The sequence below is a fragment of the Vipera ursinii genome, assembly GCF_947247035.1.
Source record: "Vipera ursinii genome assembly, chromosome: 12".
NCBI lineage: Eukaryota > Metazoa > Chordata > Lepidosauria > Squamata > Viperidae > Vipera > Vipera ursinii.
Window position 1 is genome coordinate 267,095 of NC_139525.1, and position 112,883 is coordinate 379,977.

Sequence of the window (112,883 nt, forward strand, 5' to 3'; positions counted from 1 at the left end):
GCTTGGGCAACGGGCTCCGAGCCTCCCCTCCGGGTTTAGTGCGAGCGCGCCGAGGCATACCCGGGACACTGAGCAAGGGGCCGGCTCGCCTTTCTTACAAAATATGAAAAGTTCTTCTTCCTTACAAAATAGGTTTGGGTTTCCTTGAGTTGAGAGGTAGGCAATATTGGTGGGGCTGAAGGCCATTCATTCCATGCGCTGGGAATCTCCCCGAGGCCCGATTCCATTCTGCTGCCGGCCCGTTTGCTCCCACAGAACCCCCGGCGTAGAGAGCCGGTCAGCAGGCAGACACTGAGCTCCAGAAGGAGAGCGGGGATTCTGCCAGCCAGCCAGGCCGTAGCTCAGCCTCGCAGCGGCATCCTAAGGGCTCCTCCCTCCAGCCAGATGGGCCCCACCGCCCGCCCGCCAATTTGTCCTTGGACAAGCGGAAGGCAGATGCGCACCAGCAGAGCTTGGGGGCCAAGGCAGCACACGGAGCTCCTGGAGGGGAAGCGTCTTGCTACGCAGGAAAGAGCAGTGGGGCCAGGCAGAGGAAAAGGAGCTCAGCAGGACCAGCGGAGGGAAAGCCGAGGGAGCGAGAATTTGAGAGCATGTGGCTTACTGCAGCTCTTTTCACCTTTGTTAGACGGAGATTGCTACACTGTCATTTCTCCATGCAAGTAGGAGATGGCCCCAAAGAAGGCTCTGCTGCAAGGGGGAGATCTGGGAGCACCTGCCCTGAATCTACCACTCAGGATGGGTGCGGGCAGGGCAGGGTACAATCCTGCAATCTTCTAAGAGCTGCCCACTTGCCCATACATACCCATCTCCTCCAGAGTCTCCAGCCCTGTTCTGTCTCACTGCCTGAAGAAAGAACTGGTGACCAAGCCAAGGAAGTTCTCCCGGCTGACCATCTCAGTCTTGCCACTATTCCAGTATTTGAGAGGCTGCCACAAAGAGGAGGGGGTCAACCTACTTACCAAAGCATCTGTAGACAGGACAAGAAACAATGGATGGAAACTAATCAAGGAGAGAAGCAACCTGGCATTAAAGAGAAACTTCCTAATTAACCAGTGGAACAGAAATTGCCTTCAGAAATTGTGAGCGCTCTTTAAGAAGAGAGGGGACAGCCCCTTGTCTGGAATGGCATAGGGCCGTGGTAGCACACCTATGGCAAGCGTTCCACAGGTGGCACGCAGAGCCCTCTCTATGGGCATGCATGCCATCTCCCTAGTACTAGGCCTTCAGCTGGGTTGTATAAAACCTTTTCCCTTTAGGCCTCCACTGCCATGTGCAAAAAAAAAAGGTTCAAATACGGTAATCAGTTTCAACTTCTTGCGGGGGAAAAAACGATCTCACAAAGTTGGAATTGATTGATTGAACTTTTTAGTCCCACCCACTCTGCTATTACCACCTCAGCCACACCCACCCAATGGGCCACGCCACCCAATTGGCCACACCCACCTGGCATCCAGCGATACATAAGTGGGTTTTGGGTTGCAGTTTAGGCACTCGGTCTCTAGAAGGTTCACCATCACTGCCCTAAGTGGAATTTTCGGCCAGTGTGATTTTCCCATATATTTTAGCAGGAAACATAGATAGGGCAAGCAAGAAATGTAAGTGCCATCCTAACCATACCCAAGCACTCCAAATGTGTTGGTGATGTCCACTTTGCTCTATGAGTTCATGGTGATCTAACCCTAACCCTAAGTGGAATTTTCAGCCAATGCGATTTTCCCATGTAGTAGTAGTAGTAGTAGTAGTAGTAGACGACTTTATTGTCATTTCAATAATATACAGTACAGTACACAGTGAAATGAAACGTTTCCCCAGAACCAAGGTGCTACATCAGACGATCCAAATCAAAAGAAGAACAGAACAACAAACTACACATAATTAAACTAAAAACTTAAATAACTACAAATACAAGTATTATAGTTCCAGTTTCTTCGTGTTGAGAATTCTAATGGCTTGTAGGAAGAAACTGTTACACAATCTGGATGTCCGAGCCTGAATGCTCCTGTACCTCTTTCCAGATGGCAAAAGAGTGAAGAGTGTGTGTGAGGGGTGTGTGTAATCAGCCACAATGTTTCTGGCTTTATGGATGCAGCAACGCGTGATATAAATATCCATGACAGAGGGAAGAGCAACCCCGATGATCTTCTCTGCCATCTCAGGGGCTGCCCCAAAGAAGAGGGAGTCAAGCTATTCTCCAGAGCACCCGAAGGCAGGACAAGAAGCAACGGATGGAAACTAGTCAAGGAGAGAAGCAACCTAGAACTAAGGAGAAACTTCCTGACAGTTAGAACAATTAACCAGTGGAACCACCTGCCTCCAGAGGTGGTGAATGCTCCAACACTGGAAGTTTTTAAGAGGACACTGAACAGCCATTTGCCTGAAATGGTGTAGGGTTTCCTGCCTGAGCAGGGGGTTGGACTAGATGACCTCCAAGGTCCCTTCCAACTACTTCTTCTTCTTCTTCTTCTTCTTCTTCTTCTTCTTCTTCTTCTTCTTCTTCTTCTTCTTCTTCTTCTTCTTCTTCTTCTTCTTCTTCTTCTTCTTCTTCCTCTTCTTCTTATTTTTATTATTATTATTATTATTAATTATTATTATTAATATTATTATTATTATTAATCCTTACTATTCGCTGTAGGGTTTTGCGATCCGAAATGGTGCAGTTTCCAAAGCAGGCAGTAATGCAACTGCTCAGGGTGCTCTCAATAGTCCCTCTGTAGAAGATTGTGAGGATGTGTGATGGAAACTGTGCCTTCCTCAGTTTCCTCAGAAAGTGGGCCTTCCTTGTTATGGAACAGGTGTTGGGGGACCAAGTGAGATTCTCTGCCAAGTGAACACCAAGAAATTTGGTGCTCCTTATGATCTCCACGAAGGAGCCATCAATGTTCAGCGGAGAGTGGTCGTATTTTGTCCTTCTGAAGTCAACAACCATCTCTTTTGTTTTGTCTACATTCAGCGCTAGGTTGTTGGTTTTGCACCAGTCTATTAGCTTCTCCACCTCCTCTCTATATGCTGACTCATCGTTCTTGCTGATGAGACCCACCACGGTCGTGTCATCAGTGAACTTAATGATGTAGTTCGAACTATGCATTGCTACACAGTCGTGTGTCAGCAGGGTGAACAACAGGGGACTGAGCACACAGCCCTGAGGGGCCCCAGTGTTCTGTATGATGATGTTAGAAATGTTATTCACGATCCGGACTGACTGAGGTCGTCCAGTCAAAAATTCCAGGATCCAGTTACAGAGAGAGGTGTTCAAGCCCAACAGGGCCAGCTTCCCCATCAGGTCTTGGGGAATAATAGTGTTGAATGCTGAACTAAAATCTATGAACAGCATACGTACATATCAGTCCTTGTTTTCTAGATGAGTGAGAGCTAGATGGTGTGTAGTAGAGACCGCGTCATCGGTGGAATGATTTGAGCGATATGCAAACTACAGTGGATCCAATGTTACGGGCAGCAGGGTCTTCATATGCCTCATGACGAGCCTCTCGAAGCACTTCATGATGATGGGAGTAAGTGCAACGGGACGGTAGTTATTGAGGCAAGACACAGATGGTTTCTTTGGCACGGGAACGATGATCGTTGTCTTGAAGCACTTTGGGACAACAGTGGTGCTCAGAGAAATGTTAAAGATGTCGGCGAAAACATCTGCCAGTTGGTCTGCACATCCTCTGAGCACTCTGCCAGAAATATTGTCTGGTCCCGCAGCTTTCTGTGGGTCGACTCTACTTAGGGCTTTCCTCACGTCAGCAGTGGAGAGACAAAGTATCTGGTCGTTGGAAGGAGGTGTAGTCTTCCTTGCTGTCACGTTGTTCTGTGCTTCAAAATGGGCATAGAAACTGTTCAACGCATCTGGAAGTGAGCCATCGCTCTCTGTATTTTACCAGGAAACATAGGTAGGACAAGCAAGAAAAGTCAGTGCCCTCTTAACCATATCCAAGCACTCCAAATTTGTTGGCAATGTCCATTTTGCTCTTCGAGTTCTTGGTGATGTAAGCCTAATGTATAGGGTCTTCTTCTTGAGTTAGGGGGTTGGACTAGAAGACTTCCAATGTCTCTTCCAGCTCTATTCTGATTGATTGCCTGAGCAATTCACTCCCCCCCCCCCCAAGGTGGCCTTTCCCAGAGTTCGGGAAAGCTTGTCTGGCTGCACCAGCACAAGTTTAAACCACTCTTCAGGACTTCATCTCTCAGAGACAAGCAATAAATGAAACACAAAGTGCAACACAGGAATATAAATCTGAAGAGAGCCTTCCTGGGACATCAGCCTACATCACTGGAGTGCAGTCCTGAAGGAAGACCATGAAAGAATCCCTCCCCTCCCTTTTTTTTAAAGGGGCAGGATAGTTTAGGAAATTCTGTCAATTAGGGATTGTGGCTTAAACCCCACTGCTGATTGATTGATTGATTGATTGATTGATTGATTGATTGATTGATTGATTGAATGATTGATTGGATGATTGATTGAATGAATGAATGAATGAATTTATATAGCCACCCATTTCACTTGCATGTGTTGGTAGCCATTAAGTGAACTACTGTTAATAAGGGGCCCATTTGGGGTTTTTTCCCCTCCCACCTTCCCAGAGACCTATGCTCCATCAGAGGGCCTTGTCCAAACTTGCTTCAGGCTTCCAGACTCAAAGTAGAATCTGGCAAGGCCTGGGTCAGTCAGACACAGTAGGCCCTGGTGGGAGGTTCCAGGTGGCTGTTAAAAGCTGCATTGTGTCCCACTGGATACTGCAAAGATTCCTGACAAAGATACCATTGTCCCCAGTAAATGAGGACTTCACAATATTGGCTCCTGCATGGACCGTGAAGCAGGCAAGCAAGGTTCACCCAAGCAGTGGGGCATCAGCGTGCATTGGGGTGAAACTTGGAAAGGAGAGAAGGGCAAATCTCCATTGTGGTCAAGGGAAGCCTGACTCACAGGCACTGCCAAAAGGAGTTGTGTAACCACACTGAGAGCTAGGAGGAGCCTCTGCTGGATGACCCCAAACATGGGAAGCTTTGACGTCAAGCTTGGTATGTATTTCCAAAGACACAGCATGACAGCTGGAAAAATGCCCGGCCGATGGCTTTTTGGAAGAGCTGGGGTGGGGACTAATTGACGGATGGGCTTATTGAGACATCGAAGACGAGTCTGAAGCTCAAATAGAGCAGCAATAATCAAAGACAAAGCCTTCCTATGCATAAGTTTAAACACGCCATATGCATATTTTGAAGAAAATCCCAAACCATCGTAATTAGGGTGGCTCATCCATAGAAAAGCCTCTGCACAAAGTAGGAAAATGTGTCTCAATAAATGGATCTGCCCCTGCCAGATGCTGCCCTCCCAAGACTGGCCTTCCAGCCCAGCAGCTTCTCAGGAGTCAGTGATGGCACCAGCTGGTGGCCCTGGAGGGCCCAGAGGCATGGTGCTCTCTGGCATGCACCAGAAAAGGGAAGGGCCACTGCCCCTCTGTTGGAAGCACCAGACCCCCACTTCTTTCCTTCCCATGGCACGTGCCGGTTCAGAAGGCAAGATGTTGGAGCAAGGCTGTTTCTGCACCACTTTAAGCTTCTGCTCTGAGCATCCTCCCACCTCCCCTAAACAAAAATGAACTAAAAAAGATGCCTGGGATTGTCTCTACCTGGGAAGGAGGAAAAGGGAACTATCACCCTGAGAATTATTTGGTTTGTTTTGGCTGAACAAGGAAGGGCCCAGGGGAAGCAGGTGAGATTCTTGTCTGTCTGCTTTATGGCCTGGAGCTAGACATTGGCCCAACCCCCCCCTCAACTGCTACTGCCCTAGATACCTGGTACTGTGATGGCCCTGGCTCTGCCACAAGCCTCCACAAGCTTTTGTAGGCCCTTTGGCCCCAGCGCAGGTCTCCAGCCCCATATCCTGGCTTGCGTGGATAGAAGGTCCCATTCTAGATCAGAAATCCTTTGAAATGGGAGCAGAGCTAGGGAATCTGTGCACAGAATGGTCAGAGCAACTGAGAGGCTTCCTTGGAGAGCATCTTACTTCCCAGCCTGCAGCACTGAAGCCTTGGGAAGCCAATGCCACTGAATGGCTGGGCTTCCGGGGTCTCTTTGCTGGATAGCTGAGTTGGAATCACCTAGTGGTCCTAGCGAGGCAGAGCCTCAGGCCGCCTGCGCTTCTCCCTGGGACTCGGCTCCCTCATTTTCTGCCTCTTGGAGAAAGTCCGTCCTTTTCCCAGGTGAGGCACCCAGGGTTAGATAGCATCACCACCAGATGGATTCGTAGCTGGCTGACAGGCCGTACTCAGCGTGTGGTCATCAATGGAACTGCATCTACATGGAAGGAAGTGTGTAGTGGGGTGCCCCAGGGCTCTGTTCTGGGCCCAGTGCTCGTCAACATCTTCATCAATGATTTGGATGAGGGGATAGATGGGGAACTCATCAAATTTGCAGATGACACCAAGCTGGCAGGAATAGCCAATACTCCAGAAGATAGGCTTAAGATACAGGAGGATCTGGACAGACTCGAACACTGGGCACTATCTTAACAAACTGAAATTCAATTGTGAAAAAAGTAAGGTTCTGCATTTAGGCAGGAAAAATCAAATGCACAGGTATAGTATAGGTGGTACCTTGCTCGATAGTAGTAACTGTGAGAGGGATCTCGGAGTCCTAGTGGACAATCACTTAAATATGAGCCAGCGGTGTGCTGCAGCTGCCAAAAAAGCCAACACAGTGCTAGGCTGCATTAACAGAGGAATAGAATCAAAATCACTTGAAGTACTAATACCACTTTACAATGCCTTGGTAAGGCCACACCTGGAATACTGCATCCAGTTTTGGTCACCACGATGTAAAAAAGATGTCGAGACTCTAGAAAGAGTACAGAGAAGAGCAACAAAGATGATTGGGGGACTGGAGGCTAAAACATATAGGGAGCGGTTGCTGGAATCAGGTATGTGTAGTTTAACGAAGAGAAGAGTGAGGGGTGACATGATAGCAGTGTTCCAATATCTCAGGGGCCACGACAGAGAAGAGGGAGCCAAGCTATTCTCCACAGCACCTGAAGGCAGGACAAGAAGCAATGGATGGAAACTAGTCAAGGAGAGAAGCAACCTAGAACTAAGGAGAAACTTCCTGACAGTTAGAACAACTAACCAGTGGAACAACCTGCCTCCAGAAGTGGTGAATGCTCCAACACTGGAAGTTTTTAAGAAGAGACTGGACAGCCATTTTTCTGAAATGGTATAGGGTTTCCTGCCTGAGCAGGGGGTTGGACTAGATGACCTCCAAGGTCCCTTCCAACATCATCATCATCATCATCATCATCATCATCATCATCATCATCATTATTATTATTATTATTATTATTATTATTATTATTATTATTATTATTATTATTATTATTATTATAGAGCAGAGGTGTCTGGGCTGTGCAGAATGTGCCACGGCATCTGTCGGTCCCCACCACCCAACCCACTGCTGCCACTAGCCACCAGTTGCCCCTTGGAAGAGGTGCAACCAGCTTGCTGGCCTGTATTGATGAGAGGAAAGCAGATGAGTTCCATCCAATTCCTCTCTCGCTCCTGCTAGGCAGCGAAGGAGACTCCTGGCCTTTTCCCACTTCTGCTCCCCCCAGGGGAATGCCCCCGCTTTCTCTTGGAGGCTGTCAGAAAGAGCCTGGCCCTCCTCCTGTCTGTGAAGCCAGCCGATGCTGAGAGATGGCCCTTCTCAACAGTGCAGCCACAGAGGCCACTGTTTTGGGGCTTTAATGCTGTCTTTCCACGACAGATTTTCAAGTTCAGTCTGACTCTCCTTCTCTTAAAAGCAGATCACACCGTCTCTTTCCAGCAAAATGTTTGCATTATCTGCCTATTTTTATTAGAGGTTGTGTCATGTTTGAAGTTTGAGTTATGCTGGTCTAGCTGACTAAGCCGTGTTGCCCTTAGTTACTCCCATTTCCAGTTTCACACAACACACGGAACCCTAAACAAAACGAAGGGGGTTACCAAACACACAACCTCGGTGTATTTCTTCCAAGGATATGTTCATTTTTAACTGGCCAATTAGCTCAGTGTGATACAATTCTTTCGCCAGCCTCCCACCTAGTCCTGCCAATTTCTGCAGAAAGTGACCCTGATTCGATTTCCCCAAACCCTCCGATGCCTCCTCCGGCCTTCCCTTAACTCCTTCCTTGCGTTACGGTCTCACTTCAGCCCACGGCTGGTTTGCTGCTTCTGACAACCTCCTGGGGATGGTTCTGCCCTCTTTTCAGCCAGTTTCCTTCTCTGTGCTGAAAGGTCCAGGCAAACTCTCCTTCCCTCGATGGAGGAAGGGGGTCTCCCGGGGGGCTGCAGCTCTGGCTTGCTTTGGGAAGAAAGCCTCCTTCTCTGTTCACGGAGCTGTCTCCCTTCCATCCTTGAATACAAAAAGCTGCTTGCTGTCTGGGCAAGCCGCATGTGAGGCTGGCAACACACGGTCCTCACGAGCACACTTGCCCGGGTACACTTGACCCCTCTGCCAGCATCTGTGTGCTGTGCTCCAATGAGGGATCGATGGGCAGCTTTGAGGACCTGGCAGGAGGCAGCGGGTGGATGGCTGATGATGCAAGAACCTTCCTGAATGTGGGGTTGTTTGGTTTCTACCTTGTCCTCTGTGGGAGGCTCGGCTGCTTCGGAGGTGGCCCTATAAATAAGGTCACCAGCTGTGGCCATTCGCTGTGGGGCTTGGGGACCAGCCATGTCCTCAGGGCATCCAGGGCCGGAGCAGAGGAGAAGCATTTGGGAAACTGGCTTGGGGAGGGACCTCAGCAGCCACTCTTTGTGCTCAGTGCCACTGAGCCTCCTCTTCAGAGTGCCACAGAAGCCGCCCTTGGGGTCCTCAGGCCAGCTTCTCTGGGAAAGCCTTGAGGTCGAGCAGGAGGGGAGCAAGGAAAAAAGACAAAAGCTAGTCTGCTCCTGGCGGCAGCAGAAAGTGACGGGCAGGAGGTCCAAGCAAGGGGGCATGTGAGCCACACTGCCCAAGCTAGATCGGCAGAGCCACAGTCCCAGCTTGCCATCCCCAGAGGCCGTAGGCTGCCCTGGCCCTTGGCATCCTTGGCAGCAGAGCCGAGAAAGTCTCTGTCTGTGAGCAGATGGGGAGAAGCCCATGGAGGGTAATTATAGCTCTGGCCCTTTTATACCAGCCGCAGAGCAGAAAGAGGAAGGAAACCTGCACAGAGCCCTTTGACGTAAGGCTCCCCCGCCCCCCTGTGTGAATTATACTCATATGATGAGCCCTGGGGCAGCTGCCTTGTTTGCCTCAAAAGAAAGAAACCACAACTTCTCCTCTGCGGCTCCCACAGCTGCTGCCCGGCAACAGGCTCGGATCCCCCCTGCTGGCAGCAGCAGCAGCAGCAGCAATGGGGGAGGGGAGGGGGTCTCTTGGGAAGGCCCAGCCCCTCAGTCAGAGGCTGCATCACTCCTTCGGTCAGGACCTCTGAATGTCCGCACTGCCCTACAAATCCACTTCCCAGAATGGAGAGAGACCAGTGAAAACAGGACAAGGAACTTTTGGGAAGGGGAGATGGATGGCAACGAAGGGAACTCAGAGCTCCTTTGCCCTCCTGCTCACTGCTTAGGTAGCCCTGCCTGAGACTGTGGACCCCAGACTACTAGTGGGGTTGGTTGGGGAGGGCTGCAGGCAGCAAACCCCCAAGGGCCAGAGCCTCTTTCATTCTGCTTCCCCCCTCTTGCTTTCCGATGCACTCATGAGGAGGGCAGAAGGCAAGCATGCAACTGGGCATCTTATGCCCACACTCTCGGTGCCCATCCTTAGGACAGGACTGCAGCCAGACGATATTTGGCGAGCAAAATTGCCCCCTAGGAGACGCCCAAAGGGACCAAGAGCTCCTCTGGTGCCGATGGGAAGCAGCCCTACTGGCACGGAAGGATCCCTGTGCCTCCCCCCACCCAACTCTGCCAATGCTGACTGTTGCAGTCCTCAGGCAGGGCTGGAGAGCCCCTTGTTGGCCCAGAGGCACGGGGGGGGGCTGTCGTATTCCTTTCCTCAGCCATGCTGGTGAGCCCCCCCCCGGCAAGGAAGAAGCTGCTCCAAGGGAGGGCTGGCTCATGTTTTGCTGACCTGGAAAGCAGAAGCAGAGACTGCTACTTGGGATCAGTTTGTTCTTTCTGATTTCCGCTTTCTAGGTGTTGTTAACTACAAAGAAACTGTGGCTGATCCTGGCACAGAGCCAGCCCTCCCTCCTAGCTCACCCCCCCCAACACAGGCTGAGGCAAAGCCCAAGATCAACACCACAAAAATCTGGCCACACTGTTGTTTTTCTCATTGTTTTTGTGTCCCTTTATGGCTGAAAAGATGCATCGGAGTTGGGTGAACTCCCACAACAGTGCAGAGATCACTTGATTCCCACCCTCCCCCCAAGGCTTGGCAAAGTGATCTTGTGCTCCATTCGTGATTCTGCAAGGATTTCACTTTAGAAGCAAAATAAACTCTGTGAAAAGGTGTATGCAAATACTGCCTCTAATTTGCACAAACAAGGTTTAGTGATTAATTACAGTCACAACATTGCAACATCTGGGAGCTTTGTTGCTTATTTAAAGAGGGGTTCAAAGAGCTGCTTGCAGACAAAGCCTTGCAAGGTCATAGCCCCTGTTGTCACGACTAGCCACCTATACTTGCCAAATCGCCTCAGAACTACCAAACCCCAACTCAGTCACTCTTCAGGTGTTGCTTCTCTTGCAGAGGTGCCAGGTGAGCTCCAGATGGCAACACAGGAAGCAGGCAGAGACTGCCCTGGCAAGGAAGCAGCAGATAAACAAGGCCCTCAGCAGTTATATAATTAGGCAATGACGTCTCTCGTTCTTGAACACGATGTTCAGAAAGAGCCTTATCTGCAAACCACAGGTCAGCCTTAGAGAAAGGAGCGAGCAATTGGAAGGCTGCTGAGGCAGAAAATAGCTCCAGTTCTGCTGGCTCTTCCCTGGTGGGCAGGAGGAGCCCACGTACCTCAATTTCATACCACAAGCTCTAGATCGAGGCAGGGCTTGCACAGAGCTGATTTCCATAGCAGCACTGGAGACAGAGTGCAACCTGTAAGCAGCTGTTGCTGGGCATCAGCTGCTTCCTTCACACCCAGTTCTAGCCCCGGCAAGGAGGAAGCAGTATGGGTACCTTCTGGCCGAGGGGATTAAGGGCCAGAAAAGAAGAGCCAGTAAAGGCTCTGCTCCCCTCCAGCCTCCCTTTGGCTCTGCCCACTCCCATTCTGTCCCAGTCCCAGCTCCACGGGAAGAAAGGGCTTCCTTCAGGTTGGTGCTGGGGCGGGGGGCCATCCTTCGGAGACTGACAAGCAAAGGGCCACTTTCAGGGAGCTGAACCACTGGCTTCCAAGGACCGGCTGTGAGGAGAAAGGGGGGAGGCTGCACCCCAAGAAGGCTTCCATTGTGCAGGATCTGCTTGCAGAACGTTCGGCAGGATCCCCCCTTAGAGCAGCTGATTCCTCTTCTTTGTCTTCCAGGCAGAATGGAAAGAGAACCCCTGAGACAGAATCATCTGGGTTTGGTGCAGCTGAGCTAATATTTTTAGAAAATATTTTTTTAAAAAAATGCATTTTTTTAAAAAAAATTACTGCTTGTGACTTTATTATTCTAGCTTGCTATTCCTGTCTGCCCCAATGTCAGAGTAAAATATTTGGGAAAATGAATCAGCAGCGTTCTTGATGGCTGTTCACACGCTCCAAAACTTGAAGATTTCCTGGGCTAAAGAAAAAAACATTTCTGCTCCCCTCAGGCCAAATCCCAAACTCCTTTCCAACCTCAGAATCGTCTCACAAAGGAATCTTGCTAAATTTATTAATGGGGGCTGGACCGGAGACCTTGTGAAGCCTGCTTTTCGTCCTGGGTCCCTCCACATGCAAGGTGCCCTCTTGGAGCTGCGGAGGCTGCCCAGCAGGGCCAACCCAGGAATCCCTTGGCCAGCAGTGGGAGAGGGTTGCCATCTGCTGGTCACCTTCCTCAGCCCTCAGGCCCCCTCCCGGCTTCTCTGGGGGTCCCTCCCTCCCGGCCTCCCAGAGCTTGGGCAGGGCTGCCAGTTGGGAAACAGACAGCAGCAAGGTGCACCTGGCTGGCTGTGGTTACCTTTCCCCAGTGACTTCCTCCACTGCTTCAGGAGGGGCTATGCGGTCCTCCACTGTGCCCCCATCTCTTATGCCTAGAAATCTCATCCCTGAGGAGTTAACGAACAGACTGCCAGGCACAGAGGAGCCATCTGGATTGCTCAGTTTCAGCCCCTCTACCCCCGCCCCTGCCAAGGAAGGGCCCTGGCTATGGGGCCCTTGGTCCCTTTCCCTGCTCTCACTCCCGGGGGGGGGCGTCCGGAAAGCTTAATCACCAGGAGGGTGGGTGATTCCTTTCCCAGGGATGATGTTTCCTCTACCAGAAGCAACCCCGCTCATCCACCTGGTGGTTCCAAAGATGCAGAGCTTTTGAAATGGGGCTATCGAGTGAGGGGAGGGGGAAAGGGCCTCCCAAAGATGGCAACTGAGGAGGAGGTGAGGAGCAACAACTGCAGGCCGCCCACAAGGGAGTGCCCAAGGGAGTGCCCAGAATCCCAGCAAGGAAACAGGGATTATTCTGGAGGAGCCTGAGGGCCTCCAGCTGGCACCCAGGGCTGGAAGACCAGAAGCTCTGGGCCCATTTCCTTGACCACCACCTTGCCTGGGGTGGGTGGGTCTGCTGTGCCTTTGAGCTGCCTGCCCATCTGTCAGCAGCATAAGGCACAGATGCTGGCCTGACCCGGCCCGTTCTCCGGCGTTGGTCAAAAACTCTTTATTCCAGCAGGGCCTCCGGGCTGGCAGTAAAGGCAGTAAGCGGCTCTTGCCTTCACTGCTGGCCGGGGGAGCCAGAGAAGCCCAGTTGCCCTCCGGCTGCCAAGCCTCAGGGGCTCCCTCAGGCCTGTCCACGGCCTTCCCAGTCTTTCCATACAAAGCTGTAGACTCTAGGGGGAAATCCCACTCTCTCTTTGAGGGGCATTTGAGGGCAGGACTTCTGATGTGACCCTTCAGGTTTCCTTCTTCAATGTGGTCTATAACTTTACTGATGGTGCAGTGACTGAGTGGCTGGGCATGGGGAGTTGTGGGACAAATGTCCTGCAAATTCCCCTTTGCTCTCTGCAGGCTTGTGTGTCTGCAATCTTTGCTTGCCAAAGCATTTTGAAGTTTGCAGACATCAGGCTGAGTAAATAGCCTCTTCTGATTCTGCTTATTTGCAGATCCAACGCATCACAACTTATGTAAGTTATTCCATTTGGCAGGGTGACAGGGCAGGATTGGCACAAAGAGTCTAAATTATGACCTCTTTCTTAGCAATAACAGTCTCAGGTTGTTAAAGAGACCAGATTTAAAACCCCCAACGTGAGAGTTCTGAAAAGGGAGGCCACAGCAAATGGGTGGGTGTTTCTAAGGGACCAGATTACTTTTACCAAATGGGCCATCTGGAGCCAAGTGCAGCTGCCTGTGCCCAGTAAGTGACCCTTTTCTGGCTGGGGTCACTGCAGCCAAGGGCAAGAGGTGCCCCTTCTGGGGCCTCCCTGGATGAAAAAAGGGGCCCTTCTGTGGCTGCTGGGGGGGGGAGAGTGCATTTGAATCCTCTCCCCTCCCCGAGCAAGCACCCTTCAGCACCACCTCTTTGCACCAAAACAAAGGACTTGCCAGCAGCAGCTGAGAACAAGAAGTCCTCCATGCTATTAAGTGACAGGTTGCATAACGGCTGTTTGGGAGCAACTCCATGCCAGGATTGCAGCAGCCTCTGGATGGCACCCAGGGGTGGGGCAGGCACTCCCCAGCCTGCAGACTATCCAAGCCCAGCCATGGCAGGCACACGACTCCCTCTGTCCCCTCAAATTCCCAAGGTGGTTGCACAGATTGCCACCATGCCAGCCGTGAAGACCGTTCAGGTGATTTCAAGCACCCTCTAGAGCCACAGGGGGCACAAATGGCCCCAGCAGGAGGCTCCAAGGTGCTAGCAAGGCTGTTTGAACGCTGGTCCCTGGTCACCCAGCCCTGCACACAGAGCAGCAGCCACTTTCTGCAGAATGCCCAGGAGGGGTGGCAGCCGGACGGCTTCATGGTCAGACCAGGCAGTTTCAGAAGCTTGTTTTCTCCTCTTCACTAACTGTAGTGACCAAGGCTGCTCTGGATCTATGGAAAGGGTAGGGAAAGCTGCAGCTGTGCCCCCCCTTTTGCTGCAGTTGGAAGAACCATGTCAAAGCCACTTCCATGCTGATGATGTAGGAGAGGAAAAGTACTCTTCTGTGTCCCAAACACGGTTCTGGTGGAGCAACCTTGAGATGCTCTGTGAGACTTGCCCCAGAATGAGGCTCGCTCTGCCTATGTTCACACACCCGGCCTTTCCTTTGAGGACAGCCTGACAACAGTCCTGAAAAGTAGGCTAGGTGCACCTGGCGCCTGGATCCAAGACTGACAGCCTCATGGCTGAAGCCCATCGTGGCCTGACATTCTGAGCTAATGGATGCTTCAGTGTTAACTGAGGAAGGTACAGAAATCCTTGTCTGCTTAACCTGGTCCTGGATGCAGGGAGGCAATGCTGAGGAAGGCACGCCAGGGGCTGCCATTCCCCCGCCTCTCTCAGATGGGAACAGAGCTCTGCAAAGGCACACTTTGTGCCAAGAAAGAGAATTTGCCCAAGGATGGCTTCCCAGGGCCAATTTCCAAACCGCAAGGCGGGTGGAATGCAGGGGGCTGTTATGTAACCTCTTGAAACAGGACATGGTCTGCAAGACAAGCCGAGGCTGCAAGCCTGGACCTTGGGAGGGTGCTCCACACTCCCACCTCTGCCTGCTGGCTGCCTCCAGAATCTTCTTACATAACAGTGTGGAACTGAGAACATTTTTCTGTGTTGTCGTCAATTTGTTTTGTTCTTTGCTGAGATGCCCAGCCCTCCCGCCCTCCACTCCCCCCTTTTCTGCTTTCCTTGACGTCAGTTTGTGTCACGCCTCTCTGCGCTCCCTGAAGCCTTGGGGAACCCTGAAAGTACCAGAGCTGGAGGAAGTAGCGGAGCAAGGAAGAAACACCACCCTAAGCAGGCGAGAGGCTCTGGGCTGTTCCATGTACTGCCAGAGTACTTAACTTGTACCCAGAGAAGCTATGCAAGGAGCCCCTTCTGCAGAGAGGGCTCGTGCTCCACCTCTAGATGAGAGAAAAGGGAGGCCTTGCAATGTAGCCCCTCTCAAACTAACCTAAGGATAGCCTCGCTGACCTTTCCTGCTTCAAAATCAAGGTTACTTTTTAACAGATCCATGTGAAGGGAGTTCAATAGCTCTCTTGAGGGCTGCCCAAAGGCTGGTAATACAAGGCGCGAGACAGACACCTCTCTACAGGAAACTGCAGGTTTCCACTTGGAGGGAAATGGATGGGGGTCAGCACCTGTTTCTGGACCACCGCCTCTTTCCAGGGAGGGGCAAAATGGGGTCTGTCTCATGACTGATCCCCTTCCTGGAGGCAGAGCAACAGTAGATGTTGTCTCCCCTCACCTTTGCCCCATCTCTTCCAGAGGTGTATTTGCTATGCACCAACATCCCCTTTGTAGCTCTACCATAACCTCAGTGCAGAGGGGTCCTGAGGTTTAAGGCACCCCTAAAACCCCTGCAGCCCTGGACGTGCCATGCAAAACTTCAGCCCCATTTTGGAAAGTGCCCATGAGGGTGAAAGGCCAATGGGCCCAAGGTCCTTGCATGAGAGTCAAGAGCTGCCCATTCTGCCCCTCCCCCACACGCCGAGGACGCAGAGCTCTTCTACTGCCCACTTACACACTGTGGGGAAGAGGCTAAGAAATGATCCGTCCTTGCCCTCTTGCATCCTGGAGAGTGCAGGGTTTGAGAAGCAACCTATCAAACAGCCCACAATTCAGAATTTGCTCTGAATTTGCTGTGAGGTTCTTGGACCCCCTGTAAGGAGGAGCACCATGTGCCCAACAGACACTTCAGGCAGCGTTACTGAATCTTCCCTTCTTGGAGGTGATCCTGAGACTCCTCAACTCCCCAAAGTTGACTTTCATTTGAAACTCTTCTTTGGGGCCAGATGATGTTCTGAACTGCCAAAACAGCTCCCCACAAAGACCCTTCCATATGTATATTTGACATGACAAGCATCCTCCTCCTCATTTGCCAGAGGCTTTGCTTGACAGCAGCTCTCCATTGCAGGGGCTTCTGCAGAACTTGCCTGGCTGCACCAGACAGCCGTGACAGGACAAGCCTTTTCTGAATGTGCAACTGGGACTTTCTGGCTTCCCAGGTCTGCATCTTCCAGTCTTCAGATTTCTCCTGCTAAAGATAAAGATAAAGTTTTCTCCGCAATTGTTTTTATTGGGTATTGTTGTAGATTGTGATGTTAAAGAAACTAATTTGATGTTGAATATGATAACAGCAGCACAGTTACTGGTGGGACAATATTGGAAGAAGGATAGTTTGCCTACTATAGAAGAATGGGTGTTTAAAGTTTCGAATCTTGCAGAAATGTCTAAGATTCCTGCTTATTTGAAAGATCATTCACAGGAAAGATATATTTCAGTTTGGAGGAGATGGATAAATTATATTCAGAACAAATATGGGACTAAAAAGTTCCATTTAGCTTATGAGTAGATTTTAGTGGGATATTGTTATTGGTACTTTGTTTATAGTTATGTTAAAGGGGAGTTAAAGCACATTATGAATTTGGTTAATTGTATATTATGCATAATTTTTATTTAGAATATGATTATTGTAACTATAATCCTGTATTTAGCTCTGGGAAGTGGGGGGGGGGAAGTGGGCGGGTTTGGGGTGGGGGGATTTGGGGATATATTGTAAAACTTTGTTTTTGTAAAACTCTTTAATAAAAAAAAATTTCTCCTGCTGACTGGGAACAGCTCAACTGCCTTCCCAAGTCTGCAGGCCTGGCTGGGAGTGGACAGAATATACCCTGGCTCCTTGGCTGGGGGCGGGGGGGGGGGGGGGGAGGAACACCAGGGAGTACCTGGAAGCCATCCTCCTGGGCTGCAGCCTGATTTGCAGGGAAAGAGTTCCCTCGTGTGGCAAGCAGGCAACAGCGTCCCCTAGCAGGGGAGCGGGCAACTGCATGACACCCATCACCTGGGGAGCAGTGGATTGGGTCTGGTCACTTGGGTGGACTGTCACAGTGGGACCCACCTGTTCAAAGGCTGCCTGAGGCTTTCTCCATCACCCAGCAGTGTGCCACTAAAGGGTGACAAAGATGGCTAAAAGCCGGCTGTCCCCATTGAGAAGGCCACCTGGCCCGCTTTGGTTACTGGCCACCTGGCGTGACCAAGCCTTGGACAGGGTTGGGAGTGCCCAACCTTGATGGCAGCAGAACAGCTGTGGAGAGTCCATCTTCTCAATGAGGGGTTGGGAGGAGTTGGTTGCCCCCCACCAGGGATATGACAACAATGGGAAAAATGCTGCCAGGGTGCTCTTTGGGGGATGTGAGGAAGGGGCCATAGAAAGCACGCGCTTGATACTTTTTACTCCCAAATGTGTTGCTTGCACCCTGGGCTGCTGACATCCCTTGCCTGCGCATCAGAAGGGGATTCACTTGGCAACTGCAGAGAAAGTTGAGGAGGGTCCTCCCGATCCCCCTCCCCTTCTCGTGGGCCCTGACTTGGCTCCTTCCCTGGCCTTGCAGCTGAGACCAGCTTGGGGTGGGTGGGGGCGGTGTCATAGTCATTCTTATGATGCAGGCTCCCCTGCCACACTCTGGCCTGGCTTCAGCCATGCCCTGGAAGCCCAGGCCAGGCTGGTGGCTGAGTGACCCCTGCTCCTGGCCCTCTCTCCCTCCGGCCATGGGTAAAGGGAGGGGTCGGCCCGGTGGTCATGGGCAGAGGAGCCTCGGCAGGGCAACATGGAACAGTATGAGCCCATCTTCAGCATTGGTCAGGGCTCCAGCGCTGAGGTCTTCCTGATGAGGAACGCCAGGACGAAGCAGCTCTTTGCGGTCAAGAAGGTCAAGACAGTGCCCGGGAAGCGGCTGCGCAGTAAGGAGGCTATCCTGCAGGAAGTGGCCATTTTGCGGCAGCTGCAGCACCCCCACGTGGTGGCTTGCCACGGCCACTTTCTGGACACCGAGGAGGCGCATGTTTTCATTGTGCAGGAGTATTGCGACGGGGGTTCCCTTGACCAGCACATCCAGAAAGGGGGACCCTTCCCTGAGAGAGTCATCATGCGGTGGTTCGTGCAGCTGGCTCTGGCAGTGCAGTACATCCACGCCCTGAGGATCTTGCACCGGGACATCAAAGCCTCCAACGTCTTCCTCACCCAGACCTGCATTCTCAAGCTGGGGGATTTTGGCATCTCCAAGGTGATGGATGGCACCTTGGAACTAGCCAGCACCTTTGTGGGCACGCCCTATTACCTCAGCCCTGAGCTCTGCAGAGATCTGCCCTACAGTTCCAAGGCGGATATCTGGGCCTTGGGCTGTGTCCTCTTTGAGATGTGTGCTCTGCAGCCGCCCTTTCAGGCATTCAGCATGATCAGCCTCTTCCACAAGATTGTGAACTCCAGCCCCAGCCCTGTCCCGGCCTGCTACCCGGCCCCCCTGCACAGCCTGATCCAAAGCATCCTGCAGAAGGATCCCGAAGCCCGGCCCAGTGCCAGCACCATTCTCACCTTCCCCTACGTCCAGCAGCACCTCAGCCTTTACTTCCTCCACCGGGACCCCCGGCTACCCTGCCAGTTGCAGCCAGAAGCCACTCCCAAAGGAGAGGGGGCTCAGCCCAGTTTGCCCGAGGCTGGCACAGCGGGCACCCTGAGCTCCCCGAGCGGTCCAGCTGAGGCACCCAGCTCTGCCTGGCTCCCCTCTCTACAGCACAGCCAGAACCTTGCAGACAGCCTGAGCTTCTGCAGCAGTGCTTCGCAATACTCGGCCGACTTTGAGGAAACGAGCACTTCTTCTGTCTGCAGCAGCTCAGATGCAGATCTCCCTATCAACATGGAGGCAACCGACACCTGTAAGCTCCCTTCATCAGACACAGGCTCCCAAAGGCTTCTGCCTTGTAATAGTGTGCTGAAAAGCTGTTCCCAGATTCCTCTGCCACCCTAGACTAGTATGGCTCCCCTGCCCCACTTTGCAGTAAAGCAGGCACACGTGCCCTCCGTTGCTAAGCTCAACGAAACAGTGAACCTGAAATGTCATAGTGTGGGGGGGAACTTATAAAACCTACTGTGTGAGTTTGGCAGTTTAATGCAGTCTGGAGTAAACCGTGAAGCTAGAAAATCCTGTAACCCATCAGCCCCAGCCAGTGTTAATAACATGGGAGACCAAACTTTGAGAAGGCATTTCCTAGAGAGCAAGCAGGACAGCAAGCCTCCATGCTTTGCCCACAGATGATGCCAGCTTCTCAGGGGACACTCTCCTTTTCTCACCAGCCCCCCCAACATTTGCTGCCCCACCCCATCGCCCCCTTGACACCGTGTCTGGCAGCACCACGCCTGCCTGGGCAGGAGGGCTGGATCAAGCTTCAGGAAGCCACCCGCACCTTTCTTACTCTACTCTTTGAACCCAGCACCCTGTCAAGATCAGGATCTTTCTTAAAGAGCGCCAAAGGCTCAGGGCTGGGAAAGGCTCTGGGGAACGAAGCACCTGTCCCAGCCCAGACTAACCCACTTCCCTTTCCTCCTCGCAGCTTCTGAGAGCAACTGGGAGCCCAGAGACTTTGAGGACTCGGAAGAAGCCGCCCTGGCCGATGCAGTGGACACTCTTGAATGGGCCATGCAAGACAGCAAGTCCTCTTCAGCCCCTGGGAGCTTGCAGAAGCAGATAGGTGAGGCCACTCTGACCCATAGCTTCAATGGCTCCCTTCGGCTCCATTTGCCTGACCAAGTGGAGGACTCCAAGAAGTCCCCCTTCCTCCGGCAATAGGGGCACCTCCAGGCCTCCCTTAGCAGCAGCATGGGACATCTTGCTTGCAGATGAGGCTTGCTTGGACCCCTTGGTCTAGCCTACAACTATCCAGAGCCGAGCCAGCCAGCGCTACACAAACTAGCACACCACATTTTGGTTAGCCCGGTAGGGTCATTAATTCTAGGATGGGCTGCAACACAACCCTTCATTGGAAACTGAGATATTCAGTTGCCCAAGAGAACCTTATTTGTCCCCACTATTTTCTGTTACCATTTCAACCTCTGAAACCTTTTCCTTGCCACCCCTTCCTCTGCCAGTTACCCCATCCTTACCTGGTCCAGGTTGCTATTGCTGGCTTTGATTGGTCCCCCCTTCCTCACAGAGTTCCCTAGGGAACAGTGACTGACCCGCTGCTGCTCTTTTGATCTGGATAAACAGTGGCCAAAGGGAAGCGCTCGGCTCCTCCCACCCCTGTGCAGGATTCAGGTGGGACGCTTGGCTGCCAATCACAAAGTTTCTGCTGTTGCCGTTTCCAGATGACAGCGACTTTGGTGCAAGCGACTCCAGCAGCTTCGCCTCCAAGGACTCAGAGCATCTGTTATGCTCAGAAGACTCCGAGCACACAGAGGTTGGCCGTTCACTGCAAAGTCTAGATTTGGGACACGGCAAGGGGAACATCGGATGCCATCCAAAGCAAACGTGACTACGGCCAACCCTGGTAACCCTGGAAATCAGCGAAGGTGGGATATTCTGGTCAACCTTCCCAAGCAATCATCTGCAGCCCCCAAGATCTCACTTCGGAGATTTTTGCAATGCAGGACCAGTGTAGTTGTTCTATTCCCAGATTCAAATCCTTGTGCGGCCTGAATCAAGATCCTTTTTGTAAAGAGATTTATAAAGAACTGCCAGAAAGAGCTGACCTAGTAAAAGTGTAAGACTTGCTAAGGATAAAACCACTGTAACCAACCGTAGTTTCTTCAGTTAGCGCCTCCTCTTCCTCCATCTCCAATGCTTTTGGAATATTCCCTTCACAGGCAGACACACACGTTAATAAAATCTAGACTGAGCTTCATCACATATCTGGCTGTTTCTTTCATGAAGAACAGACTAAAAAGGATCTCACTCTTGTGGGCGTAGGAACAAAATGCCTTAGGTGAGGCCAGAAATATTTGACTGAAAACTCACCTCTGCCAGAATTGGCCACTAACCCAAGAAAAATGAGAATAGCAAAAGGCACCCTGGCCTGAGAACTGAGGTCTTGTGAAATTCCATCCCCCCCCCGCCTCCAATGTCATAATATTTTCTACTGCAGAACACACAAAGGCTCTAGGACAGCCAAGGCAAGACGAGAAGATTAAAGCCCAGAGAAGTATGGAAAAGGTTTATTTATCAAACCGGAAATCAATCTGGACTGGGCTTTGCACAGCACCTCAGGGCCTCAGCCGCTGCTCTGTTTAGCCGCTAGCCTCTTGTCTCTCTCTTCAGCAATAGTCAGGCGGATTCCCTTTCCGCGAGGCAGGGAGATCCAAGGCTTGTTACCCTGACGTTCGAAAGGGAAATACGTTAGGGGGAAATATGCTGTCCTGCCATTACTGGGAAAGCTAGAATCAAAACTTCCCATCTTTCTTCCAAACCATAACAATCTGGTTGCTTGAGAGGTGGTCAGTAATTTTGGGCCCAGCTGAAGGGGTTCTAGACGTTCCAGAACACCACAATCCACTTCCAGCTCAGCAAGATTTATGTCTGGAAAGCCACTGGACCACTCCCAAAATAACCAGATCAGCATGGAACAGATCAGAAATGGAGGTTTTCAGCGCTTCCCAGATTAAGCATCTGAGATCCAATCTAACAAACCTAGAAACAAATTATTGATAGGAGGGGGGGAAAAAACCCCAGACAACTCTCACCACGTGCACTGATACCAGCTCAAGCCCTAGATCAGGCATGTCAAACTCCCGGCCCATGGGCCAAATGCGTCATGCCAAAACCGTGCCCACCCCACTGCCGGCAATGGGGAAAGTCGCCAATACATTGCGCGACATCACGAGTTTGACATGCCTGCGCTAGATGAAGTTACCTAACTAATCACATCTGTCTTTAATGCTCCCATCTGTGAACATTCATGCCCCAACTCATTTTTAAAAAACACAGTTCTCTCTATTACAAAAAGACTAAAGCAATCTTTCTTCAAGGGTATTTGGACTATTCAGGATATTTAGACTTCCGTTTCAAAGCTATACTGAATAATTTCATGATTTCTGAACTGATTAAGAATTTGCTAATTTATCAAATTCTTAATAAAAATTCAGAAATATAAAATTATGACTTATGATTTGAAAATGTATCCTTTTGCACAAATTCCCTCTTGGCAGGTAGAAATCAAAACCACAGTTGCTCAGCCAGGAGGGAAGGAAGACGGCAGGCCCAGGCCCCTCCCCCACAAGTCAGGAGAGTCGACAATGGCTCTTCTTGTACATGTCTTTGCTGAGTGGGGTTAGCACTCAAAGGAGGTCGTGATAAGCACCTGGTGAATTCCCTACCATGCATAGCAGAACCGCTGCCAGCAGCTTACCTTTCCAATCACAAAGATGTTAGACAGTCTGGTGGCAAAGCTATTGCCATTAGCATCCTTAACATGAACCACATCAAATGAGCCAGGATGCCTCTCCCGGTTGGTGATTACACCAATACGCCCCAAGTTAGCTCCTCCAGTCACCATGCACAAGTTGCCTGCAGGTGGAAAAATAACAGTAAGAAGTTGCACATACAATCATCTCGGTTCTCTAATCAAAGGCTAACCCTTGGCTCAGCACGGCTTTCAGGAACACAGCTCCTATTCCAAAAAAGCTGCTTCTCATCCACATCTAGAGAGCAGGTGTTTTTTTGCTCTCCATGGCAGACACTTCAAGACACAAACTACAACCCCTGAAAACAGACCCACCGGACCATCCCAGTTAAGTCACTTAAAAACAAACCTGTGTCAAACTTGATAAAATCTGTAATCTTGCCCGTCTCCAAATCAATCTGGATAGTGTCATTCACTTTGATGAGGGGATCTGGGTACCGGATTGTTCGGGCATCGTGAGTGACAAGGTGAGGAATTCCTTTGGTGCCCACAAAGATCTTTCTAACCTTGCACAGCTTGTACTGGGAAGACAATCAACAGAGAGAATTACTTGGGCCAGGAATTCTTCACGAGACTGGGCTTCTGCCATACAAAGCTGCTAAAAGCACAGCAAACAGTCTTGCCCTATTGTTGATTTGCTGGCCAACTATCATTAAGTCAGGAAGTAGACCCTGCTGCTTAGAGCATGGGAGGTGACCTAGAGCCCACCTGTCCCAATCCTTTCCTTCAGGCAGCAGAGTTGGTGGAGGATCTGGATAGGATCAAGGAGCTTCTGCTAATCATTTGGACCTGGGAGCAGGTCCAAGGTTTGCATCAGATTTGACTGTGTTATCACAAGCTCTCAAACTGTATCAGCCGGGAAGTATCACAACAAATCTCAGCCTATCCTGGGATTCAAGGCCTAGCATGAAAAACCATTTCTGAAGACAGTACCAGCCAAGATCCCCTCAGCATTCAGGGCAGGAAACTGGCAAGACACACTCCAGGAAATGAAGGCATTTTCCCCACCCATTTGCTATTCAGAAAGTTCAGAGGTCAATTTTACTCACCACCCTCCAAAACAGGATTTAAAAAAGACAACAACAAACTATTAAGTCTGGCAAAAAAAACATGAGGAAAAATGTTCAGGCACAACAATGTCCCAGTTTCAGAGCACGTTTGTTCTGATCGATATTTATTCAGTTTCACGGTCAAGGAATACAATTCTGCCTTTCCAATACTGGTCGGCTAGCAAGCTTACCTTGGCTTCTTCTGGTGTGATGCGGTGAACAGCAAAGCGTCCCTTAGTATCATACACAAGGCGGAAATGCTCAGCTGTTTTTTCAATGCTGATCACATCTGATAAGAAGAATGTGTCGGTCAAGGAATCAGCCAAAAACAAAGGCATTGGGAGACGTGTCCCTAGCTTCCAAAAGAGAAAGGAGGCACACACGGCTTTGGCACTGCATGATTTTGACTTTTGGTGTGTTGCTTCTTCAGATCTCCGGACAGGTTTCGACTCTTCTGAGATCTGGAGCGCAAAACATGGCACACCTCAAAGACAAAAGGCTGCACGAGTAACTATCCAGGTAAAGAGGCCAAAGCAAGTCAGAGCCCACCTGGGGAACACTGGAAGCAAGTGAAGGCAATTGCATAATGGAAATGGGCCAGGCTGGTTCCAATAACCACTTTTACAGAAAAACTGCCCTGGCTTACTGAAATTGAGATCTAACAACTGAAGACACCCAGTTGTTAGTGCTGGATAGACTATTTGTGGAACGGACACTATCAATTAGAATCAATACAACAGAACTATGTATCCAGGAAGAGCAGCATTCTTGCGGAAGTATCAAAAAGTCACATTTCCCTCTTCTAATCTACAGATTGCCCTCCACAGCCCAGCACGAACTTTCACTAACCCATGAATCCAGCCGGATAGGTAATATCTGTGCGGATTTTGCCATCGATCTTGATAAACCGCTGCATGCATATTTTCTTGACCTCATCACCAGTCAGGGCGTACTTAAGCCTATTCCTGAGAAAAATGATAAGTGGGAGGCATTCCCTCAGTTTGTGGGGTCCTGTTGATGGACGGGGTGCCTGTAAATCCAAAGACAATGGAAAGTCACACACAAGCCACAATATTCCCACAAAGCTGTTTCAGGGATTGGCATAAAGCTGGAGTGAACCATAAAACCATTCACCGTTTATGTAGCTCAACCCCAAGCTATTCAAGATAACGAGCTTTTGCCTGCACTGCCTGCTTAATATTTCAGCTCTTGCCCACGATAGGTGCAAGGGTCTCAGCATCTCCCAGTGCGCTTCCTCCCCCTCCTATTCCTAACCCCTCTGACCATAGAATTACATTGGGCCTCCTGCTTTCATTGTCCAGTAAAAAAGCGAGAGGCATTCTCTCTTCAGCACATAGGAAAGAAAACCAGGGAGGGTCACAAGTTCAATCGTAGGCAGCCTTTTATAGGAAAAGCAAACACTCAGCAGACTCCTTTCCTCCTCCACTCAGTGCATGCCACCTACATAAATTGTGGCATTATTTTAACAAGAACGCACCAAAGTTGTGGTTTGGAGTAAGAATGCAGGAAGGATCCCTGTACTGGAAGGCCTCTATTATGACCGCACCTTTGCAAATCGCTCAAAGCTTGGGGGCTCCACACGACCAAGCACAAGAGTCGTAGCGGCGCCAGCGGGCCCCTTCAGGCCACGTTACAGGGAATCGTCCCCCCTCCCCAAAACGCAGCGTGCTTAAACGGGCGAGCTTACAAAGACTCCCGTCAGCTTGTCCAGCATCCAGTGCTTCGGAGCAGCCACCCGCTTCAGGTGCTTCTTGGGTCCACGAGCCTGCAAGAACCGCGCAAAGCAGCAGTTACAGATGCGCCGCGGACGCGAGGTCGGGTAAGACCAGCCAGCCCCTTCCAGACGCTTCGGGCCCCATCCCCGGAAACCGCCCGGGGCCCCCGAAACGCAGCCGCCCTTGAACGGAGCTGCGGCAGTCCAGCCGGGATTCCTGGCCTGGAACAGGCGGGGTGCGGGGACGACCCAGCCCCTCCGTTCGCTTCTTCGGAAGCCGGCCTTCCTTGGGGTCCCGCCCGCAACAGGAAGGGCGCGTGCTGCCAAATAGCGGCCGCGGGGGTCCCTGCCGGGCGGCTGGTGCACCTGCCGCCAACCGAGGCGCTTCGCTCAGAGCTGGCCGACGGATGGCGAGGGATTCCGGGAGGAGCGAGCCAAGAGCCGCGTACTCACCATGGCCGCGCTCCGTCAAGAAAGGGCCGCTGCTTCCACAGCGGGCCGGATATCCGGGCTGAAGTACGGCGGCTCCGCGCGTCCAGAGTCTCGGGGCCGACAGCGAACAGCTCCCCCAAGCGGCCAGCAGTGGTTCTTATTCCGAGAGCCGATGCTCTCCATCACCTCCACCCGCACGTTTGCCGGCCGCGCAGCTCAACACCCTCCAAAGCCAGAGCACGCATGCGCCCACTTTGCAGGCACTACTGGCAAGCCACATCCGGAACTTCCTGCCAAGGCCAGCACTACCAGACACGGGGGAGGGGGGCAGCTGACTGCAGAGCCTAAAGAGCCACCCTGGGAACCTGGGCGTGGGCAATGCCCGAGGATGCTTCACTGGGATATGGAGAAACAAAGCAAAGGGGAGTTGCATTGAATTTTATGAAATCACTGGGCGGGGGAGCATGTTCCTCCCTGTCACTCCCATCAACCGCAATCTTAAGGCTCACTCTGCTCCATGAAACCAGTGGGACTCATTGCCACAAGATGGAAACCACTATTGACAGCTCTTAGTCCAAGGAGAACGTAAGGACCACACACCAGGACAAGAGGCAAAGTCATCCGTTTTTTTTTTATTTCAAGGCAAACAGCTGTTAAAAAAAACACCAACAGAGTGGAGTCTCTCCTTGCTGTGCTCCTGCCAGTCCAAGAGGCACAGGGCTGGGGGGCCTTCCGCTCCTTCTAAATGAGCTGCCTGTGCAAGAGACGAGGCTGGAAGTCCAGGCTGGCAGGGTGGGGTGGGGGGGTTGTCCTTTAAACAGAACACCCTGTTGCTCCAAGTAGCACAAACAGCTCCAGGACCACAGCCTGAGGGGCTCCCAATCCCCCACCAGCATTTCCATGCACTTTCTCTGCACTCTTTGACAACTGCTCCCAGGTGCAGTGGCTCTGGAGAGAAGGGAGCCCTCTTTCCCGCTAAGTCACATGTTTCAGGTTCCCTGCAAAGAGACACACGCCAAGCCTGTCTCCTGCTGGAGCCCTCAGGGCTCACCCTCCAATCGCCTCCAACCCGGAAGGAAAGGGGTGGAGCAGAGGACCCACCTTTCACACAGCTGAGGATCTCCCGGATCCGCTGAGGCTCATTCCGGTCTGGCCGGCAGCTTGGAGTGATTTCCAGCACATAGTCAGGGCCGTATTCCGTGAAGAACTGCTCGGGAGAAGGAAGGTCAGGCTGAAGGGAAAAGGGGAAGAATCCTGGCGCCCCCATCTGCCCTCCCTGCATCCCAACAAGCACTGCCGTTGCTCCACAAGGAGAGGGAAGCCTTTTCCCAGGAGTCAGCCTGGGGTGGCCTGTGCATGTCCAGCAGCCCCGGGCCCGCCTACTGCTTTCTCCCCGCATTCCCATCTGGACCAACAGTAGGCCCAGCCTTGAGCAGTGGTGAATTCCCTCAAACTTACATCATCATGTGTGTATTGCAGGTGTCTCGGCTACCCGAGATAAATAAACCAGAGGCTATTTTTACAGGGAGCCCACGACTAAGGGCAGCCCTTTTCCTGTGCTTGGAAGGAGCTGAAGCCTTACCTCGTGATCAGGAATTTCAGAGGGCAACGTTTTCCCCAGAACGACTCCAGTCAGATACGTCCAGCAGCGGGCAGTGTTAGCAAGGTGATAGCCTCCTGTCTCCAGGAGGGAATGAGGCACCACATCACATAAGGAAGAGGGTAAAGAGAAAAGAAAGTGAAAAGTACTTGCCCCATCACGTCCATTCTGGTCCCAGGTAGAACACACGAAGCATCTTTAAGCTGCAGAGCTGACTGCCTCAGTGGCACAAACGGTAACTTGCAGAATTGATTCAAGCCACTCCACTGACTCAGCAAAAAACATTGTACTTGATGTAGAACATTGTACTGAGGCCATTTCATTTATAACTCTATGGAACCTTAAGAATTTGACTTTTAAAAAATCAAGTTTCCAGGGTACCCCAAGTTGAAGCACCTCCCACTACAAGTTTCAAAAGAATGAGCACTTCAAGTGGGCTTACAAACTGACTGTGATCAGTGCAGCTGACCCACAGGCTCTTGTCTGATCTACATTTCCATGCACCTGGCTGGCTGGTGCCACACTTGCGTTCTTGTTTGCTTACCTCCCCCCAGGATAAGGGTGGGCAGCTGCCATTGCAGCACATAACTCAGGCACTTGCCGATCCCCTCCGGGGTCAGGTTGAATGCACACATGGGATCGCCCGCAATTGTATCGGCTCCCAACTGCAGTACTACGGCTTCAGGGCAGAAGGCGGCATACACGTCCTTCAGCACCCTGCAGAAGGAGACAGAAAGGAAGAGGGAAGCTGCTGGACCCCTCTCTCCCCTGCTGAGGGTCAGCCATCCCTCCCTCTGGATCCCTCTGAGGATCCTTTGCCCTACTGGGGCAGGGGGGGCAGAGCCCAGGGAGGGACAAAGGCAGAGATTCTAGAATAGGTAGCGCCCCGGGATACTCCATAAGATACTCCATGTTTACTCCACTAAACATGCCACCAGTTCCAAGGGCCAAAAAAGCTGAAGGTCTGGGAAGGTGAAATTCCAGTGTGGGCCCCTCCAAAAGGGGAAAGGCCCCCTGACATCTCCTGACTCTGAGAGGGGCCTCTTGCCATCCGGGAGGGAGCAAGCAAGCCAAGCCAGATTCCAGGGCAGGGAAGGGCTCGTTTAGCCTCTGGGCTCTTCCCTCCCTTGGGGCGGGGAACCTGCGCAGCCCACTCAACGGAGGTGCCTGGGGAGCAGGTGCTTACACCTCGCAGATTTGATAGTATGTCTCATTTTTGATGCCATCCTGAAGGGGCACGTTGATGCTGTAGTAGCGCCCCTTCCCGAAGCCCACCTCCGTCACATCTCCTGTCCCTGAGTAGGCGGAAATGCTCAGATTAGTACATACAACTCCAAGGGTGGGCCACCCTTTATTTTCCCCCCATAAAGAAGCCAAGCAAGAAGGATCCCGCCAGGCAGAACCCAGTTGGATAAAGTAATCACTTGCCTGGGAAAAATCCAGGAGCGAACTTGTGCAGAGACAACGTCATGACTTTGGAGGTGAAGCTGAAAGCGTCCTCGACACCTGCGCAGACAGCAAAGGGGGAGGCGCTCCTTTGCACCCGGAGCCGGCCTCACCCTGCTCCTGTCAGAACTCAGCATCCGGCCCTCTGCCCTTTACAGGGGGTCCTCCGTTAACAATAGCAATTGGGACCGGGATAGGACAGTCATAAAGCGCGACCTCATGTGACCCTACCTCCCAGTGAGAGCAATTCCAACCTCCGTGGCCACTGCTGAGCAATCGGCACAGTCTTTAAGGGAGGACATTGCGTGGCCGGCCCTCCCAACGGACTTTGCTCGTTGGAAGCCAGCAGAGGCCACCAAGGGTGGCCAGTACTCCAAGAACCAGTCGCAAGTTGCACTCGTTCAGAACAGTTGCTGAATGGAGCATTAGCCAAGCACCACCAGCTCTGCTACGTAGTCCTCAACTTACGATCACAATCGAGCCCAACATTTCTGTTACTAAATGAGACAATTGTTATGTGAGTTTTGCCCTATTTTACAACCACAGTTCTTAAGTGAATAGCTGCAGTTGTTAAGTTAGTAACACGGTTAAGTCAATCTGGCTTTCCCATTCACATGACCCCGGGACACTGCAACCGACATAAAAACGAGTCAGTTGCCAAGCGTCTGAATTTTGATCGCGTGACCCTGGGGATGCTGCAATGGTTGTGTGAGAAGTGGTCGTCAGTCACTTTTTTGAGTGCTGCTTTAACTTTGAATAGTCACTAAATGAATGGATGCGAGTCGAGGACTACCTGTACTACGTCAGGACACGGGCAGGCCCAGTTTCCCTGAGATGCATTAGAGCAGGCATGTCAAACTCGCGATGTCATGTGATGTCACGCAACATATCGTGACTTTTTCCCCATTGCCGGCAATGGGGAGGGTGCGGTTTCATTGTGATGCATGCGGCCCACGGGCCGGCAGTTTGACATGCCTGCATTAAAGGAACGAAAGAAGTAACAGAAAAAGTCCAGAAACAGGCAAAGGAGGAGGGCTGAAGCCAAGGAAAACAGGGCAACTTCTCATCAGTGGATCAAAGGATTGGAAGGAACCCCAGAGAACATGTAGATCGACCCATTCCCCATTTAACAGAGTGTTCTCATCAGAAGCTCACCCCACCCGAGGCGGGGGGGGGGGTGTACAGGCATCCAGTTTCATCCAGACACCCAAACAAGATTCACTTCCTTGTCATCGGAGCCTACCGTTTCCACTTGTGAAAAGATCTGCCCCATTTTGGGACAGTGAGCCTGCCTCCCTTCTGCGGGCCAGGCAGGCCTCCCTCTCCCTCTCCTCCGTCCCCAGCCCTGGGGAGAGGGGGAGGACCGCATAGCCCTGCAGCCATTAGCGCAAGGAGGAAGTAAGAGCCTTACCGTCCCCGTGATGTAAGTCTAGGTCAGCGTAGAGGACGCGGTCAAATTTCCGGCGCAGCTCTAAGATCCCCAGCACCGCATCGTTCAGATAGCAGAAGCCCGAAGCTTCGTCCCTGGAAAGAGACGTTGCAGCTCCGCGAGGCTTCCCGGGCGCAAAGGCCATCCGCGCGGGGAAAGCGCTCGCCTCGGGCGGAGAGGAAGCCAGCCGTTCCCCGCCTCCCGCGAGCGCCCGCCGCCCCGTACTTCTTGGCGTGGTGCCAGCCGCCGGCCCAGTTGATCGCCACCCGGCACTTCTTCTCCGCCAGGCACCGCGCCGCCGTCAGGGTGGCGCCGCCGACCGCCGCCGCGTACTCGAAGACGCCCTTGCTGGCCGGGCAGTCGTACCCTGCAGTCGAGGGAGAGGCGAGGCGCGGGCGAAATCAGCGGAGACCGCGGGCCGGGCGGGGGGTCCGGCCCGGGGTCTCCGCCCGCCGCTCACCGAGTCCGAACTCCGCGGAGTCCGGGTGGTCCTCGTCGCCCTCCTCGCTGACCTGCTGCAGGTGCTGCAGGTAGGCGTCGGTGTGGAAGGCGGCCATCTCCTCCATGGTCGCGGGGCGCGGCTGCACGACCCTAGGAAGTCAAGGGTCAGGCGGGCGGGGGCCGCGGCCAGACCCCCGCCCGGGCCGGGAACGGAGCCGCCCGCCCGCCCGCCTACCTCATGTGCTGCAGCAGCGAGTAGGCTTCCAGCAGCGCGTGCACCATGCTGGCCTGCGGAGAGACGGGCGCCGACTGAGCTCCCCCCGCGCACGCGGAGCGCCCCCCGGCCTCCCCCCGGCCCCTGCCACGCACCCGCCGCGGGACCTTGCACAGGGCGTCGCATCGCGCCACGTACTCGGCGCCGTACACGTAGACCGGCGATCCGTCCATGGGCGCCCCAGACCGAGCGGGCCTCGCGCGCGCTTCGGGGCGGGGTTCCTGCCGCGTGGCGCACCGGGAAATGAAGTCCTACCTCGCCGAGGCGTCGTCGTGGAAAGACCCGGGCGGTTGCAGTTGCTGAGCAACCCGCGCCGAACGCCCTCTGCCTAGCCCCGTCTGCGTGGGGCGTCCCCACGAGGGTCTTCGACCCCAGCCAAGCCTCAAGGGGCGCGGCCGGGGGTCCCGCTCGCCTTCCCGTACCCGCCGCGCAACGATCACGCTGAGACCGGCTGTCACTCAAGCTCAGAGGTTTATTGAAGGACGCACAACCCGCGCTCCATCCCAACTTTCGCGCAGAAAATGCCTGGCGCAAAGCCAAACGGCCACACACACACACACACACACACACACACACACACACACACACACGTGTGTGGGGTGAGCGGGGGAAGGGAAAAAACCCGCATCCAGGCACTGTGCCAGAGTAGTCCCCAACCACCCCACCCAAACGAGGAGGGGGCTCCCAAGGGGAAAGAGGGATCAAGCTGCAAGGGGACCCTTCTGAGGTTCTGCCCCTCACTCCCCCAACCAGCCCCTGCCATTCCCCCTGTGCACTGAGCCTAGGAGGTTTCCAGCCTGGACTTTTCTTCCCAAAATCCTGTGTCATGTGGCAGAGAAGACCCTCCCACCAGCACTGAGTGGCCTCCCTTCCACCAGAGACGACACCATTCCCTCTCCCTCTCTCTCTCTCTCTCTCTCTCTCTCTCTCTCTCGAATGGCGTTGCTCTCTGAGAAGGAGCAAAGCAGCCGTGATTTACAGGATGAGTCCCTAAGAAAAGTGCCGAAAGGAAGGCTTTTCCCTCAGAACAGTGTGGCTCCTGGTTCATGTGAAAAGCAAAGTCCTCCAGCCCGGAAGACTCTCTTGCTGCAGTAATGCAACTTCCAGAACTGCCAACACCAACTCAAGGCTTCAGTTCTCCGGACAGAGGGAGGGAGAGAGAAGAGACCCTTTGGGATGGGAAAGGTCTGGCCAGACACCTCTGAGTTCACATCTTGCTTGCTGCAGTTCTTCAAAGCAGCTGGCTGCGCAGCTGGCTTCCGGGGGGGGGGGGGGGGGGGGGCGGAGCCCAGGGAATCCTACCCCAATGAGCTGCTCTAAGAGACTGTCCACCCAAAGGTGGCTGAGGAATCTAGAAGGTTTCACTGCGTGGTGCAGCCACTGCTTGGGAGGAACTCCTGCACGCAGGTGACCACAGCTCGGGAGAGGTAGGTCATGCTGCCAAACCTGCCGCTCGGAGCACTGTCATAGAGCAGCTTGCAAATGCCAGTGGCCGGGTCCTTCTCCAGCATGTAATCATCGGCTCCCAGGATTTTCTGCTTGCAATACAAAAGAGAGTGTTATTGCCCAGAGGCCAAGGCCAAGTGCTCCCCCTCCAGGTAGGGGACAAAGGCAGCTTGTGTCTGCCGGAGACCCCACTCACTCCCTTTTATGTTCCCATCTGCTCCAGCCACAGCGGAAAGCCAGAAGGCCCAAGTACTCTGTCCAGCAGGCCAAGATGTCCGCTTTCTGCCCGCTGGGTGGTGAGCAGCCATGCTCGAGACAGTGGCGTAGCGTGGGGGGTGCAGGGGGGGCCGGCCGCACCGGGCGCAACATCTGGGGGGGGCGCGCTCGCACTCGCAGCTCTCTGCCCCTGCCTGGCTCACTCACTCACTCTCACTGCAGTGCTGGCTGTGCGAATCCGATCCGAGCCGCCGGGTCGCCGCCCACTGTGGAGGGGTGTGTGTGCCAGGCGTGTGGTTAGGGGGCGCAAATTACTTGCCTTGCCCCGGGTGCTGACAACCCACGCTACACCACTGTCCAGAGATATTCCTCCCTCAACAGCCAGGCCACACAGCCTGGCTTTTCTTCCTGGGCCAGGGAAGCCCTAGCAACAAGAGGCCCCAACCTGCTCTTGGCAGAACAAATCGTTTGCGACGTGCACAATCCGGTCCACGGCCACCAGGCCCCCGATGCTGGGGCCGTCGGCATCCGTCAGCAGCGTCAGGACCAGGATAGCTTCTACAAAGAGTTGCCGGTACTCAGGCTGAGGGACTCGGTTTAGCACGGACTCAACGTGGACTGCAAACTTGATTTCTCCAGGAGTCATCTATGGCCAAAGGAAGTCTCTTTTGAGTTTAGCTGTCCCTAAACTGCCCCCAACTGGGCTTCTTTGTAAGAAAGCAGCAGAGGAATGGACGGTTCTTGATAACCACAAGGCACCCAATCAAGGGCCAGAACAGTCTTCCTCAGAAGCCAGAAGGCCTTGTCTAGAGTAGCAGATAGGGCCATGAGGAACCCCCTTCAGGCACAATATTTTGGGAGCAGGACCCCCCCCCCCTTTAGCATAAAGGGACAGTGCAGCCATTACCTCTCTGGTTGTGGAAGAAGGGAGAACAAACCCTTCAACGGAAAGCCCATGGCACTACAGGAGGGGAGGAGAAAGACAGCGGTTACACTCTGGAGGCCCAGGGTGCGTTTCCACAGGCCATTGAGACAAGAGGTCTCAGCTTTTCAGGTGAGCCTGCAGCCCCAATTCTGCCAGCTCCTGGCTCGTCCTCCGCGTCAGCTGATAGCAAGCCTGGAGCTGCCTGCAGGAGCTGCTCAGCCTCAAGCCCGGAAGAGCGCTTTCGCTCAGGTGGCCAAATGGCTTGGACAGCAGTGCTACGCTGCAGCTGAGATGGGTGGGGGGAGCAGACGGGTGCCAGCCCCATCACCTTCTGCAGGATCCGCCAGACTTTCTGGTAGAACCCCACTGGGACCCTGTTGAGGGCCCCATCCAGCCGCCGCCTCCGCAGCCACTGCCCTTGACGCCCATCCTTGGTGGAGGAATCCTTGGGGGCCTGAGTGGGATCTCTTCCGCCTGGAGCCAGGGAGGATCTGGGCAACTGGAGAGGAACAGCCAGATGGTTGGCCATGCCTGCAGAAGCAGCCTGTGGCCAAGTAGCTCGGGAGGGAGGACTTGCCTGGGCAGGGCCTGCTCCATCTTCCAAGACATGCAGGGCTCCAGCCTGGAAAGAAAGAAAGATCAGTCGCAGCCCTCTTCAGAGACTGGTGGCAGCCACGGCCAGAGCGCAGGGAGGACGTGGTGCAAGAGCTGAGTAGACATACAAAACCATGGCCAGTTCTTCTGTTAAAAGCAAAGCTGTGAGAAAAATTAGCGAACACTCTTCTTTCAAAAGCCAGCATGAGGCAGGGGAGGGCTCTGGACCCTGAGAAACGATGCCAAGCAAGCTCAGGCAGCTCCAGTCCAGACTGGCTGGCCCAGGGGAGGCGCAGGACCGTTCGTGAAGTGGCTCCCCTGGAGTCAGAAAGCAGGCAGGCATACCCAGCCCTGTATGGAGGCCCGTGGGCTGCCGCATGTGCCCCTCGCTTCCACTGGCTTCTTGGCCACCTCTGGGCAAGTGCCCCCAAGGAGCCCCTTCTCCTGGGGCCCTGGAATGCCCACTGCTACAGGCAGGGGGAAAGCTAGTTGTAAGGTGCCCAGCTGCCTCCACCACCTCCAGGACTGGCTGGGAAGGGGAGCTAAACCAAGGGGCCTCAACAGGGCTTCCACCAGTTCTGCCTTCTCCTCTGGACCCAATGCCAGGTAAACACCAGGCTGGTCACGGTCTGCCCACTCCTGCTCCCTTCACTCTGCCAGAAGCAGCAGCTGCATTTGCAACACTTTTGTCCTTCACCCATCCCACCCAAGACCCTCTATGACGTCTGCAGGTCGAGGCGCCCCTTCAAGAAAAGGGAGGGAGTCACAAGCCAGCTCCTCCTTGAATGGAGCACAGGGGGGTTCACCTTAATCTCAGACAAAGACCGCCTATGTCTATCCAGTTGCTGGAAGAGAAAAAAGGTGTTAGATGTGGAGAGGAAGCTGCTCTCCCTGGCACTAACACACACCCCATGGAAAAGCCCACCTGGAAGAAAGGAGCACATTTGCCCAGGCCGGGAAGTGACTAGAGGAGTTGGCTCAAAAATTCTGCCAGCCACCTTGAGTCCCTTTGGCTGCCACACAAGGGAAGGAAGCCCACGTCCCCATCTGGGGCTCAGCAGAGCAACTGTCTGCCAGGGTGGAGAAAGCTACAACTTCCCAGTGGACACGTTTACCCTCCTGCCTCTGAAATTATCCTCCCCTGCCCGGGCAACGCCAGGCAGAGCAGCCCACCTGCTTGATCTCACTCTTGAGCTTGACAATGCCGGTGCGTTCCGACTTTGTTGCTCCCACAGCCCCAAACTCACGGATGGAAACTGCTGGGGTCAGGGTGGAATCCGTGGCCCGCACTGCAGGAACATCAGGCCCAAGACTCAGCATGCCAGCCTGGGTTCCTGGAGCTCCTTCAGCTGGTGGGTTCAGAGAGCTGGAGCTACAAGTCCCAGGACTCCCAAGCTGGTTGTATCCATTAGGGCTGAGCAGAGAGGACCCCTCCCAGCCCCCCCAACTCACCGCTTCTCTCCACACCGAATTCTTTGCCACTGAGGATGTGATGGAGAAGGTTCTTCATATGGGAAGGGCTGAGATTCATCAGGCTTTCGGCAGCTTCTTCATCTGAAGCCAGAGGAAGAGGAAAGGAGGAGCTGAACAACCCACCGTTTCTCTCACCCGCAGCCCATCCAAAAGGCCCTTCGCTGCGGCCCTCTTCCCCCCCGCCCCCCCAGCCACAAGTGCTTTCAGACACAGGAGGAGGCCTCCAATTGGCCAGCTGGCCTAGCAGCACCCGGGCTGGTCCCACGCACCTGAGCAACAGAGCGACTGGGCCAGCTCCATTGCCATCACCTGAACGATCAGCCCAATACGCAGGCGAAACATCTCCGCAAACAGGGCCGGCTGCGTCCGGATGTACATGGCAAGGTAGACCATGATCTCCTGCAGAGTGGGAGGAGCAGCGCTTAGCAGACCCGGCCACTGTAGGAACCCAGAGAAATGCCGGTCGTAGCTTACCTGCGTCAGGATGAAGAGGTTCACGTTCTTCTCACTGGCCTCGTCTATCAGCTGGGTGAGCTCCTCATAGGGCAGGGGACTGTGGAGGCAGGAGATTTTGAGGAGCCCACAGCCGGCTGCCTTGTATTTGAATGTTTACATTAGGTAACTATAGAATTGTTAATAACTGTTATAATGATACACTTTGTCTCTTTTTCTGTTTGTTCAAGCAATAAAAATATTTTTAAAAGATGGTAATCTAGCCAGAGCCTACAATCAGGCTGGGGACTCACGCAGAGATGGTCTTCTCCCGAGGCTCTGGGGGCAGCCCCACAGTCAGGTGCTTCTGGTGCGACAAGAGGTCTGTGCAGGCCTAGAGAGAGAAGCTCGTCAAGCAGGGAGGGCCACACAGGGCTGCCTCGGGAAGAAGGGAAGGCACAGAGCCCGGTCAGCCCAGGTCAAGGTCCATTACCTCATCCAGGGCCTCCACCTTCTTCTTCAGGATGCCAGAGATGTAGCGGATCAGGGCCCATTGGCGAGTCGCCCCAACCTTGCCATAGAGCTCCACCAGGAGACCCTTGATGGTGGTCCCTCTGGTGCCGTGGATCTCAGTGTCCCAGTCGGCCCCCCTGAAAGTGCAACTGAAGCTGGTTAGAGAAAGGGGCTTTTCAGGGCAGTAGCGGGCACCCAGCTTGCCAAGCAAGCAGCCTGCTTGGGGAGCAGCCCAATGGAACTGGCGCTGCAGTTGTTGTTGAGGCTGCTGCAGGCAGGGCTGGTGTAACACGTAAGTCCAGGCTGCTGGGAATGGGCTTCCTCCGGAGTAGCCTCCCTTCTGCCTTTGCCATGGATCATTGCAGGAACCACAGGGAGATTTCTTCCCTTCAAGAGGAGCCCCCTTGCTGCGGAGTTGTGGACAGGGGCTGGCATTTGCAAATGCTGCAGGAACAGTTATCTAGGGCGAGTCTCCCTCCCTCCCTCCGTGGGGCTGCAAGGGGAAAAGAAGGGGAAAGAGCTCTGCCTGGTTCCTACTTGAGGCTGTGCAGCAGATGGAGGCAGCTGGCCTGGTCCTGCAGTGTCTGGCATTCACGGAGCTGGTCCACCAAGGCCTGGCAGTCCACCTTCCCGCTTGCTTCCTTGGGGAGACAAACCTTGCCAGGGAGGACGGAAAACTTGTGGAAGAAAGACAACAGGAGGATTGGGGGGAAAGTTGTCTCTTTGATCAGCTCATCACTGGAGTTTACAAGGACAGAGAGATGCGGCTTAAACACTTTATGCATCTGAAAGGAGGAGAAGGTGCAAACATCGCCCAGGGCCACCAGTCTTCCACTGACCAGCTTGCAAACAGAAGCTTGGGGGGAGCTTTTGATGGCTCCTGGTAGGGCTAGAACACCCCCCTCCTGTTGCTCTGGGCTATGGAAGCAGTCCAAGGAGACGGGACACCATTCAGGAACCTCACCTGGGCGTCCTGGTTTGGGGGCGAACCCAGCAAGTGAGCTGATGGCTGACCATCCAGGAGAAGCTTGGAGGGTATGTACAGGTTGATGTCTGCAGCAGAGACAGAAACAACGCCCTCACCTTCAGGGACGTGGCACGGTTGGCAGCTTGCTGGGCAGAGCGACCAGCCATCAGAGCTCAGGAGATGAGGAGGGTATTTAGGGTAAGGGGCCTTTCCCCGTCACCTCAATGTGCTACGCATGGCTATTATTAGAGGCAGATGCTCACTCTCCATGTGCATCTCCTTTGCCTTCGACATCAGGGACAGGAGGTCCTGGGTGCTGTGGACAGCAGCACGGAAGCGATTCAGCCCCCCCTTTTGAGCTGGGGGTGGAAGGCTGACTTTGGAGGTGGGTTGATGGAGAAGCTGGTCGAGGTATTGGGCAACATCATCACAGAGGTCAGCTGCAAGGAGAGGAGCAACAGGGAGAAAACCTTAGACCAGCCCAGAGGAGCAGAACTGCCTGTCCAGAGGGCTCCTGGCCAAACCAAAGGATGTGGGGGTGTGCCTGTGCAAGCCCCAAAAAGCCCAGCCAGCAGATAAGCCCCTATTGTGAGGCCTGCAAGATGGCTGATGGTGCCAGCCAGGCCAGTCCTTGATAAAGCAGGGGAGGAGCACCATTTCATGCCCCCCTCAAAGATGTCAAAAGAGCCACAATGGCCCCTTCCACATGCCTGGGGCCACCAACTGGGCACCGTTGGTCAGCAAATGATTGCAAAGCCATTTTTCCACAAGGAAAGCTGCTTGCCACCCATCCAGGTTTCATTGCTAGAGCCACACACACACCTCCCCGAAGAGGTCCGATCATCTCCCACAATTCGTAGGCTGAGAGTGCCTGAGTGATGCTCACACATTTCTCCGAGGCTGCCTGGGTGATTCACCACCACAGCGGGCCCTATTCAGCACCAACACCCAGCCCATGACCTTCCCACATGCAGCAGCCCAGAGGGTGAAGCATTTGCCCCAACTGCAAACATGCAGCATCCATGCCAGTACTCAGAGGTGGTACGGAGGGGTGACCACAGGCTGGTTACAGACATTGTTACAATGGGGTGATGAGTCCAGAGGAGAGGTGGAGGAGGAGGAGGAGGAGGAGGAGGGTGTTTGTGGCAGCAGGAGAAGCCAGCAGAGATGTCTGTCATTGCCCGGGAGAGCTCCAGAGGGGAAATGGGGAGCACACCTTTTGCCTGCTTTCCCACCTGGCTTAGGGGCAGTGAAGTCCTGGCAGAGACAATTTGATGGCTTTATAGGGAAGCTGTTTGGAGATGCATTTGGTCAGGTGGAAAAAACCCTCCTGGGACAACCAGCAGGTTTTTCATCCAAGACCCGCCTAGCGTCAACGCGTCAACATAATTGGTTGTTGCCTCTTCCATCCCGGCCCAGGGAGGCCCCAGTTTAACAGGGACACCCTGCCTTGTCTGCCTTTGGCTCCCCCAGTTGAGCAGAAAGAGAGCCAGGAGCTCTCTTGGCGTTCAGCCTTCTTGGGGTTCCTCAGTGTGTGTATGTTGAGGGGACATCTTGAGATTTGTCGGGGAACCCTTACTGGAAACCCCGCTCCCCCCTCTCCCTTTTGGCCTTCTCTCCAGGATGGTTCCTCAGAGTAGCTCCCCACATGAGCCAGGATGGTGCCCCCTTCCCTCTTCAGCCTGGGCACGCAGAGCCACGGCCGGAAGGGGCAGCACCTTCGGAGGGAGGGGTGGAGGTTAATTCCTGTGGACTGACAACCGTGAGTTACGCTCCAGCGAGGAGGCTGTTGTTACTGTCTGGATTAAGAGGTCCGGCATTCCTGACCACCGCACACTCAAGTGCAGGAAGCAGGGGCGGTCCCATCTCCTTACCATCTTCTGCCAACTGAAAGCCATGCATCCAGTCCTCAGGGTCTAAATCTCTGAAGCTCTCAAGGCTGAGCCCATAGTCATCGGCATAAAGCTTACCCTCCAGCCCGGCATCCATGAAGCTGAGGTGGGTGCGGCATGAAGTGGTGAGAAAGTCAGACAACCTACCAGTCTGGATCCTGCAGTAGCCAAAGCAGAGGGAGAAGGACAGGTGGGAAGAGTCCCCGTGCCAGAGGGGGCAACATCCCCTCCTCCGAGGGATCCCCCTTGAGCTCATCACCTCAAATTTCCCATGAGCACTTCTGTACCAGGTGGGGAGCCAGAGCTGCCCCAGGAGGAAAAGGCACCTTCGCTTACCTTGCCCCTCCAAAATACCCATCCTGCAACTTCTGCAGCGTAGCCAAGATAGCTGGGTGGAGGTTGGCCCCTGTTTCATCTTTGCAAAAGGGAAAAAGCAGCCCAGGGTTGGTGACTCTTCAGAGGAAGGCCAGGCAAACTGTGCCTGGCCAGGCTTGCCACTCCTCCCCCTTTGGAAGCCCAGCCCTCCACCACGCAGGCAACGCACCAAGCATGGTCTGCGAGATGGGGAAGGTGATGGTGGGGCGCCCCGTCATGCCCCAACGGCTGCACAGGTAGGAAAGGTCTGTCCGCAGCATCTCCACAATCATCCGGTTGTCCAGAGCCAGGTAGAACTGCTGCTGGTCGATGAACTGCAGGGACGGGCAGGATGGATGATGCCGATGAGAGAAGAGAGGCGGGGGGGGGGAGAGAGGGAGGCTCCCAAGGAGAAGGGCAGTGTACTGCTGGGGGTGGGGGAGAAAGCCCCTCCCCTCAATCAGCAGGGGTTCATAGGGCATTCTGGTGGAGCTTAAAGGGAGGGGGGTTTGTGGGATCTATGTGTCAAATGTGCTCTGGATCTGCTCCAGGAGAAAACGGAGGAACTGCCAGGTCCTTTAGCTGGCCTCACCTGACAATACAAACAACCTCCCCATACACCAATAAGGTTCTCCAATGCCCTGGAGGCAGCTTCCTGCTGCTGCCCCCCCCCCCCAAGGAGCATGGCTTTGCCCTCTCCCCTCACCAACCTCAGGGGTGAAAGCAAAGATGTTGTCCCGGATGTCATAAAACTTGGAAGTTGCAAGCACCCCCATGTGTCGGAGGGGGCGCCCACTGAGGCCCAGGCGCTTGTTGCGGCCTGTCAAGAGAAGGGACAGCTGGCTCAGCTGCAGAAGCACCCTCCCCCCCCTTCATTCATCCTGCATTGCCAGTTACACCTGCAGCTGGTCAAGAGCCTCCATCCACCTGGAGGCAGAAGAGAGCAAGAGTCTGGTGGTCAATCATGGAGGACCCGGAACCCTCCCCCCACTGCCCCAATCACCACCAGCAAGACTCTGGGGAGAGTGGGGGTGGGGAAGGGGTCTCTCAAATCTTCTGTTGGGCTTACCCAGGCGGGCATAGATGTAGCTGAGGATCCTGGCTGGCTGAATTCGGATGGGGTGGACTTCGGCCACTGTCTCCACCAGAATGCCCTCCTTGCTCAGGATGGCCCGGATGGCCTCCGTCTCTGCCAGGAGGCACACTAGCCAGGAGAAAGAAGGGTGGGGTCAGGGCAGACCTGCAGGCTTGGAGGGGCCCTGCCCGGAGGCCCTGGCGGTTGCTGGCTGCCCAGGCTAGGCGACGGGGGCTGGCCCACGGCAAGCACTCTCCAGATCACCCAGAACCCCTCCAGAGCAACCACCTTCCACACCCGCCTCCATTTTGTAGGAAATCCACGCTGGCAATCCCATGCTTCCTCTCACCCTGCACCACCACCACCGGCTTGGGAATGGTTGAAAACCGGCGGTTCAGAGGGTCAATTTCTCCCGGAGCCAGGAATCCCTGTGGGGAGAGGCATGGAGCTGGATTATGGCAAGGGTTCAGTTGTTCCCCCCCCCTTCAGGCTCCACCTGGTCTCTTTGGGAAGGCCACCCACAAAATCCAGAGGAAAAGCCTGTTTCTGCTACTGGGTGGACAGAGGTATACTGCTCCTGATGGTGCAGGTTTCATTGCACTGAGCAAGCCTTGCTGGGATACCTGATGCTGATCTGGGGAGGCCCAGAGAAGCCAGCTGCAAGGTGTGTAGAGCAAACCTATGCAAGCCCCCCTGGGGTGATCAAGTGCCTGGTCTAAGCTGGCATCCGGGGAAGCTACAAGCAGGCGGCTTTGTGCTGAGCTAGGCCTGGCGAGGGGGCTGTGGAGATTCTCTTTGTCACCCACCGAGAGCTTCAGGTGACGCCAAGGCAAGGATGGGGCTGAAGCTCACCTCTGCCATGAGGCAGCCCAGGATGTAGAGGGACTGGGCCCACATCAGTGGCAGCTTGCCCACGGGCAGGCGATCCACGGTGTGGGGATGGCTGTATTCCTCCTCAACCTATCAGGACAGATTGCAGAAGCAGAAAAAGGCCAGGAGCTGCAGATTAGTTACACCTGCACGGCCGGATCCACCCCCTTAAGGAAACAGAAAAGCCAGGGAATGCACAGTTCTCAGGGATTGACTGAAAATCTATTACAGAAGCTTCCAGTTTAGATGCTTTCAAAGAAGGGCCCACTTCAAATATGTTAAGACAGTTTTGTCTGTTAATTTGCATCCAGAAAAAAAACTGGGCCTGGAAGATGTAAATGTATCCGCTAAACACCAGTCCTAGTTGGGCCCTTGGATGCTTGTCCATCTCGCCTCCACAGGAGTTGCCAGAGGCAGGCAGGCATCTCTTCTCGGGGGGGGCTCCTTTCCCCCCCGTTTGCTGACCTTCTCCAGGGGGACGCAGTAGAGCTCTGGTACCAGCCGCACCCCGTTCTTCCCCTTGATCAGGACCCCTTCAAGAGCTTCGCGATACTCCTGCACCTGGAAAGAGGTGTGGGGACTGTCAGGCGTGGGGTTTGGGTTGGCGCAGGTCTTGGCCAGCCCCACTCCAGCCCAACACTCTGCCCAGCTCCACCTGCTCCACATTGCCGCTGAAGAGGCCGTCAATGATCAGGTAGGTCCAGAAAAGCGGCCACTCGCACTCTATGTTCTCAAAGAGCTTGAGCTCTGCAGGCTCGTAGTAGAGGCGCTGGGGATCCTGCGAGGGACGGCAGGAGGGTGATCAGTGGAAGCGGATGGGAACAGCATCTCGCTTCCTTTCTCCAAGGCAACTGGGCAGAACAGCACAAGGGCAGAGGAGCCTCCGCTCAAGAAGCTGCAGCGGGCACAACCCACTTTCCAAATATTAACCCGTCTTGCTGCTTTTTAAACAATATATCTCTGATCCCAAAACAAACCACATTTCTCCTTGCAATAAAATGTTGCCAACTGCTCAAAAAAGCACAGGTCAACTTCCGCCCGCCCTGTTCAGCCCTGACACTCAATGGCTTCACTTCTGTTGCAGGCAGCTTCCACTCTAAAAACGTAAAGGCTCCACCTGGCTGCGTGTAGGGCCCGGCCTTTGCCAAGCAACGTCCTGTAACCGACTGCCCGGGAGACTCCGATCTAGGCAAGGCCTCTTGGGGCCTGGAACCGGCATGCTGGAGCTTACCTCCTTGGGGGTTCTGTAGCCATCGCGGAGGAACCGGCAACAACCGTAACGGCCCTGAGAGCAAGAGGGACACGTCAAGCCCTTGGCGAGCCAAAGGAGCAGCAGCTGAACTGGCTGCACCGCAGCCTGGCCACCCAGGGCCGAAGCGCTTGCCTGCAGCTTGGCAATGATCTCCTCCTTGGTCTTCTCCACCACGTCCGTGTCCTCCACCGCAAACGCCGGGTAAGAAATGACCGAGAGGAGGCTGGCATCGATCTCCTTGGAAGTGGAGGCCCTCGGCAGCATGGAGTGCAGAATTGACTGCCGAGACAGAACCGAAGGACACTGTGCAAGACAGGCCAGCAGCTTGCAGCCTTTCAGGCAACTGGCAGTGCCCATGTGCTCCGGGTGCAACACAGGACACACCCCAGAGCAGAGGCAGACTGGGGACCTGGCCAAGAGGCCCTGTGAAGTGGGAGCCTCCGTCAGTCTCAGCTACCTTCGACCCCTCCCTCTGCTCCCCTCAATCCAAGGCCTCCTGGAGGCGGGGCTCATGCTGCCCCTCACCTGGCAATGCTGCACCTCGTCTGGCAAGACGTGGATCACCGACTGGGGACCCCCCTTGGCGCCAAAGAGGTCGAGTTCGTCCAAGGCCTCCAGCGCTGCCTGAAAAGCATTTGGAGACAATGTACAGCTGGGCACAGTCCCTGTTTACCGATACTGAAATTTCTGGCACGCCAAAAGATTTAGGAAACAGTCGAGTTGCTAAAGGAATCGCCTCCCGGCACAAGCACCGGCATCAGATGCTCCTGGCCTGGGAGTCCTGCAGCTCCCTAAAATTGGGAATAGCTTTGGGGACAGCCAGGTTTTGCGGAATCTGCCCTCCACCTGCTGGGCCACGAAAAGCCTACTGGGCATGCTGCTTGTTGCTCCACAATGGGCTTGAGCCGCTCCAGCAGCCCAGGGCTCCCCTCACCTTTGCCATGCCCACCGAGCTGGCATTCAGTTCCGTAATTCCTTGGTTTGTCTTGTCGCCACGTTCCCATATCCCAAAGTCCTGCCAAACAACATGGACGTGTTGATGATGCTGGAAGACACGGAAGGCTCTGGCTCTTGGCGGTGAGGTCCAGAGCCTTCAGCTGCCGAGCCAGGCACCAGAGGAAAGCAGCCTGGCAGAGGACAAGCTGGTCTGCCCAAAGTGGGTGCCCAGCCTGGCTACCAAATTGTGCCCCACCTGGCTTGGCTTCCTCCCCTTTCCCTGGGAAAGTGGCTGTGCCTTTTCAGCCAGGTAGAAGCTTTCCTCCATTTCCTCTGCTGGATCCCAGCTGGCTGAAGAGGCCCTTGGACTTCAAATACCCCAATGTTCTTGCCAATTAACGCCGTTCCTCACTGAGCTTGCCCCTGGAGGCACGGCTGCCCACAGCTCCCCCTCCCCCCCTGGGTTCCCCAGAGCACCAGGCTGTGCGCCGCTCACCGCAGTCTTGTAGGCAGTCTCGATGTAGAAGATGAGATTTTGGACAAAGCTGACTTCATCGAGGCTGTGGATGATGTGAAGCCCTGGAAGACAGAAGATGCGAGGCACAGCCTGGGGGGGGCGCTCCCTCCCAGGTGCTCTGCCAGAGGGAAGCCGGGGGTGTCCCGTCTCCGTGCCCCTCCCTGCCCTGAAGACATGATCACAGGAGGTCTTACCGGAGGCCGTCATCTGGGCCAGCATTAGCAGATAGAGGGAAGTGGCGTCCAGCTGCAGGTGGCCCCACTGGTCATCCCCCACCACAGTGGCACAGCTGCGGGTGTTGTACTTGGCGTGCAGGCAGTCCTTGGGGCTCTGGCTGTACTTGAAGTCCTCCACTTTGTCCACCTGGGCAAAAAGCATGTGGCCAACAGGAGCTGGCTGCGCTGTCCTTTGGCCTCAGCCAGTGGCCTGGCAAGCCAGCTGTTAGTCTGTAGAGGGCCAGGAATGAGCCTGGCCGAAGCCTAGGAGCCCACCTTTGCCAGGGGCCAGAGTGGCACAGCCCCTGCCAGCTGTGCTACCCTTCAGGAGCCCTACCTGCCGCACCATGCACTGCAGGAGGCCCCTCATCAACTTCACCACGCTCTGCAAGAGGAGGAAAGGGGAGAGTGGTGCTCGGAGGGCGGCCAAAGAGGCAAGGTGACCTTTCTGAGGTCCAGCTTGTAACCCGAGCCGGCTCATCTGCTGCAGCCTGTTCTTTGCTTGCTGATGCAGCCTGGCTGTTGACACCCAGGGTCTCTAGGCGCCGGTATGGGGCACAGGGCAACCTATCTCCCTCCCCTCCCACTTGTCTTGCCCTCATAAACAGAAGCCTCCAAAGGGCAAGACAGCTGAGACAGCGGAAGGACACTTGGCCTGGCACTCGGGTTCACTGGGCCAGCTCCAGCCAGCTGCTCACTGACACCCCGGCCTCCAGGGTGGGTGAGGAACAGGGACAGACTCGGTGTTGCACAGCAGCCGCCCCCACCCTAGGCCCAGGTGAGGACCAGTGGGAAGCCCTGGCCCCAAGATCCAGTGTTACAAGCCTGACCTTTACAGGCAGGAGATAAGATTACTAGGGTCACTGCAGGCCATTCCTGGTGCCAGGAAGGAGGCCCGATTGTCCCAGGATTCCCTCTTTCTAGCAGTTCAGGCAGGCCCACTTGCTCCCGGGAAGCTCTTTTGGAGGAGAGACCCTTCCCCTTCTGCAGGACTCCTGGGGGCCACAGGGCAGTGCTGCAGCTCTTGCTCCCCAAGAAAGGGAGTGTCTATTCCCCAAATCTCACCAGTTTAAGGCATCCTCGCATGGAAACGTGTAAGATACGCACCTCGCCTACTCAGCCCCAAGGCGAAAGAAATGTGTAACAGGTGCTAAGAAAGCAAAACCCCACCAGCTCCTTTCCAACCTATCCACAAGAGGGGTTTGGATGTTGGCTGGGAGCTATTCTAGATCGGCTGGTGACAGAGGAGGAGGAGGGCTTTGCCACACAGCCTCCCCTCCCCTCTCCATTGCAGGCTGTACCTGCTCCAGCTCATACGCTTTCGCCTTGTCCTCATCACGGTCAGCATTCTTCCGGTAGGCCAGCCCCAGTCCCCACACAGCCAGGATGCTGTAGACATTGTCTCGGACCCAGGCGTCTGGGTGGTCGCAGCTGGCAGGAAGCAACCCTGTAACTGGATTCTGGGGCCAAAAGCGGGGCAGGGTTGGGGGGGGGAGAGAAGGGCAGACTGCTTAAAAAGAAAGTCTCAGAGGACTAGAGACCAGCACAAGTGATTGCAATTAAAGCCTGTTGACCAGTTTCTGACCTCCCACCTCCTATGGATGTCTGGGTCCTTGTGACCCTGCGGCCACGGTCAGATCCACAGCACACTGGGTGAGCAAGGCAGATCAGAGTTGCCTAGAAGGTGCCCTTGATTTTGACCCTGCAGACCAAGGAGCCACCGGGACCCTCTTTCAGAGGCTGCTGACCAAGCAAACCTCCTCAGGACAATCCCAGCAGAGGCAGCCCCAGAAGTTGCTCAGGCCAACATCTAGACAGCCACCAACAAATGGGGAGGGGGAAGATTCTGGGCCAACTGGAACTTGCTCAAAGTAGCCCCACCCTTTCAAATGCTTTCACCCTTTTCACAGATTCTGCCAAGAGACTCAGCTTGCAAATAACCACTTCATTGGACTCCCCAGACCTTTGCAAGGTAGGAGTTCAGCCCACTGACCGGTGATGGCTGCTGAAAACACTCAGCCGGGATCCTTGTTGGCTCTTTCCCTCCCCTCCGTGGGCTCTGCCACCTGCTGCCCCAGCGCCTGAATGTACAGCTCTCCTGGCTGGCAACAGCCTTATGGCATCACTTCTGGCCTTGCTCTGCCAGCCTCCCTTCCCTTGCAGTTTGGGGAGCAGGGAAGCCTGGCACTGCTTCAGTCCTGCCCATTCATGAGATGAGTCTCTGGCCCCTCTTCCTCCTTTGGGAAAGGAGGCCTGGAGAGTCCCCTCCCCAGTGGGTATCCTTGCCTCACAATCTCTAACAGATTAAAAAAAGCCAAACAGGGAGGGAATTATCAGAAAACCCTCCGATCTCCAAGCAGCGCTTTGGAGGCAGGGAACCGGAGGCTGCGCGGCGCCCGCAACCCCGCGGAACTGGAAAGTCCGGCTGGCGGAGACCGAAAAGCCGCGAGGCAGCGGGCGGGGGGGGGGGAGGCGGTGAGGTTTGCCCGTTCGCTCGTTGCCACCGAGGGCTCACCTGGTGCCCGAGGATGGTCTGTTGCACCAAACGGGCGTAGCCATCGAGCCGCACCCCGGAGTTGCTCCTGCTCCGCATGGCTGTGCTCCTCGACCCCGCCGAGGCTGCCTCTCCAGAGCCCAGAGCTCCGACACTCGCCCGGCACGGCCTGCCCCGCCCAGTTCCCGCCCCGCTGCCGGCCGGCAGCAGCTGCGCCCCCTCCTCCTTTCTAGCCCCTGCTGGAGTGAGGAGGACGGGTCGCCGGCTGGAAGGCCGCCTCCCCACGCAGCGGAGAAAGGGTTAACTGCGTCTCCCGGGCAGTCCTGGAAGCCCCGTAAGCCAGCAGGTTTCGCGTTCCCGCTCGCTTTGGGGGCGGAGGAAGACGCCCCTCGCCGAAAGAGTACAAAGAGGAGCCCCTGGTGCGGCGAAGACCTGTTTCCAGCGGCTTGTGGGGCCGCCTGTTGCGGGACCGCGAAGACTAGCGCCCTGCCAGGACCTGCCGCCGCCTCCAGCGCTCTTTCGGAAGTTTACTTCTTGGGAGCCGGCGGGGAGTAGGAGCGCGCCGCCTGCTGCTGAGAGCGGGAGCTGCACCTTTCCTCGCAAAGGAGATTGGAACTTGTTTAGGTTCCGAGTTGGCGACGATCTTCCCCTCTTTCGCGGCTGGCGAACTTTAAACGCGACGAAGGGAGCCGAGCCAGAGATTAAGAGCGGGATGGTCGGCAGGTTACCTCTAGGCGAGGAATTTCACTGAACTGAGAGGATGCCGGTTTCTTGGCAGAAAGCTAGCAGTCGGGACAGGATGGATTTTCAACTTCGGAGCCATTTCTTCCTGTTCCCTTTCCCACGTGTTTTTGGCCACATTGCGGTCCACATGAGGTCATTGGAAAGGCTATTTGTAATATTGGTGTTTATTTCCATTTCAGAGCTCAGGGAGAGATTAAATGTGGGGCTAATGAACTTTTTGGCAGTGCCCATTTTCAAAACCCTGCCCTTCTTGCAACGTGAGCCAATAACCCTGGAATATAGCAATGGCAAAATCGGACTCCATAGATGCTCCACTGATGTGATAAACTGGGTGTGAGGCAGGAGGAGGAAGAGCTGCTGGACCTCAATTCCTCTCCTATGACACAGCAAGCCCTCCTATCCCTCCGATGCGATATCTGCCTGTTGTTTTCCTGACAAGAAAAACCCTTCCGAGTCAGTGGGACTTCCCTCCTGTTGCTTAGCGTCTGTTTGGGGCCCCATTCCTCCTCTGGCCCTTCCTGAGCCTGCTCATATCTAGCAGGCTCCTGCTGTGGGTCATACCCAGAACCCACAGGACTCGCAATTAGGTCCAACCAAGCTACAGTGAAGCGATAGTTTGGGAACCGTGCAGCCCATCATTGCATTTGCTCAACCAGCATGCCTGGCTGAGGAATTCTGGGAGTTGAAGTCCACAAGTCAGAAAAAGGCCAAGTTTGAAGACCCCTGCTTGTGGGGGGGGTGGGGGGTGGAGGAGAAGTTGTTTTGTAACTACATTATATGTTCATAATCTACCACTATTCCACTTTTTTCACAAGTACTTTTACTAAGACAGGTATCCTCACTATGGGTACTTTTCCTTTCTTACCTGCAAAGCTTTGCAAGGATTTCCCTCATTTTTAGCCCACCTCTGCAACATTGTTTTGAAATTTATTTCTGACACTAAAGTGTTAGCGTTTTTTCCAATTTGTGCCATCTGAAAAATTGATAGGCAACATGTTGTTCCTCAAATATTCTTGCTGATAGTCTGTGCTTTAGTACAGGAACATTTCAGCCTTCATCTTCCTCCCTTCATAAATCATTATGTGCTTAATAGGGGAAATAGTGAATGGCTCACGTTCTGCAGCCATAGGGCAGCCCAAGACCAAGAGAACCACGGAGAGGCCTAAATTCCTCGGAAGTCGCATCATGCCCTTTTCAGCTGGGGCTGTGAAGTGGAGATTGCCAGTCTTGGGGAGTTGGAATTGCTCCCCCCCAATTGCACCCAGTTGCCAGTTGGAAACATGCTGGGCAGGCTGTATTGTTACCCTTTTGCACTGAATCCTGCTTTGCTCTGTGGTGCTCCCGATTAGCCCTATCAGGAAGAGAGGAACAGCGGCTGGTGGCAAGTGCTCGGGCTACCTGGGTGGCCGCAGAGAAGTACCTACAGCCGCGAGTTGGGGAATGGCCGATTCTGTGCTGCAGATGCGACAATTGTCTTGTGTGGGAGCTGAATTGTGGGTCAGATGGGCCAGTCTGGGCACCTCCCCCTTTCCTTGTCCAATTTTTCCTTCTTCCCCAAATCAGAGACTGCATTCATCTTTAGCAAAACAGAAACTAAATTTATTGCATAATTTCATTTAAATACACCATTTAATAAATAGAAAGTTTTCCCAAGTTATGGCAGTTTTTTCAGGCCAGGTAGGCAACAGGTGCAAACAAATAAGGGTGAAGAGAAAGACATGGACAAGGCCGCAGAAGCACAGGGAGGGCCAGGGGACGGGGAGGCCTGCTCCATTGTCCAGTGCATGACAAGGCCAAAACCAAGTGAGGAGCTCCCTCCCGCCCAAGACTCCATCAAGCCCAGGACACGAGGGGACAGCTCCCAGGGAAGGCCCAGCCAACTAAGCCCCCACCAGCCATCTCTCCTGGGCAAGGCAGGATGCGTAACCCCCAACCACACACCTAAACACTCTTCTTCCTTGGTTTAAAAGACAAGCTCCCCTTTGCTTCCAGAACAGCCTTCTCAGGAAGCAACCTCCAGGGGGCTCTTCCCCCCAAGGAATTCAGTGCTTGACATCTCCCAGGGTTGTGGATGGCGTGAGTGTGCCTTTATTTGCAGAGTGGGAGGTAGTAGCAGCAAAGCAAAGAACTGGCCACAGAGCAGTGCCCCTCAAGCAGCAGGAACAGAAAAGGGGGTTTTGAGTACTCCAGAGACCACACAGCTCTTGCTGGGGGAGGGGACACTGGCTGGTGGGGGGGAAAGAGGGCCTCTGGATGGGAGGGAGAAACCTGTGGCTGCTGCTCCTGCACATCCATTTTTTTCAGGCTGGACTGCAGGACACAGCCACCCTGCTGGGCCAAAAGGGGCAGCGACCCCGGCATCAAGATGCACATGCAGGCAATGAGACAAACGCTGGGGAGGGGGAAGCGGAGGGACCCTTCCTGCCTCAGCATGACCATAACGGCTGCACTTCCTTCAACTGTTCTCTACCAAGTTCTGGCAGGGTGAAATCGTTCCAGGAGTACCTGCATACTTTTTCTGGTAAAAAAGGAGGACAATTTGCCAATCTGTGCATAAAAATCCTTTCGTAAAACAGCCCAACCAAGGTGCTAGTCCTCTGTGACCTTGGGAAAGGAGGTCTTGGATCCAAGTGAAAAGTTGCCAAATGCCTTAAAATCTGGATTCTCTCTGTGAGGCAGTGGGTGGGAGCATAGGCCCAGGGAAGAGGGCAACCCACAGAGCTCATTGCCAGAGACGAGGCTGCTCATCGGCAGGTGCAGGACTTGGCGATCATGTCCTCATACACCTTGAACAGGATGTTGTTATTCTGCTCAATCATGAGGACACCCATGGAGCTGTACTCGTAAGGAACGCAGGAAGGGCGAGGGATGTTTGGGTCCACAAACTCATTGATCAGGTTCTGGACGATGGCATGGTTGGGAGAGTTGTAGCCGTAGCGCAGGACCCGCGGGCAAGTTCCCTTGCAGTACTGAGGCCGGTACGAGTGGGGGGCGATGATCCAGTGGTCCCAGCCCAGCTGGCGAAAGGTCACACGGAGAGGGTGGAGGGCGCACTCGTTCGGCCTGGCCCTGGGGTGGCGGCTATAGCGGGGCAGGTCCACGTTCGGCTTCTCAGCCCGGCGCACCCTGTGGACATGGGCAGAGCTTTGGGGGAGCTCCCCACCCACAGAAGCCCGGAAGGGTTTCCAAGTGTCCTTGAGGTAGAGCAGCAAGAAGGGATCCTCCAGGGAGGGGGGGTGCCCCCCACCAGGCCCACGGGGAGAGCTCCAGGCCCACTCCAGGAAGGAGCAGGCATGATGCAGGCGGAGCAGGTGGCTACTCTGGGCAGCCCAGGACCATGGCCGGAGGTGCCAGGAGAGGTCCAGCTCCACCCAGCTTTCCGCAGCCGACGTGGCGGTGGCATTCTTCAGCAGAGTCGGGCTGACTGCCGCCTGTGACAGGGTGCTTCCACCAGGCAGCGGGCTGGCTGTGCACCAGAGGGGGCCTTGAGGTGAGGATGGACGTTGAACGTAGACAGCAACAGCTCTGATGAGGTGCTGGGCTGGCGCTTGCACTTCCAGGCGGTAGTCAAGGGCCCAGATGAACCAGGGGCCTGCTGGTACAAAGAAGGGGAGCAGAAGAGCCATCCTTAGGCCCCACAGGGGCCCCAACCTTCCTAAAGAAGAGCCCCAGCCTATTCTTTTGTCATGCTGCTCGTCCATCTCCCCAGTTGGGGTGGGCTGCATGCCAGTTTGGGAGTATTCACAATAGATGGGAGAAGCTGCTGTCTCCCTTGGACCTGCGAGCAAAGCCCCCCCCCTCTCCCTCCCAATTCTGAAGGGCCTTTAAGAGGCTGGCAGCCTGGGGGAGGCAGAGCTTTTGGAATAAGGACTCCGTAAAAGTGCCCCATTCTGTGCTGTGCAAGACGTGCAGCTCATGCCGCACATGCAAAAGAAGATGGAATGCTTGGCTCAAGGAAAGCTTCCCACTTAGAGTCAATTCGGCAGAGCTGGGTAATCCTGGCCAGAAGCTGGCAGTCTGAGCTGCAGGCTAGCAACTTCCCACCCCGCCCAGAGGAGCTGCAGGCTGGGGCTCCTCTGGCCAGTTGCCTGCTCCAGAGAGCTGAAAGGCAGCAGGCGGCCCTCTGGCTTCGCTCAGGACCTGCCGGCTGCCACGCCCTTTGACAGGTCAGCAACGTCGAGGCAAGCGCTGAGCCCCAGCTCCGGCAGCCCCGGAGGGAGTCCCGGCCCCAGCTCACCTGCCTCCGCCTGGCGGGCCTTGGCCGACGGTCGGACAAGGCGGATCGTGTTGCTGGAGAGGCGCCCGTCCCTGCGGGGGCGGCCGTACCGGTCCGCCACGCTCCGGTAGAGGTTCCGCATGTAGCGCAGGGGCTGCCCGCTGGCTCGCCTCCGGTTCGGACCGGGGAGCCAGGATCCGGGGGGCGCCTGGCTCAGCAGCATTTGGATCAGCGGCAGGGAAAGGGCTCCGGAGGCGGCGAAGGCGGCCGGCGCCTCGGAATGTAGCGCTTCCCTCCCGCCTTCCAAAGGTAGCGCCAGGGGGAACAGCAGGGCCAGGAGGAGAGAAGCGCTCCACGGCCTCAGCCCCGCCATGGTGGCCCTCCGGCGGCGCTGGGCTCCGGGGTCACAAGGCAGGAGCCGGAGCGCCCAACGGGAGCATCGTCTCCCGGGGGGGAAAGCAGGGATGCGGGTGAGCCTCACCCACCCAGTCCCATGTTAGGTTCCCCGAGCAGTCACAGCCAGGCCAGGGGGCGGCGGGAGCCGGAGCTGCTTCACGGGTCCGGAGAGCTGCGCCAGGCCCGGGGCAGCTCCTTCCACCCGGAGACTCGCCGCAGGCCGGGAAGCGCCCCCTCCCCGCCCTGTGCCGCTGGGTAAGAAACAGCACGCCGCCGGCTGCGTTTAAAGGCGGGCCTCGCTCCACCTTAAAGGGCGGGGGGGGTTGTCCTGCTTGCAGGCTGGAGGGAGCCAGGTGGGCGAGGCGCCTGGGGCTCAGCTCGCTTCTTTAGAGAAGGCATTTTCTTTCGAGAAAAACGCAGTGCGTTGTGGCCACAGAAGCCGCTGCCGCGGTTAGAGTCGTCTTTGGAAAGGCAGGCCTTGCTGGCTGGTTGCATAGCTGCTTATCTTAGCGGCAGCTCCTTACTCTCGCCTCATGACCAGAACACAATGCGAACCTATGTTCAGCTGGCTTTGCATAAAAGCTCTTGGCCACGCCCACCGGGAACTCTGGGATTTGGAGTCCAGGCACATCTGAAAAGCACCCCGTTGCTTGAGCTGTTTCCTGCTCCCCCTTGTGGCAGACATGCTTGACTCACAAAAGAATGGGCTTCCTTGGGTGGTGCTTGCTCTCTGTTCATGGGGCACAATCCCGTCTTGCACAGCTCAACTGCAGTTGAGGCCAACAGCTCTGAAGGCCTCACAGGAATCAGCAGATGCAGGAAACGGCCTGGATTTGCATGCAAGCTCAACTGTGGGGAATCTCTGCCTTTCTTACATGCGGCCAGTCTCCCAAGCTCCTATTTATCTTAGTTATTGGAAAAACAGGAAAAATAATTTTGTGTTAACCCGCCTCTTTCTCTCCATCCTTTCCCACTTCTGCAGCTTCAGCTAAGCACACTTTGATCCCCCAAACACGATGCTGAAAAAGTTCAGCTTTTATCATTTTGTGCAAAGTATTTCTACTGGCTTGGTGAACGTGGCACTTTTGTGAAGTGGCGCCCTTCCATGACTTGTTTTCAGCTTCTACATGGTGATTTAAAAACTATCCTGTACAAACTATTGACAATGATAATTTATTTATTTAGGCCTTTATACCCTTCAAAGGTATAAAGTCAAAGTTATAAACATAATCAAAAGTCCTAGCCGAATGCATTGAGCAGGGCAGAATAAACATAGGGGAGGGGAGGACCCACCAGGGTAAAAGCATTGGCAGAAGGGATTGAAGAATGTCCCATTTCAAGGCCTTTGGAGGCCACCGTCTCTCTTCTCTTTTGGCCCTGCAAGGCAGACTGGAGCTACCCCCCCCCAGGCTCCATTGGCACAGCCCCTCCCGCCCACTTCCACCCCTGGCACCAGCACTGCATTCCTGGGCAGGGAGTGTCTTTCCGCCCTTGGGCTGGACCCAAAATCCGAGAGGGGGAGGCAGGCCGAGCCAGCAACTGGAGCGCTTCTGTTCCTGACTGGGTCCAGAGCTTGGGAATCGGTCTTCCCCAGCAGCCCAGAACTGGCTCCTTTTGGGGTAGTAGGGCCTGCTCCCCTCTTTTTCCAAGTGCCTGTCCTTCCACTTGAGGCTGCCAGATGCAGCTGAGGCCCCTAAGCTGATCCTTGGGCTACTGGAGGCCGGGCCTGAGGCTCCCCAGGTGTTTGGGCAGGACCACTGCTGCTTCTGGGGCACGTTTTGTTTCCAAAGGGTCTCCAAGGGGAAACCTGGAAGTCAGGCAGTTGAGGTCCAGCCAGATTCACCTGGGAAGTAACTGCCTTGAGCATGGCGTAGCCTTGGGGAGGCTCTGAACAGCCCTGGGTCAAAGCAGCGGGGACACTTGGGCGAGGGCTGCCCAGAGAAAGGACTCGTGGCAGGGGGAGCGGAGGCACCCCGGCAGGTGAGGGCAGCCAAGGGGATTCGGCAGCCAGAAGCAGCTCATCAGACCTACGGGGCAGCAGAAGGTGGTTTCCTCCCCACTGCTGAATCTCTGGATGCCAGAGGGACTCCAAAATCCAGTGTTCAGGGCTTTCCAGTCATTCTGTAAACTTCCTGTTTTTTAACATAAGGTATGTCCTTGCCACCGGGTTCTTCAAGGAGGGGGAAATTTTGGTGCTCAGCCAAGCTCCTTCCCAGCACAAACAATCCAGGAACTTGCTCTCATGTGTCAAATCCTCTTATCTATATAAAGACGTACTTTATGCCTCTTATATAGGCATGGTCAATTACATGTCTGAAAAACATTGCAGATATCCACTCGGGGTTCTCTATAGATCAGCTGAGAAATGCTCAATAGTTGCAGCCCACAGAGTCTTCGGGAACCCTAAAGATCAGCCCAAATAGATCACAGCAGAACTTGGCAAAATTACTGGTTTTGGCAAGATTTCTTGCCTCAGTCACCTGCGCTTTTGACCATGGCCCTCAGCTCAGGCTGACCTTCCCCAGGCCACCCAATGCCCAGGATGAGCTCTCCAAAGGAGCAGCCAGCCTGAGGAAGGGTCCTCTGCTGGGCAGGGGTCTCACAGGGCAATCCTGCAGCTCTCCTGAAAGCAGGCTAGATTAGCTCTGAGAGAGAGCCAGCTACAAGGGCTCTGCTCACACGAGCCAAAGCAAGCCATGTTATGGCCCCAAAATGGTAGCCTGGCTCTCCCTGCACACTTCCCTGCCTGCTGCTTTGCACCCCCAGCTGATCAATTTCCCCCCCCACCTTCCCTGGACATTCTGGACAAAAGGGCTTTCTGGTCCTTGGGAAGAGGAAGCCAAAACAGCCTGCAGGGGAGAAAGAGGGCAGCTTTAGGCTCAGCGGCTTCCCTGGCCTTGGGCAAAGCCAGTGGGGAGGTTTCTCGGAACAGGAAGGCAGGGAGAAGAGGGATGAGATTGGCCTGCAGAGCGCCCCCCCCTCAGCAATTGGTCCCCTGCCCACTTGGCTCGGCCACCCCTCCACCCACCAAATAAATAGGCAGGCATTCACATACACTTCAAATCACCCTCAGAGGGCAACTAAGGACAATGCCCCCCCACTCCCTCTTTGCAAAAATCTGCTGTTCCCCAATTAATGGTCAAGAGCCTTTTGTGGAGGGAGGCGTGGTGTAAAGATCAGTCTCTCCATTCTAGGAGGGGCTGGCAGGAGGGCTGTGGGTCTCAGCACAGTCTTGCAAGAGAAGGGCTAACCCTTCCGCATTCAGCATTTGGGAAACCAGGAATTCCTTCACCGGATGGAGACTACTCTGGACAGCAACGCTCCATGTTGCCAGACCGACTTTTTCATCAAAAAGCATTGGGGTGCCATAGGCTGAAATATCACAGTGCTAATGACAGGGGGCAGCCCCCAACCCTTGGATCAATGTCTCTGTCTCACACACACCTCTCTCGTGTCTGCACAACCACCTTCTGATATAATGCAACACAAGCACCTCTTGTGGCAGGGAGTTCCATATAATGCTTGACACCCTCGGAGGCTCCTAAAAACAATAGCTCCCCCCCATTTCCTGCTACTTCTGGGCAGCTCCTCGATAATGCATGTTGGGGTTGTACACACATGGATGCCCAAAAAGTGCCTAGTGCTTGTAGGAAGCAACTCCAGGACAGAGGGATGGAGCCAGTCTGGGCACTGCCCAAGGTTGCAGGAGAGCGGCTGCTGCCTCACTCTTGTGGCCCCAAAGGGCTGCCCAGCATTCTGCCTCCCCCCTCCCACCCCTCCGCAGCCCCAGGCCCGCTTGCACTGACGGGCACAAGGAGACTTTGAAATTGACAGCACATTTTCTCCTCCACACAAATCTGAAGACATTCCCAGCCCACCAAGGCCCAGGGCTGTGGTGTTCACAGAGCCAAGGGTGGCACCTACTCTGGACCAGTTGGGGAACAAAGGAGCATCTGGGGTTGCCCCAGTGTGACTCCTGCTGAAAGAAAGTTGGCAGCAGTGCCCCTGAGGGACAGGCAGGGTGGGAAAAACAGTTTTTAGCGCTCAGCTCTACTACACCAGCAAATCAAGCAATTGCACCAGGGTTACCCTTGCAGGTAGGTGCACTTGAAGCAGGCAGAGTGCCACTCAACCTGGATCCCAGAGGGCCAACTTCCCCCTTTGGCCTCGAGGCCCCCGAAAAAGCCCTAGTGGGGTCGGGTGGGATCAGCCCGGCGGGCCTAGCTTCGTCTCCAAGCCTGTTCCTCGGTTCCTGTCCTAAGGGCTCCCGCCTCCACATCTTCGGCGTGCAGGGAGGCGAGCTCGTTTAAGCTGGGCCGGGTTAACTTCCTCGCCCTCGGCAGCGCCCGCCCTCGGCAGAGCCCGCGCGCCAAAGCAGCCCGGCAGAGGAGGCGGAGCGGCTCCGCTGCTGGGGGCGCGCCTCGGTCGGGGCGTTGCAGGATCCGGGCCGGCCCGGCCGGGCGCCTCCACTCGCCCACGACACGCCCACCGGGGGCTCCTGCCGGTCCGCCCTCCAGCAGGCAGAGCTTAGCGTCGCGCCGCGTCCCATCTATGCCCAGCGCCGCCGCGGGTCACACCCGGGATAGGGAATGGTGCCATGGAGTGGCCGCCGGGCCAACTCCAGCCTGACCCGCCGCCGCAGGCCAAGCTGCCGGGCCGACTGCTGGTCTCCTTCCAGTACCTGCACGTGCAGCTGGCCGGCGGCGCGCCCTGGGGCTTCACCCTGCGGGGCGGGCTGGAGCACGGCGAGCCCCTCATCGTCTCCAAGGTGAGTCTGCGGCGCAGTCTCCCCGGGGAGCGCGGGCTGCGCTGCTCCGTGCGCCGGGAGGTCCGGAGCCAGCCGCGGCTCTTTGTCTGGCCTCCTCGAGTCCGCCTTCCCGCCTGGGCGCCTCTCCCCCTCGCCGGCTGGGCGTTGCTCGGCCCCCCCCCATCCCGCCTCGCTCACTCCCGCCTCCTCCTGGTCCGGCGCGAGCCGCGGAGGGCGGCGGCCCGGCTGGGCACAACTTTACTGGGTTTCTGGGCCATGGCGACGCTCCGCGGCGAGTGAGAAGGATTCCGCCGACTCCCCCCTCCCGTCCGGCGGTTTGCAAGTTGCTGAGGGGGCCACAGCGGAGGACGTGCCCCGCTTCGACCTCGGGTCGCCAGCGGGCAGAGCAGGAGTCGGCGGCGGCGTCCGGCCCGGCGGCTCTCGTGAGAGGAGGGATGCCCGGGTCGCCTCCCTCCTCAAGGACGGCGAGGAGGCTCGGCTGGACGCAGAGAAAAGCCGGTCGCCCGCCAAGGCCTCGTGGGGCTGTTGCCTCCCAGCCCCACCTCAGGGCGGAGTGGCCGCGCCCCCCCCCCGGCGCCCGCCCAATCCGGGGAGGCAGCGCGGGGGGGGGCAGACTGGTGGCGACTGCCATCCTGGGGGTCAACCCCGCCCCCCAGCGGGAATTCCCCGAGGAGCCTCTGCATGGAGGGAACTGCCCTGGGCTGGACCCAGCCGGGCTTGATGGCTTCTGCTGTGGTCCCTTTTCCCAGAATCTTCCCCAGCAAACTCCAAAGAAGGTTGGGCCTGCCTTGCGGCCCCTCCCCGTTGATAGCCAGCTTATGGGGCCTTCTTGGGCTTTGGCAGCCTGCTAAGGTGAAGCTACAGAAAATTATTGACTGGAAGGTCCTGGCAGCTCTGTGTGGATCAACGCTTTTGGTGTTGACCCTGGCTTGGAGGCTGTGCTAGAAATACAATTATCTATCGGCAGTGTGGATGATGCCGAAAAAGCAGGAACTGCAGGAGCCTTAAAATGGGGAATTGAAATAGAACGTCCACAGGATGAATTTCAGCAGAAAAAAATGCCAGGTTGGGCTTTAGGTAGGCAAAACCAAAGGTGTGAAAGGGGAGGGGAGAGGAGGGGCTCCCTCTGGGCTGCAGGGAACGCAGAGGGCATCAGGACCTCACAGCTGGGCCTGGGTGCCAAGGTCTAATTCAGCTCCCCAAGAGGAAAGGTCCTCCTGAGCTGCACTGAGCAATGTGGAGAAGCCGTTGTTCACTCCTGGAATAATGCAGCTGCTCCCACATTTTAGGAAAGGCGCTGACAGACCAGCAGGAATCCAGAGAAGGGGGTGAAAGGCTGAAGGAAGATGTGGAGGGAATGGGGCAAGCACGCGGCAGGTGTAGCTTGGGGAAAAGAAGAGCGGGGCAGATGAGCCAGTTGTTTTCTGGGCAGATTTTTTTTAAAAATCCCATTTATATCCCGCCCTTCTCCGAAGACTCAGGGCGGCTTACAATCTAAAGCACAAATCAATGTGCTTGGTAATAGCCTTCATTCTATGTATATGCCTGCTTATTAGGGCTTTCGGGGGGCCCAAGCGGCATTATTAAAAAGTCAGCTTATTGCCCCCAACAATCTAGGTCCAACCACAGAATTCCTAGTTGTTGGAGCCCTTCTGCAGTGGGACAAGTGCTGAACTCTCTTCCATTAAGTTGGTGACCATCTAGTGGGGATGGTGTTGCACTGAGCCAAGGGTCAGACTGGATAATCTCCAAGGTACCTCCCATGATAGGATTCTTGATTAATATAGGCAGTCCTGGACCACAGGGACTACCCTGAATTGGCCAGGGTCTTCCCTCCTAGGCTTGTGTATTTGTTGCTGGGTGCAAGGACTGACTTGTGTCCCCAAGGAAAGGGAGCTGAGCTGCTCCCGTTGCCAGCCGCATGCCAAGCCTCTCCCGGAGGGAGACCCAAAACCCGGTGCTCACCAGGAACAGCCCCAAGGCAGCGAATGAATGATTAACTGCCCTTGTGTGCCATCAGGGATGGAGCTCCCGACAGGCAGCTGTGTGGCTTCCCTTGGCTGGGAGGCTCTGGGGAAGAGCCAGGGGCACTTTTCAGGGACGGGTGGGGGGAGCCCTCTGCCAGGGTCCCTTTTGCCACTGCACAAAAAGTGCCTCATCTGTCGGGTGCTTCTCCTGAGCCTCCAGCTGCCCCCAGCCCTCCTCGGAAGGGCTCCGCCTTTCCAGAGGGGATCCTGCTTGGTCCCTCAGCAGTGGGGGATGGAGGTGGTGGGCAGGCCAAGTACTTTTCTGCCTGGGGAGCAGCACCCATGAAACCTGCTTCCTCTCCACGCTCTCGTTCACTCTCTGCGCCTGCCTACTGGGGCTGCTCTGCGCAGATGGGCAGCATCCACCGGTGCCTGTGCTCTGTACCCGTGTGTTTATGGTTGCTCCTTTGAAACGCCTGGGCCACAATGCAGTGATCTTGTTCCAGCGTGGGGATCTTTGCCTCAGTCGGGCGCTCTGTCCCCTAGTCAAGAGGCGTGGCCTGAACATTTCTCCAGGTACCCAGCCCCAGAGGGCTGAACAGTCTGGGGTGTGGGCCTTGGGGGAGTCAGGACTCACTTGCCCCGCCCCCAGGGGCAAAGAATGCTCCCTCTAGGTCTGATTCCAGGCCAGGGAATAGTGACCCTTCGTTTCTGCCTGGCAAAATCCTGAGCAGGAACAAGGATTGCTTTGTGCAATAATTAGCAGCCAGCCAGCAAACTCTCTTCTCCCTACGCACTCAAGGCTGGCCTTGCCTCTCTCAGCTTCCTTCTGGTGAGCTGGCTTGCTACTGCTTCCACCTCCAAGCATCCAAGTTCAGTAGGGCCTGCCCCACACGGCTCATTGCAGGATTCCAACCGCAGGAGGGACCTGCCTTCTCTCCTCCTCCTGGGGCCCTCAGTGGCCCGGAGCACAGGACAGATCACCCGAGGAAGAAGGCTGCAGCGTGGAACCCCTCAAAGATCCCTTCCCATGACCCTGAGACTGACCGGCCACTGTGCCTGAAGCTGGCACAAGATCTCTGAGAAGCTGGACCAGGTCTTCCTCCTGGAGAAGGTTAACTCTTGACTCCTCAGACGCTGGGTGTGGCTCTTTCACAGCCACATGCCCAGGCCTTGTGGGCTCTCCGTGTCCTGGGGACAGCACAACTGGCTCTTGTTCAGCCTGACCATGGGGAGCCCCTGCCCTCTCTCTGCTGACCGTGTGACTGGCAGCGAAGGGCTGCCCATTCCTCTCTCTTGGCTTGGGCCTCGGCTCTGCTTTGGTCTCAGTGCACATGGTGCAGGCCAGCGCCTACAGCAGCGCTGACTCTTGAAGCACTCTTTCTGAGGGCTGATCTTGCAGGAGTCCTTAAGAAGATCCCCCAACTGGCGGCTCCGTGATGGATCTCCTTTGGTGAGTGGGGGAGACTCTTTCCCCCTGCATGAGGGGATTGCAGCAATCTTTTGTCTATGGGACAGTGGCAGCTGATTAAAATCACTTACTGTTTCTTATATGTTGTTGCTGTGAGTTGCCCAGATGGGCATGCAAGCTGGTCCTTTGGCCTGGCCATTGTCCTGCAGTGGCTTTCAGGTGACCCTTCACACCTTGGCTCTACCCTTCCAGGTGGAAGATGGGGGGAAAGCGGCCCTCTCACAGAAGATGCACTCGGGCGATGAGCTGGTGAACATCAACGGCACTCCGCTCTACGGCTCCCGGCAGGAAGCGCTCATCCTGATCAAGGGCTCCTACCGCACGCTCAAGATGATCATCCGGAGGTGAGGAGACACACACACACACACACACACACACACACACACACACACACACACACAGCTGCATACACAGATACTGTCCACGCTGGCCTCTCCTGCCCGGGAGAAGTTCTTCCTGATTAAGAGGTTGCAGGTGGCACATAGCTTTCCTCTGGGGCTGGGGGGCTCTGTTCTCACCACAGCAAACGAGGCGGGTGGGCTGCAGTCCAGTCAGCAAGGCGCTGCTCCTGCTAGATTTCCAGTTTGGACTGGGGGGGGGAAAGAGGCATGGGTGTGTGCCTGAGCTCCTTGAGCTTGGCTGCAGCTGCCATCCTGTGGCAGGAATTTGAGATTGCACACCAATTTGTAGTTGGCAAAGGCAGTGTGAAATCCCTTGTGCCTGGAGTAGGTTGGCTTTTTTAAAGAACTCTGATTCCTCCTCTGTTCCTCTCCTGCCTCCAAAGCAGGTCAGTCTTTCAGGAGGTCCTGTTTTCAACGTTGCAGCTAGTAAGAACTGAATGTCTCTGAAATGCAGAAGACGTACCTTCGCCTGGGACGATGCTATTGGCAGGCAAATCTGCTGGCAGAGTGCGGGGTCTCTTTAAGAAACAGAAACTAGCTCAGACTTATATGTGCTTTCTTTATTTATCTGGGATTTCTCTACATGGACGGATCAGTTCCAGGTCAATAAAGCTGGCCTGAGGCACTGGCTGAGGCGATTTGGGGAACTGCCCAAGAACTGGCTCGGTCAGCAGTGAAGCCGAGAACCAAGGAGGCTTCCTCCCTCTCCTGGCCTTTGCAGCCAGAGCCACCAACGCATGGCGGTTTTGGTCTGTGTCCATCTGGAGCTGGGACCAAGCACCAATAGCTGCTGCCAGAACACTGAAATTTTCTGACCACGTCCCTAAAAGCAAACAGGCATCATTGGTCCACTCGAACGTTCCTCTGAAACTGCCATGCTTTCCTCTTCTCCCTGGTGCAAATCTTGAGATACCAAAAGGCTCCAGAACCCCACACTGGGGATACCTGCAGCGTTCCCTCCCTTCTCCCGACTATTCGCATCACTCAGGGCGAGTTTGCATCAATTCAAAACAAAACAATTCAGTAAAAGAAAGGAACTGCAAACACTCAAAAGCACAAAGTGTCCCAGCAGACTAAACACTTGCAGAGTTTTGGCGAGGCCAATAGCAGCCAGAGAGCAGGGGCCGCCAGTCTGCCTGCCACTGGAAAGGCCTGGTCACTCGGGGTCCAGGGCTTGTCCTGAAAGAAGGACAAACTGAGATGACCATCTGGAGTTTCAGGGTGTCCTGATCAGATGCTCTTTGGGCTACACCAAGCAGAGGGCCAGGTGGCTCCTATGCAGCCCCCCCCTTTGGGAGAGAGGGGATGGCTGTGGAAGGGGGGGTGCGGCAAAGCTCTTGGCTGCTCCAGTAGATCCCCACTGTCTCCTGTAGATTTTTTTTAAAATTCCATTTATATCCCGCCCTTCTCCGAAGACTCAGGGCGGCTTGCAAGCTTAGCAGTAGCCTTCATTCTATGTATATGCCTGCTTATTAGGGCTTTCACCCCTCCCCAAGTGGCATTATTACAAAGTCAGCTTATTGCCCCCAACAATCTGGGTCCTCATTTTACCTACCTCGGAAGGATGGAAGGCTGACTCAACCTTGAGCCTGGTGGGATGCGAACCTGCACTAATTGCAGGCAGCTGGTGTTACTTAAGGAGGCATTAGCCCACTGCTCCACCAAGGCTCCACCAAGATCTGAATTGGTTTGGGGTTCTGGAGTCGGGTATGTTGAAAAAGTTTTATTTTTCTTTTTTTGGGGGGGAGAGAGCCAGAAAACGTGATGGTTCTGGCCTGAGTATCATGGAGGAAGCACCAGAATAATGGGCCTGTCTTGGAGTGGAGCATGGGTGGGGAATCTTTTGGCACCTCTCCAGGCCGCTATTTGTAGAGTTCACAGCTCTCCAGAAATAAAAAGAGCCCTTTGCAGTGGGGCTGGGGTTGTGCTTGCCTGTGGCCCCACAGCATCTCTGCTCCATCTCAGCTCCTGCTGCTTCTTTGCCCCCAAACTGAGCTAGCAATGACCTCATCCTTCCTGCACTTTGTCCCAGCCACTTCCTGTGTGGGGGGAGAGAGGGAGGGCAGCCCTGAAGCTCAGCTGGAAGCCGTGTTTTCAGCAAGAGGCATTCTGGAATTCCCCCTCTCCCCCGCCAGGCAAGGCAAGAGGCTTGGCCCTCCCCACCCTGGAGATCCTCGTCCACCCACTTCTCCCCTAGGAGGCAGGTGGCCCAGAGGATTGCAGCTCTGAGGGAGGGATGCTTCCTCCCCCCCCCACCACCTTGAGGGGAGGGACTGCTCCAAGAGGCAGGAAGCCCCTTCCCTGGGGTCTCGGCTTCTGATATTGCCAGTGCCAGCAAAATTATCTCCCTGGACATCACTTCCTCACCGCTTCCTGGCTGGGAGGAGATGAGGATGGGAATTGGCTCCAGGAGCCTGGAGGAGCAGGAAGCCCTCCCTGCTGGGCTGGCCACTTCCAGTCCCACTCAGTTGCCTCCAGTGGCTGGTTGGGAAGGGCCGGGCCGGAGCTTGGGCACAACTCTCTTACCAGACCTTGCTAAGAGTTGGCCAGGATAGGTGTGTATTGAACTTGCGGGGGGGGGGGCTCTCCTTTCCATGTCTGATTGTGCATGGGTTTGGGGGTTTGGGGGGGAATGGAGGAGATAACTTGGCTGGGGTGATGGCAGTGAAAAGCCTAGGTCCCCCCACAGGGCACGGGACTCGGCTTCTCGTTGGAGAGGCAGGTGCACGTGGCTCCTGCTGATGCCCTTCTGTGGGTTCTTGTCTGGTAGCTGCTGGGTTCGTGGCACTGTTAGTCCGTTTGGGGCAGGCAGGGCTCTGGCTGCAGGGCCTCCTTACCCTTGTCCCCCCTGTCCTGCCCTCTGTCTCTGCTCTGTCCTGGCCCACCGGCTGATCTCGCCTTGCCGGAGTGGCTCAGCCTCAGTAGCACCAACTGACAAGAAGCCCGGAAGTTCCCAGCTGAGCATTCACTTCCAGGCAGAGGTCCCCAGGTGGCTTTTTTTAAGGGCATTCGGCTGGGCTGGGCTGGGCTGTGGGGAACTGGGGGGAGGCAGATATGGGGCACTGTCTCTGGCTTGCCTCTCCTGGTGTCCGCCTCCTCCTCTCCAAAGCACAGCTTGTCTGTCAGGGTTGGGGGCAGCCATCCAGCTGGGTGGGGCCGGGAAGGAAAAGGCTCGGACCGCCCTGGGAGAGCAGCAGTGAGCCAAAGAGAGGCTCGGGAGGTGGCGAAGGGCACACTTGGGCAGAGGGGCAGCTGGATTCACCGGGCTTGCCAGCTTCCTGCCCCTCACTTTCCTTTTGCTTTCTCTGAAAGGAGGAACGTGCCCTTCATCAGGCCCCCCTCATGGCATCTGGCCAAGCTCTCCAAAGTCCAGACTGAGGGCACCATGACCTTTCCTGCTGACCCCCTGAGTCTCTCCTGGCACTTGGACTGCGAGACAAGGTGAGCGCCGGAGGAAAGAAGGGCAAGGGGCCTGGGGGGCAGCTACTTGGCTCCTGCGGGTCCTCTCTGTCAGCAGAGGGCAAGGTTGCCATTCTTCTCCAGGGGCACAGCTGGCTTTCCCCTCAGGGCTTTGGCATCGTGGGCTGAAAGAGCGCAGGCCACCACAGCTGACCCTGTTGCCTCGGCTGCCTTTTGTGGCCCAGGCTGGGAAGACAGGAAGGGTCCCAGACGTGAGCACATGGCTCCAGAGGCCTCTGCTTGCCGGCCGTTCCTCGCCTGGCTTTCCTGCAGGGCTTGGAGGCAGCCCCAGCACCTCCTCTTTGGCTGGACTGGGCACCATTGTGCCCATCCTGAGTGCTCCTGAGCCTGGAATGCAGTGTTGGGCACCATTTCTCCGGGAGGCCTTGACTGTGTTTTGTCCCATGGGGGGGAAGTGGGGGGCAGAGTCAAGCAGGCTGCCAGCAAGCAAAGGAGGTCTTGGAGCCTGGTTGTTTTCTTGCAGATATTTCATCACCCAAACTAGGTAACGTCACCAAGGACCCCTCACTTCACCCCTGAGCTACAGTGTTCTCCTTCAAAGGAGCAGTGGCTTCAGCTCCTTTGCCAAGCAGGCAAGAGGAGCTGCCAACTCTCTGAGCTGCAGGATGTGGCATGGCAGGCAGGACCCACGTGAACCTGAAGAGCCGGGTGCGAATTTGGCCAGGAGTTCTCTTTTGGAGGAGCTGCTCCCACTCAATGTCCCCCAGATTGGGATCGGGCTGGGTCTTTGCGGTGCAGAACCCACATTCCCCCCCCCCCCCCGTGGTTGGCATTGGCTCTCCAGTGAGAGCTTCAGCCTGGCAGTGGCTGGACAGGAAGGGCTGCTCTGGAGCCCTGGGAAGGCCTGGATTCGATGGCCCCATGATGCTGCTCCTCAGTGGCAGGCAGGATCCTTGTGTGCAGGCAGGAAGGGCTGGGTGGCACCTCGGGTTGCCTTCTTGTCCTGAGTCCCAGTAGATGGTGGGGTGTTTCTCTCCCACATCCGGGCAGGGAGCGAAAGGGGTTGCTGGCCCTGAGATGGTCAACAGAGGGTCGAGGAAAGTCAAGCGACAGTCTGGGGGGGGCTGGGGGGGAGCCAGTGTGAAGGGCTGCTGCTGCTGCTGCACCGTCAAGCGAGCAGCTGTGGGCCAAAAGGCATTGGGGAGCCAGTCAGGGCTACCCTGCCCCTGTGACCTGGGGGCCTCCCCTTTCTTCCTGCCCCCAGTGACCTGCCTTTGCCGTGGAACCCTCTCTCTCCCCACTGCACCACAGAAAAGAACAGCTCCCTCGGGAGCATGGAAAGTCTGGACCCGGCCAGCCAGACCTACTATGAGGGCAGCCTGTCTCCCACTGACCAGGCCGTTGACCAAAGCAAGCGGGACTCTGCCTACAGCTCCTTCTCGGCCAGTTCCAGCACTTCCGACTCTGCACTGCGACCTGAGGAGGCCGGCTTCGTGGACGGCACCCAGCCTGGCCAGCTGCCAGAGCCTCGCTACCTGCAGACAGGGGGGGAGCCGGCAGGCCTGCCCTCCCCAGCTTCTGGTGTCCGGTCACCCTCCAGCATCCAGTCAGGCGCTCTTCCCAGCCCTGCCAAAGGGGCTGCCGTCCCTCCCCAGCCTCCTGTGAGACAGGACAGTCTGCGTGCATGTAATTCCCCGCTGGAAGACCCAAGAGCCCCCAGCCACACGGGTTCTTTGTGTCCTGAGGATCGGTGGAGCTCAGACACCGCCCTCTGCACACCTGGCAGAGGTCCCCACGGGCAGTTGGCCGCCGCAGGCCCCCTGAAGGACTCTCCAGTCACTGACCAGTACTACCTGCTGAGCTCACACACAGAATTGCACTCCAGGATGATGAAGAAGGGCCCACAAATCACCCCCTCCTCTTTGGCTGAGAGCCCCAGCTGCCCCATAGGAGACCCCCTTGAAGATAAGAAGCGTATGGTGGAGGCCAACAACCATGGAGAGCCCTCTTCTTCCTGGAAGGCTGGCTGGGCCGGGCCCTTCAGCCATCGCCACAGCATCCCAGAACACTTGCTGGTTGCCCAGTTGCAGGCCTTGGATGTCTCCCGTGGCCAGGAAGGTCCCCACTGGACAGTGTCCCCGCTGCACAAGGAGCAGAAGGGCATGCAGGCTCCAGAGCCATGGCTAAATCCAGATCAGTGCAGCCAGAACCCCTGGGTGCCAGCAGAAGAGCCGGATTGCCCCCCAACTGTAGGGGAGGAGTCCCCTTCTCCACAGGGCAGTTCAACGGCCCTCGGGACCCTGACTGGTTCCCCGCCACTGCTGGCATTTGGCAATGCCAGCACCCCTCAGCCAGGCTTCCAGGCAGCCCCCCACATTGATGTTTTGCCAGGCGCTCAAAGGAAACTCCCAGCTGCCCAGAAGGCCCAGCATCGCTCTGCACAAATCCGCAGGCGCAGTGACCGCTTCGCCACCAACCTGCGGAATGAGATCCAGTGGCGCAAAGCCCAACTGCAGAAGGCCAAAGGTCCCAGGGAGCTAGGGTGCGAAGAGGAGCCCCCCGCCCACACCGTGGCTCCTGCCCCGTCTCCTCCCTTAGGGGAGGGCAGACTCTGTGGCTCCTCTGGGCTGCCAGCTGAGCCCCCCAAGCGACAGGGCCCTGAACTAAGTGTGTTTGGGGAGGAGAGAGCCCCATGCAGCCCTCAGAGGCTGTCTGGGGACCTGGTGCCCAAGGAGAAGCCTCTGCCACTGGCCTGTGCAGGAGGAGGGGGAGGTGGCCGCTGGCGGTGGTCCCCAGAGCACAAGCTCCAGCCTCAGGAATCAGAGGCAGGGCCGTCCTCACAGCCGCCTTCAGAGGAACCCGGCCTTTGGCCTTTTGCCGACCGGCGGAAGTTCTTTGAGGAAACGAGCCGCCTGCTGCCCGCCAGGCCCTACAGTTCCCTTCAGGGTACACGGACCCCTGAGGCAGAGAAGCCAGGAAGCACTGAGCACGGAGACTTCCAATGCCACTCTCTTGATCAGTCCTACCGGTGCCCATCTTCACCCACCAACTACCAGGACTTCCAGCCAGAGATTCTGGGGCCGTGCAAGTCCCTGGCTCGATCCAGTAGGGACACTGAGTGTTGGTGGGCCCTGCCTTGCTCGTGCGCTATCCGAGAGTCCTGCGCCTACAGCTTTCGGGATGAGTGTGCCATGCTGCATTCAAAGAACATGCCAGTGCCACCCAGCCACCGTGCCCACCATTGTCACCCCTGTTCCTGGAGCTGTCACAGTGAGTGCTGTTGCCCAGGTCAGCAGAAGCTCATGGAGGATGGAGCTCCCTGGCAAGCAAGGAAGCGTTTTCAAATGGTAAGTCGGATTTTCAAATCCTTCCTCCACACCAGCTGGGGATGGGGGAGAAGACCTCAGCTGCTGGTATGGGCTTTCACTGGTGGCCCAGCCTCTTCCCCTTTGCCCAGGTCAAGGGGCTCCATGGCCTCTTCCATCCCTTCCCCTCACTCTCCCCTTCTGCCTCCCAGGAATTCCCTCTAGACAAATGGGAGCCCTCAGCTGTGAACAGAGCAAGCAGCCACCCTGCGAGGTAAGCGTTTGCCAGGCAGAACAGAAATGGGGTTGGCCCTAAAGAAACGGGAGGGTTGGCATTCTGGGCTGCCTGCTGTTTGCTGGGGTGTGTGTTGTGTCTCTGAGAGCTTCTCACTAGCAGCGAGGGGAGACACTAATCTGTGCCTGCTTCCCCCACCCCCACACGAAGGCTCAGAAATTAGTGACCCTTCCTAGACAGCAGACAGGGCGCACCTCCGAGAGAGGATTTGGAGCTGGTCATCAAGGCTGGCCTCCCCTGTCGAGCGTTCCGATGCCGGCATTCGTATGCACAGGCTTGGCGTGCTGGTGCATTTGAGGAGCACCGTAGCACTGAGGAAGCAGTCAGATTGTCTGCCATTAATCTACATCTCTCTGGCTAAGTGAAATGACTGTTCTTGGCCAGAATTAGTTGACCCCAACAGCCAAGGGACCCTTGTTCCCTCCTCAGAGCAAGGGCGTCTCGAGCAGCCCCCACCCACTGAGGGCAGGAGAAGGTAGATTCCCCCCCACAGTCATGTCTGCAGCCCCCTCCTCTTTTCTCCAGTCAGCTCCTGCAGCACAAGGTGGCCTTCGCTAGGATTAGCCCTCACTGGACCTGCTTTGAGCGCACCGAACCGGCTGGGCCTGCTTTCTGCCGGGCCCAATCCACGCATGATCTCTCCTGGGACTGCGAGCAGCCAAGGCGGGTCACAGAGAAGGGGGGCTTGGAAGGGGGCCCCAGCAAGGACCACAAACCCCTCCTGCGTGAAAGGGCCTATTCGGAGAGCCACCTCTGCACCGAGCCTGCTGGTGTCTCTGCGAGGGAGTGGCAAGAAGCCCTGTTGGCCAAGGCGGAGGAGACATCACCAAAGTCACCACCATGCCAAGCCAGAAGAAGGGGCCCCCCGCCTCCACGCCCCCCCCCACCGAACTGGGAGAAGTACCGTGCAGCCCGGGCTTCACATCAGCAGCTTCTCCCCGCCCAGGCCTGCCTGCCCGTGCGTGCGCAGGACTCCTGGGGCCCGGGCCAGCCTGGCTTTGAAGCAGCCAGGCAGCGTTCTCAGAGCCTCCCTGTGGAGCATCTGTGGCACCACAGGCCACAACTGCAGTGCCCGCGGCTGCCCTGTGCAGGACCCGATAGCACCCCTTCCGCCCCAAAGCAAGACAACCCCCACTACTACTGCCGTGGGTCACCGCCCCGTAGCCTGGAGTGGCTGATGGCCGAGGCGAGTGACTGGAGCGCCCCATCCAGGCAAGTGGCCGGCCTTCCATTGGTTTCAGCTGTCCCGGTTTCCAGATGGGTGGAGGGTTGGGAGGGGCGTCGCTGAGAGATGTTGGCTGAGCCCTTCCTGTACCAGCGCCAGTGTCTGCCTTGCCCGCTTGAGGCACAGGGAGGGCTGTGGCAGCTGTGCCAATGAGAAGGCTCTCCCCGTCTCCCATCTTCCCTTTAGGGCAGAGAAGGGTGCAAAAGCCCCCAGTAGAAATCAGTTACCCTCCAGCTTGGCCTTCGAAGGGAATGGCCTGGCCGTAAAAAGAGATGGGTTGGTTTTGTGCTTACAGGGCAGCCAGTTCCTTGGAGGGGGTAGCCGCCGAGGAGCATCCCCAGGTTGGGGAGCCGGAGACACCAGCCGGCAGCCCCTCAGAGCAGCCCCTCATCTGGCGTGAGTCTCTTCCCTTTGGGGTGTGGCAGAGGGTCCCTGTGGAGGGCAGCGCTGCTGGCTTACACCTTCTATGCCCACAGGTGTGCCTGTGTCCCGGGACGCCGCAGGAGAGCGTCACAAATCGGGGCCTCCCCCCTTGCGCCTGAGTTCGGAGGAACTGATGAGAGATGTGGCAGGCAAGGACCGTTCCCTGGCTGGAGTGCTGAGCTCCTGTTTAGGACTCCGGTCAGCAGCCGAGGTGATGGGTGACCTCTTTGCTACAAGCAGCTGCCCTCTCTGGCCGAGGCAGGACTGGTTACCACTAGGCAGTGGTCCCAGCTGCCCTGAAAGGTGGGTACCTTTGGGCTTTTCAGACTGGGGGGAGTCACACGTGGAACAAGAAGAGCAAGCCACAGGAGAGCCAGCCTGACCCCTGGCTGCCGCATCAAACCTGGCTCGGGGAGAGCCGAATTCGGAGCCCTGTTCTTTCGCCACTCATCCCTTGGGTGATCCTGGGCCAATAATCTTTTCACAGGTTGCTGGGATCAGAAAACTGGGGAGGGGGAGAGCAACCAGGGATGTTGTGCTGCCTTGAAGCAATGAGAGAGGAAGAGGAATCGGACAGGCAGATGCAACTGGGCTGTTGGAGCCTCCGTTTCCTTACAGGGATGTTGTGACCCCCCACTGTTGTAAGACCAGCCTCTTCTCTCCCCCCCAAGCTGCATCCCCCAATGCATTCTTTTATGTAGGCAGCAGAATTCTGCTGAGTCCGGGGGAGCCCCCCCCTCCTGCTTGACTTACCTCAATCTGTCAGCGGGCACGGCCGAGCTGCTGAACAAAACGAAGGAGCCGTCCGAGTTGGCTGCAGCCTCTTCAGAAGAGGACCTGGCTCAGAAGAAGGTGAGCCGCCTCCCCCAGCCAATTGCTGAACCAGAGTCCGGGGCCTGAGCAGCCAGCTTAAGGCTAACAACGTTGCAGGGCATTGAATGGGGGGGGGGCCCTTGGCTCCAGACGGATCCCAGGAGCCGGAGGCCTTGGAGGAGCATCTGCAGAGTCCCAGCAGGGCTGACAGCCGGCTAGCCTTTAATTGGGACCGTATCCCGCTTGAAAACACCAACGCCTGCAGTCCTGACTCCTCCTGAATCTTAGCAGTGAACGGAGCCTCCGGAGGCAGCCGCTGATCTCTCTGCTCTGCAGGTGCAGTTGATTGAGAGCATCGGACGGAAGCTGGTGGTGCTGCAGGAGGCCCAGCAGAGCCTGCAGGATGACCTGAGTGCCAATGCCGCCCTTGGCAGAGAGGTAGAGAATTACATCAAGGGGGCCTGCAAGCCCCACGAACTTGAGAAGTTCCGCCTCGCCATAGGCGACCTGGACAAGGTGGTCAACCTGCTGCTCTCGCTGTCTGGAAGGCTGGCCCGCGTGGAGAACACCCTCATTGGCCTGAATGCAGAGGAGGAAGAGGAGGAGGAGGAGGAGAAGGTGGGCACTGAATGGGGTAGGGAGGGCAGGCTGCTGGGCAGGGTGCTTGTGGTACAGCAGTGGGTGGCTTGCCCGCCCTGGCAGAGTGGAACTTCCCTGCAGCTCAGCTGCCCTGGGTCCTCCGTTGCTCCCTGTTGTGACTCTGGCTATGTATGCTAGGATATCACCAGGCCCAAACAATGGCTCAAAGGCTGAGTGAGCCCTCGTGCCACTCTTCCTTTAGAAACGGCCGTACAATCCCACAGTGCCTGTCCTGGCAGCTGTAAGTTTGCAGTGCAGCCGGTTTGCCCTCTTGCCTCCCCTGGTGAGAACACTAGTGCTGCTTCTTGGATCCAGCCCTGGGCTCTGCCACCAGCATGGGGCTCTTTACCTGAAGAGGTCCCAGGCATGGCCGGCACTGACCAGTTCTCTCCTCCTCCTCTCTCCTGCCCATCCCCTGACCAAAGATGGCCCTCCTGGCGAAGAAGCGACAGCTGACAGCACAGCTGGAGGATGCCAAGGAGCTGCAGGAGCATGTGGTTCAGCGGGAGCAGCTCGTCTTTGCCAGCGTCTCACGCTGCTTGCCCCCTGAGCAGTTGCAAGACTATCAGCACTTTGTGCGCATGAAGTCTGCCTTGGCGATCCAACAGCGGCAGCTGGACGATAAGATCAAGCTGGGTGAGGAGCAGCTGCATTGTCTCTGGGAGAGCTTGCCTCTGAGGCCCAGGAAGCACTAGAGGAGCCAGGACCCGACTGGTTGGGAGGAGGGCTGGATGCAAACTGCAGGACCTCTGCAGGCTTCTGTCCTCCGGAAAGAGATTGTGCCTTTTGCCAAAGAGCCTGTCTGTTCCTCCTCTCTGTGGCCAGGGAAGAAGGGGTCACCCACATGCCACCCTTTGCCACAAAGATGTGCCCACCTGCAGTTAGGATCAGTTGTCCTGGCTGCTGCTGAAGAAAAGATCGCTGTGGGAAACCTGAGTCACTGGAATGAAGAGGCAGTGGGGGTCCTCGCAGCCTCCCCAAACTACCCGGCTGGCTAGATGAGGTGACCGCATCCCTTCCAGGGGTCACACAGCCTAGCATGGACAAAGAAGTTTCCCTCTTGCAATACTTGGGGGGAGATGTTCTGAACTCAACTGTGGGACCCATTCCTCACCTTAAGTGCCTACAAGCCTCAGAGGTGCCTTTTCTACTGGTCCATGTTATTTATTTTCTGCTATTGCTGTGTTAAAGTTTGTCTCCAAGTGAAATCTGGATCTGGGTCAGACAAGGGCCGGGTGGCTGGATAGACTGGCCAGGGGCACGGCACGGGCTGCTTCAGAGCCCACATCCGCAGCGGCTTCCCCGGAGAGTCCTGCCTTGGCCCAAGAAGCCCTGCCAGTGGCATCGCATCCTGCCAATATCCCCAACTAAGCCCTGGGGCTGCTGCTTCAGTCTTCCCATGGAAGACACCGACATGAGGTCACCAGCAGCAGCAGACAATCTCGTGTGCCTCGCCTCGCCTTCCTCCTGCAGCCAGGCCTCAGTGGGCTCAGGTGGCTGCCATCCAGCAGCAAAACTGCCAGGGAGACATTGCCTGCAGCGCCAGGGCCATGTGGGGATCAGGCCTGGGGAAGCCCGGCTTTGCAATGGGGTGCAGTCAGACCCTAAGCCAGCGATGGTGCAATGACAGCAGGCATATACCCAAGCCTGCCTTTTTCATGAGCTGTGAGCTGGCTGCCTTAATTTATCCACGGGATCAACGGGCAATCCAGCCCCAGTCACCAGCTCTTTCCCCCGGCCTTGGCCAGACAGCCCTGCCCTGGAGAGAGTCTCCCTTCCATCTTCCTGGCATGGCCTAAAGCTGCAATGCCTTGGCAAGAACATTTTTTTTGGGGGGGGGAACGGGGGGGAACTGGGATGGAATAACAAGGGCTTCTCTTTCTACCTCTCCTGTATCCACAGCAGAGGAATGTGTTGGGATCCTGCCACGGCTATTGTGACCCTGACATCCTCTTCCTCCCCATTGTCCTTGGCCCAGTGCAGGAAGCTAAGTCTGCTCGGCTTAACCTCTTCAGTGCTGGGCCGCCTGAAACTCACGGCTGCACATTCTCTCCTCAAGGAAGGGGCCGTGCTGGGCCTCAAGAGGGATGAAAATTCCACTCTCTAGGCTCCCGACAAGCAGGGAAGGAAGACAGTTTGTCCCTCTTTAACCCTCAAGGAGGGAGACCCAGTTTTCCCAGATCAGCTTCTCAACACGGTGCTCTCGAGCTGGGACTGCGGCTCCTGAATGCTCCAGCAGGTGAAGGGTGGCCAAGCTAAACCCAGTGGCATCGGCTACTTGGCCTTGGACTGTTTCCCAACTTGGGCTTCTAAGGAGGGACTTGCGATCCTTCCTCTGAAGGGCTGAGCCGGCCTTTATTCTTTTGGAAAGATCTGGGTTTAAGGGACTTGAACGCCTGCCTGTTGGTACCTTTCTGGAAAAGTACTCAGATGTGACAGCCTATCATCACCAATGGAGCACTTGGCAGTTGCCTTCTGTTTCTGCTTTAGCCTCTGCTGGTCCTGGAAGTGCCCTGAGAATGGGGGCGAGTCTGCGGTTTTGGAAGCTGGAGTCGGGAGGCAGCGGCCAAAGTCACAGGTCAGCCTCTTTCTGCTTTTCCCAGGCAAATCTTGGAAATTCTCCCTGTGTCTTCCAACCTGACCTCCTACTGCCTGTCTCCCCCCCCCCAACTATTTCTGGCTTGTTTGAAACCAAAGCCTTTTGTGGGGAGTTAGCTGTAGAAGCGTGGCACATTTTTGTGCACCAAAAAGAGGAGGCCAGGTTGCCTAGTGACTCTAGGCCCAGCTTCTGGCTGTCCGACACAGGACTCTGCATCGAGTGGGAAGGAGCTCTGTGCAACCTAGGACCTTGGCGATTACCAGCTTCCCCTTCCTCCCCTTCCATGTCTCCCACCTGCAGCTCCCTGTAGTTATTTGTAGGAACAAGGTTTTCCCCTGTCCCTGCCTGGCTTGCTCTGAGCAGCTGCTCTGCCCAAGCAGCCCCTCCTCAGCGCAGGTGGAACCCAAGTGCCAACTCTGGAGGCATGTTGCTATGTGATTAAATGCTTGAGTTGCTGGCTGCAATTTTGTGCTTCCTACACACCAAATAATCTATGGTTCCTGTCCAACGTTTCCACAGCAAGATCTTTTCAGTTGTGTTTCCAAAGGTGTTTTGACACCACCACCTCCAGCAGCTTGTGTCTTGGTTGCGGGTGCAATTATGGGAATGGGGGAAAAAGCAGAATCACATGTTGTATTAAATTGGTGCTAACTGGGTCCCTGGCTCTGTGTGGCTTCTGTTCAGGGTGGGGGGGGAGGGGGAGCATCAGAACCACTACAGCCTGCTCAGAAAGGAGGAAGATTTTTATTTGTACAAGGCAAATGAGATTGGGGAGGGGGCTACAGCCTCCCACTTCTAAAGGGAAAGCAGCTGGCAGTTTGGCAGGGGTAGCTTGCTCTGAGTAAGGCTCAGCAGCCAGATGGCCTTTGACCACAGGCCAGGCAACTGGCTAGATTTCCAGGATCAAGTCCTTTGCACGATGGGCTCCTCTCTTGAGGCTTCAGATAACTGGGGGAGGCAACAGCATTGGAAATGTGGACAGACGTCCATGTGCAGGACTGAGAGTGGGGCCAGGCTGCAGCAGCCATGTGCACTTGGGGCTGAAGAGGTCAAGAATGCCTTGCAACCAACTCCCTCATTGCAGATAAGAGCTGCAGAAAAGAGCCAGAGCATGGTGTTTTAATTGCAGCAGTTGCAAGGCTGGATGGTGTAAGCTGTGGAATTCAAGATCTCAGAAGCACATCAAAGCACAGATTTTGGACCCCTGTCCATTGATGAATATGACATGGTTCCGCCTTAGTGGCCAGCCAAGCTTTGCCCAGGCCACCTGCCCTTTCACCAAAAGAAATTGGGCTGGCAGGGACAGCACAGCCTCCCAGAGCTCCCTTGTCAATCACCGCAGCAAGAGGTTAAATGGGGAGGAAGAAGCGGACAAGCCAGGCTTTCATGGTTGAAAGGTTCTGCCTGGGTACTGTGGTGCATTACGCCAAGAGGCAGCTGAGGGGAAGCAGGGGCAGGCAAGCTCTTGCTTGAAGCTGGAGCAGACAGTCACCCGACTGCTCATAGCTGCTCTGGGGACTGCGCCTGACCCCTCCCTGAACAGTGCCTGCCTCAAGGCAGGAGGCCACCTGGAGGGGCTTTGCCAGGCAGACCCACCTGGCTGTTCCTTGGCTGGAGTGGCACATTTGAAGACCCCCTCGGCCGCTGCCCACCTCTCCCAGCCCCTTCGTTCTTCCTTGGCTGGGTTCTTAACTGCCTCCCCCGCTTGGCTTCTAGAGGGGCCTCAGGAAGGTTGCCTCCACCCCTGCCCATTCTCATTTCCCACAATGCCCCCAGTCTCGCTAGCCTGCTAGAGCTGGAGGGAATACACCTTTCTCGATTGGCTGGAGATTATGGGAGATGCGAGCGCGCCTGACCGATGCTGCTCCGGAGGCGAATAAGGACGGGAAGATAAAGCCGGGGACGCCTGGCGGCGGCGGTGACAAAAAGAAAAAGGGGCTCCAACGCTCTGAACGATCAGAAGGTCTGGAGGAAGGGAACGGAGGGGCCCTCGCTCTTCCCGATCTTGGACCAGGCGGCGGCGGCGAGGTCGCCCTTTCCACGCAGTCGATCCGAACACAAAGCAGCGGAGGCAGCCTAGAGTGGCCGAGGACAACTGGGGGCGCTGCTCGCTTTACCCTCCGGATTCAGGGCTCTTTGCGGGTGGCGCAAAATTCTTGGGAAAGGCTGCAGCGGGGGGGGGGGGTTCAACAGCTGGGCAGGGGAGGGGCGACAGTTGCCCAGCCCCAACAGGACACCTTTACTACCGCACCTGCCGGTTTAGCAAACCGACTTTCCCTAACTAAGCTCGTTGCCTGGATTCTCATTATGGCCCCCCGAACTGTGAACTCGGCACGCGGACATGCAGGTCGGGCCGGCCTAAGATGTTCTCGGGTCTTCATCCCGAAACACAAACTTTCTTCCTGGTTTTGGTTCCCCCGGTCTGCCCTGCGGACTCCGCCCACGATCTTAGTATAAGATTTAGCGTTTCATGGGAACGCAAGCAGCTAGTCGAAGGCCGCTCTCGGATTCCCGCGGGCCGGTCCCCTGAATCCATCTCTTGTTCTCCCCGCTCCCGCAAGGCGTCTGTTTGAATTCGGGCTGCTGCTCGTGGTGGACTCACAGCCAACCGCAGGGTCTCTGCAGCCGCCGCCGCTCTTGAAAGCGAAGCGAGAGCGATTCGAATCTGCCTGTTTTCTTTAGCCGGCCAAGGGGGGGCATTTGGGGCCCTTTCCCTGAGGAAAAGAGGGTCGTTTCCTAAGCCCCCCCCCCCCCCCGCTGTCGAGGCTGTTGCGGCGTCGCAGGGGCCGGGCGGAGGAAGTTTCTCGGGGTCTGTTCATCCGGATTAAAAGGCGTTTGACTGTTTCGGATGGGAGAGGGGCGGGGAAAGGGGTTGTTTTCTCAGCGGCGGGAGGGACCAGGGAGCACTGCGGCGTCGGCTGGCGGGAGGAAGCAAGAGCTTGTGGCGACCGCGAAGCGCCGAGGAAGCAACACGTGCCGCGGCGGTGGAGGATCCGGAGCAGCTGCCGCGGCGGGAGCGCTCGTCCCGCTTGGAGGCTCCGGGGAGCTGCGCCTAGTGACGAGGACGAAACGGGCGCGCGTGCTCCCCGCGGCGCTGCGGAGACGCAGAAGGGGACGCTGCCTCGGCTCGGGCTAACGGTTTTCCTTCCGCCGTTGCTACGCGGTAGGTCGCCCGCTACGAAGTCGGGGCCGGCACGGGAGAGCGTGGCCGGACGGCTGCGCCCCAGCAGAGCACGCAAGGGCCAGGGCCGCGCTGCTGACCCGGCGCCGCCCCCGCCCCGCCAACCACCTGTTTGCCGGAGGGGATGCCCGGGAGCCGAGCCCCAGGCGGTCTCTCCAGGGAACAGCAGCGGCAGCTTCCTGGCCTCGCAGCCCCCCGGCGCGACATTCAAGGAGGTGGATGGAGACGGGCGCCGGGGGGGGGGCGGTCGAGGAGAGTGCGCGCGCTCCCGGGCTCGGGAGGAGGGCGAGCTGGGTTTCTCTCCCTGTTTACGGCTGGAGGGTGCAAAAGAGGAAGCGGTTCCGGAGGGCCCCGTGGCTCACGCCCGCCCCTGCCTCTCCTTCAGAGGACCGCGGCGTCTACCCGAGCGGAGGATGGCCGAGAAACTGGCCCCACCGGGAGAGCTGTTCCTGCGCAAGGGCCGCGAGTCGTTGGTCTCACTGGAGATGGACCGGCTGGCCCCGGGCGAGGAGTCCTCGGACAGCGAAGGCGAGCAGGAGGGCGGCTCCCACAGGCTCATCCGCAAAGTCTCCACCTCGGGCCAGATGAGGGCCAAGGTAAGAACGGCGCCGCCCCCCCCCCCCGGTTGGCTCACCCGAGTGAGCACCTGGCTTTCTATCTTGCTAGTCTTAGGCTCCGCGTCTGACTGGTTCGGCGAGGAGGGCAACACGGAGGGGGTTTTTCCGTGTGAGGGGCGAGGAAAAGGCAGAAAGACATCCAGCCTTCTTAAGGGGTCCCCTCATCTTAAGCCACGGCCGGCTTTGCTGTGCCCAGTCTACTGGGTGGCATTGCCTTGACTTCTGTCCTGGTGGCAGCGGATTGTCAACTAGGCCAGGAGATCACTGGTCTGCTCTCTGGCTGGTTTCAGGGTCTGTGTTGGAGGCAAGTGTGAGTGGAGCCTCAGGTGATTGAATGTCTGAATTTGGTTCTATTATTTGTAAATCTGATCCTGTGGCTTAACCTATTATGTGAAACCAACCAGTTGTGGTTTATTTGTTAAACCATGGTTAATCCAGAGGTTAATCTACCCTAACCTTCTGGCAAAAGCGCTAGTTTCAGCAAAAAACAGAACCCCTACAAACACCCACTCTTCTAGGTTCACTGATGGCTGGTTCTGCAGGTGTTGCCATTTCAGATTTTTCCTCTTTCCTCCAAAGTTGGTTTTGAATGGCTTAACTCAAACTGGGCATGATGTGTGCTAAGATGTGGGGTATGACTGCACGGATTACAGGGAGCGCCCTTTCATCTTTATAGCTTGAAAAAGCCAAAAGTTTCTCCTGGGTTTTGGACTATTTGGAGTAGAGTCAGAGCTCAGTTTGGAACCACTTGTTTCCTAAAGGACTGCGTAAAATGTAGAAACGAGAATTCTGCAAAAAGTTTTGGTACCTGGCTCTGCATCTAGCATTCCCATTGATCTTTCTGTTTTGCACAGACCCCACCCCCACACCGCTCTACCTCTTTTGCTCTGCAGCACAGGTGAGGGATCAGCAGATCTTCCTGAGTGCTTAAAGACCATGATGGTCCTGGTGGGAAATATTGGAAGCCAGAGATGAGGAAGCAAGTGGAGGAGGAAGATGCTTTATTGTTTCTTGGAGACAATGGGGGAATCAATTCTGAGCTATTACAGAAATTAGCTGATGCGTCTTCTCTGAAATCCATCCCAGATGATGACTTGTACAACCTTGAGACGCTGGAGCGATTGACAGTCGAGTTAATGATAGGATGCTTGCCGGGACTGTGTCTGCTCTTTGCAGGCTGGGCTGGGTGCATAGCGAGGGGGAGGGGCGTTACCCTGAGGCGAGGGGCTTCCCTTGAGGACCTCGGAGAAACAGGTGCAGCGACTGAGGCACTGAAGGAGCTGCGTCCCAGGAGGGCTTTTTCTCACCAGGACAGGGGCACCGTTTGCTGACTAGGTGGGAGGCAGTGCAGAGCCAGGCCATTGGAACGGGGGGGGGGGACACATAGCCCAGCAGGATGCTCTAGGTCTAGGAGATGGAACATTGTGCTCTGGTTTTAATTTCCTAACGGCCTTTTCAGGCTCGTCCCTTGGAGATTACCTACCGCCTTCAGAGCGGCTCTCTTGCAGCCAGAGGCTCCAGACTGCTTGGGCCTCCGGGGCAAACCATCTGGAGTCAGAGCTGAGTGTTGCTCAGTGGAGTAGACCAGGCCTTTATTTCTTTAGATCAGAAAGGTGTTGAAATGCATAGACGGGACTCACGGACCATCTCCTTCTGCCTTGGCTGGGCAGACAGGCCAGCTCTTGGGTTAATGTCCCCACGCTGGTCCTCGCTCAAAGAACTGGAGCCATTGGGAGAGAGTCTCTGCTCCTGAATTGGGATCTGTTCCAGGGTGGGGCAGCTTCCATCCCAGAAAGTGGTTCCTCAGCTCCAGGCCCAAAGAGGTTTCACTGGGTTGCAGTTCTCCAAGTGCGGACCTTGCGAGGAGGCCGCTGAAGCCTAGGATTCACATCAAAACAGAAGCCTGCCCTGCTAGAACACAGCTGCCAATCCTGAAGGGCTTTTAAGCTTTGGTAGGTGACATGACTGGAATCCTCATATTGGAAGCAGGATGTGGGAAAAGAAATCATTCCTCACCGACATTTCCCTGCACGTGATGCCCTTGAATTGTAAGGCTCCATCCCATTATTCTGGCCAAAATCGTTTCGTATTCTCTCATTTTCAACTTACTTGAGCTGGTGACCATGGCTTCCTGTGGCAGTCAGCTCTGTAGACTCTGTTGAACAAAGAAGGTCATTAGAACTGATGCTTTGCTGTGAACTTTCTCTGTATTTTGACAGGAGGTAGCACTGTGCCTTCAGTCTGAAACGATGCTGGACAGATTTGTTTCCTGCCCTCAAACGGGATACTTGAAATTGCAGCTGCTTGAGCTGCTCACTCCTTACAGACGGATGTTCATGCACTTGATGTAGAGCTTGTCAGGTACCCCAGGAGTTGCTTCGCTTGGCTGTAGTGCATCAGAGGGCAAGGCATACCTGCTGCCCTCAGCCCGGCTCTCCCGATGCTGCATTTTCTGTGGTCATCAACCAGCAACTGAAAATGCCTCCCAAACTCCTTGGATTGTCTTTGCTCAGAGTTCTGCAGGTCTAACAAGGTCAGAGTTTCCCTAGGAAAACATCCAATGTTTATTCTGCACCCCCCATCAGCTAGTCATGGGGGGTGGGATTGTCAGCTCCATGGAACCGTTGCTTGGCACCCCCAGTACAACAAAGGTCAATGGTTGTGTCTGTGCGCAGCGGAGCAGAGAGGGAACTGCTGCAAAAGAAACTGGTCTTGGACAAGGGCTGGTTGGCGGCTGGCGTTACGCTTTAGCAAGAACACCAAACTGTTTACGCTTTCTGGGCCAGCAAGACCCAGGGAGTGGGTGTCCAGTGCTGCCTGGCTGCTGTCCTAGTGCGGTAGCTGGCTGCACCTGGACAACTGCAGCCCCATGAATGGACGCTGCTCTTGGTGCCCAGCCTCCCTCTGGCATGGCCTTTCCTTAGCCACGAGATGCGTTCTGCCAACCTTTGCCTCTGCCCAGAGCACCCCCAGCCCCCCCTTCCTGGACAGACGGTGCCTGTGGAAGGGGCAGTGCCGAGGGGCAGATGGAGCTCTTCTCCACCCCCCCGCCTCTAAATCGGGGGTTCCAGCTTTTTAGCAATAAGAGAGAAATACAGGTACCACCACAACTGACACAAACATTTCTGTTGCTAAGCAAGACCATTGTTAAGCGAGTTTTGCCTCATTTTATGAGGTTTCATACCACAGTTGTTAAGTGAATCACTGCAATTGTTCAGTTAAGGACATGGTCGTTAAGTGAATCTGGCTTCCTTCCTTGACTTTGCTTGTCAGAAGGTTGCAAAAGGTGAATACATAACCCCGAGACTCTGTGACCATCATAAATATGAGCCTGTTGCCAAGAAGCTGAATTTTGATCACGGGACACTGCAACGGTCGTAAGAGTGAAAAAGGGTCATAAGGCACTTTTTTCAGTGCTGTTGTAACTTTGAATGGTCACTATATGAAGGGTTGTAAGTCGGGGACTGCCTGTGCTAAGAATTATATAATGTAATGGAAGTCGCGGCTTTTCAAACCAAAGCGGGCTCAGATCTTGTCGAAAATGTGTCCAAAACATCTGGCTCTTTTTAAGTTCTCTAGCGCCTTCTGGGAGGCGGAGCCAGGGCTGCTTTCACTACAAGGAAGGCACTCGGTTGCCCAAGCACAGTAGCTCCGACAGCAGATCTAGAGGCGTGCTGGGCTCTCATCTTCCTTCTCCGTCATCATGTTCCCTGCGGGAGACGGCAGGGTGCTTCCCCCTCCCCGGCTCAGGGAGCCAGCCTGCTGTGGGCCACTGGCCTGGGCAATGCCGACCTGCTGGACATAGCATGAAGCGGGGCTGCCATAGTTGGCTTTTCCCCCCCCCCTCTCACCAGCCGGCGAAAGCAGCCCCTTGGCCTCCCTTTAGCTGGCCTGCTAAGGGATGTGTGTTTCTCCCGCTTTCTTGTCCCTCGGTGAAAAGTGCCCACGCTGCCATGGTCTTTGCTTTCCGGGAATGAGCGTTTGCACTGGGACCTGGACAAGAAGGGCCCAGAGGCAGAGGAGGAGGAGAAGGAGGAGAAGGAGAAAGCGGCAACGGGATGTTTGGAAGAGCAACAGAACTGCATTAGCTCTGCTGGGCAGACATCACTTAGCTTTAATTATGTTTTCAATTAATTAATGTGGAATTGGCCTTTTTATGGCTCCCTTTCAAAATGCTTTTTAAATTAATATTACACTGGCTGTCGTCCACTTCTTGGATGTGGAGTCTGATTTCACATTTTCATTCCTTTAAGGGTTTGGATGGAAATTACCTAGCCCTGTGCACCTGCCATTGCTGCCCCTGAAATCTCCCTTTTTTGTTTTCTCTGGCGAAAAAGATAGATTGGAATATTCTGGTGGCAGCTCTCTGGGGCCTCCCACGGGCAAGCTGTTAACCTGGCTTGCACTAGCACACAGTATTTGTACAGCCACTTGTCCTAGTTAAAGCCGAAGAATAGTAGAGGTTGGTCTGCCTCTTGACTCGCTGTCCCACACGAGGATCCATGTGGTTGAGCTCAACAGACAGATATTAAAAAGAAATCCAACCGAGCGGATCTCGTAGGCCAAAGCTTTGCCCTTCATTACTCTGTTTCTAGATTAGCTTCTTCATCCTGGTGCTTTGGAACATTTTGGGACCGAGACCTCTGAGAATTAAATTCCACCCCCACCCCCCGCAAGGGCTGAGTTGAAGAAGGCTGACGCAGAACCAACACCTTATCTCCCCTGTCTAGGGCCCAAAAGACCCAGATTCTAAGGAAAACATTTCTCCAGGGTCTGCCTTCAGCATAAAAATAGCATTTATTCCTCTTTTTTATCTTTTCCATTTTCTTGATGGTCTACATGGAATTAATATTAAGAATTAGTTTGTACTCAAGCGTATATTCCTAGTATAAATGTTAAGATTCTGACTTTCTGATTTGAGGTCAGTGACAGAAAGATGTGAGCTCTATTCCCAGTTAGTTTTCTCTCCCTTGTGCGTCTTCAGCCCAAGGACACAGGATTCTTCCCATTCTCCCTCAAGGCAGTTCACACAATGGCATGTTGCTGGCCAGACGGGGAATGACTGAAATGTTGTTGAGAGAAAGGAGCTTGCAGGCTACTTTGGAAGCCGTTGCTAACCAGAAGGGAGCCTGTCCCCCTGACGCCCCTTTCTCACTCTGTCCTCTTCAGGGAGGGGGCCAGATGGCAGCAGCCGTGCCAGATCACACTAGGTGGAGGGGGCTCGCTTGGGGCTGCGAATGTGCTGGTGGTGGCAGCGTGTTCCTTTGTGTGTCTCGCTTGTGATGAGTCACCGCTGCAGACGCTGAAGCAGAAAGAGGGGCTACTGGCCTGGGGTGGCCATCTGTTGGGCCCCCAGGCTTGCCCAACTTGTGAGGTGTTTTGTTCTGGGCTGACCTGGTCTGCCCCACATTTGGGATCAATCCTGGGGAAGGTGGCTCATTGGCCCCCACTCTGACCAAAGGAAGATGAACAGAAGCGGGGGGGGGGGGGCAGAGCGAAGCCACCGCCAAAGGGAGCCAGCTCAGGAATGCTTGGCTTTGGCTGTTCCCAGCACCCTGGAGAGCGCTCCTGCGGCCAGGCTGAGGGGCCTCAGAACTTCCCCACTTGCCCTCCTGGTCCTTGCCTTCAGCTGCTCGGGATGAGCAGGGGGGGAAGCTCCTCCCAGGGAGTTGGCAGCTCTAGGGCACCCTGGGGCAGAGGTTCGGCCTTTCTCCACTTCCTCAGGGCAGAGACCCCTTTAAGCTGAGCTGCCTCCTTCGTCCCGTCTTTTGCTTTCTGGTCCCTGCTGCCCCAAAGCAGGTGTTTTCCTCTCCAGAACAAGCTGCAATGGCCGTAAGCCCCATAAAGAAGTACAAAGAGAATCCCTGGCAAAGGGGGGGAGGGGGATTTGCATCCATTGCCCAGTAGGAAATCATCTTTCTTTGATGGGTAGCACCTGGTCCCCTAACAACGTCTCGGAGGAGGAGGCGGCAGCAGCAGTCATTTTTCCTACAGGGAAGGAGGAGGACGGGGTGTCTCTCCTTACTGAGCTGCCACCAGGGAACGGGGGGGGGGGGGGCTGTGCATAGCAAACGCAGCCGGCCTGGCCTGCCTTCCTCATTGGGGCCCAGCAGACTGCATGCCCCTCACTGGGATGGGCAAAGTAAGACGGTGACCCAAGCATCAGTGCCCTTGTGGGGAGCCAAGAGGCAGAGGAGGGGCACCGCTTTTGGGGCAGCATCCACTTGGCTTCTGGGTAGGGAGACTGAGCTCCTCCCAGGCAGGGAGCAGGCCCAAGGGTTGCCTTGCCCAGGCCAACACAGGGGAGATGTGCCACGGTGCCAGGTTCCAAGGCTTCCGGCCTTCGGGGGAGGCTCCTCTCTAGGTTTGCCCTTCCCTGTGCCTCCTGATGGGCTGCTATCATGTTCCCTTCTGCCTGTGGGAAGCACTTGTTATGCAGCTGAAGGGAGCCGGAATCAGGGCAGGCCACTGGCATCTCCCCTCTCTGTGCCAGGCCATCCTTGAAAAGGGCACCCCTCCCTGTGCCTCTCCCACTATCAGGTGTCGGCCTCTCATTGCTGCCCCTTGGAGAAGGAAACGAGTCATTCCCCCCCCCACAAGGTAGGCTTAGCTTTTGGGTTGCCTGCTGCCAGGGTTGCCCAGGTCATGGGTCTCCTGGGGGGGGTGTCTCAGGAGTCCATTACAGCCTTTCTTTGCCCCCCCCCATGGAAGCACCCCCATTCAAATTAGACAAAGGACCCCCTTTCCTTTTAATCATTATCCTGGGCAACCTAATAGGTTAAATAGGGATCCCCAAATGTTCCCTTTCCAGCGAGCTCCAAAATGTCGGCGCCCTCTCAGAGAAGGGCCCTGAAGACTTCAAGGCTCCATTTTATGAGCGCTTTCTGAGGGGGAAGCCAGGGCTGGGCTTCCAGCTCTGGCACCCTAGGCTGCCCCTCCCGGCCTGAGGAGGCCCCTCCTGGCCCCACACTTCCCTCAACCTCTGAACCCCCCTCCCAGGCAGCCTTGCAGAGGCACTTCTAGGCCAGCCAGAGAAACTATTTTTAGATGTTCCTGCCCAGTGATAAGGTCGCCCCCTTCCCCCAGCCCCGCTGCTGCAGCCATGGCTCGTGACCGGGAACTCGGTCCGTGGACTGCTACTGTCTGGGGCGCTGGCCAGGGCCTGTCTGGGACCCTCGTTCCTGCCGCCTCTTCTCCTGGCCTGAGTCTGTGCGCCATTCCCTGCCCTGCTGATCTGACTAGCCATCTCTGAGCTAAAAGATGCTTAATTTGGGGAGGGGGAAGAGAGGAGGGGTTAATGTGCCGATCATCAGGCTATCTCCTACACAATCTCCCTTCTCCTCCTCTTCTGGATATTGACGTCAGATTGCAGTCGCCTTCTTGGCTGAAAATCAATCCACGGTCTTCACAACACAGTGGCCTCTTTCCTCCATCACACCCTGCAGCCCCTAGGGGCAAACTCCCCCACTTTTGCTCCTGGGCAGTGCAGGGCCCCAGGTCTCCAGGTTGCTGCACGAGGCAAGGCCTGGGGGCCTCTGGGCCACACTCCTCAGCAGATAGAGCCTCCTTGGGTCGCTGATCCCGATTTCTTGGCAGCTGCAAGAGGCTGTGGGGTCCACTCCTCCAGCCGCTGGCCTGCCTATCTGGCCCTGGAAAGGGGGCTGAGGCAGCCGCTTCCCCTGGCAAGACTCAGGCAAGGGGGGGGCCTTGGAGTTGAGCCCTCTGCCACCACAGCAGCAGCCTCACTTTCCTCCAGTTTCTGTGAATTTTGCAATGCCCAGCTGTGAAAAAAAAAGCATGTGTGAGAAAGACAGGAAGGAGTGGCAATCGCTCAGCAGAACTGGAAATCGCACCCGCGTTTCCTGAGTCGCCATGAAGACAAGTGCAGCTCTGTTCAACAGGGGGTCCTTGCTCTGTTGCCATCAAGCCTGCCCTGCCCTTTTTCTGGATAGTTGCCCTCAAGAGAAAAAGGCCCTTTGCCAAATGAATGTGAAAAAAGATCAAGGCAAGAAATGGCCACAGCCCCTTTCCTCTCCCCCCTCCCCCGACCCAACCCCCTCTGAATGAAGAGCCCTTCCGCTATGCCCCCCCCCCAGCTCCGGTTCAGTCATTCATTGCCTTCTTCCACTCATTTGAAACATATTTATTTATTTATTTAACAAATGTATCTACAGTCGCTGCCCAACTCTCCTGTTGGTGACTCAGGTATGGATACTGCTTAGAAACGAGTTACGCTCCCTGGCTGTTGCTTTCTTGGTCTTATTCTCTCAATCAGGTTTCATGGTGTGTATGATTGTTCTGAAGTTTGATGATTTAGCATGTTGTATGCCCTTCTGGAGTGCCCATTTTGAAAGAGGGCATAGAAATGTTTCTAAAAGTATTGTACAAGCACTCTTCCAAAGATGTTGAGAAACCTTTCTGCCTCTGTTGCACAAAGCTTTGGAGAAGAAGCTTCAGGAACGAAGCCAAAGAGCCAAAAAAACTTGCACTGGCCAGCAGTTCTGCTGCTGCATTTATTTGGCTTGTTCTTTGTCAGACGTGCCCAAGGGCTGCCTGGGCCAGGGTCCCGGCTTAGAAGTTGGCGCAGGTGCCAATAGCAGCCTCGTGCGGCCACTGCCTGCTTGCTGATGGCAGACAAGCTGCCACAGGGCTGTCAGGTGCCAAAAGAGCGGGCTGTGGGCTCCTGTGGCTGGTCAGCTTCTCCAGGGCACCTAGTGGAGAGTGCTGGCCTTGGGTGGACGGAAGCGGATAGGAACTCCTTGGAGTCCAGTCCAGTGCGTGAAGGAGAGGTGCACTCCCCGACCTCCGTCCTTCATCAGCTTGAGGGCCTACGGGGGACTTGGGTGTGCACAGTTGCTAGATCTCTTGCTGGGTTGGGCTGGGCCGTCCTCGCCAATCCAGCCGGGCTTCCTCACCCTTTTCTCTGTGCCGCTACAGCTGGCCGGCGGCCCCCAGCCCAAACCTCCTTGGAAAGGCTGAGTGCGCAGCGGGGCCTGGAGGGGCAGGGGGGCTGGCTTCTGTGCAGCAGCCATGGTGGACCCCCTGTAGACAGCCAATGCTGTCTGCATTTCTGGCCATCCAGGCTCCCCAATGAGCATGACTTGCTGTGGAAAGAGCAGGTTCTTTGACCAAGACTTAATCCTCCTTTTTCTGGCCTGGTCATTCACAAGTGTACCCCGGTGCAAGAAGGAGCAGCCCCAAGTTTGCCCTTAGGGGATGAAAAATAATGCTCAAGACTCCATGTTCAGAAGAGGCCTTGCCAGGTGGGGTGCAGAGATTAGCTGGCCCCACAGGGTCTCTGGAGTCCTGAATGCAGCAGCCAGCCGAGTGGAGCCCCTTGTCCTGTCAGGTTAGCTCAGGCAGTGCCTGGCCCCAGAGCCCCTGGTACAGAACAAACCATGGTCAGAAGTATATTTGTGGTTGATCAACATCCCCCTTCACTGGGGGAGGAGCAGCTTAGTTCAGGTTTTGTTCTGCTTCTTATTTACCTGTCAGTCATAATGCCAGCCAGCAGCCTGAGCTTAAGGAAAAGCTCTTGTGTGGCAAACTGGGAGCCACTTTTGCAAACAGAACCAAATCAGCTGAGCATATGCTTTGGTTCCTGGTTGGGGGGAGGCAGATTCTTGAAAGATGCGGTTGAAACAGATTGATCTGCTCTCCTAGGAACCCCAGGGGAACTGTTGGGCAAGAGAGGACACAACTCGGGGTGGGGGGGTTGCTTTTGTTGGAAGAAGAAAAAGAACTCCATGATGGGTTCTCCCACCCACCCACCCGCGGTAGTTGTCAGCCATTTGAGGACAGAGGAAACACAAGAATGCTCTTGAGCTATCAAGTGGCAGAATGAGTGTGTCAGCCTTCCTCAACGGGCTGCCCTGGATTGCGCCTCTCAGCCAGGGTGGCCCAAGACTTAGGCAGGTGACTGAAGCTGAAGCTGTACTTGCCAAGACCGGAAGAGCGTGGTACAGCCCTCTCCGGGTTGAGGTTTTTGCGTCATGGGTCAAAAGTGTTCGGTAGCCCGCCTCGGCTCTCCCCGGGCAGCGGGTGTTCGGCTTCCTTCCCCAAGGGAGGATCAGGTTTTTCCAGTTCCTGTGGTGGAGCTTTTTGATCCCTCCGCACTGAGCTCTCCAATAAAAACTTACCTTTGTCCTCCTTGCCTTGGACCGGCTGATCCTCCGGCAGCCGTGAGGTAGCCCGAGATGCCCTGCCCTCCTTTGCAGTGGTGGCAGGGGAGAGGCAGGAAGGAGTCCACCCAGCAAGGGCTGCAGGGGAGACCCGTACTTGCCAGAGGGCAGGAGGGAGTTTGCTTTGGGGCAAGGGCAAGGTGGGGCCAGAGGCTATAGAGGAGAGGTGCCCAGCCTTCCTCCCTAAGCTGCACTTGGCAGGAGGGCAGCCTCCCAACTTCTGCCCTGCCGTGCCCATATAGACATTACGAAGGCAACAGGTAATAGGAGTGGATCAGGCTGCCTGCTCTGAAGAAGTCCAGATCCAGTGGGTGCCGCTGTGGGAAGCTGTGGGACCCAGGATGCGACCCACTTACTCATTGTGGCTGCTGCAATCCTGGCAGGAGGAGCCGTGTCTAAGTCTCCCAGAGAGGGCCTGATGCAAAGGAGCCATATTTTCAATCTCTTTGCAGAAGAGTGTGAAGGAGGGGCTCTTGCTGAAGCAGACAAGCTCTTTCCAGCGGTGGAAGAGAAGGTTCTTCAAGCTGCGTGGCCGGACCCTCTACTATGCCAAAGATTCCAAGGTGAGGATGGCAAAGTATGGAAGGACTGCCAGCTTCCCCCCAGGAGCCCTGGGCATTTCAGAGAGCCCATATTTTGGCCTCTCCCCAAGAGGCAACGTACTCCCTGCCTTGCCCTGTGCAGAGATTCCCCGATCTGAGCAACAAGAACAAGGCTGGGGGTGGGGTGGGGGACACTGAAATGGCTATGTGGAATGGACACCACAGATCTCTTTAGGAAACAGACTTGAAATCTGCTGTAAACAGCCACAGGACTGTCTTGAAAATCCTGCAGTTAGCAAAGGGCTATAAGGGAGCTCTGCTCATTTTCCTGATCTGATTCTGAGCCAAGATGTTCTTTGCGAAGTGAAAGGGAAGCTGTGTGAGCAGGGTGAGGGATTGTCTGGAGTTCAGGCTCCCTTTCCTCCTTGCTCTTCTAGTCATTGATCTTTGACGAAGTGGACCTGTCAGATGCCAGCGTGGCAGAAACCAGCACCAAGAACATCAACAATAGCTTTACGGTAAGTCTACCACACCAGCTGGCAGCCTTCCCAGTGGACTAGATGGGGTCAGAAACATGACATTGGGCTTCCATTTGGCACACCCACAAGTCTCTTCTCCCTCCTTCCCCAATCCATCATCCTCTGACTCGGCTGGGATCCCTAGAGCACTTTCCCTGTTTCAGGCCCTACAGATCATATTAGCTCACTTTGTCCTATATTTCCACATCTATCTACTTTTCTGGAAGTCTGGGTAGGTAGGTGGCTGTTGGAAAGAATCGGAGATAGAACTCATGTTGAAAGCATCAGCAGGCAGTGAGAACAAAATTCTCTCTGCCTGGAAACCGGAGAGCAAGCAGAGCTGGGCTGGATGCCCAGGCAAAGTAGCCCCAGCCGAGATGGCTTCTGATGAATGACAACTGCAGGACTTTTCTGCCTCCCTTCCCGTAGGTGATCACCCCGTTCCGAAAACTCATTCTTTGTGCAGAGAACCGGAAGGAAATGGAGGACTGGATCGGGGCTCTGAAGTCTGTCCAGAAATGGGAAATCAATGAGGTGGTTGTGTGATGGGGACCCTGTTGGGAGGGACTGTGTGGGATGTCTTGGATTTAACCTCCCAATACGTCGGGGGCAGATCAGGCAGAGAATGGGGATGTGCTTTTTGTGGGTGCTGCCACCAATTGCCGTGCTCTGCTCCAGGCATCCCAGTTCAACATGGAGCACTTCTCCGGCATGCACAACTGGTACGCCTGCTCCCATGCCCGGCCCACCTTTTGCAACGTCTGCCGGGAGGCCCTGCCAGGCGTCACGTCCCACGGCCTCTCCTGTGAAGGTAGGTCCTTCTCCCCGGCAGAGGGGGCAGCCACGAGGGGCCTTTCCTTCTCCAGGAGCAGCTCCTCTTCCCTCAGTGCGACTCTTCATCTTCTCTCGCAGTGTGCAAGTTCAAGGCCCACAAACGCTGCGCAGTGAGAGCCACCAACAGCTGCAAGTGGACCACACTGGCCTCCATTGGCAATGACATCATTGAGGACGAAGACGGGGTCAGTCCGGAGCTTCCTTGGGCAGCAGATTTGCCAGCCAGCCAGCCCCCCCCTTACCTCCCACAAGGGAGAGAGCTGGATGTGCAGACAGAAGCCTGTCCCTTGTTGTTGTTGCAGGTGGCCATGCCCCACCAGTGGCTGGAGGGGAACCTTCCGGTGGGTGCCCGCTGTGCTGTGTGTGACAAGACTTCTGGCAGTGTCCGGAGGCTGCAGGACTGGCGCTGCCTCTGGTGCAAGGCTGTTGTAAGCACCACCATCCCCTTCCCTAAACTCCTGCCTCCTGTAGGTGCCGGTCTAGAGGAAGAGCAGAAGGGGGCGACAGAGCCTGACTCCCCCATATATAAGAATGGGATTCCACTTACATGGGGGTGGAGAGGGGGGGACAGAAGGATGCTGAGCTCTTTGCTAAGGAGAGAAATGGGGGTTGCTTGGGCTTCCAGGAGGGACCCAGCCCATTTTGACTGATCAGCAGGGCTGGAAAACGAGAGAGCAGGACGGCTATTCCAGGGTTGCCTGGAAGTCTTCGCTCTGCAGAAGGGGAAGCGGCCTTACCTCCCCTCATCTCACTGGGTCCCTGGGAGAGGCCTGCAGGTGCCCTTGTGCTCTTCTGTTCAGAACTTGGGGGCCGGGAGCCTGCATGGCTTGAAGGCCAAGTCCACAGCTCCCCATCTTTTTCTGGGGGAAATTTGCTCAGGGGTTCCTCTACCCCCCTCTAGGTTCACAGTGCTTGCAGAGACCAGCTGGGCAAGAAGTGCCCCCTGGGCCAGTACAAGGTCTCCATCATCCCCCCCACTGCCCTCAACAGTATTGACTCCGATGGTAAGAGGGGCAGCTGGGAGCAGCCTGGGGTCCCCTCATCCCGTTGGGAACACTGGCAGTCACAGTCCTGGCCCCCTCAGAATGGAATCAGGTCCCAGAGAGCCACCCCTGGGCCAGCAGCATGTCATGCACGTGGGGCCTTTGGGTCTTGAGGGGGCCTGTAGGCGCTGGTCCCTTCCGTGGGCAGGGATGGCATCAGAGCAGTGTGCCCATTTCAGCTACAGAGGGTCTTAGAGTACCCTCTGCTGGGGATGCCCTCCATCCACTGGGTCAGCAGCCCTCCTCCTGCCTTTCAGAGCAGCTCGTCTTGCTGGGGCGGCTCAGATGGGTTGGTTGTTGATTGTCATTGGTGCACTTTGCTACAATTTCTCTAATTTGTAAAAGATTGTAGATTGTTGTTGCTTTCTGTCCTGTCAAAAGTTTGCCATCCTTCCTTCCTTGTGGTTCTCTTGCCCTCTGCTAAAGCAGAGGCTTCTGTTACTCAGAAGAGTAGCCAAGCTATTGGGGGCTTTTTTCCCAGTTTCGGGTGCCTTCCTAAATCTCAGGTGATGCTCTCACGCATCCCCAATCTATGCGAGCAATAATTGTGCCTGCCCTGGTTGGCTAGGACACTTGGCAAGGCCAAGAGAGGTGGGGGAGCGGGCAGCAGGGTTCCAGGCTGCAGCAATCACAGCCTTTTCTTCCCCTGTGCCAGGATTCTGGAAGGCCACCTGCCCCTCCAGCTGCTCCAGCCCCCTTCTGGCTTTTGTCAACTCCAAGAGTGGGGATAACCAGGGGGTGAAATTTCTGCGCAAGTTCAAGCAGTTCCTCAATCCAGCTCAAGTGTTTGATCTCATGAATGGTGGGCCACACCTTGGGTAAGGGTCCCGATTCCTTAAAGCCACCCACTATCCTTCCTCATGTGGTGGCAGAGGGAGCCCAAGAGTTGAGGTTCTCCAACCAAGTTCTGGGCAATTTTGACTTTGGGGGGGGGGACACACATCCTTTCCTTGCAGCAGGCCCCATTTTGCCTGCGTGCTGGAAGAATAGCTGGTACTTGACTGCCCACTGCCCACTTCTGTTTCTTCTTCTTCTTTCGGCCAGGCTGCGGCTCTTTCAGAAGTTCTCCACCTTTCGGATCTTGGTGTGCGGTGGAGATGGCAGCGTTGGCTGGGTCCTGTCGGAAATTGACTCATTGGGACTGCACAAGCAGGTGAAGGCCAGCCCCCCAAAGCCCAGCCAGATCAAGAGTTGGGGAGCAAACTTGGCTTCTTGATTTTTTTTCTCTGTATCTAGAGTGGCTGTGTGCATGTGCACACACACAAATGGGCACCCTTGCCTGAATTCAAATCAGGAGGAGAAAACTTGTGACTGAGGTTTGTGTGTGCAGAAACAGGTGGCAAATAAGAAATTTTGGTAGTCTTGGAGGGTTTGAGCTCAAGAGAGCTTTGCATACAATTTGTGTAATTGTTGATACTTGTGAGGAGGAGACACAAGAGAAGCAGGAGGGAAAAATGATGCCCACCCCCAGCCTGCCTTTTTGGCATCCATAAAATGTTTGCTGCAGAAGATGCATTGACTTTAAGGTGCCACCAACCCCTTTGCTTTTGCCTTGTGGAGATGCATGTCTGGAGAACTGGGGAGTGGCAGGTCTTGGGGAGTTCAAGAAGAATTGAGACTGCCCAGTTTCCCCAAGGCCTGCGATGAAGCTGCATGCCATTTCAGCTATGCCAACCCTCCCATCATCCCTCTCTGTTTCTGCAGTGCCAGCTTGGTGTCCTGCCCCTGGGCACCGGGAATGACTTGGCCCGGGTGCTGGGCTGGGGCAGCCTCTGCGATGACGATACACAGTTGCTGCAGGTTCTGGAAAAGTTGGAGCGCGCCACCACGAAAATGTTGGACCGGTAAGGAGGGGTTCAGTCACAACCCTCCCCAAAAAGGAGGGCCAAGGGCTGAATGATGCAGGGAGAGGCCAAGGAGGACATTTAGCTCCTGTCTTGGGGGTAGAACCGGCTCTGCCATTTCAGCCCTGAGGACCCTCCCATGTCCGCATGCCTGGGGGAGAGGCACTGGAGACCCCCTTCATTTCCCCTGCAGGTGGAGCGTCCTGACCTACGAGGCCCCTAAGCAGTCGCCCCCAGTCCTCGAGGAAGACGAGAGCGAGAATCCCACCATCCAGGTTGGCAGGAGGCCTCTTTGAGGGGGTGCCTTGTCCTTGCCTGGGCCGTTCTGAGGAGTGGCCTAGGGGACAGTAGTGTGGGCTGTCTTCCCTTAGGCTCAGATTTCTCACTATGCTGACTCAGTGGCCCTCCACCTGGCAAAGATTTTGGAGTCCGACAAACACTCGGTGGTGATCTCCTCGGCAAAGTAAGGGAGACGTTCTTCCATCTGGGGTGGGGCAAATACAAGTTGCAAGCATCTCCACAATAGTTTGCAAGTTGTAACAACCTTTGCACAATTCCTGCCACCCCTCCCAAACCCCATTGCAGATTTGGCCTTGTTGTCTTTCCTCTGCAGTGAGAATTGCAGAATGAAGTCATTTGCTTTTCTTCCCTAGATTTAAATAGGATTCTGCTGTTTTCCCCACACCTCTGAGCTTCTGTGAATGTACATTAATACGCACTTTCTATCTACCCATTGAGAGTGCGTCCCACTTTATATGTAGATTTTAACTCCATATATCCTGCAGCTCCCATCAGTTTGCAGCTAAGAATGTTAATGTACAACAGATAAAGTTTAAGTGTTCTGGGTGCCATTCTGAGTTCCCCCTGCAGGGTGCCCTCTACAAAACAGAACCTGCTTGCTCAAGGACCCGGCTGAATTGCTTGAGAGTTGCAACCTTGGTTTCTCTTTCTCCCAGATTCCTGTGCGGAACTGTGAATGACTTTGTAGCTGATGTGGGAAAAGCTTATGGACAGGCAGCTGACAACAAGCAGGAAGCAGCCATCATGGCTGGCAAGGCAAGCGGCTACTCAGAGCGTCTAGAGCACTGTTGGCGAACTGGGAGGGAGTATTACAAGAGCGTCAATGAGAAAATGCTGGGAAGACAGGCAGGGATCTGCTGGGCACCCCTTCTTTTGTGCTTGGGGGGGATATCCCAACCTTCCCCGCTTGGGCGAGGCCAGGGGGAGGTATTGAAGCTGCAGGCACATCCTGCACAGCTAACACCCCCCTGCGCCTACCTCCAGTGTGCCACGCTGAGTGAGAAACTGGACTCGCTGGTCCGTGAGCTGAACGAGGAATCACAGGCCGTCGTGGTACCGGAAGGCAGCTCTGCAGCCCCTGAGGCCAAGGAGCAGAGCATTGTCCAGCCCAGCCCTCGGCCTCCTGGCGTCTTCAGGTCCAAGGAGCAGCTCATGCTAAGGGCCAACAGCCTCAAGAAGGCGCTGCGCCAGATCATTGACCAGGCAGAGAAAGGTGAGCTGCAGCCCTGCCTCTGTGGCTGCAGGGAAACAGATGGAGATGCAAGGCTGGGTTAGTACCAAGACTGGCTTCGGTGGGCCAACAGCCCAAATGTGTCAGAGGGCTATGATTCTGCTGGATGTGAAGGGCGGACATCAAGAATGGCCTCCCCAACAGAACTTTGGTGGGCGTCGTCTGCTGGGTCCCAAGGCCCCTGTGGCTGGCCATGGTGGAGGGAGCGCTGCTTCCAGTGCCAGCTGCTGCCTCTGCTACTGTAGTACTTTCCGTCCTTTCATTACAGACAGTTTTGCTACTTGTAGAGCAAATAGTCCTTTTGATGTGCCCATTGTGGAAACCAGGGCACTGCAGGGCAGAGCAAGTCCCTCTTTAGAGCAAGCTGGACTTGTGCTTTTATTTCCTCCTGCCAGCGGTGGACGAGCAGAACAAGCAGACCCAGACCTACCGGAGCCTCTCGGGGGCCAGTAAGAAGGACAGTGGTGAGGACTTCAATAGGGAGATGGAAGCACCAAGTAAGTCTCTGGGATGGCTGGCTGAGGCTGCGAGGGAAGGAGCGCAGGGCCAGGCCCTGGAGGGAGGGAGGGAGGGTGTCCATTGCCTCTGCTGAGGTTAGGCAATGCTCAGATGCTCCATCCTGAGTGGGTTTGGAGTGGCAGGGAGCTAAGTTGAGGCCAGCCACCTCTCCTGAGCTGCTCAGACTCTCTGGCTGGGTCTCTTCCAGAGTCCCGCCGCGATACGGTCATCTCCACCACTTCCTCCCTCTTCCTGGATCAGCCTGAGCGTTTCACCCCTACCCCTTTCTCCGAGGACCCTGATGCTGTGTGAGTGGCCTCTGGATGACTGGAGCAAGGGCCGCGTCAGAGACTTCTCCAGCCTGCATACAGCAGGAGAGCGATTCGGTGTTGCAAGAATTGCTGGCTATTGAGAGAAAAGGTTTCTCTGCTCTTCCCTTCATGCGGCATTTAAAAATGCCAAATGGGCCTGGCAAATAGTCAGTCCAGCAAACACATTTTAAACTGATGCCCCATGTCCATCTTAAAGAGCAGCAGAATGAAATAGTCCCCTAGGCCTGAATAAGCGGCACAGTCGGAGGATCCTGACTTTATCACCCAAGGGGCTATCCTGTTGTGCGTCTGGAAGAAGGCTGAATTTCCCAAAGCTCACACTTTTTTTTCAGATATGCCTCAACAAGGCACTGCCAGAGTGGGCTTTGCATGTTCTCACAGTTGGCATATCCACTTTTGCCATGTGCTGAGGATATTTGCATGGGAAACTCCCTGGTTTCATCCGGTTCACGCAGAAGACAGAACAGCCCCAAGAAGAAGGCTGTCCATCTCCTTGCTGGCCAGACCTGCTTCAGCAAATTCCCTCCCATCAGAAAAGGCTTGGACACTCTCCTCCCAGTCACCTTGAAAGGCTTGGCCCACCTCAGTCTATTAACATCCTTCAAGGAGACAGATAAACAGGTCTCTGGAAATCAGCCAGGGCTTCATTTAATTTTAGCCTGCTTTGGGAGACTGGAAGATGTCACAGTCGCATCAATCAGGGGTCTGATCTTAGAGCCATCTAGCCCCCCTCTCAATCCTTCTGCATTTCGGTGCCTCTTGCACTGGTGTCCAAATGCTCTTGCCCATCTCCCTGCTGTGCTCAGAAACTGAGAAAACAGACCCACTATTTGTATTCTGATGCTGTATTCCTGGTTCTGCTTCAATGCTTGTTGCTGAACTATTTCCTTTCCCTCCATCTGCTGGTTCCAGACAATTTTCTGAAAGGTGCGTCATGAATAACTATTTTGGCATTGGCCTGGATGCAAAGATCTCGCTGGAATTCAACAACAAGAGGGATGAGCACCCAAAGAAGTGCAGGTAAGTCTGAATGCTGCCAAAGGCAGAAGTCCAGAGGCCCCTGAAATGGAACCCCCCTTGTCCAGCTTCAAAAGTCTCCGGTCCGGTCCGTGTGCATGTATGTACAGAGAGACTATAACTGCTTTTGATAGCTGACTGGCTATCTGCTTGACTCTGGAGGAAAAAACCCAATTAATTCTCTGAGGGGGAGAATTAAGTGGGGGGAGGAGGAGGAGGAGGAGTTGGCTAAGAGCAGATTAAACCTAGCAGGCCCGAGGAAAGCCAAGCAGGGGAACGCTCTCTTGGGCAGGGCACCCATGCTGCAAGAGGCTTTAGGAGCCTGGGAATCATGGCGGTGGGCAGGCTGCCCTGTCATGCTAGAAGGAAACAGAAAGACACCCACTGTTTGGTTGCCTTTGCAGCAGCCGCACCAAAAATATGATGTGGTACGGGGTCCTGGGAACGAAGGAGCTGCTGCAGCGGACCTACAAGAACCTGGAGCAACGGGTCCAACTTGAGGTACTGCAAAGGTGGCTGCCCTTCCTGCCTGAAGGAGGATGGCTGTCCAAGCACCAGAGCCTGAGCCTGCTGATAGGCACCTCCTGCCAAGAGAAGGGGGCTGCTTGGAGCTCTCTCCAGGCACTCAGGCCTCTGTGTGCCCTCAGAAATGGATGCTCAGTGCTTCTCTCCACTCTCTTCCAGTGCGACGGGGTTCCCATTTCCTTGCCCAGCCTGCAGGGCATTGCCGTGCTTAACATTCCCAGCTATGCAGGAGGCATCAACTTCTGGGGCGGCACCAAGGAAGACAGTGTGAGTTTCTGGCACTGAGCACCTGCCTCTTGGTCACAGATGCCACGAACGGGTTCCTGATGCTTTTCCTTGTGTTTGTGGAGGGCCGGGGGATACTGGCTTCACTGTCACTATTGCTAAGAAGCACAACCAACCTCTTGACTTACTTGGCTGAGAACTGCGTAGACTCAGGTAGTCTGCATTTTAACATGGGTAGAACCATACTGAGGGGAGCATCCCAGGGTTTGGCTCAATGAAGCTTGGCCTTCTCCCTGGCAGAATTTTGGAGCTCCCTCCTTCGACGACAAGAAGCTTGAAGTGGTGGCTGTTTTTGGGAGCATCCAGATGGCGGTCTCTCGGGTCATCAATCTGCAGCACCACCGCATTGCCCAGGTGAGGCAGGGCCTGTGCAGGGTCCATTGCCTGAGCTGCCCATGGATCTTCCACAAGGAGGTCACGTGTCTCCCATTGCCTCGTCCCCAGTGCCGGATGGTGAAGATCACGATTCGGGGAGATGAGGGGGTCCCAGTGCAAGTGGATGGAGAGGCCTGGATTCAGCCTCCTGGCGTGATCAAGATCCAGCACAAGAACCGTGCCCAGATGCTGACGAGGGACAGGGTGAGTAACCCATTGCAAGTTGGGCGGTGGTCCCATGGGAATCTTGCAGCAGCTAAAATTTTGAGGTGTTTGACTAAAAGGGAGAGCCAGTCCTGTAGCGTCTGAGCATCTTAGCTCATTGGCCAAGTCTAGAACCGCCAGCATCCTGGCCAGTGCGAGACGGCCTTGTGCACTCAAGGCCCCAGCCTTGCCCTTGTCAGCCATGGCCAACTTGTGTCCCTGCAGGCCTTTGAGAGCACCCTGAAATCGTGGGAAGACAAGCAAAAGGGGGAGGTCTACCGAGCCCCATCCCGGCAACGGCTCAGCTCCCAGCAGTCCATGGAATACCTGATGGAGGAGGAGGCAACCCAGATGCAGCAGCTGATCCGAGCCACCGAAACACTCATTAGCAGGTGCCAAACACGCCAGACCCTGAAGGTGACACCTCTGCAAAGTCTGCCCTGGAAGCCTTCACTGGCCTTGGGGAGCTGCTTCCCAGCAGGCACCAACGTGTGACCTGTGCTTGTGGGAGATGCCTTCATGACGATGCTGTCTCTGTTCCCCACCACGGGTGACAGGGCAGCCTTGGGGAGCCTCTGTGGGCCAAGTGCTCTTTCAGTCTAGCCTCCTTCATGAGGTCTTAGAAGAACTGGGGGAGCAGGGGGAGGGAGTCCTGCATAGCTCCTGGCAGAAGGACGTTCACATTAAGCCACTTTGCCCTCCACTCGTGTTTTCATTCTTGATAAATGCATGATGTGTGGACTTCCAACTCCCAGAATTTGCTTTCTCTTGCAATCAGTAGAGACAATCCAGCTGATGTCACCTTGCTGTTGGCTTTGCCACCTCTATGGCTGAGAGACCATTTCCTTCTCTCCCTCGCAGAATCCGAGAGGCCGCCAAGTCCCATAAAGGCATGGAGCAGGAGTTGGCACATGCCGTGAACAGCAGCTCACTGGCCCTGAGCGAGGTCCTGGCCTGCAAGAGCAGCAGTGGGGCTCTGGAGGTGAGTATTGGGAGCCGTCCCATGTGGGCGTGGAAGGACCCACTTGTAGGGCTGGGGATGCTCCCTGGGTGTCTCTCCCTTCAGCCCTGGCTGCTGGTGGCATGCCTTTCCCTGTCAGCCCCTGCTGACTCCTTTCTTTCCTGCTGGGGGCTGCAGCTGGTTAGCCGGAGCACAGCTATGGAGGTGTCTGTCAGTGTGAAGGCCTTGTATGCTGAAACCCAGGCTTTCCTAGAAGGAAATCAGGTGAGTGCAGGGCAGAAGCCACTGGTCATGCCTGTGTGCCCCACACATCCCTTGTCCTCTCTCGGGGCAAAGGCAGCCCTTCTCAGCAGCCTTTCTCACAGCAGCTGGATTCGCCCCAGCAAGAGGATGTCCTCCACCAGGCCCTGGGCACCGTCAGCCAGGAGCTGCAGAGGTTCTCTGACCTCCACTGGATGGCCCCCGTCTTGAGCTCAGTTGAGGAGGTGGGCACAGGTGCAGGTGGGGGTGGCTTCCCAGAAAGCCTGCGGCTGCTTTTCCAGGCAGAAACAGATGGCTACCTTGGAAGGAGGCCTCTGGAGTCCCCAGGCCAGCTTTTGGCTGGCCTGTTGGAGGCTCCAGGGTGGGAAGGCTGGGCGGCAGAGGTGCTGGGTGTCCGAGCCAGCCAGCAGGGAAGGCAGCCGGGTCACATTGGCCATTGCCACCGCCTCCTTTCTGCCCTGGCAAAGTCCTGGGAAGGGAGGCAGGGCATGGAGGGTCCCCAGCCCTGCTAGCAGCAGTTTCTCCTCCTCCCAGGTTGTGGGCCAGGAGGCTCCTGGGAGCAGCAACAAGGGCAGCCTGAAGCTACGGATCAATCTTGCGAAGCCCAAGAAGGAGAAGCTCCAGAAGCAGAGATCTGGCGGGGTCACCCCAGGTAATCCGGCAACCTTCCCAGAACCCGGAAGGCCAGGATGTGACACATCAGCATCTGGATAAAGGAACACCGGGGAGGGGCCAGCTAGCTCACCCCACATGATGGTACAGCGTCCCCATAACTGAGGTGGGCGTGGGGTGGGAAGCAGTTGGTGGCCTGGGTGCTGCTTCCCCAGAGCAAGGCACAGCCCATCTAGAGGGGCGCAGAGGCCCAAGGCCAGAAGTGCTGGAGTCCCTGCCCAGGGTAGGTGTAGATACTGTGGGTGCCACATCAGGCCACAAGAACTGCCTCCCCGTGCAGAGGAAGAACCTGAGACTAGATTTGGGAAGCATCTCTCTGCTTTGGGGAAGGGGTGAGGCGTTCCCAAGGAAGCCCACTACCCCATGGGGGAGCAGCCCCTTTGATCACACAGGAGGCTGTGAACCAGCTTTCCTACATTCGTCCGACCAGACCTGTCGACGAATCCGGGGGGGGGGGGGCTGAGCCTGTACTGCACACGGGTTCAAGGGAGGCTGGCTAGTGGCAAGTGGGTTCAGCATGTTGGGTGAACAGAGCCTCACCTGGCTGCCCTTTCCTCACACTCAAGTCTGCTTCCCCCCCCCCCACCGCAGCTTCCTGCTGTTCCTCCCTTGCGTCTCCCTGTCTGAGCTTGCTTCTGACTATGCTGCTATGTGCCTGCCCCTCCCTCCCTCCCTTCCCCCAACTGACCATCCTGTAATTTTCCTTTTTGCCAGTGGACAGTTGGGGTCCAGCGGAGGTGGCCGCCTGGCTGGAAGTGCTTGATTTAGGGGAATACAAAGAGCTTTTCATGCGCCATGACATCCAGGGCTCTGAACTGATCCTGTTGGAGAGGAGAGATCTTAAGGTACCCCATGCAGTCTTCCCTGCGGGGGCGGGGGAGGAGAGGGAGTGCCCCTGCTCCTGCTTGCCTGTTGCATGGCCAAGCTGCCCCTGCCTGCTCTGCCTCTTGTTGCCTGCCCTTCCACAAAGGCACAAGGAGGGGCTGCATATCAGTCCTCTGGGTGGGAGAAGGGGCAGGCTTCTTATACCCCAGCCATTCCCTTCATGGGAGGGCCGTGTGGGAGCTTGCCATAAGGATGGCTAGAGAACGAACCAGGTGGGGCTCTGCAGTTGACCCCCTGCTTTGCGTGGTGCAAAGGGGTCATTGAAGAGCTGCGAGAAAAAGGGCCCACTGAATGGGGGGGGCGGCTCTTCTCTCCACCCCCCTGCAGGAACTTGGGATATCAAAAGTGGGCCATGTGAAGAGGATCCTCCAGGGAATTAAGGACCCTGCCGGGCAGCAGTAGAGAACATCGTCCAAGGGAGATGGCTAGGTGGCCATCCTCCATCTTCACTGTGTCCACCGGAGTTGCCAGGCCTCGCCAGCACCGGGCTGAGGTCTTCTTGTGAGGACCACTGGAGTTTACATTTCCACATTTGCCAAAGATGGTGGCCTGGCTGTGCTCACCCTTCCTGGCCTCCACGTCTCCCAGCCCCTCCACGTGGCAGCTGCTGTGGTCACCTTCCTAAGCTTGAATTGTGCTTCTTTCCACGCATGCCATTGTTTCCCGGAACCTGGGAGGGCGGTCTTAATCGAGTCTCTTCCATCAAGGCACACCCAGGGGGTTTTGTGCCAGGGCTGGGGAGGCTGATGGCAACTGGCTGGAGTGCTACCTGGGGTGCTCCCAAATAACACCCTCTTCTTGACATGCCAGTTTCAGAGTTGGGCAAGGGAAGCCTTCTTAACTAGCAATAGTCACCCAAGCAATTCTGCTTTTCCAGTTTGTCCACAGTAGCAACGGTGCCCTTGAGCAAGAGCAAAAGGCCTCTGCCTTTGCTGCTGACCCCCTGCCCAACCAGCCCTTTCCCCCACACTTCTGGCAGTGGCCCCCTCTGATGTCTGCCCTCCTTTTTTGGATGGCCACAGAGCTCCTCGCAGTTCTTTTAAATAAAACCTTTTTCTCACTGGTCCCTGAAGCCCCACTGATGGCATCCATGGTGCAGTTCAGCAGATGGATAATTCCAGATCCGGTTTTCTTTCCTGATCCAGGGTCACTAAACTTTCAGCTTCTAAAGCATTCCTTTTGAGAGGCAGAGGGTTACAAACGCAGATGCTCAAATGAGACACCCCTCACGTTACTGGTAGGTAAAGACCCTGGGAAAGCAGGAAGCCCTTTGCAGGCTGCAGCCGCTACTGGGCCTCCCACCCACACAGCAGACTGGGCCCCGTGGGGCTAGCCTGCTCTTGCACCCCTCCTCCAACTCTTGTTCCCCCTCTGCATCTTTGGCACATTGACCTAGTGTGTTGGAAAGTGATAAAAATGTACATACCTTGGAAAGCTATTTATTTAAAGAGTAATATATGCCATAATTTATTTTTCACCTATGTTGCGCAAATGCACTTTGGAATCTGTCTGTAGAGCCTGGAGCTTTCTGGGAGAGCCTCTCGGCCACTCTGGGCCACTCCAGCGTGGAGGGGCTTTTAACTATGCTTGGCTGGGCTGCGTCAGAGAAGCCACGCACCAGCCGATTGCCCAGGGCAGAGACACCCCCCTGCAGTGTTTGACCAGCTCCTTAGAGCTGCTGGGTGGGCTGCCTTGTCTCCACCGGAGGACCCCACTGGCACTTGGGTACGTGGCTGTCTTGGCTGAGACAGCAGCCGGCATACCTTGGACCTCAGCCTGGTTCCCAGCTCAGTGTTGGCAGAGCCACTGTTGTCCCTGGAGGGCAGCTGCAGGGAGAGATCGCTTCTGCCATGCCAAGTGGACCGGCGGCCCGTGGGGCCAGATTTTCCCCATGTTAGGCATGTGCGCACAGCTGGGCAGGGCCCCTCTGCTGGGAGCTGGTTGCGATTGTGTCTCCATATGCAACAGCGATTTGTACTGAAAGTGGGCAAGGAGTGAAGACGTTGGCATGCCCCTTTCTGCTGCAAATGAACCAACCAGCTCAGTTCTCGGTGCAAAGCAGCTGGTCTCTTCAGCTCACAGGCACGGAAAGGAGGAACGCCCAAGGAAAGCAGCAGGTTTGGGATTTGCCAAGCATATGGGAAGAGATGTCACGCTGGGGGATTTGCCTGCAATTGCCTAGAGACCCTGAATGATGGGCAGCTGCCCACAAAGTCAGGAGCAGAAGGAAGCCCTAAGTCGCCACCTGGTAGAACCTCTGCCCCAATAAAGATGGGGCAATGGGACAACTGTGCCCCCCCTCCAGCTTGGAGTCCCTCTCCAGCCGCACATCCTTTGGCTACGGCATCACCTGGGAGTTACCCACTGCAGCTTAGCAAAGGGGGGGGGCTGCTTTCAGATGTCCATTTAACCCCCTCCGTGCATTTTGGCTGCTCTTCCCTATAGCCTGATAGGGAGAGAGACTGCAGCCACTTCGCGGCAGTCGAGTGGGCAGTTTGCCCGAGTATGCAGGATGGAAGTTGGAAAAATAATGTGAAATGCTAGTCCTTAAAATGGGGGAAAGACCCTGGACTGTGGTCCCAAATGTCAGACATCATGGTGACAAAATAAATCTCAACTTGGATTTGATCTTGGAATAATGTTGTCTTCTCTTCCACATTCCCTGGGTGTGCCTATGTCTGTGAACACAGAGGTGGGGAATGTCCCCCTGGGCAGCTGAAGTGCTCTAGGGCTGGTGCTTACTCGCGCCCTCAGGACGAGACCCTCCACCTGAGACAGGCCAGTGACACGCAGGCCTTGCCCAGCAAAGGGGGGGATTCTTGGGGTGCCCATTGAAGGCAGACGGTTGCGCTCACACTCTTTTATTGAAAGCTTGTTTTTTTTCACACAATTCCCTCCCCACATTTTCCTTTTTTCCCCTTCATCATTAAAAAACCAATTATTTACAGGCTGAACATCTATTTACAGGGTAGGTTAGCTCCAGCGTCCGAGCAGGGCAAATCACAGCCCCGGGGCTAGCTCCACAAAGTGCCCTCCAGTGCCTGCATGCTCATTGGCTCCGTCTTCGCCACCTCGAAGAAGACCCTGCGAGCAGAGGCCGGAGGGCGTCAGCAGACGAAAGCGGAGGGCAGGGGGTCGACACCCCCAGGAGAAAAAGAGGGGCCAAGTGCTCCCCTCCCCATTCAGCCTTGTTGGCTTCACCCAGTTGGAAAAGACAGGTTGAGGTGGAAGACCCAATTGCGGCGTGGGGTTGGGCGGATAGATTGCTTATCAGATGCTGACACCTTCCCCCAAATCTCTTGGGGGGGGGAGGCAGAACCTCTTCTTCCCTTGCCCCACTATCAGAAGAGGGAGGGACCAGAGGAAGCACTCACCGATGGGAGTATTTGTTGCGCACAGCCCTGAGCCGGTCATCCTGGCCGCAAATCAGCAGGAAGTTGAGCCTCCTGACCAGAGGGAGAAGGTCCGGCACTCGGTAGCCACTGTAATACTCCAACGTTGGGCTCTGCCAAGCCATAAGGGAAGAGCTGCACTGGGGGGAGGGGCACAGGAGGGGACCCAGCCCCAGACACTGCTCCCCCTTCTCACTTGCCCAGTTTTGGCCATAATCCTCATTTCTTTCTGATTCCTCCGCTCCCCCAGGAGAGCCACAAAGCGAAAGCAGCTCCCTGCCCTTTTGCTGGGCATGGCTCTGCCTGCTTCCTCCCCCCTGCACACATCTCTCCTTTGGTGACAGGAGGGCGATCCTCACCCATCCACTGAGGTTCTTCATCTTGAGGGCCAGCAGGAGGCAGCTGGCAGCCAGGCGGGAAGCCCCTTCCTGCACAAAGGTGTAGTCCTGCAGGGTCAGCTCGCAGAGGAAACGGGCCAAGGTCAGGGTCTCCATTGTAGCCCGGGCACACTGGAAGGAACAGGTGTGTGAGAAAGGCACGGAGGGCCCCCCCAAGAAGCACCTGGTGCCCCTCTGCCCCATTTGCGGGGCTCTCTCTTAGCCAGCCGGGCAAAGGGCAGCTTCTGATGCCCACAAGCAGATCCCTTTTTCTGCTTCAGCCTCCCAGGCCCATCATCCCCTACTGACCTTGGCAAACCGCCGCAGGAAGCGGTAGGCGATGGGGATGTTGACGTCAAAGTGGAGGGTCTGCAGAATGCTCATCTCCATGGCCAGCAGCTCCTCCCGCTGGTAGGCATCGTCACAGATGTACAGGAAATCATCCACGCAGGGGGGGCAGCGCTCCTGCAGAGAGGAAGCTCTAGCAGAAGATTGGGGGCTGCCCGGGAAGGGGATTGTTTGGTCTTCTCAAAAAGGGTTTGCCACCTTCCCTGGGACGAAACCCCTGGCGCTGGCCCACCCCATTTAATTCCTTCTTGGCTGATTTTGGGGGGGGAGGGATTTGGGGGAGGGAGTGCCTGGAGGTTGCGCCCAGGAGGACAACGCACTAGGCGGTGCTTTCAAATGCTCTATAGTCAGGACCCACTAATGTCCAGAAAAAACCATTAAACATACCAAAACACACACATCCCATTTCCACCTTCAGAGCATTCCCTCCATCGTTTTAAGAGGCATTGAAAAGTAATGATTGCAGCAAAGAACAAAGGCCCAAAGTAAATATCTCGGATGTGGTAGCACTGAAGCAGGTACCCAGTTCAGACAGGCAGGTCTGGGGTGACTGGAGCAGACTTAGGGGGCTCCAGACCCCCTTGGACAATCTCTGCTCCAGAAGCTTGGGAAGGTGTCCTCTCCACGCTGGGCTTCTCGAGTAACGTGGAAGCAAACACACCAAGCGAGGACAATGCCTCTCCTGACCCACTGCTATGGGGGCTCACCTCAAACTTGGAGGCAATGAGGATGGCGGTGGAGCCAATCAACTGCAGCTTGTCCCTCATGGCCCCCACCTGAACCAGGTAGTGGTCCATCAGCTTGACCGCCAAATAGAGGGTCTCGTGGGTGAGCTCAAAGTTCTCCTGCAGGTGCAAAGGGGTGTTGAGTCTAGCCTGCCTGCTGTAAGGCAACTTCGATGGCCAAACTTCTCCTCCCTCTCAAGGCCCAGAACCCCCTTTCAGGGCCCAGCAGGAGACCCTCAATCACCACACAAGCAGCTCAAGGCGGCTGGGAGGGACTCCTGCCAAGTCACCCCCACCCAGCCCTCCTCCTACAGGGCCTCCCTCCCACCCACCCTCACCTGCACCTCCACCATCCAGTCCACCAGGATGGCCCGCATGTCCATGGTGATGTCAGGCTGGCTCTTCATGTAATCCGGGAGCAGGAAGCCCTTCTGCAAAAGGACACTGTTGCTGAGGGAGGGAAATCCCCCAGGAGCGCCTCTGCCCAAGTGGGCTCAAGAGGGCCAAAGGCCACAGTGGGCTTTCATGTCCGCCCCCTTCTCCAGCCGGCCCAGTGGAACTGAATCCAGGATCTGGAGTGGTGCAAGAAGGGCAACCCTCCCCTGGGCATCGGCAGGCACCTCTCGCTCCTGCATGTACTTGAAGATGTCCTTGGCATACTCGGCGTTGGCATAGGGGTCGTCCAGCTGCCCCTTGTCAATGTCCTCAACTGGAGCCACCTGGAGAAGAGAGACTTCTTTAAACATTGCCCTGCTTAGTGGGTAGGATGGAGGGCAGGAACCACCTTTGCCCTAAAGTGGAGGGGAGCCCTTGGCATGCAGCCTATAATACCCTGCTTTCCACAAGCGCCCACTCCCCCCCACATTTTCAGGGTCAACCACAAGGCAAAGACCGAGTCTCAGGCTGTCAATATAGCCCCAGCCCCCCCCCCCCCAGGAATGATGCCCTGTGTCCAAGGTGCCAGGACTTCTGGCCCCCAGGGGAGCCATGTGCTCCAGAGGCAAGCCCTGCCAGAGGGAACCACAAATGCTTTCCTACCAGGCCTGCTGGTGCCACCACCACTACCAGTGGGTCAACTTGCTCCTCTCCGAGGCCATCGTTGACCACATGGCTCAGCTTAGCCGGACTTTCCTCAGAGGGTGCTTTGTCCAGGGACCTGTAAGAGACCAGCTGGGGTTAGAAATTGGGGCAGGCTGGAGACAATCTCCAGACTGGTAGGAATTGGCTCCTGAGGATCCCCGGCCTCCCCGTTTCAATTAATAACACCCTGGCACAGCCAAATCGAGCTCTGCCAAAGTTCAGGGTGAGAACTTTGGGGTTGCGGTCAGGCTGAGAATGGAAGGGCAGCTGTGCCAGCATGGTTCTTGTTTAAAGAGGGCACTCATGTTGCCCTCCTTGCACAAATGCACCTTGAAGCCCCCAGAGACCGAAGGATGCCATGGGGACACTGGCCCACTCAGGAAAGTCACATGGGCAGGGGAGGCAGCACCACAGCCCTCACTTCTTCAGGTTGATCTCATTCTTCTTGGCCACATTCAGTGCAGTGGAGGCCTTTTTGGGAATCATCTTCTCGGGCTCCTTCCTCCCCGCAAAGCCCTGGGCCTTGTGAGCCTGTAAGGGGAGACCCAGAGAAGCTGCTGAGCACTGCCCCAGACCAAGCGGGTGCTTGCTTGGAATTCACGTCCCAGAACTGCTGAGCGATCAAAGGACGCAGGAGCAGCTGGCAAGCGACAACTGCATGGCCAGCAGCCTGCGGGCAACACACAAGAACCCATTCTTACATTGGTGATATCGCCAAAGGCTGATCGCTTCCTGGGTGCCCCCTGGGGTGACGAGGGGGATCGTTTTGCCTGAGAAATCTCCTAGAATCAAAGAGGAACAGGAGGTCACTCAGTCCAGTGTGTGGCTCTCCTCTGGGCATACTATCTGGAAGGCAGAGCCGCCTGGCCTCTTCAGAGCACAATGTGACTGAGGCCAAAGGCAGATTTCCTCCAAAGAGGCGCCCTCCACGGAGTGACCGAATTGCTTTTGCAGGGGTGGAATTTCTGACCCAACACGCGCACACATGCATGCACACATGTATGCGGTTGATGCACCTGTTGTCTGGGGGTGGACTCTGCTCACCTTTTCCGTTTGCACATTTTCCACCCCTGGTCCTCGGCCAGGACGGGCCTGCTTGCTACCCAAGGCCTTGGAGCTGCGCGCAGGGGGCATCGTTTCAGCTGAGGGTCTCCCGGCGCAGGGCTGCAGGAGGGAGAGAGAGAAACAGGCTGGGACAGGAAGCGCTGCTTCTCCCGCGGGGCAGCTCTGACAAGGAATTTCTTCCTCGCTTCTCCCGACGGGCCTCCCTACAGCTACTTCGGGGGAACTGGGACACCCGGGGAGGGGCAGACGACGTCCGGACGCCTTCTCTCGGTGGGCCAAGGGAGGAGATCCGGGACCCGGCTTGACCACCCGAGGCCCAGCAGCGTGGCGGTGCTCAGGGAGGCGAAAAGGAAGGGCTCCCGCCGGCTGAAAGCGGCCCTTCTGGTCCCCCGCCAGCATAATTCACCTGGAGCTGAAGCCGCTGCGAAAACACGCCGCCGCCGCCTCGTTCTTCTTCGCTGCAGAAAATGCGAATTTGAAAATTGCTACATTTGTAAAGAGCGGACGTCATTGGCCCCGCGGCAGCCAATCCCGGAGCCGGAGAGAATGCAGTTGCTAAGGGCGGGGCCCAAGGATTTTTAAAAAACGGACCCACGTAACCAATGGGAAAGGGGAGGAGGTGTAGCTCCGCCCCCAAAAGGGCGGGGTTCCCAGAGAACAGGAGGCGGAGAGAGGGCGGAACGGCCCTGGCCTTAAAGGGCCGGGAGCCCGGACAATGACAGCGCGAAGCTCGGGGCTCTCGGAGCCCGGACCGGTCAGCGGAGGCAGCCCGACTCAGCTGCGCGGGAGGCGCTCGCGTCGCCCAGCTGCGGTTCTCTTCCGGCGAGGGCAGCGCTGCCCAGACCAGGAGCCTGCCTGTGCGCTCCGTCCGTTCGAGCCGCGGCTGCCCGTGGAAAGCCGGCAAGCTGCCGCCGGCGCCCACGCGGGGACTCCCGACGGCCCGCGTCCCCCGCAGGAGCCGCGCGCAGGAGCCAACCGAGAGGAGCAGGAGAAGGGCGGTCTGCGGTCCGCGCGAGGCTCTTTCGCACTCCGTGTGGGGCGGCGCTATTGAACGCTCGTTTTCCGCCTTGCTCCGTGGTCAGAAGTGCCAGGCGAGGAACTTGCAAATCATGCATTTTTAAAACGCAACAATATTATTGTTGTTTTAGGTTTTTAACCCAGCCTTACTGATTAGGATACAAAAATACTTTTCAGATTTCAAAACATATGGAAGGTTCCTAGGTGCCTGTCAGCCTAGCAATTCAGCAACATTTGCAGAATTATTCCAAAACAGCATTTTGCCCTCTAACATTCCTTTCAGCTGCAAACAATTTTATCATCGTTTCTGGAGAAGGAAAAAGATCCTTCTCTGTAGCCCTGACTTTCTTCCTGGTAGATGATAAAATGTCCTGGGTCAGGTCAGGATGACATCTGATTAATCGGATTGGTTCTGAGCAAGCCACAAGCGAAGCCTACAAGGGCCTTTGCTGGGGGTCTCCTGTAAAAGTCAAGGCCTGAGTGCCTGGGGGAGAGAAAGTAAGGAAGGAGTCGCTACTGTGGGGCAATGCCAGGCAAAATGCAGCTAGGAGGGAAATAAATTAAGATTTATCATCTTTACCATTGACCCAAACCCAGCCAGGATGCAGACAGGGTAGGTCCCTGTTTTTAATCTGCAGAATTTAACCAGAAGGCAAGCCCAACGTGATTGGCAGGATATATCAGAGTTGCTCAATGCTGTGGCTTTTTGCAGGCCGACCTGTGCAGATCTCCATGGGGCTGCATTTCCTTTTCCCTCCCCAGGGAAGATTTTCTCTTCATCAGCACCCAGCGAGGATTAGCCCTAGCAATAGCCTTTTCTCACCTTATTCATTTTAAAAGTATGTGTGCTGTGCTTCCATCCTAAAAAGGGATCAAATGTTATATATGACTAGTGCCCCTGAATATGCATTCTAAATATTTGTGAACTTGGCCAAGTTCCCCCTCTCTGGCTGGATTCAAGGCAAGGCCAACCTTTCAAGCAGATGTTCCTGCAGAAGTTTCCTTTGGTGGGCAGGTGCAAGGGGTAGAAATCCAGGCATCCTGGTAGTTTTGCACTTCCTGAGCCTCCCTGCCACACATTGGGTGCATTTTCCAATTAGCTCTCCACCACCCCTCAGGTCCCCTCTTGCTGGCTTTGTGGTCATATAGGAACCAGCCAGGTTTGTGAGATTTGGCAGACTGGAAAATGAAGAAAAAAACAAGGAATTGCCACCTTCTGGGGAAGAATATCTCTGCCAACCACGCAAAACTTCCAGGTGGCCTTTCACAGCCACCATTGCCTGGGTGACAAAGTTGTTTGTCTTCCCAGCGAGAATGACGTTCGCCCAGAAATGGAAAAATAGTGAAATACCTGACGAGAGTGAAGTGATAAATAAAATTTGGGAGTGTGCAGAAATGGACAGGTTAACTATGGAAATTAAAAATAAAGATCAGTCAGATTATTACAAAATTTGGAATACGTTTTACCTACAGTATGATGGGAACAAAAAGGAAGGTCTAAATAGAGATATACAGGATGCTGATTTCACACATTATTAGAATAAGATGGTTGATAAGATCAAATATTGTATAATTGTATATAAATGATGTACATAAAATGTATATATATGTATAAAATACAAAAATTATGTAGACAAGAAGGAATGTCAGACCGTTAACACTTTGTCCAAAGTTTTAAATAATAAAATTTGCAATAATTTCTTTTTAAAAAAGTTGTTTGCCTTCCCAGAACAGCTGCAGTTGTGGAACTCAGTTGCTATAGAAGTGATTTTGAATGTGGCCCCCAGCACTGTGTGTGTGTGTATCAGACTGCCTGCACCCCATAAAGTGCTTAGAAAGTTCTTTCCCAGTTTTGCTGAGTTAATTATTTCAGTTGTTCAGCCAAATTGCTGAGTGGTTCTGATGCAGGAGGGCAGCTGGCCAAGTTCTACAAGGGGGTCTTCAGAGCAGACCTGAGCAGGTGCCCCTACTGACTCTGTCCTCCCACACAGAAGGGGGGGGGCTTCTCTCAAAGCTGCCTTGGAGTGGAGAGGAGGAGCCTCTCTGAAGATGAAAGGGGATGGAGGCTGAACAGCTTTCCTATCCAGGCCAATCTAAGCCAAAGGGACGTGCCTAGACTTTCAAATAAGTGGGGTGTGGGGCAGGGGGCAGAGGATCACAAACTCATGAGCCAGCAAGGCCATCTGGAGAAAAAGCAGCTGGGAAGTTGGTGTGTGCAGAGCAGGAGGAAGAGAAAACCAAGCAATTAGAGACCATCAAGGAGTCCCCTTGTTCTAATGCCTGCCTGCCTGCCTAGAGGTGGCCCCTACAATACCACATGGTCCGCAACGCAGTTGTTTGAGTCCTCTTGGCCTGCATGGGCCTTTGCCTCAGCACCGAGTGCCAGCTCTTGAACTAGAGGTAGGGGCGATGGGTCAGCATCTGTTTAGATGTCCCAGAGGCTTTATGTTGCTTTCCACAGAAGGTAAAGGTGGGGACCCAATCTGATGACCCCCTTTGTTTTCTGAATAGGGACCCAACCTGATCCAGACATGGGCGGGGGTGGGGGAAGCTCCTATTGCTAGGCTCCTGAGCCTGCCCTTCTGCTGAGCTGGGGCCGGAGGAGACAACCAGGAAACGCTCTACTCTCTTCCTGGACTGGACTTTGGCTCTGGTGAGTGGAAGCATCCGCTGAACTCCTCCTGAGGGGAGCGAAGTAGTTAAACATCTGGATCAAATAATGGCCGCCTTGCATTCCAGACTATCTTATGCAAGCATTTTCTTGTTAGATGGCCAGGCCAAACAAGCCAGCCAGCCAGGGGCCTCTCTTCCTCTGCAGCTCCCAGCCAGGCAGCACCTCGGCTCCTGGTCCCTCTTGCCAAGGCCTCCCTGAGTGGATAGTTGGTTCCAGATTTCCTTGCCTGGGAATCCCTTGCAGGCAGCCTCCCCACCCCCCGCCAAACTAGAGAGCAACCTCCTTCAATGCTGCCTCTGCTCCAACAGCAAAATGTGTCTCTGATGGTTCCAGGATTCCCTGGGGTTAAGCCCTCTTTGAAAAAGAGCTCATTTGCACACATTTCCCTTCATCCAGATATGGCAGTCCTCACCCAGCCCCCAGTCACAACCGCAGCAGCTCCCCTGCTTTTCCTCCCACCCTCTGAAAACAGGGTGCTTGACAGGCCCTCCTTTCCACCAGACCCCCAGAAGCCAGGAGTTGAGCAGAGGCTCACCAGCCTCTTCTCCTGGGGTCTTCAGAGGAGAGCCCTCCCAGAGGTTTGTGTGGAGTAGTTTTTCTCCTCCTGATGGGAGGAAAGGGTGGCTGAGAGAGCAGCTCTCTTGCCTGAGTGCTGCCTCCATGACCTGAACAGGACTCTCTTCCTCGTGGAGAATAATAATAATAATAATAATAATAATAATAATAATAATGATGATGATGATGATGATGTTGAAAGGGACCTTGGAGGTCTTCTAGTCCAAACCCCTACCCAGGCAGGAAACCCTATACCATTTCAGACAAATGACTGTCCAGTCTCTTCTTAAAATGATGGGGCTGCTCTGCATTGCCTTCCTCCTTGGCCTGCACATTTTACCCTGATGGGCTGAGAGCAAAATGTCTCCTGGGCTCTGTATTTTGCTTGCCTCGCCTGCTGGTTACACACAGGCCTAGAGATGAAGCCCTCCGGGGTCTGGGTGCTTTGAAACTGCAAGAGGCACATAGTGAAATCTACGTACAAGCAAGCGTTGGTAGCCAAGGTCATGCTCTCATCTGCCTGGGCAGCTTCAAGGCTACTTGGAAGACTGATGGGTTAGCCCAGGCACCAAGAATAGCCGTGCGGTTCTGTTCACATGTGCCCAGCATCCTTGCTGTAAATCATACTGGATCCTTGAGAGCACCCCCCCTTCCCCTCCCACACACATTCACTGCACTTCAGGATGACAATGAAATGAGATTCCTTTTGTGGTTTTTCCCAAGAAGAAAATATTGAAAACATTTCAGACTGGGACAGTTTTGGCTCTACAGATTTTGCACTCCTTCCCAGAAATGTGCAGGCAGCCCTGAGCAGAAGACTTCCTGGCGATGTGTGGGAAGCTCCATTTGGCCTGGCTGGAAAAGCTGACTGCCTTCTGCCCCTCGGGCCCAAGAGCAGAATCCCAGGAAGAGCTGCAAGTTCAGGCAGGTGGAGCAGGGAATTCCAGCATCCCTCCCAAGAGCAAAGGAGGGTCTGCAGAGGGGAGTCTTACCCACACAGCCTTATTAGATGTGTGTGTGGCTGCAGGGGGGGGGTTGGAATGATTCTTTTAACAATGGCCTTATCTACTTGTACTCTTGGATCAGTTCTACTGACATGACATGAAATTAAATTATATTTTTTGAATCCTTCCTCCCCTCCCACCAAAAGTGTTCTTTGCCAAAAGCAGACTTCTTACCGGGAAGGAGCTGCACTCGAGATGTTGGGCTTTCAGCTGGGCCGTCTTGCAAGTCAGACTTTGTTAGGAGCAGCAGAAATGCTGTGGTTTCACTGCAAAGCCTGAGGGAAGGGGCAGGTTGGGGACAGAAGATGACCCAGGCTGTTACCGGCAATATAGGATGGAGAAACAACAACCAAGGAGAGGAATAATTATTTTTTCTTTTAAATGGTTTTAGCGTGGCTTGATTGTTGATACTCACGTTGTAACTATTTGAAGATCTAAACATATTTGCAAATAGCTATCAATGTAAAAGAACAACATTAATATCAGAATGACCACAATGGGAGAAAACCTCTGTCTTATGAAAATATTAGCAGTGCCAATGTAATTTTAAGCCCCAGATTGCTTCTGGGCTGTTGAAGAAAGGAA

The 112,883-nt window shown here is 55.5% G+C and overlaps 8 protein-coding genes across 18 annotated transcripts; 3 read left to right on the forward strand and 5 right to left on the reverse strand.

Annotated features, from left to right (window-relative positions):
* Nucleotides 1–18,916: 18,916 nt before the first annotated feature.
* Nucleotides 18,917–20,936, forward strand: LOC310646005 (uncharacterized protein). The gene is made up of 3 exons (XM_083372163.1): nt 18,917–18,977; nt 19,653–19,790; nt 20,407–20,936. Exons 1-3 carry the CDS (start codon nt 18,959–18,961, stop codon nt 20,571–20,573), a joined length of 324 nt encoding a protein of 107 aa, XP_083228289.1. The 5' UTR covers nt 18,917–18,958; the 3' UTR covers nt 20,574–20,936.
* Nucleotides 20,937–21,236: 300 nt separating this feature from the next.
* LOC310645993 (small ribosomal subunit protein eS4) lies at nt 21,237–25,857 on the reverse strand. Its single transcript, XM_083372145.1, has 7 exons — nt 25,734–25,857; nt 25,254–25,331; nt 24,395–24,575; nt 23,737–23,834; nt 22,846–23,017; nt 22,443–22,600; nt 21,237–21,410 (listed from the first exon to the last, which is right to left on the reverse strand). The coding sequence occupies exons 1-7, from the start codon at nt 25,734–25,736 to the stop codon at nt 21,309–21,311; spliced, it is 792 nt and encodes a 263-aa protein (XP_083228271.1). The 5' UTR covers nt 25,737–25,857; the 3' UTR covers nt 21,237–21,308.
* A 472-nt stretch (nt 25,858–26,329) lies between these two features.
* LOC310645986 (histone deacetylase 8-like) lies at nt 26,330–30,240 on the reverse strand. 2 transcript variants are annotated; one of them, XM_083372137.1, is made up of 6 exons: nt 30,170–30,240; nt 28,741–28,847; nt 28,499–28,607; nt 27,857–28,029; nt 27,295–27,389; nt 26,330–26,919 (listed from the first exon to the last, which is right to left on the reverse strand). In XM_083372137.1, the coding sequence occupies exons 2-6, from the start codon at nt 28,781–28,783 to the stop codon at nt 26,350–26,352; spliced, it is 990 nt and encodes a 329-aa protein (XP_083228263.1). In that variant the 5' UTR covers nt 28,784–28,847; nt 30,170–30,240; the 3' UTR covers nt 26,330–26,349. The 2 variants fall into 2 exon arrangements, with proteins under 2 accessions (XP_083228263.1, XP_083228262.1); XM_083372136.1 differs by lacking the exon at nt 30,170–30,240 and having other exon boundaries at nt 28,741–30,157.
* Nucleotides 30,241–30,534: 294 nt separating this feature from the next.
* PHKA1 (phosphorylase kinase regulatory subunit alpha 1) lies at nt 30,535–48,547 on the reverse strand. Of its 8 annotated transcripts, none has more exons than XM_083372077.1 (35): nt 47,095–48,546; nt 45,881–46,039; nt 44,917–44,964; nt 44,559–44,727; nt 44,344–44,426; nt 43,846–43,926; nt 43,437–43,535; nt 43,044–43,190; nt 42,891–42,944; nt 42,315–42,437; nt 42,125–42,220; nt 41,642–41,749; nt 41,139–41,217; nt 40,784–40,918; nt 40,425–40,534; nt 39,905–40,049; nt 39,697–39,775; nt 39,343–39,518; nt 37,732–37,908; nt 37,466–37,554; nt 37,039–37,178; nt 36,482–36,638; nt 36,303–36,382; nt 35,826–36,109; nt 35,536–35,637; nt 35,257–35,372; nt 34,890–34,928; nt 34,067–34,111; nt 33,818–33,988; nt 33,472–33,525; nt 33,010–33,210; nt 31,041–32,437; nt 30,864–30,916; nt 30,648–30,778; nt 30,535–30,554 (listed from the first exon to the last, which is right to left on the reverse strand). In XM_083372077.1, the coding sequence occupies exons 1-32, from the start codon at nt 47,170–47,172 to the stop codon at nt 32,264–32,266; spliced, it is 3,798 nt and encodes a 1,265-aa protein (XP_083228203.1). In that variant the 5' UTR covers nt 47,173–48,546; the 3' UTR covers nt 30,535–30,554; nt 30,648–30,778; nt 30,864–30,916; nt 31,041–32,263. The 8 variants fall into 8 exon arrangements, with proteins under 8 accessions (XP_083228203.1, XP_083228202.1, XP_083228205.1 ...); XM_083372076.1 differs by having other exon boundaries at nt 33,818–34,111; nt 35,826–35,955; nt 36,031–36,109; nt 47,095–48,545; XM_083372079.1 differs by lacking the exon at nt 34,890–34,928.
* Nucleotides 48,548–50,398: 1,851 nt separating this feature from the next.
* On the reverse strand, nt 50,399–52,579 carry BMP15 (bone morphogenetic protein 15). The gene is made up of 2 exons (XM_083372113.1): nt 52,055–52,579; nt 50,399–51,412 (listed from the first exon to the last, which is right to left on the reverse strand). Exons 1-2 carry the CDS (start codon nt 52,404–52,406, stop codon nt 50,562–50,564), a joined length of 1,203 nt encoding a protein of 400 aa, XP_083228239.1. The 5' UTR covers nt 52,407–52,579; the 3' UTR covers nt 50,399–50,561.
* A 4,393-nt stretch (nt 52,580–56,972) lies between these two features.
* SHROOM4 (shroom family member 4) lies at nt 56,973–74,405 on the forward strand. Its single transcript, XM_083372073.1, has 11 exons — nt 56,973–57,197; nt 60,828–60,979; nt 64,349–64,477; nt 65,721–67,803; nt 67,974–68,035; nt 68,582–69,268; nt 69,577–69,677; nt 69,758–70,007; nt 70,406–70,556; nt 70,854–71,135; nt 71,582–74,405. Exons 1-11 carry the CDS (start codon nt 57,027–57,029, stop codon nt 71,849–71,851), a joined length of 4,338 nt encoding a protein of 1,445 aa, XP_083228199.1. The 5' UTR covers nt 56,973–57,026; the 3' UTR covers nt 71,852–74,405.
* Nucleotides 74,406–77,334: 2,929 nt separating this feature from the next.
* Nucleotides 77,335–102,649, forward strand: DGKK (diacylglycerol kinase kappa). 3 transcript variants are annotated; one of them, XM_083372084.1, is made up of 29 exons: nt 77,335–77,532; nt 88,187–88,297; nt 88,714–88,794; nt 89,224–89,328; nt 89,473–89,605; nt 89,707–89,813; nt 89,931–90,056; nt 90,530–90,632; nt 91,327–91,489; nt 91,716–91,824; nt 92,376–92,515; nt 92,709–92,790; nt 92,887–92,978; nt 93,472–93,571; nt 93,800–94,028; nt 94,442–94,543; nt 94,753–94,852; nt 95,789–95,896; nt 96,298–96,394; nt 96,578–96,685; nt 96,944–97,057; nt 97,148–97,282; nt 97,508–97,674; nt 98,144–98,264; nt 98,421–98,507; nt 98,609–98,728; nt 99,039–99,156; nt 99,891–100,021; nt 100,389–102,649. In XM_083372084.1, the coding sequence occupies exons 1-29, from the start codon at nt 77,350–77,352 to the stop codon at nt 100,461–100,463; spliced, it is 3,447 nt and encodes a 1,148-aa protein (XP_083228210.1). In that variant the 5' UTR covers nt 77,335–77,349; the 3' UTR covers nt 100,464–102,649. The 3 variants fall into 3 exon arrangements, with proteins under 3 accessions (XP_083228210.1, XP_083228208.1, XP_083228209.1); XM_083372082.1 differs by lacking the exon at nt 77,335–77,532 and adding an exon at nt 87,780–87,994 and having other exon boundaries at nt 89,224–89,331; XM_083372083.1 differs by lacking the exon at nt 77,335–77,532 and adding an exon at nt 87,786–87,994 and having other exon boundaries at nt 88,118–88,297; nt 89,224–89,331.
* Nucleotides 102,650–103,006: 357 nt separating this feature from the next.
* On the reverse strand, nt 103,007–107,117 carry CCNB3 (cyclin B3; the record flags this gene model as incomplete). Its single annotated transcript, XM_083372112.1, has 11 exons — nt 103,007–103,145; nt 103,436–103,566; nt 103,813–103,962; nt 104,140–104,295; nt 104,886–105,023; nt 105,242–105,334; nt 105,524–105,622; nt 105,942–106,059; nt 106,405–106,514; nt 106,685–106,765; nt 107,028–107,117. The coding sequence occupies 11 exons, from the start codon at nt 107,115–107,117 to the stop codon at nt 103,076–103,078; spliced, it is 1,236 nt and encodes a 411-aa protein (XP_083228238.1). The 3' UTR covers nt 103,007–103,075.
* Nucleotides 107,118–112,883: the final 5,766 nt, after the last annotated feature.

What these genes read in the sequence shown, in the direction of transcription:
- BMP15 (XM_083372113.1), bottom strand. Translation starts at nt 52,406, where the DNA reads ATGGCGGGGCTGAGGCCGTGGAGCGCTTCTCTCCTCCTGGCCCTGCTG. An exon ending in GGCCCGCCAGGCGGAGGCAG is followed by an intron (nt 51,413 to 52,054) that starts GTGAGCTGGGGC and finishes TCTTTGTACCAG; the next exon opens with CAGGCCCCTGGTTCATCTGG.
- LOC310645993 (XM_083372145.1), bottom strand. An exon ending in ACAAGCTGACGGGAGTCTTT is followed by an intron (nt 24,576 to 25,253) that starts GTAAGCTCGCCC and finishes TTGGATTTACAG; the next exon opens with GCACCCCGTCCATCAACAGG. An exon ending in TTTTATCAAGTTTGACACAG is followed by an intron (nt 22,601 to 22,845) that starts GTTTGTTTTTAA and finishes TTCCACCTGCAG; the next exon opens with GCAACTTGTGCATGGTGACT.
- LOC310645986 (XM_083372137.1), bottom strand. Translation starts at nt 28,783, where the DNA reads ATGACGTTGTCTCTGCACAAGTTCGCTCCTGGATTTTTCCCAG. An exon ending in CGCTCCTGGATTTTTCCCAG is followed by an intron (nt 28,608 to 28,740) that starts GCAAGTGATTAC and finishes CCGCCTACTCAG; the next exon opens with GGACAGGAGATGTGACGGAG. An exon ending in TACTATCAAATCTGCGAGGT is followed by an intron (nt 28,030 to 28,498) that starts GTAAGCACCTGC and finishes CTCCTTCTGCAG; the next exon opens with GGTGCTGAAGGACGTGTATG.
- SHROOM4 (XM_083372073.1), top strand. Translation starts at nt 57,027, where the DNA reads ATGGAGTGGCCGCCGGGCCAACTCCAGCCTGACCCGCCGCCGCAGGCC. An exon ending in AGCCCCTCATCGTCTCCAAG is followed by an intron (nt 57,198 to 60,827) that starts GTGAGTCTGCGG and finishes CTACCCTTCCAG; the next exon opens with GTGGAAGATGGGGGGAAAGC. An exon ending in GGTCCCAGCTGCCCTGAAAG is followed by an intron (nt 70,008 to 70,405) that starts GTGGGTACCTTT and finishes TCTTTTATGTAG; the next exon opens with GCAGCAGAATTCTGCTGAGT.
- LOC310646005 (XM_083372163.1), top strand. An exon ending in GAGCTTGCAGAAGCAGATAG is followed by an intron (nt 19,791 to 20,406) that starts GTGAGGCCACTC and finishes TGCCGTTTCCAG; the next exon opens with ATGACAGCGACTTTGGTGCA.
- PHKA1 (XM_083372074.1), bottom strand. Translation starts at nt 47,172, where the DNA reads ATGCGGAGCAGGAGCAACTCCGGGGTGCGGCTCGATGGCTACGCCCGT. An exon ending in ATTCGGTGTGGAGAGAAGCG is followed by an intron (nt 35,373 to 35,535) that starts GTGAGTTGGGGG and finishes ATGTTCCTGCAG; the next exon opens with TGCGGGCCACGGATTCCACC. An exon ending in ATTTGTTCTGCCAAGAGCAG is followed by an intron (nt 32,438 to 33,009) that starts GTTGGGGCCTCT and finishes TATTGCAAGCAG; the next exon opens with AAAATCCTGGGAGCCGATGA.
- DGKK (XM_083372084.1), top strand. Translation starts at nt 77,350, where the DNA reads ATGGCCGAGAAACTGGCCCCACCGGGAGAGCTGTTCCTGCGCAAGGGC. An exon ending in CGGGCCAGATGAGGGCCAAG is followed by an intron (nt 77,533 to 88,186) that starts GTAAGAACGGCG and finishes ATCTCTTTGCAG; the next exon opens with AAGAGTGTGAAGGAGGGGCT. An exon ending in TGGAGAGGAGAGATCTTAAG is followed by an intron (nt 100,022 to 100,388) that starts GTACCCCATGCA and finishes ACCCCCCTGCAG; the next exon opens with GAACTTGGGATATCAAAAGT.